General features: G+C 36.6%; 8 protein-coding genes, 3 long non-coding RNA genes and 4 pseudogenes across 15 annotated transcripts in view; 10 read left to right on the top strand and 5 right to left on the bottom strand.

Annotated features, from left to right (window-relative positions):
- LOC130731607 (cucumisin-like) overlaps nt 1-6,427 on the bottom strand; it is a 6,902-nt gene extending 475 nt beyond the window's left edge. The window contains exons 1-10 of the mRNA XM_057583887.1: nt 6,288-6,427; nt 5,639-5,733; nt 4,540-4,631; nt 3,788-4,022; nt 2,232-2,748; nt 1,941-2,044; nt 1,645-1,866; nt 702-813; nt 384-597; nt 1-259 (exon numbers count right to left, since the gene is read on the bottom strand). The exon at nt 1-259 is cut by the window's left edge and continues 475 nt beyond it. Of these exons, the coding sequence (XP_057439870.1) occupies nt 1-259; nt 384-597; nt 702-813; nt 1,645-1,866; nt 1,941-2,044; nt 2,232-2,748; nt 3,788-4,022; nt 4,540-4,631; nt 5,639-5,733; nt 6,288-6,368 (1,931 nt within the window). The 5' untranslated portion in view covers nt 6,369-6,427. The remainder of the gene's footprint in view (nt 260-383; nt 598-701; nt 814-1,644; nt 1,867-1,940; nt 2,045-2,231; nt 2,749-3,787; nt 4,023-4,539; nt 4,632-5,638; nt 5,734-6,287) is intronic.
- A 6,124-nt stretch (nt 6,428-12,551) lies between these two features.
- On the top strand, nt 12,552-14,150 carry LOC130725827 (uncharacterized). Its single transcript, XM_057577045.1, has 2 exons — nt 12,552-13,136; nt 13,266-14,150. Exons 1-2 carry the CDS (start codon nt 12,552-12,554, stop codon nt 14,148-14,150), a joined length of 1,470 nt encoding a protein of 489 aa, XP_057433028.1.
- A 33,504-nt stretch (nt 14,151-47,654) lies between these two features.
- Nucleotides 47,655-52,199, top strand: LOC130733662 (uncharacterized). The gene is made up of 6 exons (XM_057585887.1): nt 47,655-48,020; nt 48,458-48,515; nt 48,729-48,895; nt 51,500-51,575; nt 51,697-51,760; nt 51,880-52,199. The coding sequence occupies exons 1-5, from the start codon at nt 47,880-47,882 to the stop codon at nt 51,711-51,713; spliced, it is 459 nt and encodes a 152-aa protein (XP_057441870.1). The 5' UTR covers nt 47,655-47,879; the 3' UTR covers nt 51,714-51,760; nt 51,880-52,199.
- A 1,237-nt stretch (nt 52,200-53,436) lies between these two features.
- On the bottom strand, nt 53,437-56,212 carry LOC130731606 (rop guanine nucleotide exchange factor 5-like; annotated as a pseudogene).
- Nucleotides 56,213-60,078: 3,866 nt separating this feature from the next.
- LOC130733660 (uncharacterized) lies at nt 60,079-62,446 on the top strand. Of its 2 annotated transcripts, XM_057585886.1 has the most exons (8): nt 60,079-60,307; nt 60,394-60,487; nt 60,554-60,590; nt 60,687-60,757; nt 60,838-61,029; nt 61,102-61,294; nt 61,479-61,592; nt 62,128-62,446. In XM_057585886.1, exons 3-7 carry the CDS (start codon nt 60,584-60,586, stop codon nt 61,577-61,579), a joined length of 564 nt encoding a protein of 187 aa, XP_057441869.1. In that variant the 5' UTR covers nt 60,079-60,307; nt 60,394-60,487; nt 60,554-60,583; the 3' UTR covers nt 61,580-61,592; nt 62,128-62,446. The 2 variants fall into 2 exon arrangements, with proteins under 2 accessions (XP_057441869.1, XP_057441867.1); XM_057585884.1 differs by having other exon boundaries at nt 60,394-60,590.
- An 819-nt stretch (nt 62,447-63,265) lies between these two features.
- LOC130733661 (uncharacterized) lies at nt 63,266-67,021 on the top strand. The gene is made up of 3 exons (XR_009017524.1): nt 63,266-64,677; nt 64,856-66,091; nt 66,423-67,021. It is a non-coding gene; the product is annotated as an uncharacterized LOC130733661 (long non-coding RNA).
- A 10,594-nt stretch (nt 67,022-77,615) lies between these two features.
- Nucleotides 77,616-81,981, bottom strand: LOC130733656 (uncharacterized). The gene is made up of 4 exons (XM_057585883.1): nt 81,448-81,981; nt 81,071-81,338; nt 80,891-80,983; nt 77,616-78,730 (listed from the first exon to the last, which is right to left on the bottom strand). Exons 1-4 carry the CDS (start codon nt 81,595-81,597, stop codon nt 77,616-77,618), a joined length of 1,626 nt encoding a protein of 541 aa, XP_057441866.1. The 5' UTR covers nt 81,598-81,981.
- A 21-nt stretch (nt 81,982-82,002) lies between these two features.
- On the top strand, nt 82,003-84,483 carry LOC130733659 (uncharacterized). 2 transcript variants are annotated; one of them, XR_009017523.1, is made up of 5 exons: nt 82,003-82,187; nt 82,415-82,526; nt 83,287-83,364; nt 83,443-83,525; nt 84,201-84,483. It is a non-coding gene; the product is annotated as an uncharacterized LOC130733659 (long non-coding RNA). The 2 variants fall into 2 exon arrangements; XR_009017522.1 differs by having other exon boundaries at nt 82,008-82,187; nt 82,415-82,529.
- Nucleotides 84,484-88,679: 4,196 nt separating this feature from the next.
- On the top strand, nt 88,680-101,304 carry LOC130733654 (two-pore potassium channel 3-like; annotated as a pseudogene).
- A 435-nt stretch (nt 101,305-101,739) lies between these two features.
- Nucleotides 101,740-102,551, bottom strand: LOC130733655 (uncharacterized; annotated as a pseudogene).
- A 2,754-nt stretch (nt 102,552-105,305) lies between these two features.
- LOC130733653 (uncharacterized) lies at nt 105,306-107,673 on the top strand. 2 transcript variants are annotated; one of them, XM_057585882.1, is made up of 8 exons: nt 105,306-105,534; nt 105,621-105,714; nt 105,781-105,817; nt 105,914-105,984; nt 106,065-106,256; nt 106,329-106,521; nt 106,706-106,819; nt 107,355-107,673. In XM_057585882.1, the coding sequence occupies exons 3-7, from the start codon at nt 105,811-105,813 to the stop codon at nt 106,804-106,806; spliced, it is 564 nt and encodes a 187-aa protein (XP_057441865.1). In that variant the 5' UTR covers nt 105,306-105,534; nt 105,621-105,714; nt 105,781-105,810; the 3' UTR covers nt 106,807-106,819; nt 107,355-107,673. The 2 variants fall into 2 exon arrangements, with proteins under 2 accessions (XP_057441865.1, XP_057441864.1); XM_057585881.1 differs by having other exon boundaries at nt 105,621-105,817.
- An 819-nt stretch (nt 107,674-108,492) lies between these two features.
- On the top strand, nt 108,493-112,294 carry LOC130725597 (cytochrome b561 domain-containing protein At4g18260-like; annotated as a pseudogene).
- Nucleotides 112,295-120,888: 8,594 nt separating this feature from the next.
- LOC130733652 (uncharacterized) lies at nt 120,889-122,589 on the top strand. 2 transcript variants are annotated; one of them, XR_009017521.1, is made up of 4 exons: nt 120,889-121,078; nt 121,306-121,417; nt 122,178-122,237; nt 122,316-122,589. It is a non-coding gene; the product is annotated as an uncharacterized LOC130733652 (long non-coding RNA). The 2 variants fall into 2 exon arrangements; XR_009017520.1 differs by having other exon boundaries at nt 120,891-121,078; nt 121,306-121,420.
- A 2,525-nt stretch (nt 122,590-125,114) lies between these two features.
- On the top strand, nt 125,115-131,269 carry LOC130733651 (uncharacterized). Its single transcript, XM_057585880.1, has 6 exons — nt 125,115-125,564; nt 128,502-128,559; nt 128,781-128,950; nt 130,482-130,557; nt 130,680-130,744; nt 130,888-131,269. Exons 1-5 carry the CDS (start codon nt 125,424-125,426, stop codon nt 130,694-130,696), a joined length of 462 nt encoding a protein of 153 aa, XP_057441863.1. The 5' UTR covers nt 125,115-125,423; the 3' UTR covers nt 130,697-130,744; nt 130,888-131,269.
- Nucleotides 131,270-132,093: 824 nt separating this feature from the next.
- Nucleotides 132,094-136,083, bottom strand: LOC130733650 (rop guanine nucleotide exchange factor 7-like). Its single transcript, XM_057585878.1, has 7 exons — nt 135,380-136,083; nt 134,915-135,031; nt 134,603-134,757; nt 134,283-134,357; nt 133,889-134,179; nt 133,079-133,435; nt 132,094-132,833 (listed from the first exon to the last, which is right to left on the bottom strand). The coding sequence occupies exons 1-7, from the start codon at nt 135,693-135,695 to the stop codon at nt 132,354-132,356; spliced, it is 1,791 nt and encodes a 596-aa protein (XP_057441861.1). The 5' UTR covers nt 135,696-136,083; the 3' UTR covers nt 132,094-132,353.
- Between the last annotated feature and the right edge of the window lie 7,722 nt (nt 136,084-143,805).

Here is a 143,805-nt window from a genome sequence, read left to right as displayed (position 1 = left end):
TCACCATGAAAAATAGCAAATGATGGGAGGTTCAAGTTATATGCAGCTCTCTTTTGAGGATGTCCAAAGCAACTAAGCTTCTGTTGAGTAAGACTTTGTAGCACAGTATCGTTATACCCCTCTCCGCATAGGAACTGAACATAATCTTGTTCGGTAATATCATATACTAAACCAGGATTTACTGCCTTCACAGGGTTAATTTGTCCGGCACCATATGCAAGTTCAGCTTCAGGATTAAGAGCAGAACTCATTGGAGTAGCTGTTAATTGCAACAGAGATGGTCATAATTAAACTACAAAATTAACTATTCTAACTATGAAAACATAATATGATAAATTTCCTATAGCAGCGAAAGCAGTAGACTGAGTCATGAATTATATTACCTGTGGTCATTAATGCGGACTTGATCATGGCAGGAGACCAATTGGGGTGAAATGATTTGACATATGCGGCTGCGGCGGCAGCATGAGGGCAAGCCATTGAAGTGCCGGAGATTGCATTATATGGAGGTTTTCTTTTGTCACCTTCAACTCCTGAAATGGGGTTAAGGGGAGACCATGCAGCTAACACAGTAACCCCTGGTGCTGCAATATCAGGCTGCATATATGCCACATCAAGAAATAATTAATTACAATGAGCATTAGCAATATTTGAAATTTTAAAGAAGACAACAAATATGCATGCATTATCTTTGAAGTTACCTTGAGAATGTTTGGTGTGATTAGATTTGGACCTCTTGATGAGAACGCAGCCACATAAGGGGATAATGTATTTTTGACTTCATCACTCTTCAATATTGTGGCGGTTGGATTTCTGGTAATTGGTATAATGATCAATGGAAAAAAGGTTAAGTTCTATAGAGTTGAAGAGTTAATCAAATTCTTAATCAAATTGTTAGAATTTGGAATGTCTAACTCAACCCAAAAGCTAGTTCAAGAGTTGAGGGTTATTCTACCTTTTTAAAAATGGTATATATCTATGTTATATCTCTAGTCAATATGAGACTTTTAACACTCTTTCACGCCTGAACATGTGGGGCGTGAAATTTGTAGGACTGGACATTTGCGAGGTGGCCTAAATATGGGAGGTCTTCACCAACAAACGGATCTAGGATAGACTCTGATATTATATTAGAATTAGGAAAACTTAACTCAACCCAAAAACTTGCTCTATAGGGTTGCTCTACCCTTTGTAAAAGAAATTTATGTTATATCTCTAACCAATGCGAGATCTACAACATAGATAAAGTTTATCTTGACCTTACTTAATGCACTATCATTTAATTGACACATTGATAGGAAGCAATTTCTTAACAAGCAAGAATTTCTACGATATAATTCACTAAAAAAAGGATTAGTGGCGGCTGATTCGCTCTTATAGTGCGGTGGTTTCAACGGTGATGGCTAAACAAACTCAAGGCAGCTCATCAATTGTCGCCGCAAAGCTTTCCACTAGCAGTTTTAGGCAACCACCGGAACAACCGTCGCTAGATGCGCCCAGTATAATCAGAAAACTTCAAAAATATATAAAGAGCCTTGCATCCTATAGTTATACCACTAGATTTATTAGCTTCTGATTTTAATTAGAATAAAATTATTTTTCACTCAAATAAAAATTAATAGAAGTTATTAATTGTATCTATACCTTGTTGCTTCCATGTACAATAGTACATTTCTAATGTTCCCCCGACTAAGAAACGTTGCAGGCAGGGCAAAACTGGGTGCAAGATCTTTTGGGTAAACAGCTCCAAATATAACACCAGCTGCACCAGAGAAAAACCCCACTTTTTTTGGTTCCTCAATGTACTCACACACAACGATCTTCCCCTTCACTGCATTTTTATCCACAGAGTTCTCTGAGCAAAACCTGAACAATAAAATATAAAACTCGAACCCAATATTTTCAACAAAGAATATTCACATATTAATTGCTGGTGATACCTGGATTTCGAACTGTTAAATCCACCAGCAATGTTGGGTATATCCCCAGCAAAAATCAGTGGAAACATTTTGTTTTTTAGATCAAATGTGTTGATGGTAGACCCCTGCAGAACATACAAAATTTAGTACATGTTTTAATTATAGTTTCCGCTCTCTATTCTGGAAAAAAAAAATCAAATGCACAAATTAAAAGAGTTTATGAGCAAATTAATTTTAGTACATAAAAATCATATTATAAATAACATAATAAAATGGCACAGAAGCTAGCATTTAGACACAAAATGTTAGTACCTCACAAACAACACCATTGCCCAAATGCACCTTAGTAACGAACTTCCTGTCAAAAGTGCTAGCGGCCACAGAAAGTATCCATGGTGCAAAAATTTTCATAGAGTATAGAAAAGGGCCAGAATTACCAGCAGAATTTGAGACAAATATGCCTCTTTTCATTGCATGGAAGCTTCCAATGTTAAGTCCAATTTGAAAATAGGCAGGGTACCCTATTCCACTCAATCCAATTGAAAGAGAGAGCACATCAACACCATCATCAATTGCTGCATCCAAAGCAGCAAGGATGTCTGCCTCGCCACAACCGCTTTCCCAACATACTTTGTACATCGCGACGCGAGCTGACGGAACTCCTCCGCGGGCCGTTCCAGAGGCATAGCCTAGCAGGCTTGCAGTGACTAAGTTTCCGGCAACGATGGAGGTGCAGTGTGACCCGTGGCCGTCTGTATCTCTAGGAGATTTGATATCTTTCTTCAAATACAAACCGTCAATGTTGAAGTATTTTGCTCCAATTAGTTTGCTTCATATACAAATGGTGAATAACATGAATGAAACAATCACGTTTTTTAAGAATTCAGTTTTGGTATAATTTAAGGCAAAAACTGTTGGAAATTTAGGGTGTGATAATCCTGGATAACTTCAGAGAATCGTGTTTGTCACTTTACGAACAAAGTATTTTGACCCTATTCTTGCCTGGGTTCACGAAATCCTTGTTGGGATAATTCTTGAAGATCAATATGCTTCTGGCAATAGAGAACAGACCAGGAATGCAGAGAGTAGTAAGGTTTCGTTTTTTCTGTACCCTGAATTCGGGCAAAAGACTCCTAATATAGGAGTTTATGTTTAGGGTCACAACTGTTCGGAAATTCGAACAAAGGGTCGTAACTTTTCGAAAATTCGAAATAGGGTCATAACTGTTCGAAAAATTTCGAACGGGGCTCCGCCCCGCACCCTAGCCAGGGGCGCTGCCCCTTGGACCTCGGTTCGTATTCGCGGTCAATTATACGTTGGCTCACCGAGCGTGCACCCCGCACTACCCTAACTCGATTCCGAGCGTAACGCGTAATTGCATCGGCCTATAGTAAATCACATTACTACTAAAATCCATTGATGATTCTAAAATCACCAACAAAAACTAATTCGTTGAGCATGAGGTTTGCAGGACAAGACAGTTGTGGATAGCAGCGACTCTAATACTATTTTAACAATTTGGGTTAGGTCTAATTCTATTAGAGAGTTAACTTGGAGTGAAGATTGTTTTACTTTTTACAGAAATTATTTTGACTATATGTAATTATATGTATAGTCAATGTGGACTTGGAATTTTTCACATAAAGTAGCATTTGCATAAAGTTAAAGGTTGATGGACATACGAAATTGCAGTGTTGCATCTTTCAGAGATACAAATTATTATTAGTGGCTTTTAACCACCGCATAATTTTGTGACAGTTAAAAACATTGATTAACCGGTATGTCCAAATGACATATATGTCACAAATAAGATGTCTAAATATGAGCATTCTTTGCATAATATATGAGAAAGAAGATTAATTGATTACTTGTTGCAGGTAAAGTTATGGCAGGATCCCTTCCATTTTTTTGGTGGAGGGCCAAATCCTTCGTCACTGAAGCTCTTTGATTCCGGCCAAATTCCAGTGTCAACTACTCCAACTATTATGTCACTCTCCATACTTGCTCTTGTTACTTGCTGGGGAAACCCTATGAAGTCCCATGATTTTGTTGTGTGAAGAATGTACTTGTTGTCCGATATAACAGATATAACATCATCCATTTCTGTTACAATAATGTAGTTGAGTATAACGTGAACGGACTCTTAAGTCAATTTATGAAAAACTATTTCTTCTATGAACAAATAATGAACTATTAAGTTAACATGGTGTTTGTAGAAATATTTTATCTATTTTTATATATCTGTCACTATTTTGATTTTATTACCTATTTATTTATCACTTTTATAATTCTAAGAGAGGATTAATTATATTTATAATTTAATGGTGATAGAAAAATTTAAGAGCTTTAATTAATAAGAAACATAAGAGTATATTAGAAAGTTATGTGGAAATTTTGATAGAAACAAAAATATTAATATTATTCCTTAAAACATTTGTCAAAACTTTAAAATGACAGAAATTAAAGAATAAAGGAAGTATAATAATATAAAATAACTTATGTATTTTCATTCAATCGTATAAATTTTTGGTTAGTTATGGTATCATAGCTTTTGTAAGTAAGCGGTCTTGAGTTTCATCTTTATTACTGATCAAAAGTTGAATTTCAATCTGAGCATTACCTGCCATTCTTTCTTTCTCTTCTTCTGTTAACTTCATGACGAATCCATTAAAGCTCTTGTAGCTGTGAAGTATAGCTCCTGGTTTAGAATTACTGGATGGATGCACATTTAATTTAGATGGTCAATTTTACAATACTATAACTCTTGGAAGGGGCTTATAAAAAAAAATAACTCTTGGAAGGAACAAAAGAATATGTCTAGCTGTATTCCACTAACGCTATAAAGTAGCCGATTAAAATGTATTGCTATAGTGCTGAAATCTATTTCTCACATGATTTGTACTACCTTCGTTCCTATTTATAACTGTTTAAAAGAGAAGAAACACATATTAAGGAGTGCAATTAATTTCGTTACTTTTCATGAAAGTATTCTTTGTTTTCCTATTTCACACTTTAAAATGTATTTTAAGTTTTCCTCATTTATTGTTTCTGTAAGGGCATTTCTTGAAAAAACATCATTTAATGCTCTCTTGAAACTCTTAGTGGACAGATATATAGGAACAAAATTTTTTCTTCAAAGTGGACAGTTAATAAGGAACGAAGGTAATAGTTAACAAATGAAAATCTTATCAGGATATAAATACAACCATGATTCGATTTCGTTCACATAAAAAAAATCCACTTTCCACGTAATTTTTCTTTGGCTTAAACAAACTTTTAGTCCCTGCAAAATACATCATTTTTGTTTTTCATTCTGGAAAATATTTTTTTTGTTTAACATCCTCCCAAAATTAAAATTTTTGCTTTTAGTCCTTACTATCACATTTTTCATCCAATCTAGATGGAATTGCATATGATATGAATTAAATAGTTATTGTGGTAAATGGTTATTGTGTTTATTCATTTATACTCTTACATTAATTGTGTTTATTCCAACTTAGATGGGATGAAAAATGTGAAGGCAAGGACTAAAACAAAACATATAATTTGGGAGGATGTTAAACAAAAAAAAAATTGTAGGGATGAAAAACAAAAATAATGTATTTTGCAGTGACTAAAAGTTTATTTAAGCTTTTTTCTTTCCATCTCTCTCATTTCTCACTTCATTTTCACTTATAATGAGGTGTGAGTGTGATGTGAACAAAACATTAATGCACAACCTGCCAATAACTTTTCGAGCCATGGCCATGTGAAGAGAAGGTGAAGATGCTGGGTCCAAGCCCTTAGGATGATCACCCATGTATACAATATAGGTCTGCATTCAGAAATTATCTATGATTAAATTCAATGGAGAAAATTTAGAGCTATATCGTATGTGCAATTTTATTCTATGCTGTATATGTTAAAAATTCATCCACGGCTAAACCATATATATTTTTACTACTAACATTTACATTTACATTTAGTGCACTTAATTGATGATATGTTTCTTATATATGTGCTATAAAAAATTAATTTGTACATAAGTATTTTTAACTTGAGAACTAGATTTTTCTTGATCTATAGTAAAAAAAAAGTAGCATCTTGTATCTTCTTGATTAGTTACATATTGAATACAAAAACGACTCGTATACCACCATTTTCTGGCAGACATCCAGACATCTGCATGGCGAATTTTTATCTCTAGCAAAGCTTATTTATGTAAATAAACTCTACAAATTGCACGTATTTGTATGTTTACAAGAAAATGGTGGTACAGAAATCATCACTTATTGAGAGTAAAACTGAGCAAGGAATATAAACAAGTGTATATATAACACCAAATTTTACAGTCTAAATAACAAATATAACTAGAGATGTATGTATTACCTTGCGATCATTGGTAGAATATGTGTGAGTAATTGCATGAACCAAGATAAGAATGAAAAGGCATGGCATTAAAGAGACCATATTTGCCACAATAGATAAAAATGACAAACAGAAAAGGTTTCCAAGGAGGATAAGATATATGAGTCTATATGCTTCCACGGTTCCACCAAAGAGTATTTGTTGTGGAAAAGAAACAACCATTGGCGTGCGGGTTTTACAAGCACGTCGATATTATATTACTAGTGTGTTTTTGTTGAATGGGAAAACATATTACTAGTGTTTAATTATAATAAAAATATGCAAGCCAATTGATCTACTTTATTTCAATGAGCTATGTACCTAGAAAAAATCATGCTACGATCCCCACCAGTAATATTCATGCATGGTCACATTAATCTTAATTACATTGCGAATATTCTTCTATAAACTACTTTATTCTGGTGGCTTTTAGGTTTAAAATTGATTCTTTCAGGGATTAAATTAATCATATTTTTATTTTTTTTGGATTTAAATTAAAAAAAATTGTCACCGAATAATAGTTCAAGTGGTAAGAGTGAAGGAACATATGGGCTGGGTGGGGAGGCCCAGGGATCAATCCCTGTGTGCAATCTATATTGCCGATGTAAAAAAAAATCTCTATCTTCCAAAAAGTATAACTATACAAACATTTGATAAAGTCATAATAGCTTAAAGAGATAAAAATAAGGATTTAATTTATATGTATTAGTAGTGTAAAGACTTTACACATGTATTCAATTGCAGCACTCTATTTTACGTTTTAAGTATTTTTAAATTCAAATTTAATTATGACATAGAAAATTGATGAATTCTAATTGAATTACTGTGTAAAACTTTTTTACACCGTCTGTGTATAAAAATTAAACTCAAAAAATAAATAAGAGATTTAAACATTAAAGTTTAGAAGCATATTTTAGACCATATGAAATCAAATTAATTAGGTCATCGGCATCGCGTTAGTTTAAATAAAATAAAAAGGGTTAAACGTGAAAACCGTCCCTAAACTTTGACCGAGATTTGATTTTCATCCATCGCCGGAAAATCTTCCTAAGGACGCCCTCAAACTACATTTTTTGTTTGGAAACCATCCTTGCCGCCGATGAAGCTTTGGTCGGCGTGCCTAGGTGTCCGTTTTGAGCCTATGTCGACATGTCACATCATTTAATGAAATGACGTGTAAATTTAATTTTAATTAAGTCCCCAAAATCTTAACTAATTTAATTTATAACCCTAAAACTAATAATCAACACTAACCTAGCTTCTACCCCTTCCTCCTTTAGATCAAAACCCCTGTTGTTACTTTTGGTTGTCTTGCATTTTGTCCAAAACAACCTGATGTCGAAGCAAATGTTGTGACATCTGCCTTTGTGTAGCACAGGACATCAGTCCTTGACTTGGAGTGCTTATGTGTGCCCTGGAAATCCGGAAGTATATTAATTGTGGATATTTACGGATTAAGTAGCTATATCTTGGCTATTTAATGTGGGCTGGTTTATTTGTTGAAGCAATCTTTGATTGGAGATTTGTTTCTATTGTATTAATGGTGATTCTATTGTGAACGCAATCAACATTAAGGAAGATTGCGTTCTGATGTGTTGGACATGTTGCTTCAGCCCATGCAAAACCCTAGTGCCGCCACTACTGCTGCTGAAGCTTATAAATATGAAGACCTAAAACGTGAAGAGTACTGAAGCTTTGAGAGAAAAATATCAAGTGTTTTAGGATTGTTATTTGTGAGTTGTTTTTGTCCTTGTGTTCTTTGTGAACTAACCTTGCTCATTGATTCTATAAGGCAAGGTTATGTTCTGTGTTCTTGAGTGATATAACTCTGATTGTTGTTGTTCTTACCAATCACTGTGGCAGTGATTGAGAGAAAGTGAGAGGGGCTCTCATACTTAGGTCGATATACTAAGTAGAAAAACACTGGGTAGATTAGGAATATAACTATGAACTGTGTTGTTCATGAGTGTCTGTAGTTCCTACATCTTGAGATAGTGGATTTCCTTTCTTTGGGTGAAAACCCTCCAGACGTAGGTGAAGTTTCACCGAACTGGGTTACCAACTTTTGTGTTGTGATTTGTTTCTTTTACATTATTGTTGTTTACTGTCGTTCAGTTGTCAAGGCAATTGCCTAAGCATCACATAGGACATTTGTCATACGAGAACCAGAATTTCAACCCCCAATTCAAAGAAACCCATAAATTAGGGTTCTTCATCTACTTCTTCTTCTCCATCGAATTCATCATCTCCTCTCACTCGATTTCTTCTTCCATTCTTTCCCTTCCATCGACTTCATCCTCCCCTCTCTCTTCCCAAAATAAGAATCAATTTTGGGTTAGCACCTTGTTTGGGAGAACACTTTTACGGTTCAATTTCCCATTATTAATTCTCAGCTAAAAACTCCAATTATTTTTTGAATTTCGATGCATCTTTTTCTGCTTCTCGGTCTGCATCTTCTTCTTCTCTTCTCAACCTTACGTCTTTTCTCTCTCTCTCTCTCTACGAAAATCATCATGATTGCGCTTAATTAACTGATTCTCAGGTCTACGCCTCAACGAAAATTAGGGTTTACAGTGAGTTTAGTGCAGTCCAGTCTCTCAGATCTCGCGCCTCTTCTCTATCCAACTTTCTTCTCATTCGCGACAATGGCGACTCAAATGAGCAAGAAGCGAAAAGTGAATTCAACTTTCCCTTCGTCAATTTCCTATTCCATTCCTATCCACAGTTTCCAAACTCTAACCGTGTGTTTGCGTTATGCAGATTGTTGCTGATGGTGTATTCTTCGCCGAATTGAACGAAGTTCTGACACGAGAGCTCGCTGAGGATGGGTACTCCGATGAAAACCGAGATCATCATCAAAGCCACTCGAACTCAGGCCGTTCTCGGTGGGTCACTATCATGTTTTGATTTTTTGTTCACTCTAGAATGTGTTGGTTATTGAATCTGGTTTTGGTTTTTTTTTTCTTTTTTCGTGAATAGGTGAGAAGGGAAGGGGAATTCGGAAGCTTACCTCTGTGGTGCAGAAGAGGTTTTAGTTTCCTAAGAACAGAGTTGAACTCTATGCTGAGAAGGTTAACAATAGGGGGCTTTGCACAGAGATCGAATGGAAGGGAAAGAATGGAAGAAGAAGTCGAGGGAGAAGAGATGATGAATTCGATGGAGAAGAAGTGAAGAAGAAGAAGATGAAGAACCCTAATTTATGGGTTTCTTCGAATTGGGGGTTTTGATCTAAAGGAGGAAGGGGTAGAAATTAGGTTAGTGTTGATTATTAGTTTTAGGGTTAGAAATTAAATTAGTTAAGATTTTGGGGACTCAATTAAAATTAAGTTATTTTTAAAAAAAATTACACATCATTTCATTATATTATGTGGCATGTCCGCATGGGCTCAAAACGACACCTGGGCACGGCGGCCGGAGCTTCATCAACGGAAAGGACGGTTTCCAAACAAAAAATGTAGTTTGAAGGCGTCTTTAGGAAGACTTTTTGGCGAGGGACGAAAATCAAATCTCGATTAAAGTTTAGGGTGGGTTTTCACGTTTAACCAAAGAAAAATAAGATAAATTTAATATACAAACGAACGATTTAGTATGAATTTAAAATTGATTTAGTTTGGATTTAAAATGATGTGAACGAATTAATCAATATCCAAAATGATTAAATTTTTAATTAAATCATCGAGCTCGCAAGAACAAATTAATTTAGGGAAGGGAACTTGAATAACATTTCAGATTATCTTCTCCCAGCAGCAAGGCATGAGACATCAATATGCTTTGTATCACTTTGACATATTCATCACATGGAGCCTTTGGCAAAGCTGCATAAATAACATGCAGTAACATCAATAATTAATCTTGTGCTAAATAGCTATGATTGTTTAAATGATTCATGGAAAAATTTGGGTTAAATAACTCATTGTTCAATCACATTAAAAATAAGTGAGTTGAAATTTCTATATTTTATTTATTAATTTATTGATAAACAATCTTATTGGTCCATTAAATTGTGGGTTAGTAACCCACATAGGTCATTTAGACAACTTCAAATAGCTCACATGCTTATAAAATCTTTGCATCATATACAGAATGATAGTTGCGTCTAATATGTCAAAATTACCATAATAAACCATATGAATTATACCTATCTAAAATCTATAATAATATATATAAAGGGAGAGTTTGTGCAGCCTTGGGAGCAAACATGTCATTCAACAACTAATTCTAAAAGCTATGAAAAATGGTGTTTTTGGTTTGAACATTGAGATGAAGGGTAGTACCCAACGGAGTAGAGAGATTGCACTAGAGAGAGAGTGTAACTGAATTTCCAGTATGCTATTAAGAAATGAGCTAAAAGTCCCTTATAAGTGACAACTACCACCTATTTATAGGGTGGTTGTCCTAAATGGGCCAACTGGGCCTTGCTGGCGGTAGCCCAGTTCTCAGGCTAGGCACCCGCCACTTGGCGGGCGACCCCTGGGCGTAGGCCCTCTTGGGGCTCGCCCAGTCCACAAGTCCACAAGACACCGGGCTTGAGGGACGAGTGCCTAGTGTGTCTTTAAAAATAAAAAAATTGCGGCCTAGTTTTTATCTTTTCATACATCTTCCTTGCGAGTTTTAGGTCGCCAACATGGCGTTTACTTGTTATACTTTCAAGGTAGCCCCCGGCGAGCGCCATTAACCCATAAGTCCACAAGTCCACAAGCACACAAGTGGCGAGTAACCTAGGTGCCCGACCGGCGATGGCGACTGAAATACACCATTTTGCTTTGAGTGCCACACACCTCGAAAACGGCGAGACATGTGTCCAAGAAATCTCTTCGAATCTCAACCGCTATATTCAAAATGTTTGAAACGTCGGCTTGCAAGGTTTTAAGGGCAGGTTTCTATTGGCCGACGCTTAGGAAAGACTGTATGTAATTTCACATCATGCGTAATAACTTCCTTCTGCACGCAACACACCCTTTCCCAGGCAATCATGACCTTGCACGACCCCCACGCGCAGCCTCCCAACAATCACCCTTCACCTATAAAAACCTTTCTCCCCTTCTGTTTACCCTTTCCAGAACCTCCGTTTTCCTCTCTAATCGCACCCCAAGTTCCATCTGCAAGCTCTTATTCCAGCGCCGATGTCTTCCAGTCCTGTTGCCACCCCATACTTACTCCACATCCCGGTGAGTCTCATCCTTCCCCTTTCTTGTTTATTTCTGCATTTTCCCCTCTATTTTCTCCAACCAACCATCCCCATGGCCTCTCCTCGCGACTCTCCAAACCGGAAGCCCACCCCAGAAAATGACCCTGATATCACCTTCGCCGGTGGGTTTCGCCTTAGCGACGCTGAAGTCATTCCTTTCCGGCAAAGGACCTTCGCGTCTCTTCCGCTTCCAATTCGAGTGGCTCCTCCTCAAGAGCCCATAGATCAGGCCTCCGTGTATTCGACCAACGAGACTGTCACCGAATTCCTTGACGCTGTTGACGGCATTTGCTATGACGACGATGTCGGCGCAAAACTCCGCGTCTTCGCCTGTAGAAAGAACGATCGCCCTTGGCTCCATAGGTTTGAGGGCACCACAAATCGTTTCCACTACTTTTATGTATATGAATATTTTTTCACTGAGTTGGGCATCAGACTTCCCTTCTCGCCTTTTATCCAAGCCATTTTGAACGATATCAACGTGGCTCCTTGTCAACTGCATCCCAATTCTTGGGCGTTCATAAGGTGTTTTGAGATTTTGTGCGCCGCCATCAACATCCCGCCCTCGCCCACTCATTTCTTTTACCTTTATGACGTGGACGCTAAGTCTATAAAAGACAAAGGGTGGATCTCCCTAAAGGCCCGGACCGGTCGAAAGTGCTTGAATCCTCACAAAAGTAATGCCAAAGCCGGCTTTGCCCGAAAATATTTTCGTGTAGTGGTTCACCACCTCTATCCCGAACTCTTTACGCAAAGAGACAGGACCGCCCTCTTCCCCTTCTACTGGACAGAGAAGCCCAACGGCATCACCGACCCGCCCGAGGAGTCTCTAACTGTTGATGATAGAATCATCATCAATTTCATCACTCAACTCCCCATCCTTGATTGTGCCACGATAATTGAGGGCGCTCGCCACTCAAGAACCCCAAAATATTTAGGTTGTTACCCGCCGAATCCTCTATCGCCCTCTTTGGAACATTTTCCAGTTTTACCATATTATTATTATTTCTACCACCTTTATTGTTACTAACACTTGACTTCTTCATTTTGTAGCGGACATGAAGTTTACCCATGAAGAGCTTCTTAGGGCTGCTGAAAGAAAGTTGGCTCGCTTTCCTCCCAAGTTTAACGCCGAGGGGGATGGGCAAAAGAAACGCGCCGAGCGCGACGGGAAAGGCGAGGGGAATCAAGCCCCAAAGAGAAGGAAATTGATTAAGGACCCCGCCTTTCACGCCACCGCCTCCAACACCGCCAACACTGCTAAACAGGGGAGAAACCAAGTCCCCCCGTCTCCACCTCGCCAAGTTCCAAACACGCTTGTCCATCAAACAAGCGAAACGCAATCATCCCAAAGCCAAGCCACTCCTTCGGCAACCGCCAAATCAACCAACAATCAGACGCCCGCTACCCCTCCCTACCAAGGCGACAAACAGCCTACCCCGTCACCTCGCCAGGAAGACAGGCTGTCAACTCCACCGCCTCATCAAGAGAACAGGCCGCCGACTCCACCCCCTCATCAGGAGAACAGGCCGCCAACTCCACCCCCTCATCAGGAGAACAGGCCGCCGACTCCACCCCCTCATAAGGAGAACAGGCCGCCGACTCCACCATCTCCCAACACACCACCAAACCTGGCCCAGCAGGTCGACGTTCAATCTCAAAACATCGTGGTGGAAAATGAAAAAGATAGCTCCTCCAGCCGCCCCCAAATGTTTCTCGAGCCCATTGATCCCTCTGAATTCTTGCTCACTGGCATCAACCATGAGTATTAGGAAACCGAGGTTTTCAGCAAGGGAACCAAAGAAACGAGCGAAGAATGCATAACCTCTCTTCTTCATGCCGGATGCATCTTTGCAAAGACCTTTCAGAAGCTCATCGCCGTCGCCGCTACATCTGAGGAGCTAAAAGCAGAAAATGACCAACTTTGCGGCTCCGTGAAGGACTGGCAGGCACGCTTTGATCAGTTCGTTACTGCCGCTAGCAAGGAGAAAGTTCGAACTGACAAAATGATGGGCGCGGCGGGAAGAAAGATTGGCGAGCTGGAGACCGATTTGTCCAACATGCGGGCTGAAGCTGATGACCTCGACGCGAAGCTTAAAGACCGCAAAGAGGAAAAGGAGCGGGTCAAACGTGAGTTGACAGCAAAGGATGAGGTCTTGGCCGCCAAAGATTCTGAGCTGAATTCCATAAGAGCTGAGCTGGAGGCGATCAAGAAGGCGTTGGGTGAGGAAACAGAGAAAGCCACTGAAGCCCAAGCAGCAGTCCTCGCCGCCACCGAGGAGAAAAAGAAAATCTCCGAAACCCATCAAGCAGCCCTTGCTGAAAAAGAAACGGAACTTGGCGCACTGCGATCAAAGCTGGAGGAGATGGAAAAAGAACTTTCCGAGGAAAAAGCCAAGGCCGGCGAGGCGAGGGAAAAAGCTGCTGATATCGCCTATGAGAATCGGGAAGAGGGCTTCTACATCGCCAAGGACCAAGCCCAATTTCTGTTTCCAAATCTTGACTTCAGCCCGATGGGGGTGATGAAGGAGATCACTAAAGACGGGCTGGTTGGACCTGACGATCCCCCAAGGATTGATCCCAACCTGTGGGCTGATGACAACGAAGAAGAAGAGCAAGAAGAAGAAATGAATAATGATGATAATCAAGAAGTTTAAATCTTACCGCCCCTTTTATTGTTGCTTTATTTAGGCTTTCCCTTGTAACTCTTTTTTTTTCAAAATATTAATGCAAGTGTTTCGTTCGCCATTATTTTAATCGCCATAGCTTTGATCGCCGTTTCGTTCGCCATTTCTTTAACCGCCATATATTTGATCGCCATGCGCATATTACAACTTGAAATTAATTTAATCAAATAGCCCGACACGCCAGAGCAATAAAATGCTCAACATCCTGAGTAGCAATGTACTCGCCTTCCACCTTATTCATTCGCCGACCTTATTACTTTTGCTATTATTTCACGCGTCAAATATAGGATTGAATTACGTTTAACGACCTTTGTGCATGTTTTAACTAGGACTTTTACGCTTGGCTTTTCCCCGCCAAGGCTTTAATCATTTTTCCCAAAAGGGTAAATGACATCCATTCTTGAGGACTTTGCTCGGGGCTTTGCCCGCTCGGGGCTTACGTTGCTTGGGTCCCAATGGCCATTTGGGGGTCCCAAGGCTTTTGCCTAGTTAGAGGTGCTCACCCTATTTATGGAAGACTTAGGTGGATAAGAAGCTTATCCTGCTCATCGCTAACGGGTCCGGCGGTCACGTCAGACTTTCCGGGGGCGATTCCCGGGCGTCAAAGGCCGTTTGTGGAATCGCCACCTTCAGGGTTCCAGCAAGCCCCTTTGGGGATCAAGCTTGTCCCACCTAGTGACCGCTGTAATTCAATTTTTATCGATCGGCAATTCCGATCGTCAAGGCATTCTTGGAATTCTTCTTTCATATATGAATTTCAACTTTACATATTTTTTAGCGCCTCGTTAAAAAACTCCACTTTGGGAGAAAAAGAGTGCGCTATTATCGAAGATTACATTTGTAGGACTTTCTTTGGAGATTTTTCTTTGGAGATTCAGTTCCCGGGAGAATGCTTCATTTCCTCGCTAGCTCGCCATTCCTCACCCTCTTTCCTCAACTATAGTAGTACCGCAAGCTTGCATCATTCCAAGAACGCGGCAATCGCCTCATATCCAATTCCTCCAGATGGTAAGCCCCATTTCCCAAGACTTTCACGACGCGATACGGTCCTTCCCAGTTGGGAGTCAACTTGTTACCTGAGGTCCCCGTCTTCCACTTGAGAACCAGATCGCCCACCTGCATTTCCCTTGGACGAACCTTGGAGTCATATTTCGCCACTGCCCGTTGCTTCATCGCCGCCTCGCGCAGGTGCGCTTCTTCACGCGTCTCTGATAACAAATCCAACTCCATCGCCATGTTTGCCCGGTTCTCATCCTCTAAGCTTGGTTAAGTGCGCAAGGAACAAATGTCAACCTCGATAGGCAACATGGCGTCCGCCCCATAAGTCATTCTGAATGGAGTCTCACGCGTGCTGGATTGTTCTGTTGTATTGTATGACCACAAAACCACTGGGAGCTCATCCAGCCAGGCCCCGCCAGCTTTATCTAATCGCCGCTTCAGCCCTCGAAGGATCACCTTGTTGGCAGACTCAACCTGCCCATTTGCTTGCGGATACTCTACCGATGCAAACCTCATCTGAATACCCATTTCCTTGCAAAACTCCCGAGTTTGGCCGCTAGTAAATTGGGTTCCATTGTCGGAAACGATCGCCCACGGGACCCCAAACCTACAAACAATGTGTTTCCAATAGAAATTAACAATCTTATTTGAAGTTATCTTAGCGAGGGGCTCTGCCTCAATCCATTTGGTGAAGTAATCCACCGCCACCAAAATAAACTTTATTTGAGATCTGGCGACTGGGAAAGGACCTACCAAGTCCACACCCCACATGGCGAACGGCCAGGGCGCACTCATCGTCACCAATTCCCTCGGAGGTGCCTTTGGCAAATCCGCAAAAACTTGGCACTTCTCACACCTTTTCACAAATTCCATACAGTCTTTCCTAAGCGTCGGCCAATAGAAACCTGCCCTTAAAACCTTGCAAGCCAGGGATCTGCCGCCGATGTGACTAGCGCATACCCCCTCATGAACTTCGGACATGACCGCCTCATACTTCTCGGGTGGCAGACATCTTAGGAGTGACACTGAGAATCCCCGGCGATACAAATTTTCGTCCAACAAAGTGTAGTGACTCGCCTCCCGCCGCTGTTCCTTTGTGTACTGCTCAACTTCTGACGGGTCTCCCGCCAGGATATCTAGAATTAGGCCCATCCAAGTCGCCCCCTATTCACGCATCCTACCAACTCGCCCTCAATGCTGGGACAGGACAAAGTCTCTTGAATCACGCTCCTGTTATTTCCCGGCTTGCGCGTGCTCGCCAAATTGGCCAGCGCGTCCGCCCGCTGGTTTCGTGCCCAGGGAACATACTCAACAACTACCTTTTGGAAACGCCCCATCAAATACTTCACATGCTCAAGATATTTGATCAGATTTGGGTCTTTTACTTGAAAAGCCCCTTTCACATGGCTTTCCACTAACTGAGAATCTGTTCTGATGAGCAATCTTCCAATTTTTACTTCAATCGCCAGCTTCAGCCCGGCAATTAGCGCTTCATACTCCGCCTGGTTGTTCGTCGCCTTGAATTCAAATTTCAACGACTGCTCCAAGGTTATCTCTCTTGGTCCTTCCAACGTCACACCTGCCCCGCTGCCATTGCTGTTGGAGGACCCATCTATGACCAAGGTCCACTGAGTATCCACCTTTTCAACCAAGTCTGGAGTTAGTTCTACCACAAAGTCTGCCAACGATTGCACGCTCATTTTCCCGCGTTTTTCATATTGCAGCCCATATTCAGACAATTCCACTGACCAGGCGACCAGCCTCCCAGATAAATCCGGCTTCTGCAGAACTTGCCTCAAGCGTAAATTCGTTCGCACTTTCACCGAGAAGCTTTGGAAGTAAGGCCTCAACCGCCGGGCGGTGATAAGAACTGCTAGCGCCGCCTTCTCAATTTTTTGATACCTGATTTCCGCGCCTTGAAGGGTATGGCTGACAAAGTAAACAATTTTCTGCTCGCCCTCTATTTCCTGCAAAATCACGGAACTTATCGCATTGTCACTTATGGCGAAATATAATTGAAGTGGGTGCCCCTGAGTTGGCTTTGATAAAACCGGCGGCGATGATAAAAGCTTTTTGAGACGAACAAAAGCCTCTTCGCACTCCGCCGTCCATTCAAACGTGGCATTCTTCCTAAGACATCTGAAAAAGGGGGCTGACCTATCGCCTGACTGGGGGAGAAACCTTGACAAAGCTGCTATTCGTCCCGTTAGGCGCTGCACTTCCTTCGCATTAGCAGGACTCTTCATCTGTTGAATCACCTTGCATTTGTCAGGATTGATCTCTATTCCTCGCGATGTAATCATGAAACCTAAAAATTTTCCCCCCTGGATTCCAAAAGAGCATTTCTCCGGGTTAAGACACATATTATGCTTCCTGATCTTGCCGAACGCCTCTTCCAAATCCCGGTGGTGATCAACTCCTAGCACGGACTTGACGATCATGTCATCAACATATACCTCCATGTTCTTACCAACTTGCCCGACAAAGACCCTGTCCATCAATCTCTGATAAGTCACCCCGGCGTTCTTCAACCCGAAGGGCATAGTACGATAACAATAATTGACTCTGGCGGTCATGAAAGCTGTCTTATCTTCATCGGTTGGGTGCATACGAATCTTGTGATAACCGGAATAAGCGTCCATTAAGCTGAGCAATTCATTTTCTGAGGCGCCATCCACCAACTTGTCAATACTGGGGAGAGGGTAGGAGTCCTTTGGGCACGCCTTGTTTAGATCAGTGTAGTCCACGCACATCTGCCACTTACCATTTGCTTTCTTGACCAAAACCACATTTGCTAACCATGTTGGGTATTTAACCTCTCTGATAAACTCTCCGCCAACAACTTATCCACTTCCTGCTGGGCCGCCTTTCCTTTTTCACCGCCCATGCGGTGCCTAACTTGTGAGACCGGCTTGACACTTGGGTTCAAAGCCAACCTGTGACAAATGAAATTAGGATCAATGACAGGCATGTCCTTGCAGCTCCACGCAAAGAGATCCAGATTTTCACCCAATAACCTCGCCAGGCGTGCTTCCTGATCCTCGGTGAGTTAAGTCCCGATCTTCAAAACCCGCTCGCCGAACTTTAACGCCTTCGTTTCTTCAATCGGCGTGGGCATGTTCCCCTCGCCTCTCGGATCAAGGTCCTCAGCGGAAATTTCAATCTCGTAACATCTGTGGCCAATTGACGCATTCTTCTTCCCATACAAGTTGAGACAATTATTGTAACATTCTCGCGCCATTTTCTGATCAACCTTCAGCTTTCCGACCTTGCCATTGTTCAACGGATATTTGACCGCCAGGTGGGCTGTCGAGATGACAGCGCACAGGCGATTCAAAGTATTGCGGCCGATGATCACATTGTAGGATGCCACCACTTGCAGAACCAAGTACCTAACTTTCAAGACCCTTGCGCATTCGTCCTCGCCAAAAATAGTATCCAGATCAAGATAGCCCCGTACCATCACCTGTTCGCCCGCAAAGCCCATCAGGGTACCCGCATACGGAGTTAAGTCGTCATTAGTTAGGCCTAGCTTGTCGAACGCGTCGCCATAGATTATATCCGCTGAGCTTCCTTGGTCTAAAAGCACCCTCCTGAGTTGAAGCTATTCACTCTCAACTACACCACTATCGGATCGTCCTTGTGAGGCTTTATTCCCTCAAAGTCCGCCATTGATATTGTAATATCCGGATGCTGAAAACCGAAAACAATTTCATGGACGGAATTAACCGCGCGCACATGTCGCTTTTGCGCCGCGTGCGTGTCGCCTCCTCCGCTGAATCCTCCGGCGATGGTGTTTATTGTTCCTGCGGGCGGTCCCATGTGCTGAGCAAACGTTCCATCGGCGATCGCCGCTGTTTCTTTTTGCCTGCCATCGCTTGGCTCTGGTTGTTCTCTCGGTCGCCGATCGTCTCTTTGGCGATTGTTCCTGTAATGGCCCTCTCTTTGGTGTCCCCCACCGGGGCGGTCGGTTTGGGGACGCTCATCCTTGCGATCATCCCCTTGGCGAAAATCCCTTTGTCCGCTCCGCTTGAGGTACCCAGCTTGGATTAACTTCTCAATTTCACGCTGCAAAGTCCAGCAGTGATCGGTGTCATGCCCAATTGATTGATGATATTCACACCATTTCTTTGGATTAGTATCCCGAGGTTGATACTTTGGGGCCTCTGGCTCGCCCACTAGGTTTGTATCTCTCGCCTCGCGAAACATGTCAGTCACGCTTGTGTTTAAGACCATATAAGTTTCCTCCCGCTGGTGATGATGATTTCGAGGACGCCAAGGTCGGCGCTGCTCATAGTCATCCCGCTGCGGATATAATTGTTCCTTAGACGGTTTGGACACCGCCTTCCCTTTTTCTTCCTTGCGCCTACTGCTATCACCTATATCGCCACTGTACTTGAACTTTTTAGCATGCCTCGGCAGCGTGTCGCCTTTCTCCATCTTGGCGCGCTTGCGCTTGAACGCATCGTCCTCCTCGTCCAGAATGTAGGTACTAGCTCGGGCACGTATCTCCGCCATTGAGCGCGCTGGCTTCCTTGATAGTTTGCTATTCAACTTTCCCGGTAGTAGACCGTTCTTAAACGCCAAGGCACAGGCACGCGGTTCTTCGTCCTCTACCTTGACAGACGCTGCACTATATCGCGCCATGTACTTCTTCAACGTTTCGCCCTCCCGCTGACGAATGTTGTACAAGTCATTAATCGTTACTTGTTGAATCTTGTTCGCCGAAAATTGCACCAGAAATTTAGACGAGAAGTCATGGAAATTCGAAATTGATCCGCGCAGCAAAGTCGTAAATCAGGCCATCGCCGTAGACTTGAAGGTGGAGGGGAACATCCTGCACTTGACCGCATCCGAGGCAGCAATAATCACCATCTTCGTGTTGAAGTAAAGAAGGTGATCTTTCGGGTCGAAATCTCCGCTGTATGAATCCAGCACCAACGTCTTCATGTTGTCCGGAATCGCCACATTCTCCACATCCTCCGAGAACGGGCGGAATTCCACCACGGAATCCGCTTCACGACCTCCATCGTCCTGCTGTTCGCGACGAAAGAAATCCAACTGTGCTTGCAGATGCTCATTTTGTTGTTGAATGTCGCCAATACTGCGCATCATACGACGCCACTCTTCCTGAGTTACGGCCAGCTGCGTCTGCGGCGTTGGTGAATTCTCCGGTGAGCAATCCGGAGAACCCGCTTGTGAAGGTGATGGAGGTGGTGGTGGAGGAGGAGGAGAAAGCGGTAAAGAAGCTCGTTCCGTCTGCACTCCCGGTGTTCGCACCGGAGATTCAAGGGCAACCTGTCGAGCACGGCGCGGTGGCGAAATCCGTCGTCGCTCTGGCGAATCGCGACGTCTTCGGCGTCGAGTCTCCATCGGAATAATAGCTAATCAACGAAATTCCTGTGAATGCGAACTGAGGCAATGGATCCATCAAAAATTTGTGTAGAAGTAACCAAACAAGAACTAGAGAATCTTCACTGTGCAATCAATCCGCGTGATCCGGGAATCGAAAGTTTTTCGTTCCCCACAGACGGCGCCAAATGTTCTTGGTTTGAACATTGAGATGAAGGGTAGTACCTAACGGAGTAGAGAGTTTGCACTAGAGAGAGAGAGAGAGTTAGAGAGAGAATGTAACTGAATTTCCAGTATGTTATTAAGAAATGAGCTAAAAGTCCCTTACAAGTGACAACTACCACCTATTTATAGGGTGGTTGTCCTAAATGGGCCAACTGGGCCTTGCTGGCGGTAGCCCAGTTCTCAGGCTAGGCACCCGCCACTTGGCGGACGACCCCTGGGCGTAGGCCCTCTTGGGGCTAGCCCAGTCCAGATGGGTATGGGTATTTTAGTAAAAAAGCAATTTATTTCACTTGGATTGAATCTCAGCTGTTGATTCACAAGCATTTGATTTACCAAAGTGCCTAATAATGATTTACCAAAAAAAGTGCCTAATTAATAATGAATTATAAAAAGTTAAAAAATTAAGGCAATTTAGGAGTTACATACATTTAAGAAATTAATTTATAAGAAGTTAAAAAAATACAAACCTTTAACATCCCACTTTAAATTACCTAATGATGTCACAACAACCATTCATATTCTACAATCATATTCTCATATTAGTGTAGAAGAAGTTAAAAAATTTATAACCTTCAAAATTGGTTTAAAATCCTACATCAAAGTATCTAATCATGACACAAAAATAAATAATTAAATCCAAGAAAAAAAAAACCATTTCACTTCTATAACTCCATTCCTATTTACTTACTATATAAATAACAAAAAATTCTTCATCTCAACACACAATTTCCCACTCAAACATCTTTATCTTTGAAACGATTTCCACCCTTTAGCATTGTCGCATATATCTCAGTCTCAAAAATTGATAACTTGGTTTGCAAAAGAACCACTGTTTATCGCCCTCTAAATGAAGCTGAAAGATAAAGCTCGCAAGCATAATTCCTCAAACTATGGATCTTGGACGAACGACACAAGTAAGTTTCGTACATATCAATTTTTTAATTCTTTCTTTTTTCTTATCCAATTTTTTCTATAAGTTTAACATTCCTAAATTCACCATTTTCATATAATGCCTAATTGTAACATAGAATCAAATCAATCGAGCCAAGGAACTTTTGCGAGGATTCAATAATCTAACATTTATAATCGTAAAACAACTTTTATTTAAGTTATATTGTGCCGGTGTTTTGTTAACTAAATTCCTTTTATATATTCTCTAAAAAATATTTTCAATATAAATATTTGTATACCACAATAAAACACAACATTGTGAATCTCCCATGTAAAGGGTTTGGCATGAAGCAGAAATTCACCGGTTCAGAGAAACCATGTCAATGGCGAAGGAACTTTTGCAAGCATTCAACAACCTAACATTTCTAATGGTATATTTCCAAAACAAAAAACAAATTTTTTTTCAGTTATTTTGTGCCGGTGTTTGATTATCTAAATTGCTTTTATATATTCCGTAAAATTCTTTGAAACTGAAAATATTTGAACAAAACAATGCAACATATCAAAGCACAACAATATGTATCTCCCATGTAAAGGCCTCGGCACGAAGCTGAAATTCACAGGTTCAGAGAAACCATGTCAATGATATAAGAAGTAAGTATCTACAATTTAATTTAATTTAGGTTTTTTATTATTGTAGCTAGATATTTATTAATAAAAATAATAATATAACCTTTGACTAAAACCATACCACACTACTTTGATCCAAAAATTCAATAGGTGGTGTAACTCAAAATGATATCAGCGAAGATGAAACTCAATTGCATTGTTTAAAGAAGAAAAAGGGGAACATTCCATGCATCTTTTAGATCTCGGTAAGGATATTGATTCTTCAAGTGTCTTGACTTTCCACCAACATGAAAATTTAAATTATAGTATATTTGAATAAACTCCCCTTATAAATTGCTAAGCAGCTTTACACAATTTCGACCACGGTCATGTTTTATATGATGAAGAAGAAGATGTCGACTATGATATCTCATCAGGTGATGCACTTATGTTAATTTATTTTAATGCATTTACCATAAAATTTATATCAATATTTATTTTACCGCACAAAAAAATTACTTTCATAAACTAACATATTTGTTCAAGTATATTTAATTTAATTAAAAAATAGAATAATGGTTATTTAAAGTATAATAATAATAATAATAATAATAATAAGAATAATAATAATAATAATAGAATTTCATGATATAGTATTTTTTAAATTTTATAAACCAAGCAAATATGTGCCAAAAAAGGATGATGATGATGAAAGATACACTTTTAATTAGTTTTTGTTAAAACTAATATTACCACATTACTTCTTTCAGTTTGATTATATTCCATGTTAGAAGAAGACATAATAATAAGTTTTTGTTTTAATATGTTAGCCCATAGGTTCCAGTTATGAATATCATGTTTTGAATGTGTCTATTCTAACTATTTTGGACTGATACAATCATTCTATAGCAGAATGAAATCTTTTTTTTTTTAATTTAGTTATTTTGACCAGTCCAATCTTCCAAATTCTATTTCAAAACCTAAGGAAGATTGGCGTTAATTAAAGCATACACTTCTCTTTGGTCAATTGGAAAATTATAAGGTTGATCTTTTTAATGACAACAACTTCTACTTATATTTCTTTTGATATTTTGCTATAGCTCTTGAATGGATGTTGTTGTTTTTTTGTACATGTGTTCTTCTTTTCATTTATCATTTCCTTTATTTATCCCCCCACATAAAACCATAATGAGTTCTTTTTGTTTGTTTGTTCATCTTGTTAAAAAAACATAGATTTTCATGAAAAACCCCCCCCAGCCTTCTATGACCCATATTGTATGCTTTAGACACGGTGGTGCTTCTACCTATAGGTTGTAGGAGTCATGCTGAGAAGGTTTTACCCATGTCAAGTGTCTATAATGGCTATATGGTATATGATGGCTGCAACAGAGAATCTCATATCATAACATTCACTGTAGTAACTAAGAAGCGTTGGACTTCTTTCCTCTGCACCCCACTAGCACTTTGGAAGGAAAAACAACAAGAAACAAGGGTTCAGTTTCTAAGAATAGTTTCAATTATTCTTTATTCTTATTTTTTTTTAATTCCAATTTGGAGAGTTGATTTTGGGAACATTTGGTAAGTATTTAGATTGTAACTAGGTTTCTCCAACCTTTATGATAAATTTAAATTTGATGATTTTTGGAGAACATGTAGTGTTCATTTGATTTTTCCATTCTAAAACTCATGAAGGTTGATAAGTTTTGTTAGGACATCGCAAAAGAAAAAAATATATTTTTAAATATTTATATAAAAACTAAATTATATAATTCAATATTTTGAAAACAACCACAAAAAAATATAATTATTAAGCTTCTTAAAAAAATCAAACGCATTCATCGCAAAATTAAAAAACTTCAAATTTATATTTTCTTATACTCTTTTTTTTACAACAAAATGATAATTTTATTGATAAACGACTACACCCAATGATAGTGCAGAGTACATAAAACCAACACCTGTCCTTGAGCCTACATTGATTAAAATTAATTTTATTCTGTTAATTTAGAAACTCTATTTTAATAATCATAACAAAAATAATATAAATTTTAAAAAATTTCATGCTATACACAAAAAGACATGGGTCAAAAACTTATCTACAAAATAGTTTTGACACATTAACAAATCAAATTATTTTTGACCCGTTAACTAATCTTAGATCTAAATTGAATTTTTAATGAATTTTGGTCATTCTTTAGATATAATAAAGAAGAACCAAATACATTCCCTAAACTTTTTTTTTTTACAACAAAAGGAACTTTATTAGTGAAAGCAAGCACATGAGAACATCCCTCCCATGTTAAAAGGACACAAAAAAAGGGCAAAAAAACAAAGCTTGGGAGAGATGTCTCATTAAAACTTTACTAGGAAAAACTCATTTGGGATAAAAAAAACCTAGTGAAGGAAAAAGAGTACACCACCTCCTAAGAGCCCATACCACCTCCCATAATACATAAATCATCCCTACATTATCCCTTCTCAACAGAGTCATTACAAAGATCAAAACAGTCAAAACAAGGCATTATTAACCAAGGAATACAAACAACTAACCAATGGTAATCCTTGTGCACAAAGTCTGGAGAATGCCGAATGCCCACCATGCCTTCTACCATGAATCCAAATAAATCTCTCAGACCAACAATGTCTTTGCCCTTGCCAAGAAAAAGAAAACACCCACCAATTTGCAGTAGAAAACAGCCATGACCAAAAGTAGAAAAACACAGCACCTCCATATAAAAATCCCAATACCAACACACCAACTTTGAAGCCTGAAAACAAGAAGGCTTAATTGGACATTTGATCCCCACTTATACCCTTTTCACGATTCCGGTCCCTAACAAAAATCAATTGCATTTTGGTACCCCAACAAAAGCCTCTGTTTGCAAAAATGGTTTTCCGTCCAATTCCGTTAACAATTTAACGGTATCTGGAATAAAAAATTCAAAACCCAAAAATCTATAATCTTCTTCTCTTTTCCTATAATCTTCATCTTCTTCTCCATAGTATATAACAAAAAACCCAGAAAAAAACTTTAAAAAAGCCTAACAAATTCATCTTCTCCATAAAAAACCAAAGAGTCCCAAACTAATTAACGAATTGGCTAATTGTACTTTTAGTCTCTAATGTATTGTGAATTGTGATTGTGCTGAAATCTAACCACTAATTCAAAAGCTACCAATGCTATTTCCTGGATCTAAAATCACAATACACACATGTTGTGGCATATATCGAAAAACCACACACCTCACCCAGCAAAAACAAAGAAAGCCCTCTTAATATATAAAAGGAAAATTACAGCCGACAAAAGATAAAACAATTGCAGCCTCAAACCAGCATAGCATGTAAACCCAGAACACATAGAGAAGAAACCCAAAACACATAGAAAACACAGTACTCCCCATACACCATCAAATCTCACCACTGCCATAGAACCCCACGTCCACCACATAGCCAGCAAAAGCAATCAGCACGCTTTTAATCACAAGGATTACCCCGACCCACACCACACCCCTCACATTCCAGATTATCCAAGGATTACCCAGAACCCACCAAACCACAGCACTACAGAAAATTTGGGTGATTTTTCCTTACCTGGACCGCAAGCTTTTTTACTATCTCACCATCATCTCCATCAAAAACTACACCCAACTGTTTGCCCAGGGACCACGCCTGTTCAGCCCAAGCAACTGAACTTTCGAACCCCCTTGCGTTTTTCTGCAGCTTGAATCACCTTCTTACGGCCTCTTCTACGGTTTACCCGACTGAGAATTTTGTCTTCTAGAAAATCATCATCCCGCAACAACCCAGGATTCGACCCTCCCGACCCATCCACATCACCCACCAAAAACCTCTGTTTCCCAACTGGAGGAGGGTAATTTTTTTACAGAGCCCACCTGATAACCTTCAACCGGACTAGCCCACTCATTTTTTAGCCCATTCCCCGTATTAATCATATCTTTCAAATTGCAAATATCCTCAACAATAGAACCCGTGTGTAACACCCCATTTTTCGATTAGTAGAATATTTATTAATTTATTTTAATTATTATTAGGTTATATAGTAATTTCAATAAATAGGTAATTTTATTATATAATAAGGTGATTATGAGATTTTATTATATAATAAGGTGATTAAGTGATATATGGGGGAGTATATTATTTAAATTATATTATTTAATTGCAAAAGATTTAATTAAATAAAGTTTTAGGACTAAGAGTGAGTAATTAGGAGTTAAATAGAAAGAGAAAATAAAGAAAGAAAGAGAAATCAGAATTAGAAGAGCAGAACAGAAAAGAGAGAAAGCGTGAAAGCAAGAAGGAGAGGAGAAAAGAGAAGAAACCCTAGACTTTGATCTTCAAGAGGTAAGGGTTTGAACTCATCTCTTTTTGGATTGGTATAGTAGTGAGATTAATTTGGTTCATTTTGTTAGCCATACGTGTTTCACAATTTGTGAATCGTTATTGGTTCGCGAATGAAAATTGGTGAAAATCGTTGCTGGAATGAATATGAACATGGTTCTTTTATATATTGATTATATAGTTGGATTGTTTCTTCTTTTTCGAATTGCTAAGCGAGAATCTATATAATCATATGTTTCCACAATGAATATTATAAAGTAAAGGCTTAATAGCATTTTTGGTCCCTCACTTATTACAATTTGACAGTTTTGGTCCCTTATGGAATTTATTAGCCTACAACGTCCCTCACATTTGCTAATTGTTGCAGTTTTGGTTTTCCATCAACTTCCATTCAATTTTTGTCTCCATTGATTTCACATGGTTTGATTATTTGGTAATCAGAGTACTAACGTGAATATATATGTTTCATTCAAATATATGTTTGAAAAAGGTGTTCTTGGTGGGTTTCTATTGCTGATATGGAGAGCTGCTACTATTGTCTTGTGCGTGGGTGTTCTTGGTGCGTTGGCCCGATTGTTTCTGTCCGCTTTTGGGTTTCTTGTATTCTTGGATTTTAGTTTCTTTGATTCTTGGGTTATTTAGTTGGGTTTGTATTGGTTCTTGGGTGAGCAGTGTTCTGCATTACTAGAATTAATTCTTTTGTCAATTCTTGGCCTATTTCGGTGCTGTTTTTATTAAAAAAAATTGATGTTATGTGTTCAGTTGTTGTGTTTTGTAAAATTGGTGATGATTTCATATTGTTGAACTGGTGATAAATATGCTAAAATAATTAAGACTTGGAGATGGTATGAATATGCATATGTTGGTTGAGTTGTGCACAATACACTGCATAGTTGCCAAGAGGCAATGTTTGCTAGTTCTAGTGGAGGCTAGTGACTTGTCCCAAAACTGGAGTGATTTTGAAAGCCTAGAGCGAGGGCTTTATTGGTGGTTATCTGTGTTGAGTGGACGCGGTGATACCGCTAAGGATAACAACTTTGGTACCAAAGGCATTTGCACGGAGTCACACTTGAGTCATATGATAGTTGTGTTATTTTTGGAGAGATTTGTTGTTGTGGTAATTAGAGATAATTATATTTGCTTCATCTGAGCTATAATTATGGGTAATGACATATTGTGAAATTAGTTGATTATATTAAAGTTCATGATCTATTTTCTTAACATGTATGAGGTATTTATGGATAATTTTTATAAGCTTTTGCATTACTTATCATTATGCTTATCCATATGATATGAGTTCTCATCCTTCTGTTGGAATGATGTTCTATGCGACATCGCTTAGGTATCGAGGATAGTGAAGCTTCTCGCGAGGGTTAGTTGGAGGAGCTAGTCTTTCATTTATAGCTTAGTTAGGGAAGTCATGCTCTGTTATGTAACACGGGGAAATGCTTAGTTTTGTACCTTGATGTTAAGAGTTATTTTATGAACTCTCTTTATTTATTTTTGGATTATGCTTTATCTTGGAGTTGAAATAAAACCGTTGTGCTATGCATATGACGTTATGACATTAAAGTTGAAATTTACATATTTATGATGAGCATGACAGGTGTTTTGTTTTATGTTTCTGGAGAATAAATGTGACACCCTCTGTGTTATGCATTTTACTCTGATTTATGCAATAATATTTATGTTGGGTTTAGAGAGTGTTACACCGTGTCCTTCTCTTTTTCAAAACCGCCTACTGTAACCCTTCCCCAATTATTTTCTTCTTCTCCTTGATTCGTGATAACGTTCCCATCAATATGCCCTCCGTTTCCAATAACTGCTCCATTTACTCCAACTATGGCCACATTCTGTAACCACTACAGTAATTCTGCTGTCGTATACCCCGCCTCAATCAAATATTTGAAACCATCCGTTACAAGACCTGTCAACAGAGCCACTGCCACCGCCGACGCCGTAGGCTCAATCTCTTTCGCTCTGGGTTCCTCATCCGCTTTGGTATTTGGCACGTCTTGAACCGCCTCGTCCTCATCATCATCGAAATCAGAATCAAACACTTTTCGAATCTTCGGGTCTAACTTTAGGCCAGACCAGTCTTGATATACTGATAACTATTTCCCTAAACTTAATTGTAAAAATCAATGCATTCATTCATTGGGGACCTAAGAACCTTTGAAGAGACCTTCAATATTCTTCAGTTTTTTTAAACCTTCATTCTTCTGTAACGCTTAAATTATAAGTATAAATACCTCTTTGCTCCAGACTTTTTTTTTGCCGGTTTTCTTATAAGATTTCATAGATTTGTTGCTTCATTGATTTGTATATGTTTCACTATGAATTTTTTTTTTCAGTTATTATATGCTTTTTTTTTGTTTGGATTCTCAACCTTTCATTCTTAGACTGAAAATCCCTATCGCTCTGAATCAGCCGTCTTCGAATCAAAGAGCAGTCCTATTGGATTGAGGTGTGATCTTCTGGATTTCCCCCTCTGCATATTATTTTCATGATTTTGTTATCTTGATTTTTCTTTGAATTTGCAACACGTACTTAGTGGATCAGATCCTTTTCTTCTTCACTGATTCATTGATTTTCCTTTGTTTCATTTTCCTATTATTTTGTTTTTGTTCTTCCCTCACTTTGAACTCATGTTTTAAATTTTTAAAATTTTCAGCGATATTACTAACACGAATGGGCTATGTAGCATACATATTAAATTTACAGGAGTAATGAACACGTCAAGCCTATTTGGATTTTTAAAAGGGGTACGCAGGTAATTATCATGTCTTTATCTTCTCTCTATTATGAAATTTTTTGTCCCTTCTTCATCTCTTAGAATATAACAATATATCTTATCGTATTTTTAATGTAAGGTAATTTAGACTATTTTTTTAATGTAGTTTTTAATGTCTGATTGATTATGGTTGTTTCAAAGAATCTCTTTCGCTCTTTTTTTTTTCTTCTTTTTTATTTCCCTATTCTTTTTTCAATATTTTTTTTATCAACAACTCATGTTCTCTCCCTTATTCTCTCCTTGAATAATGCTTCTGATCTAACTCTATCTCTCTATTCACTTAATTATGTGGGGTTGGTTTGTCTTTTCAGGACAACAATGTTCCTTTGTTTCTAAACTCTATCTCTCTATTCACTTAATTATGTGGGGTTGGTTTGTCTTTTCAGGACAACAATGTTCCTTTGTTTCTAAACTGAAGTAACAAATCTTGAAATATAAGGTAACTTCTTTGTCATTCCATATTTAACTAGCTATCGTGTATACATTTTTTGTCTTCAATGGGATCTTTGAATCAATTAGGGCAAGCTGTGAGAAACTTCAGCATAACCAGCATGATAAGTGTAGAAGGGTGTTTGAGCAAAAACTCATGTGGAAAAAGAAAAATGTGAGGCATCTAAAGGAGATTTCTGATAAGCCAATCTGCAAGTATACAGATTTGCCCGTAGTAATATAAAAGATATCGTACCCAAGGGATTGTGTTCAATTATCGATTAAGACTAGTTCTATGATTTAGTAAGCAAAAGTAAAATAAGATTGGGGGATTTGATTTAATTGTTCAATTGCATGGAAAAATGAGAAAGCTAATATAATTTGTGAAACTTAATTTGGAAAAATAGCACCTGGATTAGCTTCGCCAATTATCACTTATGCCTAATCAAACTTGTTTGTGTGAAATAAAAATTACTCTCTATGGTGATCTAGCCTAAGTTCTTAACTTGTTAATTCCTTAAACAAGAAAGACTTTTAATCTGAATATTAAGTCTGTGTTACGAGCACCTACACCAACAGATTAAAGATAAAATTATAATTCCGGCCACCACTATTAACTCCTACCCTCATTCCTAAGGTCGTAGAGAAAAGTTAATAAATTCCGTTCCCTTAAATTCCTAATTTCTAATAACTCTTCCAAGTCTCACGGAAATTAGTAAGGTATTTGCTTGCAATCAAATAGAAGTAAAACTGAAACGGAATTCATAGATTGTAATAGAAATTCATCACACAACCCAAGTACAAATTAAAGCATAAGATCAAAAAGACTAGGCATCCCAAGTGCTAAAGAAGAATTAGTTCCTCATAGACATGAGAAACAATTCAAAATCTAAGAAGAATAACATAAAAGATCCAAGAAAACCTGAAAAAATACTCTCCAGAACCAAAATTGTGTCTTTGGCTTGCTCAAATTCGTCTCCAGGGGCTCAGAGCCTGAAAAATTAGGTTTAAAACGCTATTTATAGTGTTTTTTACGTTCTGGTGGGGCTGAGATCCAGTGTGGCGGGGTGCAGCGTAAGAACATGCACCCTCGCAATTCCTGACGTCTGCTGCGGATCAGGTGGTGACATGGGTGCTAGTGCACCGTAACAGCATGTGCGCGCAGCAGGGAATCAGAGCCACGTTTTTGTCCTTTTCTCCTGAGGAATGATCTGGTGCGGTTGCACGCGCGGTAAACCTAAATGGCGCGGAATCTGGTGCGTCTTTTTCCAGTGAGCTGACAAGTGGCGCGATCGCACCAGGAGAACACGGTAACTTCGCGCGGTCGCGCGGCACATAATTCCAGCCCCCAAAATTCTTTTTTTAATTCCGAATTTTCTCTATCTTTTCCAAATCTTCCCCTAAAACAACAATAAAAATAAAATAAAATCATTAGAAGATAATAACAGAAAATAAATAAAATATAAAATACTTATAATCCTAATAAATCCATAAAAATAATATATAAACTATAAAAATAACTAAAACATATTTAAAATATTAAAATGCATGAATTACTTCTAATGTGTCCTAAAATGACCAAAATATCCTAAAAAATATTTAAACTAAATGATAATAAACTAGGAAAATAGCTCTAAATCCCGGGTCATCAATTTCAATTTGGAATTACACCTTTGATAAGGTATTGAGTTGTTGGCGAAGACAGTGTGTCATTATTTATGCCAAGATTGACCTAATTTTTTGGTGACTCTACTGGGAGAACACATAGCCTTGAGCTTGGTGGAGGTTCACCACCAATGCAAAATGAATGTGGAATGGTGTTCGGCCGGATTATGTTCAGATGACTTCAATCTTCAAAGACATTGAAACACAATCATAGCAAGAAAAATGGTAACCATTTGGGTTCAACAAGGGGAACTATTGGTATTTAGTAGGCCCCATAAAGATTTGAGCAAAGGTGAGTTAGCGTATCTTCAACTTGAAGATCTTGGTTTTTCATGTAGTACAAGTCGAAGGAGACTTGTCGTGGAATGTCTAAGATTAAGAAGTCCAGTTTCAAATTTTGCAATAATTTTAAGAAAATGTAGCACATGTTCCTTTTCAGGAAGTTTTTTAAAATCGTATCTTTGATTTTATACAACTGCAATTAAAAATCTATATATATATGTAAAGGAGACTTGAGGTTTTTCACTGCTTTACATTAAATGCATTAAATAGTAACATTTCTTTTGTATTAATACCTTTAATAAAAAAGATCACCTCCTTGAAAAAAAAACTCATGACTTTTCATTTTTTTATAGTACTTACTCAAATATCTTTCATGTTAAAAAACCAAAATTTTCACATAAACAAATTAACATCAAGAATCAAAATTAAATAATAATAAAAAGAATATGAATTATTAATAAATAATTTAGACAAAAAAAATTTAAAATTAAAATTTTCGCAATAAGGTAATATTATTTGAAAAAATAATAATATATTTTTTTCTCTATTCTATATTAGGTAAAATGACTTGAGAAGACATAACAGAGGAAATTAATTAAAAAAATACTAAATAAATTTAAATTTAATAAATAATGTTTTACGCTATTTAATTTTTTAAAGAGCTATTAAAGTTATAATTTATTATAATTTTACAATTTTAAATTACTTTTTTGTTGATAAAAGAACACAAATAATGTTATTATTATATCTTATTTGATGATATTAAAAACGTATTTTTTAATATAAAATATTTAAAACTCGCAAAATTATTTTTCATATAAAAAATAAATTAGTTATTAAATTGTTAAAAATAATTCAAAGCTAATTATTAAAATAAATTATTAAACTTGAGTATGTATTTTTTACACAAAGAAAACTCTAAATTGTCTCAAGATAATTATTTTTAATTCTATAATACTTATAATTAAAAGTTATTTTAATTATCATCTAAAAGTACAATAATTTTTATATAATGTTAAAAGATATTGTAAAAAAACCGTGCAACGCACGGGTATTATATCTAGTTGTGATGTAAAACAACACCTTTTGTTTTAAATGTGAAGGTGTGCATTTTGGTTGATTTGTTTGATTCTCTATTTGTCAACTCAACTAAAATTATTTTTATTTTTAATGTATTTATTAGTATTTAGTTAATATGAGTTATGGAATTTCATAGGACATGATTATGACCCAATTTCTTCTTCTTCTTTTTTTAAAATTAATTTCTACTTCATTTATGAGGTTCATTTTGACAATAAAATTCATTCAAATATTCAGATCGTAAAAGAGACATTACTCTACTTAATATTCATATGTTTTTCATTGATTTCAAATACCCTCATTGGGACACAATACTGTTTGAGCTGGCAACATTAATATCAGGGTAGCGTTAGGGCAAAAAAATATGTTTAAAACTATGAGGGATCATCAAATTAGGTTAAACAACAAACACACGTGTGTTAAACACCTCATATTTCACCCAAAACCTTAAAACATTAAGAATATGATTTATCTTACTTTTTTTTTACATCGAATTTTTCTTTCTATGTGAGACTTATTCACACTTAATAGTGTCTTTTATAATTATTTGAATAAAAAAAATAAAATTAACACAAAATAAAATTAACACAAATTTTTTAAAAATTACACACGAAAAACAAAAATGAACACGGGTAAAAACACTAGTTTGCCATAAATCCTCAAAATCTGAAATGCACAAATGTTCAAATCTTCAAGAACTAAATTGAGAGTTTGAGACATTTAGAAACAAAATCACCACATGATGCAGTAAACTTGTTTCTGAGTAGCCAAAACTTTTTTTTGTATAATTTTTAGTATGTTTACAGTCACATAAATCCAGAAATAGGCCTGGAACCCCCTAAAGCCCAACGTATCTCCAAGAGGCCAGCTTGGCTGGACAACTTCATTGTAAGTGTTTGTCTTGGGCTTTTATATATGTCAGCTTAATTGCACTTTTGGTCCCCCAACTTTGGCCTTCCTGCGAAAATCGTCCACAAACTTTAAAATTAGCAAAAAACGACCCTGAAGTTTACACCCGGTTGCAAAATTGGTTTTCCGTTAAATTCCGTCTAAAAACTAACAGAATATTTCGTTAAAAATGAATTAAAAAATAAAGAAAAAGTAAAATTGAGAAAAAATTAGTACTTTAATTGAAATCCAGAACAAGCCTCACCACCAACCTAACATCCCACCTTCATCGTTCTCTTCCCTTTCTCAGCCCCACTCTCTTCTTCTTCTTATTCTTCTTCTTCTTCCCACTCAACCACCGCACCACCCCCCCTCAACCACCACACTCTGTTCTTCTTCATCCCTTCTCAACCCCACCGACCCCAACATTCAGATCAACCACGAAATCCGAATTTCTCCCAACAAACACTCCTAAAAGAGAATCAAACCCAAAATTAACAAAGATCCATTCCCCCTTCCATCTCTAAACCAACATTCACAGCAAAACCAGGAACTAAAATGACCAAGACTTCAAACCAGGAACCTCAAACACCAAACCCTAAACCATAGTCACAGGCCCCAAATCCCAGCTCCATGTTCAACCCATACTGAAAATAAAAGAAAAAAGAGAAGACGAAAAGAACTGCAAAATGGATTGCGACAATCATAGAGAGAGAGGGGAAATAGAGATTGAATCACTGCCTTGGAGCTTTCGTTGTAGCAGCCATGGTCACTGCCGTGAGAAGCGACGTCGATTTGGGTTTTGTGGGGGAGGGGCGATTTGGGTTGATGATTTCGCCAAATGGAGGTGGGAGTGAAGGAAGGAGTGGGTCTCGATGATGGTTCACGGCTTGGTAGGGGCTTCAATGATGGTTCACGGTGTGGGCGTGGTAGGGGCTTCATTTTGGTTGATGATACAATAAGTGGGTCTCTTGCACAGAAACAACGATGGAGAAAGGAAAAAACTTGGGAAGGTTGAAGAAAATAGAAGCGGTGGTTGAAAACAAGTGAGGAATGAGGAGGGGAAGAGGAGTGGTGGTTATAGAGTGGGGACTAAAAATGCAACTGGCTAAATGCTATTTAATTAAAAAATTATTTTTTTTAGTTAAAATTAATTTAGAAATGCCATGTCATCATTTTCAGTTAGTTTTTAGACGGAATTTAACAGAAAACCAATTTTGCAACCGGGTGTAAACTTTAGGGTCGTTTTTTGCTAATTTTGAAGTTTGAGGATGATTTTCGGAGGAAGGTCAAAGTTGGGGGACCAAAAGTGCAATTAAGCCATATATGTCAGTATCTTAGTTAAGTTTAAATTCTAGAACCTTCTTTTTGGTAAGATGCTACCATCCTTATGAGAGTTTGTTTCAAGGTTTGTAGTTACATGTTCGGGAATAACATTCCAAAGAATATAATTATTAAGAATGTTAATTTCGGGTAAATTTTATAAATATGCTTGATAAATTTTTAGTATTCCTTTGAGTGTTTAGATTTTATTTAATTTAAAAAATCCTTTCAAAAAAATTTTAAAAATAGAAAAATATGATAGAACGTGGTAAAAGTGGGAAATTAGGATTCTTATGAGAGTTTGTTTCAAGGTTTGCAGTTACATTTTCTATGGGAATGTAGGATTCTTATGAGAGTTTGTTTCAAGGTTTGCAGTTACATTTTCGGGAATAACATTCCAAAAAATATGATTATTGAGAGTGTTAATCTCGGGTAAATTTTCTAAATATGTTTAATAATTTTTAGTATTCCTTTGAATGTGTTTAGATTATATTTAAATTAAAAAATAAAAAAAATATGATAGAACGTGGTAAAAGTGAGAAATTGTATTCAAAGTAACTCATTTCTCATGGGAATGTAGGATTCTTAACCCATTTGACGGGAATGAAATGAAATGAATGTTGGCGGCTACTTCATTCTTGGGAATGATTGATGTCGGGAATCTGAGTGATTTTTTAAAAATGGCTTAAATGCTCAATTGGCCCCTATAATTGTAAAGGGAATCATACCTAGTCCTTGTAAAATTTTCGCATCAAATTGGGTCCCTAAAAATTTTTTTTAATCCAATTAAGGACAAAGTGTGCTTCAGTCTGATGTGTCTTCATTTTTACACTGTCAGCTTTTCCAAGTGGCTTTTATCTTTTCCATGTCATATAATTAATTTATTCATTTTTCTCTTTTCCAACTCATATAATTAATTGTAACAAAAAAAAACTCATATCATTAACAAAAAAACTCAACCCCAAAAATATGCATCTTCAACTAAACTTGAACCCAGGAAATAAATCATCTTCCTCAACCCCCAACATAACCAAGAACATCAATTTACAGAGAAAAACTAACAAGAACATAACAACACAACTAAACCCAGCAACATCACCTAATTTCCAGAGCACAACATCAACCCAAATATCAAAATCAAATAACCCTACAATTTACAGAGGAAGGATCGGGCTCAAATCAAATAATCTATTAGCTCCAAGACACAAAGTAGGAAATTGAGAAGATCGAGCTCATTTAGAAACGAGAACAAAAGCATATGAACGAAATTGAAACATGTTCTGCACAAAAGCATATGAAACGAAAGCTCATGTAAATAGGAGCTCATTTACAAAAGCTATAGACGTGGATACAAGCTTTGGGCAAAACCTCATCTACATCTACAATCCACATATGACAGACATCAGACCATTTTGCAACAAAAAAATCCAAATCCACCGTAAACAGGTTCTGCAATGTAAACGGGTTTAGCAAGAAACCACCACCACCGTGCTTGCATCAGTTAAGAAGAAGAAAGCATATGAAACAACCAGAAGAACCCAGATCCACTAACGAGTAAAGAAGAACTCAGATCTACCTTTTGAAGCCAAGTCGACAACCAGCAAGCCACAACCACCACCTGAACCCAAACCGAAGCAAGATCCAAACGTACCCGAACCCATATCGAGATCAAGAGAACACAGATCGAACCAAATGAACCCAGATCAAGTCAGATCGAAACCAAACAAACTCAGATCGAGATATCCTCACCACTGACGAACCCAGATCGAGACGACGCTATTCTTGTTGTCTCCGGCGCCAACGACCCTATGCCTCAAACAAAAGAGCACATCCTCTTGGCGAAACATGTTGGTGTCCCTAACATGGTGGTGTTCCTCAACAAGCAAGACCAACTCGTTTGCTGCAATTTTTTGATTTATGGTTTTTTTTTATAAGATGGAGGTGGTAGGTTCGAAGAAGGGAGGCTGAGGTGCCTTTATGATCTATGGTATAGCTTTGTGGTTCCTAGTATGGTGGGTGGTGGTGGGTTAGAGGAGGAGGAGGAGGAGGAGGAAGAGAGAAGAGGAGGTGGTGGTGGTTACTGGGTTTGATGGAAGAAGATGAACAGAATGACGATGAAGGGTGGATGGAAAATAAAAATTGGGGCTAGATGAGTTAATTAGGACTGAGATGATTTAATTAGGGATTAATATTGATTTCCTCCTAATCATAACATGTGGCATTAGTTTGTAATTGAAAAAAAAGATAAAAACCACGTGGAAAATGTGACAGTGAAAAAATTAAGACACATCAGCGGCTGACACACTTTGTCTTTAATTGGATTAATAAAATAAATTTAGGGACCCAATTTGATGCAAAAATTTTACAAAGACCAGGGTTGATTCCCTTAACAATTTCAGGGGCCAATTGAGCATTTAAGCCTTTAAAAATTTATCTAAATGTATTAAATGAAAGAAATGTAAGATCAAGTTTTGATCAGGTTGTACAACTCTATGTTTTGATGATAACAAGTTTATATTTGTGTATGAACAATTATGGTACTCTAACGTTTGTCTTAAGTGTTTTGACAAACAGGTTCTGATTCTGATACCAGAAGATATATTCATCAGAAGTTGAAGATCCAAGAGTGACCATCAAGATGCTTCTAAGCTCACTATGTTCTGAATGAACGGTAGAAAATACTTCAGAAGTTCTGAATGGATGTCCAAGAATCAAGTGCTGAAGATCTGAAGTTCTGGAAGAACGATAAGATTCTGAAGACCCAAAGAAAGATGGTTCTAACTCTGAAGACCAGAAGTTCTGAATGAATGATCCAGAAGATGAAGACTTGAAGTTCTGAAGACCCAAGCTTCCTCGTGATTCTGATCAAGTGGCTTCACAAGTTCCAACATGAAGCATTTCAAACGATCAGAAGTCAATGCTTAAAGGCGAATGTCACCATCAAGAAGTACAAGAGCAGTGTACTATTATGAGAAGCCTACCTAACGAGGTTCAGCCACAACAGGTTTTGGAAGTTCCAGAATTGCTCTCCAACGGATAGAATCCTTCAACGGATACATCATTCTTGCCTTGGAGTATAAAAGGCTGAAGAGAGAAGAAAGAAGCTAAGAAACATTGTGCAAATTCAAGTGAAAACATTCAAACCGAAACCTTAGCAATATTTCTTCATTGTTCTTATTTTGTTTACTATCTGCTTGATTAGAAGCAACCTCTTGTAAACACAAACCTTTATCAAACTGTTGTTTGAGTTTCCTTAAGGGACCGAGTAGGTCAGATCCTTGAGAAGACTAAGACTTGTGTGTCTTAGTGTTGCTAGTTCATAGATTTGTTAGTCACTGAGCAAGGTGTGCTAGTGTAGTTGTAACAATTTTTGATTAGTGGATTGCCTTCATTCTAAGAAGGAAGAAATCACCTTGACGGGTGGATTGGATTAGCTTGAGGGATTTATCAAGTGAACCAGGATAAAAATACTTGTGTGTTTTTCTCATCTCTTATCTCTTAGCACTTGTGTTGTTAGAAACCGAAAAGATTTACTTAAAATCTTAAGGGGGAAGTTTTTATACTGAAAACCCTATTTAAACCCCCCTTTCTAGTGTTTTTCATACCTTCAAGAAATAGGTGTTACACCCAATACAAGTTTCAAGAAAAGCAACCAAACTTGGAGGATCATCCTCCACCCAAATAACATCAAGGGAAGAAAAAATCAATTTTGAAACAAAATCAGTCGCCTTATTGTCGGTATGTTTAACAAAAGATAAATAAACATAATCAAAGCTAAGACACGATAATCACTAATAATTGAACCAAAGTACGGCGCGTTCATAGATGACTTTTTCCAAGCATCAAACAAATTCCGACAATTCGTCTCGAAAATCACACACCTGAAACTGGGGTCAGCAGCTAGACCAAGAGCCCGAGATTGTTCACTCCCAACCTCAACTTTTCCAAGAATGTGTTTTCATGCCCTCTAACAAAGGCCTCTTAGGAAATTAGTAATGTACTCTTGCATAAATGAATTAATATCAAAAAATTCCAAAAGTTTTTACTGTCTTGTTTGTTAATCACTAATAATTGAACCAAAGTACGACGCGTTCATAGATGACTTTTTCCAAGCATCAAACAAATTCCGACAATTCATCTTGAAAATCACACAAACTAGGGTCAACAGCTATCCCAAGAGCCCGAGAATGTTCACTCCCAACCTCAACTTTTCCAAGAATGTGTTTTCATGCCCTCTAACAAACGCCTCTTAGGAAATTAGTAATGTACTCTTGCATAAATGAATTAATATCATAAAATTCCAAAAGTTTTTACTGTCTTGTTTGTTAGTTTCTCTTGCTTATGCGAATTGGCTTGGTAGGGTTTAGAACACTACCAAATTAAAACATAGGTTGAAGACACTTTTTTTCATCTTTTTTAGTACAAAGAGTAATATGAAAAGTTATATCAAATTCAGGGATTACTAGTGGTAAAACAAAAAACAATTCTTTTTTTTGGTTACATGGGAAAATACCAAAAACAATTCTTGGACTAAGAAATGTTTTTAAGTTTTAGAAATATTTTACGTACCTTACTAATTGAAACAATAGGATTATTACTGTTCAGACTTCAGATACCCTCTTGGGATTTCTTTCTCCAATACGACCCCTGGATATTTTATTTTGACCTATATATCAGATATCATATGACTTAGAAAGTTCATATATGCTTCTGATTGTCAACTATATTTCAACAATATCAGATATCAGATGACTAGGCAAGTTTATGCATCTGAATGTCAACTTCAACAACTTGCACATACCTAGAATAATTCATTTCTGTTATATATGTCTTTCGTTTGCCCCACTATTTAATGTCTAGAATCTAATAGCAATTTGCAGTATATATCATGGATATCAGGATATGGCAATAATTTAATTTGGCCCACAAATAATTTGACCTGTCCTTCTAACTTTCTTGTCGGTTGTAAATGTGATGGATGAAGTAGTGAGAGAAGTAGTATTAGCAACTAAACAGGGACACAAAATTCCTAAAGATATGCTGAAAAATTAATTCCTCTTAGAGCAATTTGCATAAAATCTAAAACATGTTGGCTCAAAAATGAGATTCGTAGCTTGTGATGACAAGGGTGGCTTATAGGGTAAGTTCATCCTAGGTCTTGCAACCTCCAAGAGTAAAAATGACTCATAAATAGTGGGTATTGGCGAGGTGTTTATTAAAAAAATCAAAAAGAGAGATTATAATTTAGCCTTCACCTCTGTTCTAGGAATGAACATTGAAGAGAGGCATAGTACCTAGAGGTAGAGGGATTGTGCCAAGAGAGAGTGAGAATGAGAGAGAGTGCTGAATTTCAAGTGTTATTTCATCAAATGAGCCAAAAGTCCCTTACCATTGATAACTACCTCCTATTTATAGAGCTTGGGTACTACCTATTGGGCCAATTGGGCCTCCAAGATCAGGGCCCATCTGAAGGCCAGGGCCCCGCCTCAAGGGCGGGATATACGCTGGGCGTTGCCCCTCTAGGGGCTCGCCCAGTCCACTAGTCCACAAGACACCGAGCTCGAGGTACGAGAGCTAAGGGTGTCTTTTAAATGCTGTCACATGTCTTATTGTACACCGGAATCTACACTGCCAACATGGCTTGAAAAAAGAGAAGTTAACTATATCGCCAACATGGCGTGAGCAAAAGGAAACTAGCATTTTCAGTTACCCAGTCCACCGACTTGACGAGCAAACCAAGCTGGCAAGTCCACAAGTCCGCAAGCGGCGAGAACGACTACTTTGTATTGGTGATAAGTTGGAGCAGGTGTATGATCGCTCGCCGGCGGGAAAGGTGGCAGGCATGGGTCATGTGCCGATCATTCAATCATTGACTGGTGGTGACCCCGGCGAGCGACTGAACTTCGTTGTTGGTGTCAATCGTCAGGCGATGGCGTTTGATCCTTATAGTGGCGAGGCTTTTCGCGCTTTCCCTTATTTTAAAACCCTTTCAAATTTCTATCTGCCTCACGTGGCTGCCCCACGTGATGTGTTGGTTACATCAATTTCCCTCTTTCTCCGGAACCGTCACTTCACCTTTCATAACCGTCCCATCGTGCGCAGTAACTCCCCTTTGCACGCGACCCACCTCCCCAAAACCATCATGACTTCCAACCTCCCACACGCGTCCCACACGCGTCACCCTTCCAGCTTCTCCCCTTCTCCTATAAAAACCCTTCTTCCCCACTGTCATCCCTTTCCGAGACCCCTCTTCACTTCCCTAATCGCTTACCAAACTCCTTCTGCCCACTTCCGCTCCGGAGCCGTCGCTTATCACCCTTTCCGCTACCCACTCTTCACATCCTACTCCGGTGAGTCCCACTGTCTTTATCTTTACATCGCACACATACTGATCTTTTCTTTTCTTTCACCTCACTGTCTTCTAAAAATGGCTTCAAACCCTACCTCCCCTAATCACTCTTCTTCCTCCTCCGAAAGCGACCCTGACTCCACCGCTGCCGGCGGCCTCCGTTTAGAGGTTCCGGAGATCCCAGCTCACCGATTAAAAACCTACGCCACCCTGCCCCTTCCAGTCCAAGTAGCCCCCAAACACGAGGCTATAGATCAACCTTCCATCTTCCAAGATAGCGATCCCATTGTGCAATTCGTGAACTCCCTGGGTGGCTTGTCCAATGATGATGAGTTTAACGCCAAACTCAGGATCTGGGTTTGCAGTCCCGGGGATCGCCCCTGGCTTCACAAGCCAGACGGCGACGTAAAGAGATCCCATTTTTTCTTTGCGTACGAATACATGTTTAGCGAGCTTGGAATCAGGCTTCCTTTCTCGCCCTTTGTCCAAACCGTCCTCCGCGACATCAACGTGGCTCCCTGTCAACTCCACCCTAACGCCTGGGCCTTCATTCGATGTTTTGAAATCCTAAGCGCCGCTGTCGGCATCGCCCCGTCCCCCACCAGTTTCTTCTACCTTTACGACGTCGACCCCAAGTCCATCAAAAACAAAGGATGGATTTCCTTGAAGGCCCGAGCCGGCCGGAAGTGTTTGCATCCCCACAAAAGTAACGCGAAGTCCTCCTTCGCACGAAAGTACTTCCGTGTGGCAGTTCATCCCGCCTACCCAGAGGCATTCACCCTCAGAGACGGGACCGCCCTCTTTCCTCTTTACTGGACAGAGAAGCCCAACGGGATCACCGATCCTTCAGAGGATTCCTTGTCCGCCAACGATAAAGCCTTTCTTAATCTCCTTGCCCCACTTCCCATCCTTGACTGCACAACAGTCCTTGAGGGCGCTGACCTCTCAAGAACTCCCAAATACTTAGGTTGCCCATAGCTCACTTTTATTATTGACATTTCCTTTCTCGACTCCTACGTTATCACTGATCGTTTTTTTTTTATTGTTACAGAAGATATGAATTTCACGAACGCCGAGCTCCTGAAGGCCCGCGAGAGGAGAATGGCTCGCTTCTCCCCAAAATTCAACACTGAGGGCGACGCGAAAAAACGGGGCGGTGCTGAAAACCAAGCCGAGAGCACCAAAGCTCCCAAGAGGAGAAGATTGACCAAAGCCTCCTCCGACGCCGGCACATCCAAACCTGGCGCTCAGCCCACCACTGCTGCTGCTGCGCCTAAAGGCAAAAATGGCGCTGAAGCCTCTGTCGCCGCAGCTACCGAGCCAACCGCCGTACCAGCTTCTTCTCCCGCTTCCGCCGGTGCGACCGCTGCTTTTGCCGCTGAGTCCTCTATTGGCGCCACAGCCGCCTCCGCCGGCGTTAACGCCACAAAAGCTGCTGCGTCTTCCGACACTCCTATTGGAGATAAGGAAAAAGAAAATGAAACCCCAAAGTCTCCCCCTCGCCAAGATGCGCCTCCTAGCCCGCCCTCAACACATGATGCGGGCCCCATGCCTTCCCCGCCTCATCAAGGGGAAAAATCCTGTCCTGGCGCTGCCACTACCTCTGAAGCAGCTCAAATTGAACAAGCCCCTGCTCCTGAGGTCGGTCCTTCAAGCTATTATAATATGCTCCCCAACGCCATTGAACCCTCAGAATTCTTACTTGCTGGTCTCAACCGTGACGTTATAGAAAAAGAAGTTTTGAGTCAGGGCCTGAATGTCACCAAGGAGGAGACTCTTGCTTGCTTCCTACGCGCTGGGTGCATCTTTGCTCACACGTTTGAGAAGTTCAATGCCGCCAACGTTGAAGCTGAGCGGTTGAAGGCCGAAAGTGCTAAGCATCAAGAAGCCGCCGCTGCTTGGGAAAAGCGTTTCGACAAACTGGCGACGCAGGCAGGAAAAGACAAAGTCTATGCCGACAAGATGATTGGCACGGCGGGGATTAAAATCGGCGAGCTGGAGGATCAGCTGGCGCTGATGAAGGAAGAAGCAGATGAGCTTGATGCAAGCCTTCAAGCTTGCAAGAAGGAAAAAGAGCAAGCTGAGAAGGACTTGATCGCCCGAGGCGAGGCGCTGATTGCTAAGGAGTCAGAGCTTGCCATACTGTGCGCTGAGCTGGAGTTCGTGAAAAAGGCGTTGGCGGAGCAAGAGAAAAAGTCTGCGGAGTCCTTGGCCTTGGCGAAATCTGACATGGAGGCAGTGATGCAGGCTACGTCCGAGGAGATCAAGAAAGCGACCGAAACTCATGCCGAGGCCCTCGCCACGAAAGATGCCGAGATTGCTTCCCAACTAGCAAAGATCAAAAGTCTAGAGGACGAGCTGGCGACGGAGAAGGCCAAAGCCATTGAGGCGAGGGAACAAGCCGCTGACATCGCCCTTGACAACCGCGAGCGCGGTTTCTACCTCGCCAAAGATCAGGCCCAACATTTGTACCCGAACTTTGACTTTAGCGCTATGGGAGTAATGAAAGAGATAACCGCCGCAGGACTGGTTGGTCCCGACGATCCTCCCCTGATTGACCAAAACCTCTGGACAGCAACTGAAGAAGAAGAGGAAGAAGAAGAACAGGAGAAAGAAAATAATGAATAATGTAATTTTTAACATTACTTTTATCTTTTACTGTCACCTTGTAGTGCATTTTTCCGCCATTCGTCTATGTTTAAGCAACCCTTCGCCATAGCTTTTTATATCGCCGTTGGACATTTTGTAAGTCATATTGGAATGCTTTCGCCGTACACTACTCGCCTTCCCTCCTATTCATTCGCCGACCTTATATCTTGCGCTATTTTTCACGCGTCATATGATTGAATTACGCCTAACGATTTCGTGCGTTAATTTTAACTAGGACTTGTTGCTTGGTATTCCACCACCAAGACTTTAGACGTTTTTTCCCTAATAGGAAGAAACGGCCTCCATTCTCGAGGACTTCGCCCGGGGCTTTGCCCGCTCGGGGCTTACAATGCTTGGATCCCAATGGCCATTTGGGGGTCCCAAGACTTTTGCCTAGTTAACGGCGCTCGTCGTATTCTGGCGAGACTTACCCAGCACATCGTTTACGGGACCGGCGATCACGTCAGACTTTCCGGAGGGTGATTCCCAGGCGTCAAAGGCCATTTGTGGAATCGCCACAACCTTCAGGGTTCCAGCAAGCCCCTTTGGGGATCAAGCTTGTCCCACTTAGTGATCGCCGTAATTCTTTATGTCGATCGGCAATTCCGATCGTCAGGGAATCCCTGGAATTTTTTGGACACGAATTTCGTGAATTTTCGTCTTATTTTATTGATTTGTCGTTGCAGTACATTGGACAATTTGAGAACACTTCAGAAAATATTAAAGATATCTGGCTCCGGCGATTCCGACTTGTTCACTTTCTCGCCTGCAATCAACTATAAAAGTAGCGCAAGCTCAAACCATTGAACGATCGAGGTAACCGCCTCCCATCAAGCTCTTCTAAGTGATAGGCCCCATTACCAAGAACTTTAACAATGCGGTAGGGCCCTTCCCAGTTGGGAGTAAGCTTGTTCCCCGGGGCTCCCGATCGCCACTTGAGGACCAGGTCGCCAACCTGCATATCTCGGACGCGAACCCTGCTGTTGAACTTTGCCGCCACGCGCTGCTTCATCGCTGTTTCCCGAATGTGCGCCTCGTCGCGCGTTTCCGACAAAAGGTCCAGCTCCACCGCCATGTTGGCCTGATTTTCCTCTTCAAAACCTGGTCGAGTCCGCCATGTAAAGTTGTCAATCTCCACCGGCAACATGGCATCTACCCCGTAGGTCATTCTAAAGGGGGTTTCCCTTGTAGTAGATTGCTCGGTGGTGTTGTACGACCACAGCACCGCCGGAAGTTCATCCAACCAAGCTCCCTTAGCCTCCGCGAGCCGTCGTCTTAGTCCTCGTAGGATTACCCTGTTTGCAGATTCCACCTGCCCGTTCGTCTGCGGATGCTCAACAGAGGCGAACCTCATCTGTATGCCCATTTCTTTGCAGAACTCCCTTGTTTGACTGCTTGAAAACTGGGTCCCATTGTCAGATACGATCGCCCTTGGGATCCCGAACCTGCAAACAATACGCTTCCAGTAGAAATTGACTATCTTTGCAGAAGTAATCTTGGCCAAGGGTTCAGCCTCAATCCACTTAGTGAAGTAGTCCACCGCCACCAATATAAACTTCATTCGTGGGTTCGATCCCCACAGACGGCGCCAAATGTTCTAGGAATGAACATTGAAGAGAGGCATAGTACCTAGAGGTAGAGGGATTGTGCCAAGAGAGAGTGAGAATGAGAGAGAGTGCTGAATTTCAAGTGTTATTTCATCAAATGAGCCAAAAGTCCCTTACAATTGATAACTACCTCCTATTTATAGAGCTTGGGTACTACCTATTGGGCCAATTGGGCCTCCAAGATCAGGGCCCATCTGAAGGCCAGGGCCCCGCCTCAAGGGCGGGATATACGTTGGGCGTTGCCCCTCTAGGGGCTCGCCCAGTCCAACCTCAAAACCACTACACAAAATTAATCCGAGCCAAACCACCTCCTCGTCAGACAATCCCTTTCTCATAACCACCGAACCAACCGCTACCATAATTAGCCTTTATGGCCAAGTCTATAACAACATTGTGGTGTCTCAAAGTCGTCGGTGTGCCCTTTTCTTGAATCACACCTCCAACCACCATGCACAACTATCGCCAATGACCTTCTTCAACCCCCAAAAGCTTTGGTCTGTCAATGCCACACCTTACTCCAAAGGTTGGTTCGCCTCATCCAACCTTAAGATGACGAGCTACAACGTGGCGACACCACCAAACCGCACCTTCATCGCACAAGATTCAACTTCATGCTTCATGTCCTCGATCTCGTTCACTATACCACCACAGAGCCACCACTTGGCCATCGTTCTTTACCCGTCTAGAGAGTCGCAAAAAGATATAGGAGGTTGAGACGAAGATGATGAGTGAAGATATCGCTGACTAGGACTCGATTTACTTTGAACCCTCAATCTCTCTGAAATCGAAATCAAAACATCGCATGAGGGTAGTGGTGGAGATGCAAGCGGTGGAAAAACTAGTGGTGGTGTGGAGTTTGAGGACCTGTTGAGGGTTCTGGTGGAAGAGAGGTGAGAATGGAAGAGAGGAGGCAAGGGGTGGGGCTCAGGACATCACCACCGTTTGGAACCCTGCAACTACTATTGTGGTGGTTGGCCGGAGTTGGTGCGGTTTGCTGGTGAAGTTGTCGAAGAAGGTTGAAGGAGACATGATGAGATGCGCTAAAGGGGCTTTAGTAAAAATATAAAGTAAAATTGTAATAAATTATAAATATAAAATTATCAATCTTACAAGTAATCAATAACACTACTTGACCATAATATTCAATCAAACGACTCTAAAGAGTGTTGTACTGGTGTGATTTTGCTTGCTAGAGATAATATATAGAATATTAAATTTTAGTTGTAATACATTAATTAAACTGGAGAATAAAGATTGGCGCTTATAAAAAAAAATAAAAATGGTTTACACTCATTCCATTCACACTAATAGAGAGTTAGGAATACAACAAGACATAAGAGGCCGTATTCGGGTGATAGGATAGGAAGAGAACATGATATAATAAGAGAAAGAAATAGGATAGGAAGAGAACAAGATATAATAAGAGAAAGAGTTTGATATATTCAAATAAGTTTGAATATATCAAACTCTAATCTGAATAACAAGACCCATATGGTCTTTTAAAAAAAAAGGAAAATTATCTCTTTACACCTAATTTCCACCCAGACATAGAGAGATGAAGAGATATAAAAGAGAAAAGAAAGTAGAGAAGTATAATGTTTAATGTGGTAGAAAAACAAAATAGAAAGAAGAAGTGTGTGAAAATGAGATAAAATATAAATATATAAATATATAAAAATAAAAATAAAAAATGAAAAAGAAAGAACAATGACCTGTGTAGAAAATTCTCCGCGTAAATGGATGAAATGGAATGAGAGCACATGGACATTTAATTTTGGAAAATAATCACTGCACATCTCATTCAATTATATAGGAATAGAAAAGAGAGTATTGAGAGTCTCAGAGATATGATAGATATAATGTGATAAAAAAAATATATGAAAAGAAAATGTGTGAAATGAGATTGAGAGAGTGAGTGTGAATGCATATCTAAGTGTTTATTTTGGGCTTATAAATAGAACAGCTCCTTTTGCCTCTCCTATATATACATCTGCTAGCTCATCATCTCTTTATCTTTTCCTTCCCCTTATTCTATCTGCTTTGTTTGGCTTCAAATTTTATCCGACCCTTCCTTTTTTGTCTCTGACTCTCTCTCTAGTCTTAAGGGAATACTCATCCACATAGTACTAGTTTTCTTTGTTGGTTGACAATATCATCTAAGCTTATTTGGTATAACAACTCTATAAACATACATATATATGGATACCAAGAAAAAACAAGCAGGGGATTCTTCTTCATCAACCATGAATTTTGATCATCTTTTTGGTCCCAAGGACTCCTCCACTACTTCATCTTCCTCCGCCAGCCTCTTTGGCTCCATGTTTTCGCCACCACCACCTGTATGTATATATCACCTTCTCAAATTTCTATTGTTACTCACAATATGCATGTTTGAATCAACTTCTTCATCATAGTCACAACTAACTATGAAACTTAAAAAGCTGCTTAATTTTGTTTATCTTTCAGCACAGTCATTGTTTATTTTGTTGAATATGTGTTACACTTCGAGTTGTATTTAAAAGTGCCGGCCCAAAATATTGGGATAGGTGGGGAGGGTGCTTGGACCAAAAATTACTTTAAGACACTCATAACTTGTACATGGTTTTGAAACCAAATAACATGTAAATGGTCAATTGTATACTGCCTATGTCGGACTTCTCTTTGCAACACTTTCATCTCTTACTCATATTTTCTAGTTCTACTTTTGTATGTATATTGTATAAACATATTACATATATATACTCAAGCTTTTACTCTTTTTCAACTTGTAATAAAGGTTGGGAGAAGAGAATCAAGAACACAAGTAGTGGGAGGCAGAAACTTCAGTGCACCAGGTTCGATCAGAATCTCCTCTGCATAATGATATTAATTATTTGGATTACATGGAACTAATGCATCTATACAACTACCTCTTTAATTCAGAATATATCTAAAATCTTGTCTACAAACTGGGAGCATATGTATATGTGGCTTTAAATGATCACTTAGAATTAATGTCTGGATTTATAATTTTGGTAATTAATGAAACTCTTTTGGATTGGTTTCAGGAACTCACAGCAGCAATACTAATAAAGGTGAAAGCAACAGTCGCATAATCTGCAAGAATTATCAGAATGAGATGGTGGAGGCTCAGCCTAGCTACTTCAGCTCTTCTATCTACTATGGTGGTCAAGAAAATTATTCCCCCAGGACCACCCAACCCCACCAGCATGTTGTGAGTGCCATTAATCCTCATCCTTTTTTATATATGGTCCTTAATTGTTTAGCACAAGAAAAGTAGTGTCACTTCATATACATAAACTAATGTTTCTTTTGGGTATACTATATGATAATGATTTGTGCATTGATATTACGCCAATGACTGCACTGCAAAAACCGCCACCAATTACTAAATGTCCGCCAAGCAGCACTGGTATTATAATACATGTATCACAGTGATGTATGCTTGACAAAGAAAGAATGGTCCTAGAATATCTATTGAAATCATTGTTCAAAACATGATTTCAATATAGGCTAGTATTCTAATATTATGTTTTTGTTTGTATTTTCTTATCAATAATGATATATACACACTTCATTTTTAAACACTCAATTTTCACATTTTTTTATTTCTATCTCTCTCTTCTTATCATTTATCACATCTCATATTTTCTCTCTCTTACTTTTTCTTTTCTTCATATCTCTCTCCTCATTCCACCTCTCTCCACCTCTGTATGAAACATTATTCTTTTCTTATTTGGGGCTTGTATTGGCCATTATAGGATTTTTTTTTTGGTCAAAGCCATTATAGGATTAAAGGTTGTGTTTGTATTTCAATTTGGACTTGTATTTGGGTCCTCTATGTTTAAGTTTGGACTTTTATATTAGGCCTATATAGAGTTAGGATTGGGTTTAGGGATTGTTTGTCAGTCCAATAGAATTTGGACTTATATAGGATCCATTAGTGAGTCTTAACTTGGTTTGGGCTAACATGGGCCTAACCCATGAGCACTTGCACAACCTTCTGGTCTATATTAGGAGTCTTCCTTTGTATTTTAAAGAACTTTGGTTCATTTTGAATGCATAAGGCATTTTAGTGAGGAGTGTGTCTTTTCCAAGTTCTTTCCTTAGAAAAACTCCTTTCAAGATTATCAAGGATCCTTCCTTGTGCCTCTTCTTCACCATATGACTTACCATTCCCCTCCTCCTATGGCTGATTGTGGCATCACCATCATCATCTTCTAGCTTTCACAATTTCGACCTTGTTCTACTTGTTCATGAGGATGCAAGGTGCTAGCTCCAACACTAGCTTCAAAATTCATGGAGTTTGAGCATGGATCCACATCACACAATCTCGTGTCTTGTAGTGTGTGTGTGTATATATTTTTTTTTGTGTGTGTGTGTAAAAGTGTTAAAGAATAACTTTATGTGTATCTTTTGCCACTCAATTTTCTTATATATTACTTTTACCATCTAGCCCAAAAATGTTCTACATGTTTGGGAGCGTGTTGAGCTAGATGTGAATGTGGTATGGCCCAATTTACTGAAGGCCCAATTAGACTCAGAAGTTAGAACCCTCAGTCAATTTACCAACAAAAAGAATAGAACACCAAATCTTGTACACCTTTGTTGTCCCTTTTAAAATATCCAGTGTCTTTTTTTTTTTGACATCGGAAAGATAATTGCACCCGCCAGGAATCGATCCCTTGACCTCCCCCTACCCAACTCATATGTCCCCCAACTCCTACCACTTGAGTTATCCTACGGGAACATATCCACTGTGTTTGACAACAACAAAAAATCTATTGGGACTAGGGATGTCAAAATTACCCACGCCCGTGGATACCCGCGGATAAAAACCCGCTATGGGTAAAATTACCCGCACCCACGGGTACCTACGAATTTATTTAATGGATATTTTCATTATCCATTTATTAATGGAGCGGGTACGGATATTGATGTATCCATACCCATGGATACCCACCTAATATATAAAATACTTTTTATATATATACATAGATGTATATTAAGTCTAATATTTAATGAATTTGTGTTTGAGTTATAGTTCTCCTTCAAGTAAACTTATATAATGGTAACAAGAAGCCATTAGACCAAAAAAAAGGTAGAAAAGAAGTATTTTCCTTTACACATTGATTGATTGTAAAGTCCAATCTTAAATTTTATTTTTAATATAATTTTATTTTGAATAAATATATGTGAATCCATTTATGTTCATGGGTGTTGGGTGCCCATGGATATCCACGGATATCTTAAAATCCGATTAAAACCCACTTAATGTATATCCATGTGAGTATGGAGCGGGTATGGGTATAAATTCTTACATGCGGAGTGGGTGGTGGGTATATACTATCCATGCCCACCCGTACCCATTGACATCCCTAATTGGGACTCTTAGCCCCTGTTTGGTTCAAAGGAGGGGAGGGGAGGGATTTTAATGGAGGGGAGGGATTTTAATACTTATTACGTTTGGTTCATAGGAGGGGAGGGGAGGAAAAATATCTTCTTTTTTTGGTTCATGAGGGTGGGGAAGAGATTTTATGATTAAAATTACTTTTATACCTTTTTATATATTTACTTGAATTTAACAATAAATATAACATCTTTCTTCATCAACAATTATTCTGCATAATTTAAGCCTTCACCACAACTTCACAAACCATAATTTTTCAGACCGGGCACAGCAACAAAAAGGAGAAGGAAAATTTACCATTCAGTTCAACATACAACTTTGACTTCATAATCATGGGAAAATATATAATTTAAGAAACCACAAGTAGTAAATTGTAATACTCTGATAATTTTTCACCTCTAATTGCAGTTCAAGAAAGATAAGGAAGATGGTGATCCCAATGGTAATGACTCAAGCAGCGCTTCAAGAGGGAACTGGTGGGAAGGTACGTATAGTAGCTAAAGGAATTAAAAAAAAAATCAACTAATTAAGTTATAAATATCAGTAAACATAATTTACTCACTGTTTAATTAGTGCATCAATAATATTATTTTCGATTTATGCAGGTTCCCTTTATTATTGACATCACCACACCATATGTTAAAAAAAAACTCAGCATCCCACGGACAGGTATCTATTCCTCCCCATCATCCCATGTAATTAAAAGCATATATATATTCATAATTGATTCATTATTAATTAATGTAGCTCAGCTCATAAACATGGATTTGTTGACATTACTTTTGCAGGACGAAAAGCTCATGCTGCTTCTTTGGAAATAAATAAGTTAAGGTAAAATATGTATCCTGCGAGTGTAGTACATGGAGTCAACCAGCCAGTCATACCGCAACAGTTGCATGGAGCCAAAACTTTTTGTGCTTTGTATAATTTATGAAAACTTTTATATTTGGATAACCAGCCTTTAAGTTTAAGACTTTTGTTTTATATCAATGATATCAATGATGTGATCCTCTTCTAGTATGGAGTTTGGGCGAAGCATCCCTCCTGTAGTTTAGGTTATTGCTATGACTAGTGATAATAATACTTCTTGCTTTCTTTTGAGTGTGCTCATGTCTGTGTATTCTTATGTAACTAATGCTCGTAAATGACTTTTCTTTATTAATTAATCATCTTTTCAAAAGTGATCCACCAATATCTAAGCTATAGGTATACTCGGTCACATTATATAAATAAAGACTTAATTCACAAAGCTAGAATGTGACCAACCTATTGAGGAAATTGAACTCGATTGTTTACCAGGTGGGTGCATAAGCCCCTGAGACGCCGAGCTTTAAAAGGGGAAGTCTGTCTCTAAGTTGAACTCGTGTCCCCGAGGGTTAGCTCAAATGGTAAGAGCTAGGGGACATAAGAGTTGTGGAGGGGAAGGTCCAGGGTTCGAATCCTGGAAGGGAAAATTGAAGGAATTTTCTAACTTACTAACAACTAACCACTAACATTTGCCTATCAAAAAAAAAGTTGGACTCGTCATCTCGGCCGCTTATCCATAACCTACTGTTGATATTCTTGAAAAATGACAAGCACATTGAAAGGAGGCAATAGAATATCGCATGACTAAATTCACTTTTCCTACGTGAAGAGCATAAGAATTATCCTAAAACCAAACAAATGACTAAATTGCATAAAAACACATCAAGTTTTTAATGTGAAATATCCCCTTATTGTGAGAGCTGCAATACATGACCTAGTCAAGAAAAGTCTTACTGTCAAAGTAATGAGTACAACAACATCTCCAACCAAAAAATGATTCCACAACCAACTCCTGCTCACTAATCATAATGAAGATATATCATTCATGTTCAGACTCATCATCAACTTGTTGATATTCTAACCAAAGCTCTCCCTATTTTCTAAATTTGCTTCTAAGATGTGAATCCATCCATAATGAGGTAGTTAAATTTGTTAGGTAGCGTGGTGTTAGTTATCTGTTTATTAATTAGTTAATCTGTTAGGTAGCTAGTTGTTAGTCATCAATTTGTTATTTATGGCTTCATCTCTGCTAACTCACCCTAATATTTTGGTTACCAAACAAAATGAAGAACACACTTAAAAGAATAAGTAGCAGATAAAGAAAACCATGAACTCTAACAGCATAATCTTAATCTGAATACAATCTTCTAATTGATACATTTGGTCTTATGAATTGGACCATTACAGATTTCAGTAAGAGAATGTAATAACCTCAATGAACTATGAATTCCTATTTCAACTAACAGATATTTTTTCTTCTTTTCAACTAACAATAGATACTAGTTGTAAATGATACAATGAAAGGGAGCCATACATGCTAACAAAAGTTTCTGCAGGTTAATAAACTTCTTTCCTATACAACCATCATTTTGTCTTGCTCCTCATGTCATGCGATTCCTTCTGACATTCTGGCTGTTCTGCTTTATTGCAATTTGGGTTTGTACCATAAACTTCAGTTGCATTGCTAAACATCTTTGTTGCTTTGGTCTCTCCTCCAAGATAATTTGGCAATGCTCTTCGCACGCCAAAGCCACGACGTTGAGGTTTGATGATGTTGTTATTGTTGATGTTGAGGAAAGGAGTTCTCTCTCTATCTCCCCTTGCCGGACTAATTAGAGGCACAGGTGATAATGCTTTGTGCGGAGTGCCTGAGACAGACACTGCCATTGAACGCGAAAGCTTCTGCTGAGAAACCACATTAACTGTCGGTGGCACCAATGGAAACCTATCTGAATGTTTTGTCAAGTCATCCACATATAGCAAATCATCTATACGAGCTACAATGTTAAATGCCATGCTCTCCAGAACTCTTGAATAGCCCTCTAGGATGGCTTTTCCAACATCCTGAATGTTTAAAAGAAAGATTACAATTAAGATAATGTGATTAAAAGATTACAATGATGCAAGTAAAATTATTCGTAGACATTCGTATTATGCAGACACTTGACAGTGTCAAATAACCACTTAACCCAAAAGCTTAAGCTGTTGGGTAAGGGCAACTTTAATGGTTTTATATTATATTCTAACAGACAGATATCCAGAGTGAGAAAGAGAAAAGAGAGAAGTAAAGGATGTGATATACAATGGATGTGATAGAAAGAGAGAAAAATTGCAATTAAAAAGAAAGAGAAGGGAAATGGAACCTTGTTGCACTGGATTTTGCTGGTATCCAAGGTAGTTTGAGTTAATCCCGGGAATCGCTGCTCAATGAAAGTAGAATATTTTCAGCTCTTTCTGCCAGCAACTCTCTCTTGTCTCCATCAGCCATGAAGTCCTTGACAATTTCCCATGATGACTTTGTAGTTGAACGGCTAGGATTCGGTGGGGGTCTAGAGTGACCTCTTCGACGCCATACATGAATTGAAGCTTCAACACGGTTAGCAATCTCTAGTGCAACATGCTCAGAGGAGAGGTCTAAGCAATCAAGCAGGCATTCCGAAGAGAATTGCTCTGATGTGATGTAACGGTAAATGAAATCCCCTAAGCAAGTTCTTCCATTCTGAAAGTTCAGATAATGTATCATGTATCTTGAATGAACTCTTTGTGAAATACCCAGATATAAATTTGAAAACAATGTCATATAAGACTGTATAAAGTGTGGTTGGAAACTTGGCAGGACTAGAAAAAGAGGTTATGAGAGATTTTTAGCATGTTTGGAGTTTGGACTAGTTTCTATTCCCTCAAAATCAATTCTGACACACGGAAGCTTCTCCCCCTAATTAATTTTGGTTTTAGAATCTGTTGTGGAAGAATTTTCAAACATGCACTTAACCACGGAACTAAATTTGCATGGAACTAATAGAATACTTTTTGCTTCTTGAGTTAATGATGAAGCAAAGTTAAGAGTCTATGAGTGTTTCCTTACTAAATTTGTAGTGAATTTGATCAATCACATTTACTTTTCAGCCTAGTTGTATTAATCAGACAAAGATATCAAATTCTGTTAATGTTGGAAATCGGACCTTAGGAAGGGCTTCTAGATATGACTCAGGAACTTCCATTTCAGCTAAAGCATTGCCATTGATACTCATGGCTGCTTTGAGTATTTGGCTTGCACATTCTCTTGTGTGATTCAACTGCTTTCTTGAGTTGTCACTGAGACCAGCAGGGGGAACTTGAGGCACGGGGAGCCACCATTTCTCTTCTTCTCGCTGAATTCTTTTGCGAAAAGAAGCTGATCCATCTGCATCTTGGGATACAATTCCTTGGTCAACATACCAAAACTCCTTAGCTTTGTAACTATCTAAAATGTCCTGTGATAATGTACACGAAAGCCTCAGAATCAGAATTTTTTATCATTTACTTACCAACAACCAGTTACTAGTATACCATGAAAGAATGGGATCCAATACTTACAAGAAGCATGTTATCAAGTTTTTGCAGAGCTGGTAGATTGATAAAAAGATCTGACCTTGGCCTGCAAGTCATTACCTGCAGAACACACCATGTTATTGTATTTTCGTAAATCTTTCTACAATTGATTCTAAAGTTAAAATCAATTCTGAGAAGAAGTTTCTGGTGTCAGAATTGATTCTGAGATACAAACATACAAATAGAAACATCACAATTCTAATACCACTGTTGATTGGAATTTGGAATCAGTGTAAAGAGGGAAGGGCCTAGGGATAATCATTTGGTTAAAAGATAAATGAAGTCACAGATGAGAACTCAATCCTCCAGCTTACTTCCATCTGGGAATGTTTGCCAAGAAGGCATCAACTCAACAATGTGATCACTAACACAAACCAGCCACTCCATCTCTCGCCGCCACATTGCTTTCTTTTCACAAGGGAGGGGTTCTAGTCTCCATAATTGTCCAAATACAGTAGCTACACATTGCATTAACAATCCAAATTGAATCAATTATTACAACAACATTAAAATTCAATCTAGAACAAAATACTTGAAGCATTTGCCAATGCAAAAAGTGTAACATTTTCTCAAACACAGCATGAGCATATATCAATGTTACGAAGAAACCGTACCACACAGATTAGTAATAGCATTTGAAATGGCCAAAGCAGTGCAAACTCCTTTTCCAGATCCTGACATGTCTTCACCAAGCAACAATTTTGCAAACCTTTCCTTCATCATACCAACCCCTGATCCAATAATTTTCCCAGTAATTAAAAAACAGCCAAATAGAAACATTATTAACTAAACTGACTAAAAGGGGTCAATATTCAAAAAATAAAATAGTAGCACCAAAATTCAAAACCTACTGGAGCATGTTTGAAAATCTTTTGCCAAGCTTCAGTGCTTTGTAAATCATGTGTGGTATTGCCTTCTCTGATCTTTGGTTTTGAGTCTCTTGATTGCCTTATGAAATGGATCTCCTACCAATAATAGTGCTGGTAGTAAAATTCCTTTTCATCAACTTATGATTTAAAATTAACCCAATTGGACCGTTAAACTAAGAGATATGTTAATAAGTTCCTCTTTGGAGTTATCTACTCTAGAGTTGGAATGATTGAACAGTGTATTCCACGATTTGAAACTTAAGTATGATCGCAATGTATTCCCCCCATTTATAGTGAGGGTTTAGTAGATAATTCTGTTACATATCAAAAGTTTAGGGATGATACCTGAGCTACCTGAAAAAAAGGGAACTAAAGGTGGAATACTGGAGTGCAATAGTATATCTGCATTCAGTTAAGTATGTAGTAAAGGGGATTGTCTTCCTCATCATTCATTTTTTCATTCTTTGTATAACGTGATCAGAGTGGTTGTTTTCATCATTTGTTGGTTGTTTTTCCTTACCATTTTTTTTTCTCTCCAGAACAAACAACTCTGCTAGACAAAGATTTACTTCGTGTTGTAGTTAAAAATAGTTAGTCCTATATATATTTATGCTATTTATGGTTTCACAATCTAAGAGTAACGGGCTTCTTACATTTCCACTCCTATAAACACTCCTTTGGTTTTGGAGATTTGTGGTTTTCTTTATTTGATTTCTTTTAATTTGGAGTGATATCTAAGTGTGATTTTTTATTCTGTTGTTTCACCAGATTGCTATGTTTATTGAACTTTGAGGCCGCAGATAGGAGGTTGCAGCAGGGAATATTATCCAATTAATGTTTCTCCTTCCTGGACAACTTGGTTAGGATTATATGTTAGCTTTCAATTTGCCCCACCATGTATTACTTGATTGGTATCACTTCCTGATATGTTGAACGTAGGTGCTGCTGCTGTCAAATAATCAAGATGGGAGGTACTTGAGTAATATAGGCAGGAAGAAGGTGGATCCATATGAGATCAGTGACTCATGGAGTTGGGCCTATAGTGGATAACCTATACGCACAAAGGGTTTGTTGGGAAACTTAAATTTTTCTGAATTCTTTTGTAACTCATATATATGTTCTCTCCTTTTGTGATTCTCTATGTTTTGTAAAATGTAAAATCGCTCTTATTAAATTATAGAATTAAAAATCATAAAATGTATAATCGCTCGTCCGTGCATCGTACGGAAACAGGCTACTATCCTAGTTTAGCTTATGCTTTGGATTGTGGGCCAATTCAAACATGCTACTAGTTGTAGTTTCGACTTTGTGTAATGTGGATGACATGCCTAAGGATGTTATTGTTAGGTATATGCTAAATTAGCCATGTGATTCTGGACTCATTTATCTCATTTTAGAGTTTGTTTTAATCCTAGACTACTCACCTTTGCTTGTTACCTAGATTCTAGGTTCCTATAGCTTGCTACTGTTGTTGTCCAACAATGTTGGATAAGCATTTAGTTAGAATGGATGTCAATCAAAGATCTCAATGATGAATGCCTTATAAGTGACTTAATATTTTTAGAATGTGAAGCAATTGTTTACCTAATGTGGTTGTTAATATCTGATCAGGAAAAAATTGTTAATATCTGATCAGGGAAAAAATTTTAGAATGTGAAGCAATTTCCTCACTAATAGCATGTCTTTGATTTCCTTGTTAGGAATGCCCTCACCTGTGTGGGTGGAGGAAGTTTCCTTAGCAGTTGCTCCATTGGTGGATTATGATGTAAGCGCTTCTTTACCGGTCGGCTATTATTCGGGGACGTAGAAATAATTTTTTGAGCCTTAGGTTTTAAATTTAAAAACCGAAAAATTGTGGAAAATAGGAGATTGTGCTTAAAATTTAGTTAAATAGTTATTTTAAAGCTTATGAAGTGGAAAGTAAAATAAAATATCCCCACATGAGCTGGAAAATTCATGTTTAGAGTTTATGAGAGAGAAATGTGAGTTAGTTGGCTTATTTCAAATTTGAAAGAAAATCTTTGTAAATCTTTTAAAAAAATTGAAGAAGATATAATCTTTTAAATAGAGATTTGAAGCTAATGATAATCATTATTTATGTAGATAAAAACTATTTTTATTTAGTTTGGGAATTTCTGTTTTTTTTTTTAGGATATTGGAAAAGTAAAAAGCGACTAAGAAGCTAAACTATCCCTACACAAAAACAAGATTACACAACTAGGCGGATCCCCAAGCTCCGTGAAGCCACACCACAATTGAGCCCCTCACCCGCTAAGCAATCAGGTGTCGCATTAGCCTCCCTCGGAATATGACGGACGCGTACCACCCATCCTCGGCAAAGCAGAAGATGAAGCTCTTGTAACTCGCTAGCACACGCGTGAAAGTTGTGATTCCCATCCCGAACCTCAGCCTCCACCCGAGATGGAATCAACAAGAGACGTTGTTCAAACAGAACCGACACCGCAGTGTATAAAGAAGAGATGGCCTCCCTGACCTCCTGGTTTGTTACTGGTGCCAGCATACCCCTGACACAATCCATAGAGAGGTGAGGCACACTACCAGGGTCATAAGGCTGCTAGTCAACCATATCCTCTCCTGCAAACAACGTCTCATAATATGACTGAGCCATGAGGTGCAAAGCTTCCTCATCATAACACCAAGAACTGTCACTCTGCTGAAGCTTGTGAATCTTGTTCTATTTTCGACGAATGATCGTTTGAGTATGGAAGCAGGCGGTGTTCCTATCCCCCAAACTTGACCCAGTTTTGAGGAAGTTTTACTTAAGAATACTTTTCTACACCCAAAAGCATACATAATACATCAAATTTTGAGTTACGAATAAAAAGTTATGGCTCTCCAAAGTTTGCATCAAAATCCTTATAACAATTTTCTATATCTCACTACTTGCGGCAATTTAAGTGCCTATGGTGCATCTACCATTCATTATGTGAAAAAATGAGGAAATTTCGAGGGTAGTTTGGTCTTTCTCATTTAGATGGCTCTAACTTTCCAATTTTTTGCCTGAATTGGAGGGAAAAGCTTTTGAAGCAGGACCCACAAAAAGTTTTCTTTTCTTTTCTTCCTACGGTGATACCAAACACTAGAAAACATAATATTCTCACTCTTTTCTTTCCTTCACTTTCTTTTCCTCTAAGATTTTTTTATTAAACAAATGATGAAAGAAGTATGAAAACAAAATTTCACGTAAAAATTCCACGCACAACTATATCAACTAGTTTGTTTTTTTTTTTTTTCTTTCGATAGCAAAAGGATAGTTATACCTCCAAAGTTTGCAGCAAAATACTTACAATAATTTTTTGTATCTCACTAGCGGCGTGCATCTACTATTCATTATGTGGAAAAAATGAGGAAATTTTGAAGGTAGTTTAGTCGTTTTTTTTTCATGAAAATAGCTTTAACTTTCTAATTTTTTTGCATGAATGGGAGGGAAAAGTTTTTAATGTGGGGCCCACAAAAAGTTTTCTTTATTCTTTTGAAACAAACAAAACCTATATGATAAAAGAAGTATGGAAATAAAATTCCACCCACAACTATATCAAGTAGCACTCACAGAGAACATGCAAGAATGAAAATAATAAGAATATATGGGTCTTTTAATTTAATTAACAAAAAGGTATAGTATTTAATTAATTTTCAAAATAACTTTGTATAAATAGCATGTCTCTAATTACCGCTCTAATTAGAAGTTCTGATAAGCAAGCAAGCCTTAAGCCTTATTAGCAGCAACACATTTCATTTTCGTTCAAACACCGAGTCATGTCTCTGCGCCGAGCTACGTTTCTCTCCTCCCATTTTCGTCGCCGCATCCATGGTTCTTCTTCCTCTTCTACTGAGAAGCCCGCTTCTCCCAAGCGTCCACTGTGGAAGGAATTATTATTTTCAATCTTACCTAGCTCGGCCTTGTATCTGGCCAAAGATTACTATGATGGTTAGGGTTCTCTTCTCTTTTTCTTCTCTCTTTTTATGCTTGCATTCGGGTATTGTAAGTAAGGGTTTTTTGTTTTTGGGTTGCAGATTTGTCTGCAGACGAATTGGAAGCTATGACTCAGAAATTTAGAGATTCTGTCAAGTACATACCATACCGGATGAAGGAGCTACCTGTGCAGAGGTGAGTGAGTAAATTTGTAGGTTTTTGTTGAAAATGAAATGACTCATTGATTGTGGTCCTCCGCAGAGATTTAAATGGATTGTCTACTCAACTACAATGGCGGGTATGATCACATTCTGTTTGTAGTCCTAAATTGCTTGATTAGTCAGTTGCTTGCATTACATTTATTCTAAAAAACATCCATTTGCTATATTGCCAGTTCCTGCCAAAGTTTTGGAAGTGTGCATCAATGTGAAGAGAATTGATGAAAGTAATCAAACAAAAATTTGGGTATATTACTATTTTAATTCACATTTTCATTTTTCTCATTCTATCTGCTTCATTAATCATTAACATTATTCATTCTATAGGATTTCATTCTAACAAAGCCGATTCCCGAATCACCACCTCTACCCTTTCAATTGGCATTAGTTCCGGTTTCAAGACTTGCTGACTACATTCAGTCAGCAAAACGTCGCGACGAATTCTTCACAAGACCCGGGATTGACGATCTCTTGTTGTGCTTCTCAACCTTCTACGAAAGCATGGATGAAGTTGATTCGGTAAATCTAATATGCCGTACCGTGACATTAAAATACTTTATCAATTTTTTTCTTACTTTTTTACTTTTGCAGATGAGGTATCTTGATGAAAATATCAAATGTCTGTGGTCAAATCTGAAAAAGGCCAAAAAGCCTTTTTTTTTGTTATGTGGACCTGAGGTGCAGAATTGCCTACACGGTGAAAGTTATCTTTTAATCAAGAAAAGGAACCTAGAAGATAATGAGGAAAATGCACTCACTTTTACTTCGATGGACGTTCTTGCATGTAAGTTTCTATATGCATATCCAAGTTTATACAATATGAAAACCACAATGTAATTGAAATCATTATAAAGTTAATACGGTTGTATTGATTTTAATGGTAATTAATTTACACTACTGCATGTTTTGTTTCTTAATTTAGGAGATGGTTAAAGGACTGAATTGAAATTTATTTACATTTTACGCAGATGTTGCGATCACGTGTCCAGGCTCTGTAAGACTAGTGCTGCGCTCCTACAACGGGGTACTTATCCCTAGCTTTTCCCCTGTTTTCTCTCTCCACAACTAAATGAGAGAAATTGGTACATTCCTTTCTTTTTCTCTCAACAAGTGTTCCTTATTAAATGGTGATATGAATCTGTGATAGCTATTGTTTTGCTCGAGAAGGTTTAGTTTTCTTAGGACGTTGGGTCTGTAAATAAGCTGTTCAAATGAGGAGCTTGACCTTATAGGGGTTTTAAATCTCCTAGCAGTCAAGCAATGCAGAAGTAAACTTCAGGTTAAATTATTAAAAAGTCAAAACACTAATAGGTTTATTGCAAATTTTGGTTTTTGATAGATCAATCCCGATGGCCTAGATTGATCTATGCATTCAACCCTAAATTAGATCAGGCTTGATTGTTGTTACTGTATTGTCTTAACTCTTAATCTGTCTCAAGCAACAGTTTGGACTGTAAAATAGATGGTGAGTCCTTTAACCTGAACTTCTGTTGATAAGTTTTGTAGAAAGTTGTCATATTCTTCAATCACAATATGTAGAAAGCAATATAGAAGCTAGTATACAGGTAATATTCTATTCAATTCTATCAAAAAAGTTGACTACTGATGCCTTTGCAGATGTTCTGTCAGATGCTTCTTCAACCTTGTATAAAAGAAGGCTTGAACAGGTCACCTGCTCGTGATTCAAGTTTCCAACAATCAGAAGACTTGCAGAGAGGAAATATTTCCTGTTCTCTAATAGAAGCTTTAGTTTTCTTTTGCCCTCTTTTATTGATATTGTTTTCCTTAAAATTCCATGCACATGGAGTTGAGTAGAACACTAGTAATGTAAGGATCATTTGAACATGAGGCTAGATTTTAAAAGGTAAACTACTTTGCCACTCAGATGCTTGAGTATCATTGCAATTGTACATGCATTAGAGAGAAATATTGAACTTGCCTTATGTGGTTCTAGAATGATTTTAATTGTATTGCACCAGGGGCCATGGTTTTTTTCTCTCAAAGCTAGGTACTTTGTTTCCATGTTTTCATTGAAACAAGAGAATTCATATTCTTCTGTCTAATATAATTGTTCTCATGTTACAAGCACCACGCATGTTATTTTGTACAAAATTCATCAAGGGGATTCCTAAAACTGAAGTATCTCTATAATGTGAGAAGATGATTTGTAGGTGGCTAAGATTAAAAAACGTAACAAAGCATAATAATTTAATGCATGAATAGGGAAGGCCATAAACATGAAGCAAAGTAAGTCAGAGATAGGCAGATTAATGCAAAAAACAACTAATTGTGGTGGGGTTGGTATTACTTAACTCCATCCAAAAATGTGATCATTCTTTTGGGGTCCTATAAAATTTATTGTAGAAATTCAACTACTTAAGGTTCAACATAGCAGGAGAGAGTGATTTACTCTTTGTTACAACACGTTTGCCATAGGTGATATCCCAAAGTGTCTTGTGTTTAGTGAAATGGACCGAAAACAAGAACAAGACTAAATCAATTTTGGGTAGAAGTTAACATGATTAGCTTAAGTGTCAGAATTGATTCTGAGAAACAATAGGGCAGATACCAGAAGCTGCCTTTGTCAAGAGCAACATACCAAGTCATGAATGAATCAGGAGGCACATAACTCCTGTGCTTGCTGCTATAACTTGTGGAAACCTTCATTCTCATCCATGAAAAAGGTCAATGAAGCGGCACGAGCCTCTGCCAATGTTCCTTTTGGAAGCAACATGCCATTTCCACTCCATGTAAGCAACTAAACCAACTCTACCCCATTTCTGCTTCGTGTGCCTCTCCCAAAGGTACTCACACATCTCTCCCTCAAGGAATGGCAAACACTGGCCATTTGACAAAGTGAAGATTGAGGGAGCCTCTCAAGTATGCATTCCAACACTAACATCTCTCGAGTGTCCTCAACATTTTCAAACTTTGAAGTAAGAGTCTTCTTTGCAAGAGACATTTTTGTAGGGATTTGATAAAGAAAACTAAGCCAAAGGCAGTTCCTAAAGGATTTCACACACAAAAGCTCTTTGTAAAACAAAAGAGAGATCAACCTCATCCCACTAGTCCATGATTGATGGGAGTGGTTTGAGAAAGAGTAGAGGCTTTGAAAAAAGAAAGAAAGGGACACATGTTATGAAGTAAAGTAGCATTACAAGGCAAGATATGTTATAGAGTCTTAAAACCAATTGTGGAACTCACTGTTGAGGAAAGAAACAAGGAACCTTCAAAGTTCAAACACCTTTTAAAGAAACAAAGTTGTAAGGGGTGCTGGATAAAGAAACAAAGTTCGGGATCCTGCTGATGGAGCTTAAACATCACCTCCCTTGTGCCACTTCTGCTTCAGAGTGTTGCCCCATCTCCTTGGTGTTACTAGTATCCAAGTCATAGAAGAGCCTAGACTGAAGAAGAAGAAGAAGAAGAAGCCTTTGCTTCTCCATTGATAACTCCTTTGTGCTCCGATGAAAGTGAATGATGCCTCTCTGGTAGCCTCAGAAGCATTATTTCGGTTGAGTTTTTGAGAAAGTAGTTGGAGCTATTCAAGTCTGTGATGGTCTCCCACGTGATTTTGCTTTCCAATTTATTGGGACCACACCCTCTATTTCATAGGTGTTTTCTAGAGGTGTGTCGGTAAGCTAGTATTTTGTTTTGTTAGCCTTCGGCTTTTGTTCTCAGCTTGGCCTTTGGGCCTTTTCTCTCAATACAATCAATCTTTGACCAAAAAACAAAACAAAACTTGCAACAGTTTAATACCCTATTTCTCACTATTAGCTTCAAATGAACTCAACAGTGGAGTCAATTAGGTTTTATGACACCTGTCAATGGAATTGACAAAGAAAAAAAATGAAGGTTATGAAACTTGTCATGTGGCATCCAGATTCTCATTTATTCCTTTGTGGCAGGAAAACATAAGGTAAGTATCTTGGCCAGCTTGAGCAGAAACACATACAATTATCAGAATGTCCTACTCTTGCTGCCTCACTAGCATTAGTAGAGGTTGGGTTAACTATCGTCATATGATCAACAAAAGAAGGAAGAATGGGATTTCAGCAAAAGCTCTTTCAGGCAAGTTTAGTTCTAACCATGTTTCTCATTGTTAGTGCATCACAACAGCACAAGAAAGCTAAAGGCCTTCACTAACAAAATAAAGACCACCACACTAAGGTATTCAATTCCTGATGCATCTTCTTATAGTATGTTTGGATCAACTTATTTTTCTTCAGAATCAATTCATGCACTCATAAGCTACTTATTGTATTGCTCTTCTTATACTCCTCTATTTCATGAATAACAAGTTTTGCATGTGAAGCTCATCTTTTTTGTGGTTGTTTTGTGTATGAAGATAAATCCTAGGCTTCACTTTGAAATCACATTACACGGGTTTCTTCTGTGGGCTTCACTGGCGTTCTTGATGCGTGTTGGTGTACTAGTAATTAGATTGTCCAGCGGCGATGGGAATCGAAGAAGGCTTAGAATTATATTCTATGCTCATGCAGTTTTGCAGGAAAGTACATCTGAACCCCTGTTGCATCATAGTTTTAGTGAGATAACTGATACTTTTTGCAAATTTAATTAGTTTGTATTCCTTTACTTGACAACAAATCTAAGTGCGTTTTTGGATCCACGTTCTCAGAATTGATTTTAGATAAAATTCATTTTGGAAAAGTTGATTATAGGGAAAGTGAGTCAAAAGTCAATTGATTTATGTTTGGATACGTTTATGGTAAACGTGATTTCTATAAGGTAGTGTTGCGCAATGCAATTATGAAACCCACAATTGATTACGTCTACTGCAAAAGCTAGTATCTGTAGCTTCTCCACATAATTGATTTTGGGACTAAAATCAACTCTCTAAGTCAATTGTAAAACTTCTATATGACCACCTAACACTGATTCTGGTTAATGAGCATTCATTCTAAGTCTCCAAAGTCCCAAACACACAGAGAGTAAAAGAACAACTATTTTTATTTTTTATGGTTCAAAATGAGTTTAATAGGGTCAGTTGTCCCACTTATCCACTTTTTGATGAAGGTTAACTTGAGAAAGTAGCATGATTACAGTTTTCCTGTTATTTTATTTGTCCAAATGCTTGTTAGTTACTGTTTAAGGTTAGGAAAAGACCATTGCTTCTTTGTTTATTGATTAGAAGTTTAGGACTAAGATGAATACTTTGAAGACAAGAAAGGAGCTTTAAGAAATAACCTTTGTTATTAGGAGTTCCTAGCTTTCTGTATCTCATTTTTTAATAGAGCATGTGAAAAGTACAGCACCATTATGCTGCTAGCTGTAGCCTTAAACAAATCTTTAGCTCAAATTAAGTGGAGGGAAAAATCAACATCAACTTCATCACTAGCAAATATTACAAGTTTTTATGAAAGTATTGCATTGGTGATCCATGTTTTTTTAATTGACATGTACTTATGTGTTTCTGTTCAACAGAAGCTTGCTGTACTTCTTGCCACAGCTGGAGCAATCATGTCCATAAAAAATTTCAACCTCTCTTTCAACAATAATCATCAAAGATTAGGGGTTGCATTATATGGCTTCAAGTTCTAGTTGGTATTTTTCGACCACAAAGGTGAACTATATATTGAGTTGTCATTTATTAAGTTAAAAAAGTGTACTTAAGTGATCTGCTGTGTTTGAATCATCTTTTTCACTGGAAATAAGCTTCTCCTTGTAATTGATTTTGGTTTCAGAATCAATTGTAGAAGATTTTTCAAACATGCACTTAGGCCATTTAGCCTTGGTGAGCAAAAAAAAAATAAATCTATAATTGAATCACACTTTTCTGGTCTATAATCTTTAATTATTGAAGTACTTTCATGTTCAATGTTGATATATTTTATATACGCATACAAAGCATGATCATTATTAGGCTACAATAATCATTTTCTTGTTCTTCACAGGGGATCCAAAAGGAGAAGACTGTGGTTTTTTGCACACTGGATAACTGGAACTGCAGTGTCAATAATGAGTGTCCTGAACGTGTATAGTGGTTTACAAGCCTACCATGAAAAAACATCAAAGAGCATAAGAACTTGGAAAATACTTTTCACTTTTCAAATACCTTCTTCAAGAAAAATGGGTCTACAAACAAAATCAAGGAGTGACTTTGGGAAATAAATTACTTCCTTCCACTTGTGAAGAAATTTCTTCAGATGACAAGGAGAAGGCACTGAAGAATGAAAGCTGAATCTTATTAATGAAGAAGAATCAATGCCAGCCCATTATTGACCCTCACTTCTACAGAGAATAGGTGTTTGATACACACATGAGTACTGATGGATGTGAATTTGTTCCTTAAGATGAAATATGTGTCTGTGAAGTTTATTTTTCGCATTTTTTCAGAGAAGGTTTCACTCATTGAAAGATTGTAATTTCTTTCCATGAGATAGTTTGTTGTGTTCTCCTAGCAGCAGCGAGTTCTGAACATTGAATATGTTAAAGGCCCAAACAACAATACAAAATTCAATTGATTTTAATATTGACACTGCCACACTGGAATATTGCGCATGTATGGAAATCTTTCTTCGATTGATTCTAAAGCCAAAATCAATTATGAGAGAAGCTTTATGAGTAGCTTTTGTGTGACAGAATTGATTCTGAGAGAAGAGAAACCGATCCAAACATGCTAATTATCAATGATTGTTAGTCAGATTTTATAATGGAAAAGCATCTCAAACCAAAATGAGTTAGTTCACCAAAAGAGAAAAGAGACAACATAGAACAAAAACATGAGAATATATCATATCTCACAAGCTAAGAAATTCTATTAAGTATTGCTAAATGTATATGTGTTTTCAACATAAGATCATCTGATGATTTAACAAACCTTGAAATTATATGATTATAAGATAATTTACAAAATTAACATTCGCCGTGTATATTTAATAGAAAAAAATTTAATAACTACATTTATCATGAACCAACAATTTAAACGAAAAACTCTTGCAAAATAACCAAATAAATAAAACCATAATTCATAATCTATAACAGATATATTATAAAAATAAATCACTTAAATATTAGAAGTTCAAAATAAAGATCAAAACAAACCACGGACACCAGAGAATTTAAAACTCAGTACAAACAAAAAGTATGATCATATAAATTCAAATACACTCATCCTTGGTGAACCAATGTCCTCTAATCCTATTTACCCTTCCTGGGTATGAGGTGAACAGTAACATGGACCACATTGTTAGCAGTACTATCAGGCCTGAACTGAACTTTATCACCAATTTTAAGCTTATGATCAAGCACAAACTGGTACCATTCTCTGCCAATATTAACTTCTGGACTATTGGGATCTTTGTTCCTCCTCTTCAGCTCACAAGAGTACCACTTGTTGTCAGTTGTATGCAACAAAATAAACCCTTGGCAAAGGCTAATAACAATAATACACACACTATATATATACTAGTATTTTTTACCCGTGCAACCCACGGGGGGCTTTCTTTTTTATTTTGTATTGTGCTTTTATATGATTTTTTAAAATTATTTATTCGTATGAAAAGAAGAAAAAACAATATTTTTTTGTGATAAATATGTTTTTTTTTGTCGAAGTGTTAATTTATGTTTTTAATTGATTTTTTTTTGGCGTAGGTGTTTTTATGAGTGTATTTGTTTTTTATTTGTGTTGTTTGTCATTGTTTATCTAATTGATGCTTTGGATTTATTCTTTTGATATAACAATTTTATTGTATTTTACAGATAGAAGTAGTATTTTTATGTAAGATCTTATGTAATATTAAGTTTGTCTTTTTGAGGTTCACAACTCATATGAAATAAATAATAATAATTTAATTTAAAATAATTTGAAGTTAATAGTATAAGTCCATATTAAATTATCACTATAAACTTTGGTTTCTTCAGAGATGATCGATTACATGAAAATGATGTCAACTATATTAAATTGTACAAAATCATATTTTGCTGTAGGAGTAGTGTCACTTGTAACCTCTTCAGTTTTTGAGATGCTCATTCAAGTAATCTTGTATTTGTGTTTTGTGACTCTCTATTTTCTAGCAGAGATGCTTGAACCAAAAATGTTGAATCGCATAAACTTGTCATACACATAGTGTGTCACTAAACTCTAGCATTTGAAAAACTACAATTTTAAAAATTCACTTTGTTATTGTAACAATAAATAGTTTGAATTAGGTACCATGAAAGTGGGGAAAACAAAGAAATTTAATACCTTTTCAACGATTAAGAGTAGTTCAATACTATTAACAATTTGAGGTTTTTTAAATCCATTGTTTCCCACACATGAAGTACACGAACTGTTTGAGTCATCCTACATAACAAAAAGTTGAGAAAATCAAAAAGAATATAATTTTTTAGGTGTTTCAATTTGACATGATGAAAACCAGTTGGAAATAATCATGAAATAAAAAGCATGTTAGAACACACGTAAAAATTCTAGGCTAGTACATCAATAGTTAGTCGTTGGATATATGCACCTGGAAAAATGTCTTGAAGCTTGATCCTTTGAAAAAAAAAAAAACAAATACCTCAACATTGCTTATGTGAAGTGGATATGTTGAATGAGTATTGACACTTATTAGTTTATATAGTTATAGAGAAAATGGTTAGTGATAGTTTTTCTTTTTCTTTTGGTAAGATCTTATTTAGTATTAAGTACTGGTACTTTTTACCCGTGCGATGCACGGGATATTCATTTTTTATTTTTTTTTGTCATTTGTTTAAAATATGTATTATTTCCTTAAAGATATTTTATGAATTAAAAGAACAAAATTTATTTTAGATATAAGAAATCATAAATTTGTAAGTTTTTTTTATTTATTGAATTATTGTTTTTTGTTTTTTGGAGTTACTATTTTTTTATCTTTTGTTGTTGTTTTCCTAAATGTTCAATTGATGGTAACATGTACATGCTAAAAATAGATACTGAATATTTTTTTTGCAATTAGAATAATCACATTAAGAATAAAATTGAGAATGTATAGTTCTACATTTCTTGTAAAAAGATCTTCATATGGAATATATTGAGAATCAAACTTGAAATTATGATTGACCCTTTGAATTTCTTGAAATATATGATAAAAGATAGAAGACAATAATTAGTATAATGGGATAAATTTATTTGGATTTGCTTTTTTTTTATTAATTGAAATTTTTAATACAATAGCTACATGGACGGGAAAGTTACTACTATTTTTTTTTTGTTAAAAAACATGGTAGAACGGAAAGAAAGGACTTCCAAACTACCGTGCATGCCGCTAGCCGCATGTTGGGGAGGTCAACCGAGGTCCACTCTAGGGTGCGTTTGGGGATCTTCTCGATGAAGATTGCCCGCCAACTGAGATTTTATTTGATGCAGGGGATTCAATCTCTCGACCTATATGGAGGTGAGAGTTAAACTTAGAATCTATGACCATTTGTGCCAACCCAAGTTGGCAGTTAAAACTATTTTTGCTGTAACAAATTTTGTGCAAAAAAAAATAAACCTAGAATAAATGGCCCTTGATTAACTAAGACCTAAATTAATTTGTGCACTCGATGCTACTATTGTTTCATCTTCAACTTCTCTCAAGGTCGTCAGAACTTACTCTTGAATTGCATAAGGCTCTATTCATAGCTTGCTTTCATCAGACATGGTTCCTTTCCACTCCGCAACCAATCTCGAACTTTATCATTAATATTCAATCTGCAAGGAAGAACAAACAAAACATTATTCTTCAAGCAAGGTTAAAAGTGTACACAAATATTTTCTTAATTAAGAGCTGCAACACCTTAAGCCATAAACATTATAATGTAAGAAAAATATCATTGAAAAGAAAAACAAAAATGTTTAAATCTCACCTCTTCTTGGCAGATTTCAAAGCAGCCCTCCTTAAAATCAAATTATATTCTAAAGACCTAGTCTCACCAAAAATGCAAAATAATGTCCTTAGATATTACAATTAATTTCTTAGGTGGATATAAATATTGATTATCAAACAATACATTAAGTCATTAACAAAAAGCATACCTTTTTAGGATTCATTGTGATAGTGATATCAGGAACTCTCTGCTCTAGACCTTTTTTTCACTTCATTCACATATCCTACGCATGTCACGTGAGATGGTACTCCATTTATTAAAGAGTAATTCATAACCAATACACAACACCTCAATTAAAAATACTACATAGAGATAAAGCTAATGCTTAGTGGTTACATAACAAATCATGATGACCCTTAAACACAATTAATGCATAATAACTCATGACCATTCATTTTTTGTAACTATGAAACCTTCATTTTCTAATTAAAAGTCACTTTATTTCTAACCGTAACTCCCATTTAAGTGGTTATATTTAGTAATCAAAACAGAAGCCACAATGATTAAATATTAATACAATTTTTAACGGAAAAAGAGAATAACAGTTGATTTTCTTAATCCTTAAAGATATATGTAACTATGAACCTCGAATTTACCTTGCCAGAGAGGAGAATTCTGATTACGTTTTCTTAGTTTTTCACTAAGCAACCAATCAAAAATCAAAAGAGACAAACACAAATCACGCAAAACTTTGAAATCCAAAAGCTCATTGATAGATCACAAAAACACTTAACAACAGTGACGATGATGATGATAATAATTAATTGATTAAGTAAGCAAACGAAAGAATCTTTTCTGGAATAACTTCACATGAGTAAAAACATCAGCAGTGTTCGAGGCAAATTATCCCAACCAAATATCCAGAAAGTGCCGGATCAAGATGAACCATGGTGAACCTGTGAAGAGTTTGTGACCCAAACCCCCTTAGAGAAAAGGGAGAAAATTCAAAATCCTACAAAAGTAAACTTATCCGATTAGTGAAAAGTAAAAAAATTATATTTAAAGAAAATTAGTGATTACATATGAGACATGCAAAGAGATCAAACACATTAATTTGTGTTCGTTTGCCTATTTTCTTCTTTCTTTTGATATTGGTGGCAATTTAAAGTTTCACAGAGGGGAGTTTTATTTCTTTCTTTCAAGATGTCATGCCAAATCCCAATATCATACATCAAATTTAATTCCCAAAGATCTGAAGCTGCAAGAAAGCAGCCTCTAGTTATTTCAGTAAATGAATAAATTAGTGTACATTAAGATCAAAGTTTGTTAATAGATCATGGTAACTTAGGTTGATCATGGGAAAGGGATAGGAGCTAAATTTGAAAGTTGAAAGGACCAATAACCTAAGAAGGAAAAGAGCAGGAAGAAGTTTGTTGAGAAAATATATGTATGAAAATGCAGATCAAGTGCACTAATGTCCCAAACAGCAAGTCTCAGAGTCCAAAAACCGAACAGATTTTGTATTAAGGAGACAAAAAAGTAGCAGCATGAAATAAAATTTAATCAACTATAGGAAATATATATGTCTAGCATTGAGATTTATTAGTTGCAGCTAAAGCAAGAACTTTCTTTGACAGTATTTCATCTCCAACATGGTCACACTCACACCAAACTTAGAAAGTGCATTAGATGTTAAGAACATTAACAAACTTGCTGCAATAAAGAAAGAAATTTATAAAATATAATTGAAGCAATTTAAGGGTGAAGCGAATTAAGCCAAAGCCAGAGTAATCTTACCTGACCATTTTCTGAGGTGTAAAATTAGATTCCCATTGATGGTTTAGAACGGCATCCTCCCATGTTGTTCGAAACCTTATAAGCTACTTAGTGGCTGCATCTGATTCTGAAGTACATCCAACAGGTACTACCAAAATTAAGTGTTGTACATGCTCCGGGTGCTACATTAAAATGAATTAAAAAGATTAGAATCATGGAAAAAAGAAACAAAGAGGTTGGGAGTATATTTGCAGAAACATAACCATCAAAAGAATGTCCAAGTAGTATGAAATATTTTGAATTTCATTTTAGGTAAGATAGGGAATATGATGAGGATTATTTTTCTTGACCATATGCCACCGTTACCTTTTGGATTTTTATCATCTGATTAATTATGGCCTATGGTTCTGCTCCATGAACAATTTATCCTCTTTTGAAATTCGCTAAAAAAGAAAACTACTAACATGTATGACTATGAATTAATTTAGCAAATTTAGAAAGAAAAAAATAGAGAAAGAGAACTGAAAACAGAGAAAGCAAAACCTATACCAAGCGTGATGCATGAGAAGATATGACTACAACCGCCTTCATCTGGAGAAGTAGCAGCAACCAATTCCATCAACAACAAAACATCACACAAAACCTCAAAGAATATATAGGAATGGAAAACCTTCTAAACTATCCCCTCACTAACAACTCTCCAAACAATTTTTCCTACCTTCATTTCCCTCAATAAGTAATAACAATATAAATCTATAAAAAAAAAAATAGTATCATTATATAGATAATTTTCATGTGTAATGGCATAGCTGGAAAAAAACAAAGAACCTAACCTTGCCATCTATATCTCCAACAGCAATTGCATTGGTTAATCTGTTCATTGTACAATGAACTGAATCCATTTTCTGGCGTTTGGATTTGAGCAAGTCCCGTGCAGCTCTTTCTGCTTCTATCACAGCTCTAACTTCTTGATTGATACTCCTTGCAAATGGCCTGATTAAATTACCCTTCAAAATGATTATCTAATATCAGATATTGATCTTTAAATTATAGAAAAGTACTTCTTTTGTCATTGAAATAACATTCTGCACAGATTTGCTAACCTTTCCATGTTTCTTATCTATAAACAAATCATATATCTAAAGAGGTTAACAATAACAAAACTGACTGGACAATCAAACCCTTGTAAATGTCTCCGGAAGAAAATATGTAGGCATACCTTGCCATCTATATCTCCAATAGATATTGCATTGTTTAATCTTTCATTGTAGATAGAACTGGATCCATTTCCTGGCGTTTGGAACCGAGCAAGTCCTGAGCAGCTCTCTCTGCTTATATTGAAGCTCTAACTTCTTGATAATACTCCTTGCAAATGGTCTGATCAAATTATCATTCAAAATGACCCTGGAAAAAAGGATAAGAAAAATAGAAGGAAAACACATAAGCAAAGGAGGAGAATTTTTCTTCCTACCATAAAAAATGAATGCCATAGCCTAATGAGAAAAATGGAGACTTCTTACTGGTGTGTAATTGGAGGTAGAAACAAAGTGAAATAACCTGGAAATTAAAACATTAAAATGTCTCAATATAGATAAAGAATGTGAATCTAACAAACACAAACAATTGAGAGAATTTGAAAAGAAAAAAAGGGTATGGCTTGCCGAGTGATATAGCATGGAAGGCTTTGGATTTTGCAAGTTGTGTAGCATCCCTATGTTCCTCTGTTACTGTTACTTCAGCAGAAGGAATTCTCATCTTCCATTGAATGAGAGTTTAAATTAGACACAAAGTTGCATCAAAATACTTTCTTTGCAATGATGAGGTTCATCTTCTTCATTGGGTGATGAAAAAGGGATATTGAACACCAATGGAGAGATCATGGACGGGTTGGGACCTCTTGTTCCAATGATAAAATAACACCAAGCACTCAGATTAAAAGAAATAGGGAGAGTGGAAACTCACACTGCAGATCGATGGAACTGGGATAGCAACTCAAGTAAACGAATGAAGGTGTCCATGAATTTCGAACGGAACACGGAAAGCACAGGCGAAAAACGTTTAAGAAAGCAAATAGTGGAAACGCTTCCACAGGAAGGGCAAGAGGCAAGAACATTGGAGATTGAATCAACGGCTACGATTAAATCTAAATGAAATAATCAGCACATTTATGTAAATACCCATCTTTAATTTGAAAGTGGTGTACAATGGATTATTGAAGTACAAATTCACCCTCAAAGTTGCAAAACTTTCCCTTTATATAATATATATAGATAGATAGATATATATATAGATAGATAGATATATATATGTGTGTGTATATTATATATACAGGAAGGACAAAGTTGAGGGACCAAAAGTGCAATTAAAAGATTCTTATCTAACATTTACTAAAAAAAATTAAAAATTCTAACATAACATGTAGGAAATCTAATGTGTACCACTCAAAAAAAGTGTTGCACCATATAACCATTAAGAACTATACCTTTTTTAGTATCACCTATCTTTATGTATATGTAAATTTGACATTTTAAAAATTTCAAACAAAACATTGATATTGCATTATCTTCTTGGGCTCACCACAACCGTCTCTTCTTCTCCCATGGTGCGTTGACTACGGAGTCACTATCGTCGAGAAAGATGAATGATGATGGACTAATCACCGCTGTCAAAAAAATGTCGGATGTAATAAGACAACAAACGATAAAGGGTAATGAAAAAGTTGAAATCCCCATTGTTTTGTCCACTGAGGCTTACGCAAACTAGTGACTCAATGTCCTTCACTCACCAGGTTGGATGCTATGAAACACGAACAAGATGTCGACGATGCAAACCATGCTTGCGAGGCAAAGGTCAATCTGTTGGAGCACCGATGAGAATGGAGTGACGAAAAATTAACTAGAGTGGAGGGAGAGGGTCGCTGATGTGCGTTTAAATTTCATTGTTTTTATTATAGTTTTCATATTGTTTTGTATCAAAAGATAGCATTATCTTTTGAGAACTCATGCGTTTCGATGTTAATGTGCAATAGACAAGTCACTGGCGGAAAAAGTGGAAAAGATGGTTTAATGTGGGTTTTGGTCTTGAGGGTGACATGAGCATAAGGGGAAAATGATTGTGGCAAAGTTGGAAAGGGAAATGGTTTGTCGTGGTGGTGGAGATGGGAGAGGCAGAGGTCAAAGAAGAGGAAAAGGACGAGGAGGCGAAGATGGAGTTTGAAGGTGAGGAAAATGCTTAATGAAAGCTGAAGCGGTGAGGAGACAACTTCTAATGTGACATAATTTTCATATTTCTACAATATTAAAATTATAATTATAAGAGTACGTACAGTAACAATATTTTTTTTTACGTATAACATATAATCAACGTTGAAATTCATTTCATTTAGATAGCTCAAGTGGTAAGAATTAAGTGACAAATGGGTTAGGGGTTAATTCCTAGAGTAGAGTGTGTAATATTAATAATATATTTTTTTATGGAAAATGAATCCTATTTATAAAACATTAAGTATTTTTTTTATCATAAAGGATTTTCTTTTGCAGTCTGTAATGTATATGTATATTAAACTAGTATATCTGCCCGTGCTCTGCACGGTTAGTTTTCCATGATAAATTGTGTAACACAAACAATACTCTACCCATATATTACATATTATTGATCAGAAAATCTGGGCCATTCATTCACTTGTGAACACAGTTCATCGTTCATTTCACTACATGAAAACAATACCACTTCAGCAAAACCTAGAAATCCTATTAGGTCTGATCATGTATTAATACATCAATAATGGCTTCTTTCTCACAGGTAAAAAAAAAGGTCAATGTATCTCCTTCCTTTAATCCATGTGTTCTGCAAAAGGTTCTCCAACCCTTACCAAATCTCGCATATGTGCGTCGTGGAACACCAAGAATCTTGCATTGAACTTCTTTGCCAGTTGGCCCTCTCAATAGCCAGTTGTAAACTTCACCTTGTCGTAGATATTCATAAACATGTGCAGGCAAATTCTGCAAGCATCATTACAACCTATTAGGAACCTTAATTAGCATGTTAAAAAGCTTAAGCAAATTAGTTTTACTATACCAGCTGACTTGAAGATACTTGATTTGGTGATAGCCTGGAGGCGAAAAAACAGGGATACACAATCCATTCTGGGTCCCTACTATTTTGGATCCGGGTGGATTCAGCCTGGCTTGAAATTGCAACATCAACAGTAGGGGGTGGGGGGGTTAAAACTGGAGGTGGAGGTGGGGGAAGGTAACATACTTCCTCAATACTTTCATTGTATATAAACAAATCAAAGTTGGAAAATCCCTGGAATTTGAGAAGCAACCAGTTCAACCCTTCCAAAGAATAATACTTCCGTATCTCCGGCAGACCTTTAAACAAATAGGGCTTTCCAGCATTTTTATCATATGAAACAAAATGAACCTTTCCAAAGGGATCAATCAACTTCCACTGGTTGAGTAGTTCATGATCAAATTCGTTAGCAAATTGTGGTGAAACTAAGGCTACTTCCTGCACATTCAAATTAAGTCAAAAAATATACACACATACACTAATAAAGCAAAATCTATATGATGAGCTTTATCACCTGGCCAGGTAATGTGAAAATGGCAATGGAGTCCCTACAACAAAGAAGATCATCTTCAAAATTCAGCTCCATCTACACAGTTGATTTTGGATATGTGGAATGAACTCACTGCACTCCGGTGTGTATACAAAGGATTATAAGTAGTTGCTACAATGGGTGTCTATGATATGCTGGCACAGTTGAATATTGGAGTCAAAGTTAAAAAACATGCATACCTTTTTGCAGAGCCTCAAGCAGAACTTAAGTTATTTCCAATTAGCCATCAAACCGTTTACTACCAATTCTACTTTTGGGTGGCTGAAATAATTAGTAGACGTTGTGTCAGAGTTGGGAATTCGTAAAAACGGGGTTGCCCTTATTGCAGCATTTATATTTGACTGTGTAATGTTTGAAAAAATATACTGACAAAGAAAGGAAACAGGTTTATTGATTATACCATATATCATGAATTAATTGACCTTCTTTGATTTGGTGGCCTTTCTTAAGCATGAATTATTACCTGAGCCTCTCAGTCGGTGAAAGGTGTTTATCAAAAAGACTTGGAAATACTGATTTTATTTGGCATCACTACATGGGCAGTATATTAGGATATAGATTGCAACCTGAAGCATCTTGACATAAGTTTTTTCAACTTAATAGTAGTAGATACAATATGTCTGGCATTAGATAACAGATTAGAGTATTTGGCTTATTACAGAATATAGATGGAAAACTAAAATAGTTAATGTACTGGATCAATGGGAAGTGGACAACATGGAACTGCCACAAAATTACACATATGATTTTAAGAGAGCCCCCCAAACTGTTTTGACCACGTAATTGTCTGCAAAAACATGACAAACATATATAAAAAAGATATTGAAATGATATCCTTACAACAATGTTATAATTTAATACATATAAGAGTAAGATTTAAAACTTACAGTATTTCATATATGATGGTTCTTCAAACGTTTTGAAAAACTTCATTGTATACCACATTTTTGGTGACCTTTGAGATTAATCCATCTTCATCTAACAATAAAATTTTGAGACCTTTTCTGGACTTTACTCTTGATAAGGCAACATATAACTGTCCATGAGTAAATACTGGCTTAGGCAAATACAAACCGACATGAGAAAGCGTCTGACCTTGACTTTTATTAATCGTCATTGCAAAACATAAAGCAATGGGAAACTGTCTCCTGACAAATTTAAATGGTAAACCAGAGTCTGTAGGTACTAAATCCATTCTTGATATAAGAACCTTCTCACCTAACTGCTTCCCTGATACTACATTGGCAACAATAACATTTTTTCCCATATCTTTAACAATCATTCTAGTACCATTACAAAGTCCACCTGCTTGGTCAATGTTGCGCAACAACATAATAGGGACACCCACTTTCAAACTCAATTTGTGATTTGGTATACCGGAACATTGAATATTATTGAGGAACTCAGTTGTGAACCATTCTGCTTCGACCTCTGAGTCTTCATCTGACCTGCAAGTTGTATCACAACTCAAATATTCTTTAATCTCACCTGGAATTTTACCTAGCATTTCAGTATTAATAATTTCTACACTTTCTAATGTAGGAGCCAAAATAGCCCTATCTTCAAAGAATTTGTAATTCTTTTCATTCAAATTTTGCAGCATTTGAGGGTAAGCAAAGTCAATCAAACTTTGAATTGGATTATCAGAGTCAAGAATAAGAAGATCATCTGGAATCTGAATTGTAGAATCTTCTGCATCAATTGTATTCACCTTTCCGTCACCAATGTCTAATAGCCAGTCAGCAAACCTTTTAATTTCAATCTTTTCATCATGACATTTTGAGCTAATAAGCCTCATGTTTTTGGTAAGTTTTAGCACATGACATTGCTTCCAAAGATAAGACGAATTGATTGTGGCACTAACAATTTCAGAACGACTTCCTTTCTGAATAACTGGCAAAATTTGCCTAAAATCTCCACCCAAAACCACCACTTTACCCCCAAAAGGCATGCCACTATCAACACTTTGATGCGACTTCATTATATCATTTAAAGTCCGGTCCAATGCTTCAAAACACCATTTATTGAGCATGGGTGCTTCATCCCATATGATCAAACTTGTTTTTTGTAACAACTCTGCCTTTAAAGAACCTTGTGATACATTGCAAGTTGAACTCTCTTTTATAGAAATTGGAATAGAAAACCTAGAATGTGCAGTTCTGCCACCAGGTAAAAGCAAAGAAGCAATACCACTTGAAGCAACATTTAATACAATCAACCCTTGTGCCCTAACAGCAGCTGATAATGTATTCCACAAATAGGTCTTACCAGTACCTCCAAAACCATATAAGAAAAAGAGACCTCCAGCTCTATTCATAACTGCATCCATTATGGATTTGTATATCTTATGTTGTTCAGCAGTTAATGAATTGAGTAATGATTTGTGCAAATCTTCCATTTCAGCTTTATCATAATTCAATTCATCCGCTACAAATTTGTTCTCAAATTGGGAGTCATCAAATAAGTGTGGAAATGGTAAGCATGGATAATCTTTTAAAGATCTTCCATTCATATGCAGTAGTTTCTCCAATTCTATTAAACAAAGATTCTTTAAATCATCATCATTTATATGAAGATCTACACCAAAAAAAACCCCAATAATTATCTCATGCAAATATATACATTAACATAATTTCGATAAAAAAAATTTCCAAACCTGAATTGCGCAGCTTTTTCCTCCTTTCATAAACTATACTGTCAGACAAAATTCTCCAAGACTTTTCCCACACAAATTCAGGTTTGCTCATTGTGTTTGTTGTAAGCAACATTACAAAGAACTTTCGCAGCTGGGTACCTACAAAAATATATATGGTAATTAGATAATACTATCATGAACAACAGAGGAAGTTGATATAAATTTCGTGCTGTATTTTATGACAAATAAAAGACATTAATTGGATGTTACACACCTGATGCTAATTCATTTGCTTCCGTAATTGCATCTAAGAATTCCTTATCATCAGCTAATAATCCTAAGGCGTAACATGCGTCACGAAATGTAGGATATTCAACATCATCCACAGTGCGAATGCTCTCCCAACTTGTGCAACCTTTCTGTAGAGTCAATAAAATTCTCAAGTAATAAAGTTCACCAACTCCATGAGGAATATATTGGAGTCTTCCAATAGATGTCCCTTTCTTCCTTGGATGCCATGAATGAGTGTCTTCATCATATACAAAATGGGATGGGAACTCTGCATATGTAAACGCTTTTCCTTCACCATACTTACAATTGGCTTTCATCCAAGCTATAAACATAGTGTCTTTTTCAGTAGCCTTGTCTACCACGCGCTTTAAATCATCATGATCTTTAAAACAAACACTTTGTTTATTTGGAAGATGAAATGTCACTTTTTTAACCGAAGGCCATTTGACATGAATAAATAATTTCAATGTCCTCCAAACTGCTTCACACGGAGTAAGGTATCTACAATCATAATATTGTTTAATTTCATCTTTGACCTCAGTCTCCGTGCAATCTTTGTTCTGATTGGATATCTCAACATTTACTCTATCTACAGGCAGTGTACCACCAATCAACACCTTCTTCAAGAGGAAGAATGGTACCATACACAACACAGACACAATCCTACACAAACAAATAATATTATCATCAAAAGTCTGGCATATAACGCAAGAGTTATCAACATTTCTCATTTGATAACAATGAGATGCAATCTCAAACCTTCTTGATTTCCCTCAAATCAGCAATAGACTTGCTAATTGTCAGAACCAGGAAATCATCCTCGCCAGAAACGGTTTTGGAATCAGACAATTGGCTAACAGAGTGCGATGCACTTTCATTGGCTTCCAAAAAACTGCAAGGAACATTGGGCAGACAATCAAGTACACAATTTCAATGACTAAAATTTAAAGTCCAAAACATAGACGCATACCTGGTTTTCAAAACATCAGCCATTGGTAGATCTGGGTCAAACAGAATTTTAGTAGTCCCATGAACATTTTGAAGGCTGTTGTGCCCCTGAAAGGATTTGACTTTAGCAAACTGTATGATCACGACAGGGTTGTTGAGTTCACCACCGCCAAGAAAATTAGCAAGCTCATCAACATAAGCTCCGAATAGGGCGCACTCAACCCTGACCCTGGAAGTAAATGTGAATGACTACATTATAGGTTCAAACGATGAAAATCAAATAATCCAAAAACTTAAGGGAAATTACCCTGCAGAATCAATCTCAATCACATTCATCTTTGATTTCTTCCCATTAGTAACAATCTCCCTCTCAACTCCAACGCCGGTTAGAATGCCAATCACATCTGCAAAACATAACCATATGGAATACGAAATTGTTAAAGGGGTGGAACACATAATTGTCATAGGCAGATAAAAGTCTAAAATGATACCAATTAGGAAAGAGGAATCATAGGTAGGAGCTAAAAGGTCAGCTAGAGGAACAAAGCTGTAGGGGAACGCATCAATAGGAAACTGGTCCATTGGGCGCACTTCAGTGTTATACATGAAACATATCTTGTAATTATGACGTGTAGTTTTATACTCCCCACTACTATCCACTAACACAAATGAGGACACACTGTAAACCTTCCCCTCAACCAGTAACTTCTCAAACTTGTACATCAGAGTCTTTTTAATACTGGCATGGATCTTGGTACCCTTCAAAGTAAAGAGGCATACAACCATTACCAACACGGAATATTTAATATTATTCTGGAAAATAAATGTATAACATAGACAAATAGACAAAACGATATCAAGCCAGTACCTTATCATCCATCAGGACAAGCTCAAGAGAAAGGGGCAACTTCGATGTGGCAAACCCTTGGCTGTACCAAATCCGGATCACCTTCACCATAATCCTCCAATGTTGCTTCCCAGAACGAAGCTCAGCAACATTATGGTAAACAGACTCCATCACAAATCACTCAGAAAGGAAGTAAAACGTACAGGGAATGGTAAGCAAATCAACGTTGGTGGGTGGGTGTGGTAGATACAATGGCCTTGTACTAAATTTATAGTTGGAAAAAAGTAGAAACCGGGAGAATCACAGAATTGGAGAATGTATTTTTTTTTTTTTTCAAATTTGAAAAGGGGGAGAAACACATGAATCACACAGAGGTAGGTAGCAGTGGGAAAATCATGGTATTTGAGAAGTATGGTGTTAAAACATCTGCTAAAGATTTTTTCCTTCAGAGGGCTGATAAGAACCCGGGGAACGGAGACACGTGGCAAACTTCTTAGAGAGCGACACGTCAAATTTTGTCCTGGTAAACGGCTTGTGCTTTGTATCTAGTATAGATTAAAAAAGGCCGCAACCGCAAGGATTGTTTCGATTCGGATCGGGTCAATAGGTAACGGAGCCCCCTTAAGCTGTTCATGTCGCTCTTCACCAATCGAAAAAGCGAACCCTAGAATATTTGCTTGAGAGACTCGGATTCTTCCTTCTATTTCCTCTGCATCCAATCTCATTCCACAACCAGACGAGACTCTTCGCCTTCATTCAGAGTAAGCTTCTCACTTTCAATCTTTTCCGATTCCACTATTTCAACCACCCACTTCGACACAATTTGCTTCCCTGGTTTAAATTTTTGCCCAATTTCTGATTGTATTCAATAAAACTTGTTGTTTTTCGCTGTTTTGTTTTCATTGATTATTTTTGTTGATGTTCGTTTAGCCCTTATCGTATTCCTTTGCTATAAATTTCAATTTGACTCGTAAAGTTTCATTTGCAGTATCGAAATCAAGCTTCGATGGCCATATTTCGTGCCGCCATGGACATGGCCCGACGTGGTGGCAACCGCCTATTCCGCACCGCCATGAACATGTCTCGACGTGGTGTCTCCGGTGGTTAGCTCCTCCATCCATCTCTTCCTTATTTTATTTATTTATTTGTTTACTCTTTGGGAAATGATTGTGTAAGGGAAGGAATGGTCAGGCTTGGTGGGTTGAATTTGTACCAGTTTGGTTAATTATGCAGTCTAGTAGTGCAGTGTTATTTTTATGCTGATATGTGATATTTTACCAGCTGCAATTCCTTATGATGGTTGTTGGTTATGCTGTGGAATGTTGGATTATATTTTGGGGGATGCTGGTGGTGGCTTTTTGGTCTTGTAACGTGTTGGTTCATGTTGTGCTTTTTGGGGTGTAAAGTTTCGGACTTGGCTTTGGAAGGATTATATTAAGATGTGCTGCCCTTAGCTGATTTTGAATGGGATGGTATATGCTTTGGCGCTTTGTCTTAATTAAAAGAATTGGCAGCTTGGGGTATTTGGAGTGTTTTTGGTTATTGACTTGGGCTTTGTGGTTTAATTTCATATCTGTATAAGTATTGTCTTTTTTATGGGATGGTGGAAGTATGGATTTCTTTTATGTAGGTTTAAGGTTGTGTACTCTTTTTCCTTCTTAGGCTTTTTCCCATTGGGTTTTTCCTAGGGAGGTTTTAATGAGGCACAGTCCTTAAACTTGATGCCATACTTTGCCTGTTTTTGGCTTGCTCGTGAGAGGGTTGTTCTCATGATTTGTTATCTTTCAATAAATTATTTTTGTTTCCAAAAAAAATAAAATATCTTCTAAAAAATTGCCTGTACTGTTCTGACTGATGCAGTTAACCATGCCCCTCTTGGAGTTCCTGCTCATCCTGAAAGCTATACCTTGACATTTACCGCAGAGCACCTAAAACTTGGTAAGTCAGGGGCATGATTGTTCCATTTGTTATATATGGATTTTGGGTTTAAATTGATTTTTTTTTTCTTTTATGTAGTACTGATTATAGCTGCTGGACATGTCATGGGGCGCGGACTTACTCGTGTTTTATTTGGTCCTCCACCTCATCAACGTGAGAAAGTATGTTGTTTTTTTAACCGTGTTTGTTTACTTACTAGGACTAATAGATATTGTTTGTATGGGCTCCGGGAGAAAATTGGAGGAATGGATAAAAATTATAGAAGATGTTGTTTATGTCAAACCACTTTTTGTATGGAAGGAAAATGAAAATAAGTCTGAAAAACTCCCCTCTTGTTTGGTTAGTTGGGAGAACTGACAAGAAAGAATATATGTTTATGTCAAACCACCAGTATGTGAGTAGTAAATAAATGAAAATTCAATTTTTATCAATTTTTCTCTTCCATTTTCTTCTTCTTTGTGGATAACTTTTTTTTTGTGGTTCCACCCCTAGCTTTTCCCCAGTTTTTTATCTCCACAACTAAATGAGAGAAATTGGTATGTTCCTTTCTTTTTCTCTCAACAAGTGTTCCTTATTAAATGGTGATGTGATAGCTATTGTTTTGCTCGAGAAGGTTTAGTTTTCTTAGGACGTTGTGTCTGTAAATAATTTCCTTACTCATGCCATCTTTATCTCGATTAACATGAATGTAAGGTTCTCTTCTGCTGATAACAACTTTCTGAAAAACGAGAAATTAGTTCTGCCAAATGTCTGTTTACATGTGTTGTTGTTCCTAATTGTTTTACATGTTTTCCAAGAGAGTGTTACTGAAGGTGGTGGTGTTTATTTGCTTGCAGGCATGAACAGCTATGGAAATAAGATGAGCAAGTGTCAGTTTGGTGTTTCTTTTATGCAATGCGCTGTGCTAGCTAGTTGTGGTAATGTTTGGTGTAGAAACTTTAGGTGAAACATATTCACTTCCCTTTCCCCTTCTTTTCATATAGCATGAACAATATGGAATGAAACTTAATAATGTCCAGCTTGGGGAATAGTTAAAAGGTGCTTTCTCGGAATTGAACTATTTTATTATGCTTTCTTTAAAATAATGATGAGAATAAATATAACATATTAGTAATAGTATTATTAATTAGTATTATATTGTTATCTCCAAGAATAGTCCAAATGTCACATATCTAGCTACTTGTATGCAACCAATACATGTATTATTTGAGCTCGAGTCTTATAAATGAAAAAAATTAATTAGAGAATTATTCTACTATAATGTGGATGTTTTCAGCTCAAGATGATGGTGTGAAACTTATGTTAAAGAAAAAAAAACTAAAGACATTCACTTTTAGCCGACATCCTTCCAACATATACCCTCCTGTTACATTTATAAGGAAAAAAAAACTTTTTAGATACATAATGTATCAAGTCTATAATAATGACTAGATACATCATTTATTCAATATCTAGACAATGGTTTTTGCTTACAAATGTGACCAGAGGGTGTATTGTTTAGTGATGATTTTTTATAGCTGCTAAAATCATGAGATAAATGTGTGTCGGTTGTATTAATGACAAAAAGTGCATGCTCATAATCATCACTGTGAAATACTACTTGTATGAAAGATTATACAATAAAGTCTCATGAGGGTATAAAATTTTATTTTATTAATGCAAATTATATATTCGGTGCTGCATTAGTCGTTATCCAATTGCAATTTTGCAATTTTGGCCTGTGTAGTAGGAGAAAACGTTCAATAAAAGATGCATGGGCTTGCTTGTTGGATCATAAAAGTTGTGATTCCCATCCCGAAGCGCTTTCCAAACAGTCTGTCTAACAATACAACTTTCGAATATTCAAATCCCACGCAAGCTAAAACCCCATCCTCAAAGCTTGAATCTCAGCCGCCAATGGGTCGCCTCCACCAGCACCCGTAAAGAAGCCTCTCCTCAAGTGTCACTTGTAATCACGAATAACTCCCCCCATAACCATGTGAGTAAGCCCAAGGCTGAAATACCTATAAGTGACGAGGGAATAATAGCCCTTCGGAGGTGCTCTTCAACACTGATCGAGCATCGCCCCATGGAGAGACATGTCACTAGAGTTCAGGAACTGCAAGTAATCTCGCTCCTCTCTGCGAATCCACGGTCCACTTTCCTTCCCCTAACACCGTCTCATTATGCCATTACCAAAGCCCCCAAAGAGCAGCTAAGAATAGAACTGAATGACCCCCTCTAATCTGCGCAGGCATCAAAATGATGCCAAGCCAAAGCACCCAATCGACCCCAAACCTCCTTGGAGTGAGGACAATCCCTTAAGCAATGCAAAATCCTCTCAACAGGGTGAGAACAACGGGAGCACAGAGGAGATGAAGCATAAGCCAAATAAAGACCCGAACCTTCGCCGGTGCCACGACCTTCCACACCCAACTCCAATCACTTGGGACATCATCCTTTTTAATAAAATTTTCTCCTTCTCTCTCCTATTTCTTTCTCCCTCAAATTTAACAACTGATTGCTCTCCATTTCTATGTATTTTGACTTTCAAATTATTTAATTCAAATAACTTTTAAAGTTTAAAATTTTATTATTTTGAAATTCAAATTCAAAATTTGTACTATTTTTTGTTTTAATTATGATTTTGATTATTTATATAAACTTAAATTCCTTTTTAATCATTTTAAATTTTTCCAAAACATACTTAATACCAATATTTTAAAATGATAATAACAGATAGCCTCCAGTTAAAATTTTATATTAAATGATTAAAACATATCAAAATTTATTTATTTAAATTAAATATTCTTATTAAATGATCAAATTTTATTTTTAATTTAATATTTTAATTCAATATATACTATTTTCCATTTTTTCAATCAAATTTGTCATCACTATTAATTTATCATTTAATTCTTATTTTACTTTCTATGATCCTTATTAGATACCTCTATAATAAGATTAAAATTTTGTATCTTAACTATTTTCAATAGATACCAAATTAATATTAAATTTAAACTTGTAGTATTTTATATTTATATATTAAATTTAAAATATTTATTTAAAAAATATATCTAATATTAAAAATTTGAGTTTAATTTCTATGCTCTGACGGTGTAAAGTTTTTTTACAACGTCAACCAATTAGATGGTAAGGATGCACCATGTCAATTAATTAAATTAAATAAAAAATGTACTTTCTTACACTCTTGAAATCTGATTGGTTGACGTTGTAATTCAGTGCATTGAAATTAAACTCCAAAAATTTATTTATTTTATTTAAAATCTATACTACAAATTGATTTTTAAAGTAATTATAAAAATTATAATTTAATGATAATCTCATTACTAATATATACTATATGAATTTTTTATTGTTCCATTCATTCTCTCAAACCCAAAATTATTTTAATTATCTTTGTGACCCTACCTAATTAGAGATTAAGCAAGTGAATTATTTCTACTTTCTAGGAGAAGCGGGTTGAATTGAAAAGCGGGGACTGAAATTGAAAGAAAGAGAACACTTTGCATGTTTGGTTGGAGTTTTCATTTTCAGTTTTTGAAACAGTTTTGTGAAACAGTTTTTTAAAATAGTTTTTAGAAGAAGAAAACAATTTAAATGACATGTTTTTCAACATTTAGAAAACTGATATCTGAAAACTAAAAACAGAAACTGAAAAACATGTTTAGTTGGTTTTTTAGTTTTTGAAAACAGGTCGTACCAAAGAGACTGTTTTTAAAACAGCAAACAAACAAACAAACATTCGTATGTGAAATCGTATGGGAGATGAATGTTTAAATGGTTTTTTGGTTACTTATATAGAAAAATATGCATTTGATAGTGTTAAGAATGAAAAAAAAATATACAAATTTTTCAAAATATGAAAATTCATAGGAAACAATGATGATGTGTTTTCAAACTTTTGATATTACTCCCTCCCTTCCTTATTATAAGTTACAAATACCTAATTCTCTAATTCTCTTAGATTAAGAAAATTAGTTACTTATACTCTCTCCGTTCCTAAATAACTGACACTTTACACACTTATTAAGAAATACAATTACTCTATTAAAATTACTCATTGTGTTCCAATATTACCCTTTACCTCACCTGCTCATAAATTCTCCCATCATTTTACTCCACTCATTTACTGGTATTAATTACTCCCTCCGTCTCATATTGTAAGTCACTTTTAACTACTTCTCTTGGAAAAAGAAAAGTAGTTAAAAACAATAATTTATAAGAAAAAAACATAGACTTTTCAATGTCACTCGTAGAATTTCTCTTTCTAAGTTAAATTTTTTCAAATATAACTACTCTTACATCTTAAATATGAGGTTAGTATTGGAAAAAAAATATTAAATATTGCATTGGTATCACAAAGTGACTTATAATTAGAGAAAAAAAAAACTCAAAAAACATGACTTATAAATTGGACGGAGGGAGTAATTAATTAAAGTGTATTTATTTTATTTAATTTAATTTAATATAGAAACTAAACTAAACTAGAAAGCTAAAATGCATCATCAATCAATATACCAACAAAACGCAGGGACACTTGTGTCGTTTCCGAATTTACATGGCCCATGTCAACAAGCGTGGCGATTCCACGTTTTTTCCCCTCGTTTCACATATGTACCCTTCCATTTATCCAAAAGGCATTTATAAAAAAAAACCAGCATTTATCCAATTAAAAAAAATCTAACCCCATTTACTAGTGTCTTTTGGTTGCTCCATACTTCATGTTTTCAATAAAAGAAAAAACTGTTGAACTCTTTACCTCCATACATTTGGATGTTAATTTTTTTTTTTTGGCTCTAGCAGTAGTTTAAATTAAAATGTGTTTACCTCCATAATTTTCAATTATTTCCCACCATAATTTTAATTTGTGGCTCTATTAATATAAGAAATCTGAACATAAAAAATATCATATACTCTAACAATGGCTACAGAAAATGAAGGCATTCAACACTTGGAAAAGAATTTAAAATTTTAATATGGTTAGGTTGTTAATTTATTTTATTAACACTTGTTTTAGTACTTTAAATTCTTAACATAAATAAAAAAAACAAATATCAAAATACTCATTAAATCTTAAAAACTATTCAACATTAATACGATGTTTTTTGAATTCATCCTCATTTAATGCTTTAAATTATTTGGAATGAAATAAAAAACTGAAAGAAGTCTTGTATTGTAAAAATTGTTTAAATCGTGTCTTAATAGAATTATTAATTGATTGATTAAATATTTAATATGAAAATTATTCTAGGTGAATGTGTGATGTGATTATTAATACTATCTCATTACTGATATACTATATAAATTTTTTATTGTTGCATTCCTTCTCTCAACTCAACCCAAAATTATTTCAATTCTAATTAGAGATTGATTAAGCAAGTGAAGTCTTTCTAGTAGAAGCGGGGACTGAAATTGAAAGAAAGAGTACGATTTGCCAAGTTTCGAACTTGCTCTTGTTTTTCATCACCCATTTACGTCAATTGAGTCTTAACAGGCTTGTTTCTTCCTCTTTCTAAACTATCGCTATTCCCCCTTTTTCGGTTTGATTAATTGATTTATGTTGGTTTCGTAGTTTTCAACAATGCCGAGGGAAATCATCACGCTTCAGGTTGGCCAATGTGGCGTTGATGGAGTATGCGATGCGATGAAGGAGAGGAGTGTGTCCATGTCCATGGTTTGATTTCGTGGGTAATCGTCATCTGCAGGCCCTGTCTCTGTAGCGTGATTTAGGTTTAGGTGTACTTGGAAGTAGATGAGCTCACCGATTGTGTTGAAGATGTCGTGGATGAATGCGAAGTGGGTACCTTGAGCGATTGTCAGAATCAGAGAAGATGGTGGAACCAAAAGGACCAATTTTCCCTTGTGAGTATATGTATCCTGTCTGCAGTATATGTTCAGGCCAAGAAACATGGAAGATCAAGGTTCGCGTTCTTCGTTTGTGGGAGATGTTTCCAGTTGGTCATATATCCAAACCATATGCCATGCATCTCATGTTAATAGATTCTGTTATTTTTGGTATGGCTACAATTTATTCTTTAGGTTATTATTTATTTATTGGAAAATGGTTTTGCTGGTGAAATTTGAGGCTTCCATCAACAAGAATTTCATTTCCAAATTCAAACATCAATTGGCTGAGGGGAATGATTACAAAATCACATATTTTGCTTAATGAGTCTGAGTTGAATAATTGTTCTAGATCTTTGGTTCATAACTTTTCAAAGAAGGCAGGTTTCAAGTAATGTGTTATGTGGGTGATTTAGTAGGAATGGCCAATTTGGAAATTAATCTTTGTGGCTCATCTAAGTGGTTTGATTTGTAGGTTCCAAGTCTGATGGATCTGGAAGACAAATGAAGGAAGTTGCTTGTCCTATTTGCACTGTCCATCTCCAGGTTCAAATAGTGACTAATGTCCCTGCTGTTTTCCCACACCATCACATCATCTCCATCCTCACTTTTGGCTTTGTTTTGTAAATTTTGCAGGTTTAGGTGCCTAGCTCAGGTTCGGAGACCATTGAGTGTGGAGTTTTCCAGCACCCATTTCTTGTGAGTTCCTATTGAGCTATGATAAACACAGATGAAGGTGTCTATGTGTCAACTTTAAATTTTAATTGTTTTACTGATCTATCTATTGCGAGTTAATAATCAACAATTTGGAATAGCGTACTGTTTATTTTTATCTTTGGCCTACCTACATCCTTTTAAAATAGATACTGAACTTGTACATGTATAGCTATGCGAAAGTCATAATGGTTTCAGACAATTTAAGGGCTGCATATACTGTTTAGATTTGAGTTATAAAAGGTTAATGTTTGGACTTTGGATTGTGTAACTGGTTGGCTACTATTTGGTTCTCACTTAACGTCCTGTTTTATTATGTATTGGCCGGATTTTGAGGTTACTATTACTCTTAAAAGGATGTATTAACCAGTATTTGCACACTTTAAAATTGATTTGGAGGTTTTTTTTCCATTGCTTCATTTTCACATGCTGAACCACATGGCACTTTTTTGTTTGCTTTATTTTCTTGTAGATGGTGGCAGCTAGATTGAACTTTGTCAAACATGAATTTGATGGCCTTTTTTTGGGAGGCTCTCACGTGCAAGATATATAGGAAATGCTAGAAATATAACTTTTGGCTATTTCTACCCAAGTAACTATCTGATTTTGTTTTTGCTTAATGATCATACCTTTTATATATACCAGTGAAAGAGCAGAATAGAAATTTTTCTGGAATACGTGAGAAACCAGAATTTTTGGAATTGTTTGTGTTAAGAACACCTTAACATGTATGGTTTTGACTTTCTATAAACATGATAGTTATGATTGTTAATTGATTGCCTGGTGAAATTGGGTAGAGTTTTGATTTTTCATGTTAAACCCTCTTATTGAATGATATTTCTTTTGGTGAGTAGGTTGCGGATGCAATGCGATAAACAGTGACAAATATAATTGGAATACCCCTCAATTTGTCGCTGTTGCAATTACCACTGTAAGATTATACAATCCCCCCCCCCCTCTTTGTATGGTGGTATTTGCTAGCTTTGGTGTTACACTTAGGTGTGTAGCTAATCACTTTGTTTTTTTTTTTTTTTTATGAAACTTTTGTGTGAAGTGGGAGAATTTGCTATTCTTGGTAATCTCAAATAAATCTTGTGACAATAAAAAGAGATGGTTTTGTTTGCTCTCCACTTTTTGAAAAAAAAACAACAACTTTGATCTTACTATGATATAAATATTTATCAATTCATCAATTTATTGATCTTGCAAATAGTTAGTCTATTCCTTAGTTCCCTAGTACTCTTAGTAATAGCTTTCTTCCTCTCATAATTCTATAAATACTGCTATTGTTTGGTTTTTTCTCACCTTCGGCAACTTCCTTTGTTCCTCTCAATTCCCCCTTTGTTTAGCTTTTCCTCTGCTTTATCTTTGATCAGGTTTACTCATTACTCATTTCCTCATGTCTTTTATCGCTGGTCCTTTGAATCTCGTCCGTAGTTTATGTTCTGGCCAGGAAACATGGAAGATCAAGGTTCGTGTTCTTCGTTTGTGGGAGATGTTTCCTGTTGATGATATATCCAAAACATATGCCATGCATCTGGTCTTAATCGATGCAGAGGTGATTTTTTCTGTTTTTTCTTTATGGTTATTGTTATGCAATTTCTAATTTAGTTATTAATTATTGGAAAATTGTTTTGGTGTAATAGGGGTTTGAAAATTGAGGCTTAATTCAACAAAAACTTTATTTCTATATTCAGACGTTAATTGGCTGAGGGTAATGTTTACAAAATTACCTATTTTGTTGTTTCTAAAAACACTGGTGCATTTCGGCAAAATACATTGTTTCTTGAGTGAAATTATTGGTGCCTTGTCTTTTTCTTTAGAAGTTAGTCTTCAAGGAGTCAGTAATATTTGATTCAGAAGATTTAAATGAGAAAGAAAGATGATATAAAGCTCAAGCTCTGTAATGTGCTTAGTTACATATAGTTTAGAGAATTTGATATTATTGGTCTAGATTTTATATGCTTTAAATACTCATTTTCCAGTTTGTAGTATTTTTATCCAGTCTTAACCCTGTTTTTGGTGTTTTCTTTCTTTCTTTCTGTAAGTGCTATTTGGCAGGGTCCTTTTTCCTACTCTCATATCACCATACCATATTGTCTTTCTTTGTTCAGCGACTCTTTCTGGTTACTACTTTTTGGTGAAGATTAAGTTGCTTGCTACTTCTATAAGATCCCTAGAATTTAAATCCTCAATCCTGAATGAATTTGTTTCATGAACAAGATATCAATAAGTACGTTTTTCTGCATCGTAACAAAAGCATGTCAAATCTCTTTAATCCTGAATTAAGTACATTTATTTCTCAAGATGATTCTAAGATTTGCTAAGCTTGAGCACATGCAAGTTCTTTCTAAGATGGCTGTCAATTTTTTGTTTTCTTTCATCATTGCACTCCTCGATTTTGCCACTATCTATCTTCGCTTGCTGGAACCATTCAGGGCATGCATGAATAACCTTAAATTGAACATAGAATACATTGAGGTACTTCATATTTTCCACTTGTGTCTTAACTATTAAAATGCTCGAAATGTGTAGGTGAGGAGGACAGAATTTTGGTTTCTCTTTACTGTCACAAAGCTCATAAAGGAATTCATAAAAAAGACTCTTGCATGAGGCAGATGGTCTCATATTTCAGGTGGGATTTGTGCTCACTTTCAATGCACTAAACACGAGAATGAGTTTTTTTTTTGCCAAGCTTCAGTGCTTTGTAAATCATGTGTGGTATTGCCTTCTCTGATCTTTGGTTTTGAGTCTCTTGATTGCCTTATGAAATGGATCTCCTACCAATAATAGTGCTGGTAATAAAATTCCTTTTCATCAACTTATGATTTAAAATTAACCCAATTGGACCGTTAAACTAAGAGATATGTTAATAAGTTCCTCTTTGGAGTTATCTACTCTAGAGTTGGAATGATTGAACAGTGTATTCCCTGATTTGAAACTTAAGTATGATCGCAATGTATTCCCCCCATTTATAGTGAGGGTTTAGTAGATAATTCTGTTACATATCAAAAGTTTAGGGATGATACGTGAGCTACCTGAAAAAAAGGGAACTAAAGGTGGAATACTGGAGTGCAATAGTATATCTGCATTCAGTTAAGTATGTAGTAAAGGGGATTGTCTTCCTCATCATTCAGTTTTTCATTCTTTGTATAACGTGATCAGAGTGGTTGTTTTCATCATTTGTTGGTTGTTTTTCCTTACCATTTTTTTTTTCTCTCTAGAACAAACAACTCTGCTAGACAAAGATTTACTTCGTGTTGTAGTTAAATAGTTAGTCCTATCTATATTTATGCTATTTATGGTTTCACAATCTAAGAGTAATGGGCTTCTTACATTTCCACTCCTATAAACACTCCTTTGGTTTTGGACATTTGTGGGTTTTCTTTATTTGATTTCTTTTAATTTGGAGTGATATCTAAGTGTGATTTTTTATTCTGTTGTTTCACCAGATTGCTATGTTTATTGAACTTTGAGGCCGCAGATAGGAGGTTGCAGCAGGGAATATTATCCAATTAATGTTTCTCCTTCCTGGACAACTTGGTTAGGATTATATGTTAGCTTTCAATTTGCCCCACCATGTATTACTTGATTGGTATCACTTCCTGATATGTTGAACGTAGGTGCTGCTGCTGTCAAATAATCAAGATGGGAGGTACTTGAGTAATATAGGCAGGAAGAAGGTGGATCCATATGAGATCAGTGACTCATGGAGTTGGGCCTATAGTGGATAACCTATACGCACAAAGGGTTTGTTGGGAAACTTTAATTTTTCTGAATTCTTTTGTAACTCATATATATGTTCTCTCCTTTTGTGATTCTCTATGTTTGTAAAATGTAAAATCGCTCTTATTAAATTATAGAATTAAAAATCATAAAACGTAGAATCGCTCGTCCGTGCATCGCACGGAAACGGGCTACTATCCTAGTTTAGCTTATGCTTTGGATTGTGGGCCAATTCAAACATGCTACTAGTTGTAGTTTCGACTTTATGTAATGTGGATGACATGCCTCAGGATGTTATTGTTAGGTATATGCTAAATTAGCCATGTGATTCTGGACTCATTTATCTCATTTTAGAGTTTGTTTTAATCCTAGACTACTCACCTTTGCTTGTTACCTAGATTCTAGGTTCCTATAGCTTGCTACTGTTGTTGTCCAACAATGTTGGATAAGCATTTAGTTAGAATGGATGTCAATCAAAGATCTCAATGATGAATGTCCTATAAGTGACTTAATATTTTTAGAATGTGAAGCAATTGTTTACCTAATGTGGTTGTTAATATCTGATCAGGGAAAAATTGTTGAAGAAGACATAATGGACATGATTGACAGAGAAGCAGATGGTAGTGACAGTCTTGAGGGTTCTTCTTCTTCGACCAAATGTTTTCCCCTGGAGAGAGGATGTTAACCAGAAGTTCTCCCTTTTAGCTTATCTCAGATTAAAATTACTTGTAGTGCACTGCATAATGGTTGGGACTCTGATGGCCCCACACCACTTGGGCATCCAATCAAAGTATACAGAAGAAAGAAAAGAGGGGAGAGGGGTATAAATGGGAAAAAGAATTCTGTTAGAGAGGGTTCTAACAGAATGGGCAGCAGTCAGGAGGGGATTGGTGGTGAAGACGGTGGGATAATGCTAAGGAACGTGAGGATGTAATGAATTTCTTTTTTGGGGTATGGGTGGAGAATAGACCATCTTTTGGGATGTTTGGGAGTCGCTGTTGTCTATGAGCTAAGAAGTCTCTTCTCTAATATACATTTTACTTCTTTTTTAGTGCTTTTGCTTCTACAAATTAGCTGTAGGAAGAACTGTTTCTTCCGAGTTTCTTAACCCACTCTATTGTTACCTATCAGATTTCTGTTTAGCCTTTACAGTTTTTGAACTTGCTATATACAAGAAAGACCTTGGAGGTTGCTCAAGTATTTTCACCTGTATTACTATTATGGTGTGTTTGGGTAAACAATGTAATTAAGCGTTTATGTTGATAAACACCTATTCATAAGCTTATTTGAGAAGCCTATTAAAATGAGCTCAAAAGAATTATCTTTGTGTATAAGCGCTTATATCCTAATTTGAGAAGCTTATCAAATAAGCTCAAGAGAGCTTTAGGGTAGGTCATTAACTAACTATTTTCATAAGCTGGTACTCTTGTTTAAGTTTTTATACTGTAAGATAAGTTTATAAAGCTCTTCCAAATGCAACTTCAGTGTTTCCAATTTCACTTATTTATTAAGTGTTTTTTCTGTACCTTATGCAGGTATGGGCTCATACTTGTTGGAGACACTGGACGACCGCTACAGCAAAAAACTAGTTCAGACATACAGTGTGTTTCCTAACCAGATGGAGACAAGTGATGTGGTGGTCCAACCTTCCAATTCACTTTTGACACTCAAGCGACTGACTCTTAATGCAGATTGTGTTGTAGTTATTGACAATACTGCACTAAATAGAATTGCTGTGGAACGACTTCATTTATCAAATCCAACATTTGCTCAAACAAATTCTTTAGTTTCTACTGTGATGTCTGCCAGCACAACCACTCTTCGTTATCCGGGGTACATGAATAATGACCTGGTTGGTCTTCTTGCCTCTTTGATCCCAACACCAAGATGTCATTTTCTAATGACTGGATATACGCCTTTGACTGTGGAACGTCAGGTGAGATCCCTGTGTCAGTTTTTCTCCAAAAAATGATATTTGGAGCATCAAAATTTTGCCTAAATTCGTGTTATGTGAAGACTTATGTTAAATTGTTGAACTGGAAGTAGTCTGTGGAGAAACTATAATTTCATCCCCCGCCCCCATTATATATAAGATCTGAAGTGCAGTGTGATGGCCGTTTTAACATTTTTTTGTTTGTAACTTGGATGCACATTGTTTTTCCCCATCCTGATAGGAGGAAAAGGAACCATGAGGATTTGCATCTATTCACTATAATATTGAACCAAGAAATTAGAAGATTATCAGCCCAGGTAATTTTGTGGACTACGGAGTGAGCAATACTGTACTGGTAGAGAGTATGTTATAAACTCTATTATTGCTGATTATGCTGGAAAGTAAAACTCTACATATCACACAACTTCAGTAATTGCACTGCTCTAGTAATTTTCAATTGTTTACCAATACCATAAAACCAAGTGATTATGTGAATATTTTTTTGTGTATATAGATAATCATGTAAAATATGTAAATTGGAACCTTTCACATGTATCTTTATCTCATGAATGACCTAGTAGGTTATAAGAGTGAAATGGTCAATCCATGCACGAGAGGAAATTGTTTTTGAACCTCTTCAACAGTTAAGAGGAAATGTAACAAAATCATTGCTGGAAGGAGTAATGAAGAGTACGAGGCAAATGATTGAGGAGCAAGAAGCAGTTCGAGGTCGCTTGTTCACTATCCAAGATGTAATGCAAAGCGCAGTCCGCGCATGGTTGCAGGTTCATTGAATTCACTTTTTATATATAGCTATATTTCATAAATTTGACTATTATCTATTGTTTGTAGTTGTAGTCACTTAACTGCAATGTGCTGCATAAATCCTATTCTTTCATAGTGAATTTCAATAATTTCCATTCCATGGTTAGAGATGGATGCATCTTTGCATGGCCTCACACTCTTGCTACTTATTTTAGGACAGAAGCCTGACGGTTACACATAACTTGGGAGTGTTTGGGGGTTGTGGTCTTGTTCTTTCCATCATCACTGGACTATTTGGAATAAATGTGGATGGAATACCTGGAGAATCAGAAGCTCCTAATGCGTTTGCTCTCTTCTCTGTGATCCTCTGTGTTAGGAGCAGTGCTAATTGGAATTGGATTACTTTATCTTGGGCTGAAAAAACCATCATGGAGGAAAATGTTGCAGAGAGAAAACTTGAGCTTCAAGAGCTGGTCAGGATGTTCCAACATGAAGCAGAAACTCACGCCCAAGTTCGAAAAACTGCCTCAAAAGGATGTCCCTCAAAATGCAGCAGCTAGATCACCAAATGGTGCAAAGCGTCATTTCTTATTGTCAAAATTGTTCAGTCAATAGATACTTTTAGTTCTCCTGTTTGGTTCAAGATGATGTATCATGTCATGTCACATCTTTTTGTAATTCTACTCACAACAAGAGTGAGATAAGAAGAGAAGAAAAATGAGGTGTTTGATAGGTTATGTGATATGAAATGCAAAGAAAAATAAGAAGAAAAAGTTGGTGGAAATGACATCGAAGAAAATGTTATGTGAGAATGTAAGAATTTATTATTTCATGGTCAATTTGAGAATGGTTTACCTCTTGAAATCTTTGTTTGAGAAACAAATTTTTCACATTGGCTAGATGAAAATGATTATGAATGAATCCGCAATGCCCCTTTTCTTATAAAATATCAATTTATGGGGCTCCTGTCCCACGTAGAACATATAATGGTAGCCATATGAAAGTTAGGGGTTCTAGATGGGGCATATAATAATGTGACACTTCGATATCAGTAGTCCATTAAATTTAAATCCAAATTTTAAATCTCCACTGACTAATTATCACTTAATCATCAGATTAGAGTTTGTGTAGAAAATTAACATCAAATATTAATAAATAAATCTATGCATGAACTCTCTACTGAGCTCAGTGGGTGGCAATAAGCTACATTTATGGAAGGAGGTTGTTGCCCCCCTCCAACTGTCTTTATGGCCTGTTTTGAACCGAAATTGCCCATCAGCATGAATCTTGGATTATGATTTAGTACTTGTGAAGACACTATCCTCTGTTTCCTTGTTTACTTGGATGCTGGTTTTCCTTATTTTGTCATAATATAATACTATGTAAGGGGGTTCATCTCTCCTAAATCCTGATAGACCCTTGCTAACTAAGGTATCTAAGTGTCTTTGCAGGTACCATCAACAATTAGAGAAACAGTATCCGGCATCATAGCTATATGACTTTAAGCTAAAGACCTACCAGTCAATTACAAATAGCACATAACCTGTTACTCTCCCTCTGGTTTGACTTGTAGTTGAACTAAAATGTTATAGAATGGTAGTAGCTTTGCTTGCATTAGTTTCTATCTGGCATCTAAATGCACCATGCAGGAGCCTCTTCTAACCCTTTTCTCCAGGAAAGAAGAAGCAAGGTCACCATTCACACCATTAACCAAGGAACAGTCATTCCATGATATTGCTCTTGCCCAATCACTGGCTCAATCAGGTTCTCCTGATATCATCGATGATGCAAAGAGAAGTTCTTGTATTAACCTCATTGCCAATTTGAACATCAGGAAAAAGAAGATTAACCATTGCTCCCGCTCGGCTCCATCCATATTAATCACTGACAAGAAAGTAGATTTTCATGAGCCTTCTGAAACCAGACCTGCATATAAGTCATCAACTTCAATAGTTTGGCGATCTTTCATTGGTGTTTTCTTGTATGTAGCTACTGGGGTTTTAGTGTACATGACAAGTGGGAGTTTCAAGGGAACCAAAACATTCAGGCCTGTAGATGCTGTGTACATCACAGTGGTAACTCTATGCACTATTGGGTATGGTGATATTGTTCCAGACTCCATATTCACCAAGATTTTCACTTGTGGTTTCATTTTGGTGGGTTTTAGAATTATTGGTTTTCTACACAATGAGTCGGTCAGTGGCATACATTTGTGACACAAATGAGGCATTCTTATTGAGCATGATGGATGAGAATCGATACAAGAAAATTCTCAGTACATATATGGTTGATGAAGAGAAGGGAAGAATGAGGATAAGAACCAAAGTTTGTCTTGCTTTGGCTGTTGTCATTGGCCGTGTTGCTATAGGAACAGTTGCATCACACTTTGTAGGGGATCTGGATTGGGCTGACAGTTTATATCTCTCAGTCACTTCTGTTACAACAGTTGGTTATGGGGATTATTCTCTCACAACTGTAGCTGGAAGATGTTTTGCAAGTCTATGGCTTTTGGTAAGCACATTGGCCGTTGCCAGAGCCTACCTGTATCTCGCTGATTATAACATGCAAAAGAGAAACCGTGAGATGGCAAAATGGATTCTCCAGAAGAAGATAACCTTATCAGATTTAATAGCTGCAGACCTTGATAATGATGGGTCAATCAGGTATGCTTGAATGAGTAATTTCATATACTATCTATCATTGTCCTTTTTCCAGTTGTATACATGTATTACAGCAGAATCAATGGATTGGTTACAAGTTGAAGAGATGTCCTCATTAGAAGTCAAGGCCTAATTAAACGCGATAATATTGATGTCAGCTTAATTTGTGTTAAAGGGTTAAATAAGTTTTTCGTCCCTATCTTTTGCGTAATATTTGGTTTTCGTCCCTCGCCGGAGCAAAGGTGGGTTTTAGTCCCTAATCTTTGCCAAAATGTTTGGTTTTCGTCCCTCCGGAGCTCTGGGTCAACGCCGGAGCTCCGGTGGCCCATGTGGCATTGCCACGTCAGTTTAATGAGCTGACGTGGAATTTGTTTTTCTTTAAAATTAAATAAAAAACTTAATTAATTTTAAAAAAATTGTTTAAAATTCTAAAAAATAAAAAAACCTAATTTATTTAACTTTAACTCCTAATAAAATCTTTAATTGGATTTAGGTTTGAAGAAAAGATGAATTTCGTTCCCTTCTCCAGAGCAAATAGATCTGCACAACCTCCACCAAGCTCCTCCCTTTCCCCATGGCCGCAAGCTTAACCATCTCATCACCATCATTTCGGTTCTCCACGCAGATCTGGTTCAGGGTGGTGGCGGCCTCAAAGACCACAGATCGAACCCAACCTTGGGTTTCGGTGGTGGGGTTGGGTGACGGCGGCGGCGGAGCAGAGCGGTACGACGGTGAGGTTGGGTTTCAGTTCTGGGGGTGGGGTCGATTTGCGCGCGGTTGTGGGTTGCGGTGGGGATGGATATGGGTGGGTTGTTGTTGAGTCCGTTGATTTCAGCTTCTCATCCCATTTGTGTTTTATTCCCATCTAAGTCTTCTCTTCTTCTACGTCAAAGCTTCGAGCTTTCTGCTTCTTAGTGATGGGTATGGCTCGATCTGGGTGGGGCTAAGGTTGGGTGGCTCGATCTGGGAGAGGTGGGGTCGGGGGTGGTGGCTAGATGTTGGGGGCGGCTCGATCTGGGTGGGCTGGGGTTGGGGGTGGTGGCTAAGTGTTGGGGGCAGCTGATCTGGGTGAGGTTGGGGTTGGGATCATCTTCATCTCCATGGTTATCTATTTGTTGTTTTCTGGGTTACAGGTTGCCTCTTCATGATGTTAATTTTTGGCTTTGATTTAGATATTGATATTGCTATTCTTCCTTTTCAAAATACTTGATCTGGGCTTCGTATGCTGATGTTCTCTTGGTAAAAATAATTTATTTCTGGGGTGTCACAATAAAGAACAAAATCTGGGTTTTGATGAAGAGATATGTAATTAATAATTAAGTGAAAGATTTAAATGATATGATGGATGAAGATTAAATTTGGGATTTAAGTTTGATGGTTTAGGTGAAGGATTTTTTTTGAAATTGTTAGGTGAAGGATTTAATTTAGGTTAAATGGGTTTTTAATTACTGAGTTAATTTCCTTTTTTTTTTTTTTTTAAAAAAAAGATAACATGTGGCTTCATTAATCCCATGTGGCGTGGCAATGCCACATGGGCCACCGGCTCCGGCGTTGACTAAGAGCTCCGGAGGGACGAAAACCAAACATTTTGACAAATGTTAGGGACTAAAACCCATATTTGCTCCGGACGAAAATCAAGTATTATGCAAAGGATAGGGACGAAAAAATTATTTAACCCTTTACTTTTTTGCAGCAAGTCTGAATTTCTCATATACAAGCTTAAGCAGATGGGGAAGATTACAAAGATTGACATTCTTCAAATAAGCAAACAATTCTAACTGACCTGATGGAAACTGTCTAATTCAACCATCTCTCCTACAAGGGCAGACCGGTGCACAAGACTACCGATAATGTAGAGTTTGAGGAATGCCCCCTATTTTTGTAGTTACAACCAACAACACCATCACATAAGAAGTTGTGACTATCGTCAAGACAAAGACAACCTTACTGTTAGATCATCCTTTATTCCTGTTAAGTCATAGGGCAGTTACCCCATGTGGAACCAAACTTGTATGTTTTATAGGTTAATGTTAATAAATGTCACTAGAGATTACAAGACAGATATAATAGAACCTTGAGGATCTGCACCTCCCTTGCCCAAAGACCTTATTTTCATTCAATCTCTATATACCTCTTTCTCTTCATCCGTAGTTGCAGAAGCTCATGATATCAAATGGCAAATCTTCATATGAAGTATATATATGGATTGTATAAACTCAAACATATGTTTGGAATTTACAGTATTTCATGAAGCAAATATATAAATTATCTCAATCTTGGAAGCCACAATTACGATCTCCAAAAAGGCCACAGCCACACCTTTTTGGCTTCCTGATACAAAGTAGATGTATGATTTAAAATATTAATTCCCCTTGACAATATTAAGTCCTTTGGTAGGGAATCTACAGCCAAATTCTAAAGGATGCTACCTTACCTTACGCACAATGGTCCTTTTTCCCAAGGAGTACTCATCGAAGCAATTCGATACTACGTTCATTTCTGAGGCAGAAAAAAATCAAAAAACTTTGCAGTGGAAGCTAAAGGCATGGAGAAGCAATTCACTAAGCTGTCCTAAGTCCTTCAGCTATTTGTCCATATCTGCTGCTCCTGCATGACTAAACAGTTAATTGCAGGTTAGAAGGACAAGTGGTCTTTTCATTGTAGAAAACTAACAATAAGCATTTCAAATGTATCATTCCTGTTCCAACATGAATTAATTAAGGGATACAAGAAAACTGGAAATTAGTTCTCACCTGGCAGTGGAAGATGAGTTGAACAAAACAAAATTGATCAGATCCTCAATTTTGACTCCTTGGTACTTCTGATTCTGTGAGTTTGAAAATTTTGAAAGATCGTCATGTGACTTCGTTTCCCCCTTTATATGAATATTCTTAACAATAATTTAAAATCGCTAGAAACCACCTAATCAAAATTAATTTTTGCATCCAAGTCTTCAAAGATTATAAGAAGTATGCTTTGATAGATTGAAATGCTGTGCCTCTGTCTAATTCCATGGATGCTCTCAAGGAGTTCCATTGTTTGTCGCAACCTGGAATTCTTCGGTCTCTCTTCACCATCCTGTACCAATGTTGACACATTCAAAACAGTAACTAGTTCAGCTTCAATCTCACTGAGCTTTTGATCTATATGTTCCATGAAATCCTCATAAGAGGATATGTCTAACAAGCTGCTGGCATATTGTCTTCATTTTGACTGCTGATGCTATGGGATTGCTGAAGATTCTCAGTCTCCTTATCATCCAGTGGATTCCCTTGACTTTCCGCAGAAAGTTGCACATCTTGAATATTGCTATATTTCATCATATTGGCATCTGATTCATTGTTGGAGAACTTTTTTAGAACCACCTCCTTTGGAGCAATGATTCGAACTGGATTTGAAACATCTTTTGTTGTGTCTTCAATGCTCATAGTGACATTTCCAATTAGTTGGGTTTCTTTCAAAGATATTGCCTGAAAACAAAATAGGTTATAAACAGCTGCATAAACACCCACAACCAGAGAGAGAGAGCGAGCAAATGGGAGTTATGCATAAAAATACATGAAATGTTCAACAATGCTAACAGCTAGATCAAGAGCCATAGTTATGGCCATTAAACAGTGAGGCATACCCTAATAAAGTTTTGAGATAGAAAATTGTATGGAAGCAAATTTTGTTGAATTTCTCTAGCATGAGAGGGATATATAGTCCCTTCTACAGGTTCTGAGGTTCCAATGCCTCATGTGTAAATATGTCAAATTCACAATCTTTTCCAATTTCAACAGCACTTCAGATAATCTCTCTCTCAGACCTATTGTCCATGCATAAAGGTTAAGAATCAAATACTCTGATGAGATGGGTAATTCATACATTTGCTAACATAGCAGTTTTTACTCAACATAGCATAAATGTGAACAAGCGCAGAAGCTTGTTTTTATTCAACAGCAATTCAATGCGGCTTTTAGACTTCTCCAAAGCCTGCAACACTTTCTTCCTCTGAAAAAGTGTTTCCCTTGCATCACCTTCCTCCCCTCTCTGCTTGCTTATAGCTGCTTGTTTTTGAAGCTTCTCTGCTGCCTCTGACAAGCGCAGAAGCCTGAATCTAGCATTACTAGCTGTATTATCAACCAGCACACATAAGTTTTCATATCATTTCAATGACTTCATGTCGTCTTAATGTTGGATGCGCTCACACTAGTAAAGGCCAACAACACAACAATACCATATTCATTTCCTCACTAATAGCATGTCTTTGATTTCCTTGTTAGGAATGCCCTCACCTGTGTGGGTGGAGGAAGTTTCCTTAGCAGTTGCTCCATTGGTGGATTATGATGTAAGCGCTTCTTTACCGGTCGGCTATTATTCGGGGACGTAGAAATAATTTTTTGAGCCTTAGGTTTTAAATTTAAAAACCGAAAATTTGTGGAAAATAGGAGATTATGCTTAAAATTTAGTTAAATAGTTATTTTAAAGCTTATGAAGTGGAAAGTAAAATAAAATATCCCCACATGAGCTGGAAAATTCATGTTTAGAGTTTATGAGAGAGAAATGTGAGTTAGTTGGCTTATTTCAAATTTGAAAGAAAATCTTTGTAAATCTTTTAAAAAAATTGAAGAAGATATAATCTTTAAAATAATTTTAAATAGAGATTTGAAGCTAATGATAATCATTATTTATGTAGATAAAAACTATTTTTATTTAGTTTGGGAAGTTCTGTTTTTTTTTTTTAGGATATTGGAAAAGTAAAAAGCGACTAAGAAGCTAAACTATCCCTACACAAAAACAAGATTACACAACTAGGCGGATCCCCAAGCTCCGTGAAGCCACACCACAATTGAGCCCCTCACCCGCTAAGCAATCAGGTGTCGCATTAGCCTCCCTCGGAATATGACGGACGCGTACCACCCATCCTCGGCAAAGCAGAAGATGAAGCTCTTGTAACTCGCTAGCACACGCGTGAAAGTTGTGATTCCCATCCCGAACCTCAGCCTCCACCCGAGATGGAATCAACAAGAGACGTTGTTCAAACAGAACCGACACCGCAGTGTATAAAGAAGAGATGGCCTCCCTGACCTCCTGGTTTGTTACTGGTGCCAGCATACCCCTGACACAATCCATAGAGAGGTGAGGCACACTACCAGGGTCATAAGGCTGCTAGTCAACCATATCCTCTCCTGCAAACAACGTCTCATAATATGACTGAGCCATGAGGTGCAAAGCTTCCTCATCATAACACCAAGAACCGTCACTCTGCTGAAGCTTGTGAATCTTGTTCTATTTTCGACGAATGATCGTTTGAGTATGGAAGCAGGCGGTGTTCCTATCCCCCAAACTTGACCCAGTTTTGAGGAAGTTTTACTTAAGAATACTTTTCTACCCCCAAAAGCATACATAATACATCAAATTTTGAGTTACGAATAAAAAGTTATGGCTCTCCAAAGTTTGCATCAAAATCCTTATAACAATTTTCTATATCTCACTACTTGCGGCAATTTAAGTTCTCTGGTGCATCTACCATTCATTATGTGAAAAAATGAGGAAATTTCGAGGGTAGTTTGGTCTTTCTCATTTAGATGGCTCTAACTTTCCAATTTTTTGCCTGAATTGGAGGGAAAAGCTTTTGAAGCAGGACCCACAAAAAGTTTTCTTTTCTTTTCTTCCTACGGTGATACCAAACACTAGAAAACATAATATTCTCACTCTTTTCTTTCCTTCACTTTCTTTTCCTCTAAGATTTTTTTATTAAACAAATGATGAAAGAAGTATGAAAACAAAATTTCACGTAAAAATTCCACGCACAACTATATCAACTAGTTTGTTTTTTTTTTTTTTTCTTTCGATAGCAAAAGGATAGTTATACCTCCAAAGTTTGCAGCAAAATACTTACAATAATTTTTTGTATCTCACTAGCGGCGTGCATCTACTATTCATTATGTGGAAAAAATGAGGAAATTTTGAAGGTAGTTTAGTCGTTTTTTTTTCATGAAAATAGCTTTAACTTTCTAATTTTTTTGCATGAATGGGAGGGAAAAGTTTTTAATGTGGGGCCCACAAAAAGTTTTCTTTATTCTTTTGAAACAAACAAAACCTATATGATAAAAGAAGTATGGAAATAAAATTCCACCCACAACTATATCAAGTAGCACTCACAGAGAACATGCAAGAATGAAAATAATAAGAATATATGGGTCTTTTAATTTAATTAACAAAAAGGTATAGTATTTAATTAATTTTCAAAATAACTTTGTATAAATAGCATGTCTCTAATTACCGCTCTAATTAGAAGTTCTGATAAGCAAGCAAGCCTTAAGCCTTATTAGCAGCAACACATTTCATTTTCGTTCAAACACCGAGTCATGTCTCTGCGCCGAGCTACGTTTCTCTCCTCCCATTTTCGTCGCCGCATCCATGGTTCTTCTTCCTCTTCTACTGAGAAGCCCGCTTCTCCCAAGCGTCCACTGTGGAAGGAATTATTATTTTCAATCTTACCTAGCTCGGCCTTGTATCTGGCCAAAGATTACTATGATGGTTAGGGTTCTCTTCTCTTTTTCTTCTCTCTTTTTATGCTTGCATTCGGGTATTGTAAGTAAGGGTTTTTTGTTTTTGGGTTGCAGATTTGTCTGCAGACGAATTGGAAGCTATGACTCAGAAATTTAGAGATTCTGTCAAGTACATACCATACCGGATGAAGGAGCTACCTGTGCAGAGGTGAGTGAGTAAATTTGTAGGTTTTTGTTGAAAATGAAATGACTCATTGATTGTGGTCCTCCGCAGAGATTTAAATGGATTGTCTACTCAACTACAATGGCGGGTATGATCACATTCTGTTTGTAGTCCTAAATTGCTTGATTAGTCAGTTGCTTGCATTACATTTATTCTAAAAAACATCCATTTGCTATATTGCCAGTTCCTGCCAAAGTTTTGGAAGTGTGCATCAATGTGAAGAGAATTGATGAAAGTAATCAAACAAAAATTTGGGTATATTACTATTTTAATTCACATTTTCATTTTTCTCATTCTATCTGCTTCATTAATCATTAACATTATTCATTCTATAGGATTTCATTCTAACAAAGCCGATTCCCGAATCACCACCTCTACCCTTTCAATTGGCATTAGTTCCGGTTTCAAGACTTGCTGACTACATTCAGTCAGCAAAACGTCGCGACGAATTCTTCACAAGACCCGGGATTGACGATCTCTTGTTGTGCTTCTCAACCTTCTACGAAAGCATGGATGAAGTTGATTCGGTAAATCTAATATGCCGTACCGTGACATTAAAATACTTTATCAATTTTTTTCTTACTTTTTTACTTTTGCAGATGAGGTATCTTGATGAAAATATCAAATGTCTGTGGTCAAATCTGAAAAAGGCCAAAAAGCCTTTTTTTTTGTTATGTGGACCTGAGGTGCAGAATTGCCTACACGGTGAAAGTTATCTTTTAATCAAGAAAAGGAACCTAGAAGATAATGAGGAAAATGCACTCACTTTTACTTCGATGGACGTTCTTGCATGTAAGTTTCTATATGCATATCCAAGTTTATACAATATGAAAACCACAATGTAATTGAAATCATTATAAAGTTAATACGGTTGTATTGATTTTAATGGTAATTAATTTACACTACTGCATGTTTTGTTTCTTAATTTAGGAGATGGTTAAAGGACTGAATTGAAATTTATTTACATTTTACGCAGATGTTGCGATCACGTGTCCAGGCTCTGTAAGACTAGTGCTGCGCTCCTACAACGGGGTACTTATCCCTAGCTTTTCCCCTGTTTTCTCTCTCCACAACTAAATGAGAGAAATTGGTACATTCCTTTCTTTTTCTCTCAACAAGTGTTCCTTATTAAATGGTGATATGAATCTGTGATAGCTATTGTTTTGCTCGAGAAGGTTTAGTTTTCTTAGGACGTTGGGTCTGTAAATAAGCTGTTCAAATGAGGAGCTTGACCTTATAGGGGTTTTAAATCTCCTAGCAGTCAAGCAATGCAGAAGTAAACTTCAGGTTAAATTATTAAAAAGTCAAAACACTAATAGGTTTATTGCAAATTTTGGTTTTTGATAGATCAATCCCGATGGCCTAGATTGATCTATGCATTCAACCCTAAATTAGATCAGGCTTGATTGTTGTTACTGTATTGTCTTAACTCTTAATCTGTCTCAAGCAACAGTTTGGACTGTAAAATAGATGGTGAGTCCTTTAACCTGAACTTCTGTTGATAAGTTTTGTAGAAAGTTGTCATATTCTTCAATCACAATATGTAGAAAGCAATATAGAAGCTAGTATACAGGTAATATTCTATTCAATTCTATCAAAAAAGTTGACTACTGATGCCTTTGCAGATGTTCTGTCAGATGCTTCTTCAACCTTGTATAAAAGAAGGCTTGAACAGGTCACCTGCTCGTGATTCAAGTTTCCAACAATCAGAAGACTTGCAGAGAGGAAATATTTCCTGTTCTCTAATAGAAGCTTTAGTTTTCTTTTGCCCTCTTTTATTGATATTGTTTTCCTTAAAATTCCATGCACATGGAGTTGAGTAGAACACTAGTAATGTAAGGATCATTTGAACATGAGGCTAGATTTTAAAAGGTAAACTACTTTGCCACTCAGATGCTTGAGTATCATTGCAATTGTACATGCATTAGAGAGAAATATTGAACTTGCCTTATGTGGTTCTAGAATGATTTTAATTGTATTGCACCAGGGGCCATGGTTTTTTTCTCTCAAAGCTAGGTACTTTGTTTCCATGTTTTCATTGAAACAAGAGAATTCATATTCTTCTGTCTAATATAATTGTTCTCATGTTACAAGCACCACGCATGTTATTTTGTACAAAATTCATCAAGGGGATTCCTAAAACTGAAGTATCTCTATAATGTGAGAAGATGATTTGTAGGTGGCTAAGATTAAAAAACGTAACAAAGCATAATAATTTTATGCATGAATAGGGAAGGCCATAAACATGAAGCAAAGTAAGTCAGAGATAGGCAGATTAATGCAAAAAACAACTAATTGTGGTGGGGTTGGTATTACTTAACTCCATCCAAAAATGTGATCATTCTTTTGGGGTCCTATAAAATTTATTGTAGAAATTCAACTACTTAAGGTTCAACATAGCAGGAGAGAGTGATTTACTCTTTGTTACAACACGTTTGCCATAGGTGATATCCCAAAGTGTCTTGTGTTTAGTGAAATGGACCGAAAACAAGAACAAGACTAAATCAATTTTGGGTAGAAGTTAACATGATTAGCTTAAGTGTCAGAATTGATTCTGAGAAACAATAGGGCAGATACCAGAAGCTGCCTTTGTCAAGAGCAACATACCAAGTCATGAATGAATCAGGAGGCACATAACTCCTGTGCTTGCTGCTATAACTTGTGGAAACCTTCATTCTCATCCATGAAAAAGGTCAATGAAGCGGCACGAGCCTCTGCCAATGTTCCTTTTGGAAGCAACATGCCATTTCCACTCCATGTAAGCAACTAAACCAACTCTACCCCATTTCTGCTTCGTGTGCCTCTCCCAAAGGTACTCACACATCTCTCCCTCAAGGAATGGCAAACACTGGCCATTTGACAAAGTGAAGATTGAGGGAGCCTCTCAAGTATGCATTCCAACACTAACATCTCTCGAGTGTCCTCAACATTTTCAAACTTTGAAGTAAGAGTCTTCTTTGCAAGAGACATTTTTGTAGGGATTTGATAAAGAAAACTAAGCCAAAGGCAGTTCCTAAAGGATTTCACACACAAAAGCTCTTTGTAAAACAAAAGAGAGATCAACCTCATCCCACTAGTCCATGATTGATGGGAGTGGTTTGAGAAAGAGTAGAGGCTTTGAAAAAAGAAAGAAAGGGACACATGTTATGAAGTAAAGTAGCATTACAAGGCAAGATATGTTATAGAGTCTTAAAACCAATTGTGGAACTCACTGTTGAGGAAAGAAACAAGGAACCTTCAAAGTTCAAACACCTTTTAAAGAAACAAAGTTGTAAGGGGTGCTGGATAAAGAAACAAAGTTCGGGATCCTGCTGATGGAGCTTAAACATCACCTCCCTTGTGCCACTTCTGCTTCAGAGTGTTGCCCCATCTCCTTGGTGTTACTAGTATCCAAGTCATAGAAGAGCCTAGACTGAAGAAGAAGAAGAAGAAGAAGCCTTTGCTTCTCCATTGATAACTCCTTTGTGCTCCGATGAAAGTGAATGATGCCTCTCTGGTAGCCTCAGAAGCATTATTTCGGTTGAGTTTTTGAGAAAGTAGTTGGAGCTATTCAAGTCTGTGATGGTCTCCCACGTGATTTTGCTTTCCAATTTATTGGGACCACACCCTCTATTTCATAGGTGTTTTCTAGAGGTGTGTCGGTAAGCTAGTATTTTGTTTTGTTAGCCTTCGGCTTTTGTTCTCAGCTTGGCCTTTGGGCCTTTTCTCTCAATACAATCAATCTTTGACCAAAAAACAAAACAAAACTTGCAACAGTTTAATACCCTATTTCTCACTATTAGCTTCAAATGAACTCAACAGTGGAGTCAATTAGGTTTTATGACACCTGTCAATGGAATTGACAAAGAAAAAAAATGAAGGTTATGAAACTTGTCATGTGGCATCCAGATTCTCATTTATTCCTTTGTGGCAGGAAAACATAAGGTAAGTATCTTGGCCAGCTTGAGCAGAAACACATACAATTATCAGAATGTCCTACTCTTGCTGCCTCACTAGCATTAGTAGAGGTTGGGTTAACTATCGTCATATGATCAACAAAAGAAGGAAGAATGGGATTTCAGCAAAAGCTCTTTCAGGCAAGTTTAGTTCTAACCATGTTTCTCATTGTTAGTGCATCACAACAGCACAAGAAAGCTAAAGGCCTTCACTAACAAAATAAAGACCACCACACTAAGGTATTCAATTCCTGATGCATCTTCTTATAGTATGTTTGGATCAACTTATTTTTCTTCAGAATCAATTCATGCACTCATAAGCTACTTATTGTATTGCTCTTCTTATACTCCTCTATTTCATGAATAACAAGTTTTGCATGTGAAGCTCATCTTTTTTGTGGTTGTTTTGTGTATGAAGATAAATCCTAGGCTTCACTTTGAAATCACATTACACGGGTTTCTTCTGTGGGCTTCACTGGCGTTCTTGATGCGTGTTGGTGTACTAGTAATTAGATTGTCCAGCGGCGATGGGAATCGAAGAAGGCTTAGAATTATATTCTATGCTCATGCAGTTTTGCAGGAAAGTACATCTGAACCCCTGTTGCATCATAGTTTTAGTGAGATAACTGATACTTTTTGCAAATTTAATTAGTTTGTATTCCTTTACTTGACAACAAATCTAAGTGCGTTTTTGGATCCACGTTCTCAGAATTGATTTTAGATAAAATTCATTTTGGAAAAGTTGATTATAGGGAAAGTGAGTCAAAAGTCAATTGATTTATGTTTGGATACGTTTATGGTAAACGTGATTTCTATAAGGTAGTGTTGCGCAATGCAATTATGAAACCCACAATTGATTACGTCTACTGCAAAAGCTAGTATCTGTAGCTTCTCCACATAATTGATTTTGGGACTAAAATCAACTCTCTAAGTCAATTGTAAAACTTCTATATGACCACCTAACACTGATTCTGGTTAATGAGCATTCATTCTAAGTCTCCAAAGTCCCAAACACACAGAGAGTAAAAGAACAACTATTTTTATTTTTTATGGTTCAAAATGAGTTTAATAGGGTCAGTTGTCCCACTTATCCACTTTTTGATGAAGGTTAACTTGAGAAAGTAGCATGATTACAGTTTTCCTGTTATTTTATTTGTCCAAATGCTTGTTAGTTACTGTTTAAGGTTAGGAAAAGACCATTGCTTCTTTGTTTATTGATTAGAAGTTTAGGACTAAGATGAATACTTTGAAGACAAGAAAGGAGCTTTAAGAAATAACCTTTGTTATTAGGAGTTCCTAGCTTTCTGTATCTCATTTTTTAATAGAGCATGTGAAAAGTACAGCACCATTATGCTGCTAGCTGTAGCCTTAAACAAATCTTTAGCTCAAATTAAGTGGAGGGAAAAATCAACATCAACTTCATCACTAGCAAATATTACAAGTTTTTATGAAAGTATTGCATTGGTGATCCATGTTTTTTTAATTGACATGTACTTATGTGTTTCTGTTCAACAGAAGCTTGCTGTACTTCTTGCCACAGCTGGAGCAATCATGTCCATAAAAAATTTCAACCTCTCTTTCAACAATAATCATCAAAGATTAGGGGTTGCATTATATGGCTTCAAGTTCTAGTTGGTATTTTTCGACCACAAAGGTGAACTATATATTGAGTTGTCATTTATTAAGTTAAAAAAGTGTACTTAAGTGATCTGCTGTGTTTGAATCATCTTTTTCACTGGAAATAAGCTTCTCCTTGTAATTGATTTTGGTTTCAGAATCAATTGTAGAAGATTTTTCAAACATGCACTTAGGCCATTTAGCCTTGGTGAGCAAAAAAAAATAAATCTATAATTGAATCACACTTTTCTGGTCTATAATCTTTAATTATTGAAGTACTTTCATGTTCAATGTTGATATATTTTATATACGCATACAAAGCATGATCATTATTAGGCTACAATAATCATTTTCTTGTTCTTCACAGGGGATCCAAAAGGAGAAGACTGTGGTTTTTTGCACACTGGATAACTGGAACTGCAGTGTCAATAATGAGTGTCCTGAACGTGTATAGTGGTTTACAAGCCTACCATGAAAAAACATCAAAGAGCATAAGAACTTGGAAAATACTTTTCACTTTTCAAATACCTTCTTCAAGAAAAATGGGTCTACAAACAAAATCAAGGAGTGACTTTGGGAAATAAATTACTTCCTTCCACTTGTGAAGAAATTTCTTCAGATGACAAGGAGAAGGCACTGAAGAATGAAAGCTGAATCTTATTAATGAAGAAGAATCAATGCCAGCCCATTATTGACCCTCACTTCTAGAGAGAATAGGTGTTTGATACACACATGAGTACTGATGGATGTGAATTTGTTCCTTAAGATGAAATATGTGTCTGTGAAGTTTATTTTTCGCATTTTTTCAGAGAAGGTTTCACTCATTGAAAGATTGTAATTTCTTTCCATGAGATAGTTTGTTGTGTTCTCCTAGCAGCAGCGAGTTCTGAACATTGAATATGTTAAAGGCCCAAACAACAATACAAAATTCAATTGATTTTAATATTGACACTGCCACACTGGAATATTGCGCATGTATGGAAATCTTTCTTCGATTGATTCTAAAGCCAAAATCAATTCTGAGAGAAGCTTTATGAGTAGCTTTTGTGTGACAGAATTGATTCTGAGAGAAGAGAAACCGATCCAAACATGCTAATTATCAATGATTGTTAGTCAGATTTTATAATGGAAAAGCATCTCAAACCAAAATGAGTTAGTTCACCAAAAGAGAAAAGAGACAACATAGAACAAAAACATGAGAATATATCATATCTCACAAGCTAAGAAATTCTATTAAGTATTGCTAAATGTATATGTGTTTTCAACATAAGATCATCTGATGATTTAACAAACCTTGAAATTATATGATTATAAGATAATTTACAAAATTAACATTCGCCGTGTATATTTAATAGAAAAAAATTTAATAACTACATTTATCATGAACCAACAATTTAAACGAAAAACTCTTGCAAAATAACCAAATAAATAAAACCATAATTCATAATCTATAACAGATATATTATAAAAATAAATCACTTAAATATTAGAAGTTCAAAATAAAGATCAAAACAAACCACGGACACCAGAGAATTTAAAACTCAGTACAAACAAAAAGTATGATCATATAAATTCAAATACACTCATCCTTGGTGAACCAATGTCCTCTAATCCTATTTACCCTTCCTGGGTATGAGGTGAACAGTAACATGGACCACATTGTTAGCAGTACTATCAGGCCTGAACTGAACTTTATCACCAATTTTAAGCTTATGATCAAGCACAAACTGGTACCATTCTCTGCCAATATTAACTTCTGGACTATTGGGATCTTTGTTCCTCCTCTTCAGCTCACAAGAGTACCACTTGTTGTCAGTTGTATGCAACAAAATAAACCCTTGGCAAAGGCTAATAACAATAATACACACACTATATATATACTAGTATTTTTTACCCGTGCAACCCACGGGGGGCTTTCTTTTTTATTTTGTATTGTGCTTTTATATGATTTTTTAAAATTATTTATTCGTATGAAAAGAAGAAAAAACAATATTTTTTTGTGATAAATATGTTTTTTTTTGTCGAAGTGTTAATTTATGTTTTTAATTGATTTTTTTTTGGCGTAGGTGTTTTTATGAGTGTATTTGTTTTTTATTTGTGTTGTTTGTCATTGTTTATCTAATTGATGCTTTGGATTTATTCTTTTGATATAACAATTTTATTGTATTTTACAGATAGAAGTAGTATTTTTATGTAAGATCTTATGTAATATTAAGTTTGTCTTTTTGAGGTTCACAACTCATATGAAATAAATAATAATAATTTAATTTAAAATAATTTGAAGTTAATAGTATAAGTCCATATTAAATTATCACTATAAACTTTGGTTTCTTCAGAGATGATCGATTACATGAAAATGATGTCAACTATATTAAATTGTACAAAATCATATTTTGCTGTAGGAGTAGTGTCACTTGTAACCTCTTCAGTTTTTGAGATGCTCATTCAAGTAATCTTGTATTTGTGTTTTGTGACTCTCTATTTTCTAGCAAAGATGCTTGAACCAAAAATGTTGAATCGCATAAACTTGTCATACACATAGTGTGTCACTAAACTCTAGCATTTGAAAAACTACAATTTTAAAAATTCACTTTGTTATTGTAACAATAAATAGTTTGAATTAGGTACCATGAAAGTGGGGAAAACAAAGAAATTTAATACCTTTTCAACGATTAAGAGTAGTTCAATACTATTAACAATTTGAGGTTTTTTAAATCCATTGTTTCCCACACATGAAGTACACGAACTGTTTGAGTCATCCTACATAACAAAAAGTTGAGAAAATCAAAAAGAATATAATTTTTTAGGTGTTTCAATTTGACATGATGAAAACCAGTTGGAAATAATCATGAAATAAAAAGCATGTTAGAACACACGTAAAAATTCTAGGCTAGTACATCAATAGTTAGTCGTTGGATATATGCACCTGGAAAAATGTCTTGAAGCTTGATCCTTTGAAAAAAAAAAAAACAAATACCTCAACATTGCTTATGTGAAGTGGATATGTTGAATGAGTATTGACACTTATTAGTTTATATAGTTATAGAGAAAATGGTTAGTGATAGTTTTTCTTTTTCTTTTGGTAAGATCTTATTTAGTATTAAGTACTGGTACTTTTTACCCGTGCGATGCACGGGATATTCATTTTTTTTTTTTTTTTTGTCATTTGTTTAAAATATGTATTATTTCCTTAAAGATATTTTATGAATTAAAAGAACAAAATTTATTTTAGATATAAGAAATCATAAATTTGTAAGTTTTTTTTATTTATTGAATTATTGTTTTTTGTTTTTTGGAGTTACTATTTTTTTTATCTTTTGTTGTTGTTTTCCTAAATGTTCAATTGATGGTAACATGTACATGCTAAAAATAGATACTGAATATTTTTTTTGCAATTAGAATAATCACATTAAGAATAAAATTGAGAATGTATAGTTCTACATTTCTTGTAAAAAGATCTTCATATGGAATATATTGAGAATCAAACTTGAAATTATGATTGACCCTTTGAATTTCTTGAAATATATGATAAAAGATAGAAGACAATAATTAGTATAATGGGATAAATTTATTTGGATTTGCTTTTTTTTTATTAATTGAAATTTTTAATACAATAGCTACATGGACGGGAAAGTTACTACTATTTTTTTTTTGTTAAAAAACATGGTAGAACGGAAAGAAAGGACTTCCAAACTACCGTGCATGCCGCTAGCCGCATGTTGGGGAGGTCAACCGAGGTCCACTCTAGGGTGCATTTGGGGATCTTCTCGATGAAGATTGCCCGCCAACTGAGATTTTATTTGATGCAGGGGATTCAATCTCTCGACCTATATGGAGGTGAGAGTTAAACTTAGAATCTATGACCATTTGTGTCAACCCAAGTTGGCAGTTAAAACTATTTTTGCTGTAACAAATTTTGTGCAAAAAAAAATAAACCTAGAATAAATGGCCCTTGATTAACTAAGACCTAAATTAATTTGTGCACTCGATGCTACTATTGTTTCATCTTCAACTTCTCTCAAGGTCGTCAGAACTTACTCTTGAATTGCATAAGGCTCTATTCATAGCTTGCTTTCATCAGACATGGTTCCTTTCCACTCCGCAACCAATCTCGAACTTTATCATTAATATTCAATCTGCAAGGAAGAACAAACAAAACATTATTCTTCAAGCAAGGTTAAAAGTGTACACAAATATTTTCTTAATTAAGAGCTGCAACACCTTAAGCCATAAACATTATAATGTAAGAAAAATATCATTGAAAAGAAAAACAAAAATGTTTAAATCTCACCTCTTCTTGGCAGATTTCAAAGCAGCCCTCCTTAAAATCAAATTATATTCTAAAGACCTAGTCTCACCAAAAATGCAAAATAATGTCCTTAGATATTACAATTAATTTCTTAGGTGGATATAAATATTGATTATCAAACAATACATTAAGTCATTAACAAAAAGCATACCTTTTTAGGATTCATTGTGATAGTGATATCAGGAACTCTCTGCTCTAGACCTTTTTTTCACTTCATTCACATATCCTACGCATGTCACGTGAGATGGTACTCCATTTATTAAAGAGTAATTCATAACCAATACACAACACCTCAATTAAAAATACTACATAGAGATAAAGCTAATGCTTAGTGGTTACATAACAAATCATGATGACCCTTAAACACAATTAATGCATAATAACTCATGACCATTCATTTTTTGTAACTATGAAACCTTCATTTTCTAATTAAAAGTCACTTTATTTCTAACCGTAACTCCCATTTAAGTGGTTATATTTAGTAATCAAAACAGAAGCCACAATGATTAAATATTAATACAATTTTTAACGGAAAAAGAGAATAACAGTTGATTTTCTTAATCCTTAAAGATATATGTAACTATGAACCTCGAATTTACCTTGCCAGAGAGGAGAATTCTGATTACGTTTTCTTAGTTTTTCACTAAGCAACCAATCAAAAATCAAAAGAGACAAACACAAATCACGCAAAACTTTGAAATCCAAAAGCTCATTGATAGATCACAAAAACACTTAACAACAGTGACGATGATGATGATAATAATTAATTGATTAAGTAAGCAAACGAAAGAATCTTTTCTGGAATAACTTCACATGAGTAAAAACATCAGCAGTGTTCGAGGCAAATTATCCCAACCAAATATCCAGAAAGTGTCGGATCAAGATGAACCATGGTGAACCTGTGAAGAGTTTGTGACCCAAACCCCCTTAGAGAAAAGGGAGAAAATTCAAAATCCTACAAAAGTAAACTTATCCGATTAGTGAAAAGTAAAAAAATTATATTTAAAGAAAATTAGTGATTACATATGAGACATGCAAAGAGATCAAACACATTAATTTGTGTTCGTTTGCCTATTTTCTTCTTTCTTTTGATATTGGTGGCAATTTAAAGTTTCACAGAGGGGAGTTTTATTTCTTTCTTTCAAGATGTCATGCCAAATCCCAATATCATACATCAAATTTAATTCCCAAAGATCTGAAGCTGCAAGAAAGCAGCCTCTAGTTATTTCAGTAAATGAATAAATTAGTGTACATTAAGATCAAAGTTTGTTAATAGATCATGGTAACTTAGGTTGATCATGGGAAAGGGATAGGAGCTAAATTTGAAAGTTGAAAGGACCAATAACCTAAGAAGGAAAAGAGCAGGAAGAAGTTTGTTGAGAAAATATATGTATGAAAATGCAGATCAAGTGCACTAATGTCCCAAACAGCAAGTCTCAGAGTCCAAAAACCGAACAGATTTTGTATTAAGGAGACAAAAAAGTAGCAGCATGAAATAAAATTTAATCAACTATAGGAAATATATATGTCTAGCATTGAGATTTATTAGTTGCAGCTAAAGCAAGAACTTTCTTTGACAGTATTTCATCTCCAACATGGTCACACTCACACCAAACTTAGAAAGTGCATTAGATGTTAAGAACATTAACAAACTTGCTGCAATAAAGAAAGAAATTTATAAAATATAATTGAAGCAATTTAAGGGTGAAGCGAATTAAGCCAAAGCCAGAGTAATCTTACCTGACCATTTTCTGAGGTGTAAAATTAGATTCCCATTGATGGTTTAGAACGGCATCCTCCCATGTTGTTCGAAACCTTATAAGCTACTTAGTGGCTGCATCTGATTCTGAAGTACATCCAACAGGTACTACCAAAATTAAGTGTTGTACATGCTCCGGGTGCTACATTAAAATGAATTAAAAAGATTAGAATCATGGAAAAAAGAAACAAAGAGGTTGGGAGTATATTTGCAGAAACATAACCATCAAAAGAATGTCCAAGTAGTATGAAATATTTTGAATTTCATTTTAGGTAAGATAGGGAATATGATGAGGATTATTTTTCTTGACCATATGCCACCGTTACCTTTTGGATTTTTATCATCTGATTAATTATGGCCTATGGTTCTGCTCCATGAACAATTTATCCTCTTTTGAAATTCGCTAAAAAAGAAAACTACTAACATGTATGACTATGAATTAATTTAGCAAATTTAGAAAGAAAAAAATAGAGAAAGAGAACTGAAAACAGAGAAAGCAAAACCTATACCAAGCGTGATGCATGAGAAGATATGACTACAACCGCCTTCATCTGGAGAAGTAGCAGCAACCAATTCCATCAACAACAAAACATCACACAAAACCTCAAAGAATATATAGGAATGGAAAACCTTCTAAACTATCCCCTCACTAACAACTCTCCAAACAATTTTTCCTACCTTCATTTCCCTCAATAAGTAATAACAATATAAATCTATAAAAAAAAAAATAGTATCATTATATAGATAATTTTCATGTGTAATGGCATAGCTGGAAAAAAACAAAGAACCTAACCTTGCCATCTATATCTCCAACAGCAATTGCATTGGTTAATCTGTTCATTGTACAATGAACTGAATCCATTTTCTGGCGTTTGGATTTGAGCAAGTCCCGTGCAGCTCTTTCTGCTTCTATCACAGCTCTAACTTCTTGATTGATACTCCTTGCAAATGGCCTGATTAAATTACCCTTCAAAATGATTATCTAATATCAGATATTGATCTTTAAATTATAGAAAAGTACTTCTTTTGTCATTGAAATAACATTCTGCACAGATTTGCTAACCTTTCCATGTTTCTTATCTATAAACAAATCATATATCTAAAGAGGTTAACAATAACAAAACTGACTGGACAATCAAACCCTTGTAAATGTCTCCGGAAGAAAATATGTAGGCATACCTTGCCATCTATATCTCCAATAGATATTGCATTGTTTAATCTTTCATTGTAGATAGAACTGGATCCATTTCCTGGCGTTTGGAACCGAGCAAGTCCTGAGCAGCTCTCTCTGCTTATATTGAAGCTCTAACTTCTTGATAATACTCCTTGCAAATGGTCTGATCAAATTATCATTCAAAATGACCCTGGAAAAAAGGATAAGAAAAATAGAAGGAAAACACATAAGCAAAGGAGGAGAATTTTTCTTCCTACCATAAAAAATGAATGCCATAGCCTAATGAGAAAAATGGAGACTTCTTACTGGTGTGTAATTGGAGGTAGAAACAAAGTGAAATAACCTGGAAATTAAAACATTAAAATGTCTCAATATAGATAAAGAATGTGAATCTAACAAACACAAACAATTGAGAGAATTTGAAAAGAAAAAAAGGGTATGGCTTGCCGAGTGATATAGCATGGAAGGCTTTGGATTTTGCAAGTTGTGTAGCATCCCTATGTTCCTCTGTTACTGTTACTTCAGCAGAAGGAATTCTCATCTTCCATTGAATGAGAGTTTAAATTAGACACAAAGTTGCATCAAAATACTTTCTTTGCAATGATGAGGTTCATCTTCTTCATTGGGTGATGAAAAAGGGATATTGAACACCAATGGAGAGATCATGGACGGGTTGGGACCTCTTGTTCCAATGATAAAATAACACCAAGCACTCAGATTAAAAGAAATAGGGAGAGTGGAAACTCACACTGCAGATCGATGGAACTGGGATAGCAACTCAAGTAAACGAATGAAGGTGTCCATGAATTTCGAACGGAACACGGAAAGCACAGGCGAAAAACGTTTAAGAAAGCAAATAGTGGAAACGCTTCCACAGGAAGGGCAAGAGGCAAGAACATTGGAGATTGAATCAACGGCTACGATTAAATCTAAATGAAATAATCAGCACATTTATGTAAATACCCATCTTTAATTTGAAAGTGGTGTACAATGGATTATTGAAGTACAAATTCACCCTCAAAGTTGCAAAACTTTCCCTTTATATAATATATATAGATAGATAGATATAGATATAGATAGATAGATATATATGTGTGTGTGTATATTATATATACAGGAAGGACAAAGTTGAGGGACCAAAAGTGCAATTAAAAGATTCTTATCTAACATTTACTAAAAAAAATTAAAAATTCTAACATAACATGTAGGAAATCTAATGTGTACCACTCAAAAAAAGTGTTGCACCATATAACCATTAAGAACTATACCTTTTTTAGTATCACCTATCTTTATGTATATGTAAATTTGACATTTTAAAAATTTCAAACAAAACATTGATATTGCATTATCTTCTTGGGCTCACCACAACCGTCTCTTCTTCTCCCATGGTGCGTTGACTACGGAGTCACTATCGTCGAGAAAGATGAATGATGATGGACTAATCACCGCTGTCAAAAAAATGTCGGATGTAATAAGACAACAAACGATAAAGGGTAATGAAAAAGTTGAAATCCCCATTGTTTTGTCCACTGAGGCTTACGCAAACTAGTGACTCAATGTCCTTCACTCACCAGGTTGGATGCTATGAAACACGAACAAGATGTCGACGATGCAAACCATGCTTGCGAGGCAAAGGTCAATCTGTTGGAGCACCGATGAGAATGGAGTGACGAAAAATTAACTAGAGTGGAGGGAGAGGGTCGCTGATGTGCGTTTAAATTTCATTGTTTTTATTATAGTTTTCATATTGTTTTGTATCAAAAGATAGCATTATCTTTTGAGAACTCATGCGTTTCGATGTTAATGTGCAATAGACAAGTCACTGGCGGAAAAAGTGGAAAAGATGGTTTAATGTGGGTTTTGGTCTTGAGGGTGACATGAGCATAAGGGGAAAATGATTGTGGCAAAGTTGGAAAGGGAAATGGTTTGTCGTGGTGGTGGAGATGGGAGAGGCAGAGGTCAAAGAAGAGGAAAAGGACGAGGAGGCGAAGATGGAGTTTGAAGGTGAGGAAAATGCTTAATGAAAGCTGAAGCGGTGAGGAGACAACTTCTAATGTGACATAATTTTCATATTTCTACAATATTAAAATTATAATTATAAGAGTACGTACAGTAACAATATTTTTTTTTACGTATAACATATAATCAACGTTGAAATTCATTTCATTTAGATAGCTCAAGTGGTAAGAATTAAGTGACAAATGGGTTAGGGGTTAATTCCTAGAGTAGAGTGTGTAATATTAATAATATATTTTTTTATGGAAAATGAATCCTATTTATAAAACATTAAGTATTTTTTTTATCATAAAGGATTTTCTTTTGCAGTCTGTAATGTATATGTATATTAAATTAAAAAAGGCCGCAACCGCAAGGATTGTTTCGATTCGGATCGGGTCAATAGGTAACGGAGCCCCCTTAAGCTGTTCATGTCGCTCTTCACCAATCGAAAAAGCGAACCCTAGAATATTTGCTTGAGAGACTCGGATTCTTCCTTCTATTTCCTCTGCATCCAATCTCATTCCACAACCAGACGAGACTCTTCGCCTTCATTCAGAGTAAGCTTCTCACTTTCAATCTTTTCCGATTCCACTATTTCAACCACCCACTTCGACACAATTTGCTTCCCTGGTTTAAATTTTTGCCCAATTTCTGATTGTATTCAATAAAACTTGTTGTTTTTCGCTGTTTTGTTTTCATTGATTATTTTTGTTGATGTTCGTTTAGCCCTTATCGTATTCCTTTGCTATAAATTTCAATTTGACTCGTAAAGTTTCATTTGCAGTATCGAAATCAAGCTTCGATGGCCATATTTCGTGCCGCCATGGACATGGCCCGACGTGGTGGCAACAGCCTATTCCGCACCGCCATGAACATGTCTCGACGTGGTGTCTCCGGTGGTTAGCTCCTCCATCCATCTCTTCCTTATTTTATTTATTTATTTGTTTACTCTTGGGGAAATGATTGTGTAAGGGAAGGAATGGTCAGGCTTGGTGGGTTGAATTTGTACCAGTTTGGTTAATTATGCAGTCTAGTAGTGCAGTGTTATTTTTATGCTGATATGTGATATTTTACCAGCTGCAATTCCTTATGATGGTTGTTGGTTATGCTGTGGAATGTTGGATTATATTTTGGGGGATGCTGGTGGTGGCTTTTTGGTCTTGTAACGTGTTGGTTCATGTTGTGCTTTTTGGGGTGTAAAGTTTCGGACTTGGCTTTGGAAGGATTATATTAAGATGTGCTGCCCTTAGCTGATTTTGAATGGGATGGTATATGCTTTGGCGCTTTGTCTTAATTAAAAGAATTGGCAGCTTGGGGTATTTGGAGTGTTTTTGGTTATTGACTTGGGCTTTGTGGTTTAATTTCATATCTGTATAAGTATTGTCTTTTTTATGGGATGGTGGAAGTATGGATTTCTTTTATGTAGGTTTAAGGTTGTGTACTCTTTTTCCTTCTTAGGCTTTTTCCCATTGGGTTTTTCCTAGGGAGGTTTTAACGAGGCACAGTCCTTAAACTTGATGCCATACTTTGCCTGTTTTTGGCTTGCTCGTGAGAGGGTTGTTCTCATGATTTGTTATCTTTCAATAAATTATTTTTGTTTCCAAAAAAAATAAAATATCTTCTAAAAAATTGCTTGTACTGTTCTGACTGATGCAGTTAACCATGCCCCTCCTGGAGTTCCTGCTCACCGTGGTTCAAAATTTACGGCAGAATATGGTAAGTCAAGGACATGACTCCTCCATTTGTTATGTATGGATTTTGGATTTAAATTGATTTTTTTTTCCTTTTCTGCAGCACTGGTTCTAATTGTTGGAAATGTCGTGGGATGGGGAATTGCTCGCGTTTTGTTTGGTCCTCCTCCACCTAAACGTGACAAAGCAGTGGTTGTTGCATGAAAACTATTGATTAAAATAGTGTTTGGAGATATGGCATGAAAGATGAAATGATATTTCGAGCACTTGGGGTTTATTTCCACAGGTTTTTATGTAGACTTTCAGAACAAATGTATATTAGATTTTGATTGATTAATGTTCAGTTCCGCAGTGAAATGTTGAACTTCTTATTATTAGTTACAAATCTAACTTTATGAGGAGATGTGTATTGAATTCTGTGCAAATTGCGAAACAAAACATTTTTAGAGTCAAACTTTCAGTACTTAATTAATATACACTGAAAGACAAAGTTGGTCGGGGAGAGTAAACACTATCTTCTGCTTCTGAGTGCTGAATACACGATCTTAACATGTTTGAACTTTGAACAGACTTGTTCACCAACCAAATACAAAGGCAAAGCGATTTTTATTTATTTATTTATCAAAAGTGGTGAATAAAATCACATTTTACCAAGCTTCTCTGCTTTTGGATAAAAAACTTATCCTATAGACAGAATCATATTCCTCACATGCTGTTTTTAAAGGAACAACCCTTCTCATGGAAGTGTTCTACTCATTATTACCAGACCTGTAAATATAAGTATATCATTGTTTTTCCTTTAATTTTATTTTATTGTAAGTGCATACTTGCGTAGAAATGACACAGGTCACAATAATGACGAAATTGTATTGGAAATACACCACATATTAGTGTATGTTTTGATGCTAGTTGAGTACAAGGTGAACGTAATTTAATGAGTATTGCTAGAGCTCCGCCTTCCAGCGGGGACTAATGCTAAAATTGGAAAAAGGTCAGGGAGTTATTGCTTAGTTTTTTCTTGAGAGGGACTAAATTCAAAATTCGATACAAAAACAAGGACTAATATGACCTTTAACCTTTTTTAGTATGTTTACGGTCACATTAGGTAATTGGTAGAAGCCCAAATTCAGAAACTGGCCTGGAACCCCTTAAAGCCCAAACGTATCTCCAAGAGGCCAGCTTGGCTGGACCAATTCATTATAAGTGTTTGTCTTGGGCTTCTGTGTTATTTCAGTATCTTAGCTATTTTTAAATTTAAATTCCAATCGACCAAAAAAAAAAATTAAATTCCAGAACTTTTTTTAAGATGTTATGAAGGGGTTTGTTTCAAGGTTTGCAATTACATTCGTGGGGATAACATTTCAAAGAATATGATTATTGAGAATGTTAATCCTGCGTATATTTTATAAATATGTTTGGTAAATTTTTAGTATTTCTAGGAATCTAATAGCAATTTGCCCAACTATTTAATATCTAGAATCTAATATCAATTTGCAGTATATATCATGGATATCAGGATATGGCAATAATTTAATTTGGCCCACAAATAATTTGACCTGTCCTTCTAATTAACTTTCTTGTCGGCTGTAAATGTGATGGATGAAGTAGTGAGAGAAGTAGTATTAGCAACTAAACAGGGATACAAAGTTCCTAAAGATAAGCTGAAAAATTAATTCCTCTTAAATCTAACATGTTTGCTCAAAAATTCATAGCACAAGATTCAACTTCGTGCTTCATGTCCTCAATCTCGTTCACTATACCACCACAGAGCCACCACTTGGCCATCGTTTTTTACCAGTCTAGAGAGTCGAAAAAAGATATAGGAGGTTGAGACGAAGATGATGAGTGAAGATATCGCTGACTAGGACTCGATTTACTTTGAACCCTCAATCTCTCTGAAATCGAAATCAAAACATCGCATGAGGGTAGTGGTGGAGATGCAAGCGGTGGAAAAACTAGTGGTGGTGGAGTTTGAGGACCTGTTGAGGGTTCTGGTGGAAGAGATGTGAGAATGGAAGAGAGGAGGGAAGGGGTACGTGGGGCTCAGAACATGACCACCGGTTGGAACCCTGCAACTACCGCTGTGGTGGTTGGCCGAAGTTGGTGCAGTTTGCTAGTTAAAATTGTAATAAATTATAAATATAATTATCAATCTTAAAGGTAATCAATAACACTACTTGACCATAATATTCAATCAATTAAACGACTCTAAAAAGTGTTGTACTGGTGTGATTTTACTTGTTAAAGATAATATATAGAATATTAAATTTTAATTTTAATATATTAAACTGGAGATCAAAGATTGACGCTTATAAAAAAAGATTGGTTTACACTTTACACTCATTCCATTCACACCAATAGAGAGTTGGTGATATGATAGGAAGAGAACAAGATATAATAAGAGAAAGACTGTGAAAATGAAAATAAAAAGAAAGAAGAGTTTGAATATATCAAACTCTAATCTGAATAAAAAGACCCATATGGTCTTTTAAAAAAAGAGAAAATTATCTCTTTACACCCAATTTCTACCCGGACATAAAGAGATGAAGAGATATAAAAGAGAAAAGAAAGTAGAGAAATATAATGATTAATGTGATAGAAAAACAAAATAGAAAGAAGAAGTATGTGAAAATGAGATACAATAGTATAAATATTATAAAGTTTAAAAAAAAAACGAAAAAAAAAAAAGAAAGAAAGAAAGAACAATGACCTGTGTAGAAAATTCTCCGCATAAATGGATGAAATGGAATGAGAGCACATGGACATTTAATTTTGGAAAATAATCACTGCACATCTCAATTCAATCATACACTTAGAAAAAGATAGGAATAGAAAAGAGAGTATTGAGAGTCTCAGAGATATGATAGATATAATGTAATAAAAAAAAATATGAAAAGAAAATGTGTGAAATGAGATTGAAGAGAGTGAGTGTGAATGCATATCTAAATGTTTATTTTTGGGCTTATAAATAGAACAGCTCCCTTTGCCTTTCCTATACATCTGCTAGCTCATCATCTCTGTATCTTTTCCTTCCCCTTATTCTATCTGCTTTGTTTGGCTTCGAATTTTATCCGACCCTTCCTTTTTTGTCTCTGACTCTCTCTCTAGTCTTAATAAGGGAATACTCATCCACATAGTACTAGTTTTCTTTGTTGGTTGACAATATCATCTAAGCTTATTTGGTATAACAACTCTATAAACATACATATATATGGATACCAAGAAAAAACAAGCAGGGGATTCTTCTTCATCAACCATGAATTTTGATCATCTTTTTGGTCCCAAGGACTCCTCGACTACTTCATCTTCCTCCGCCAGCCTCTTTGGCTCCATGTTTTCGCCACCACCACCTGTATGTATATATCACCTTCTCAAATTTCTATTGTTACTCTTAAATCGTAATATGCATGTTTGAGTCAACTTCTCTTTCATCATAGTCACAACTAACTATGAAATTTAAAAAGCTGCTTAATTTTGTTTATCTTTCAGCACAGTCATTGTTAATTTTGTTGAATGTGTGTTACACTTCGAGTTGTATTTAAAAGTGCCGGCCCAAAATATTGGGATAGGTGGGGAGGGTGCTCGGGCCAAAAATACGTTAAGACACTCATAACCTGTATATGGTTTTGAAACCAAATAACATGTAAATGGTCAATTGTATACTGCCTGTGTTGGTTATTTAAAAAATATAGTATGGTAGAAGAGAAGAACGATAGCAGAGAATTGGGAGCATAAAGCATATTTATTCAGCAGCATAGCAACTGGTTTTATACAGCAGAATCACCAACATAAAATTCAAATTCAAAAACATAACAACTACTAGATGAAAGCCTAAAAAATAGAAGCTGAAACAGCTCTATCTTATCAGTCAATAAGACTGTTATTTTCCTAAATAATAGCATAAAAAATTAATCTTCTGCTGTTTGTTTATTTCAAAGTCAATCAATCAACACTCCTCCTTGACTTTGGAACTGCAAACTCCAAGCTTTTGCCTCAAGAACTCAAATCTGGATTTCGGAAGTGCCTTGGTTAGGATATCAGCTACTTGATTTTCTGTCTTGCAGTAGATTAGCTTCACTTCTCCTTCCCTTTGAACCTCTCTTAGAAAATAAAGCTTTATCTTGAAGTGCTTTGTTTTTCCATGAAACACTGGATCATTGGATATTGCAATTGCAGCCTGATTGTCCACCAAAATCTGAGTGCTACCATGTTGTTCCATATGCAAATCTGCCATGATTTTCCTAATCCAAATAGTTTGATTCACAGGAGCAGCAGCAGCTACATACTCGGCTTCCGCTGTAGACTGAGCTATAATTTCTTGCTTTTTAGAACACCATGAAAAAACTCCAGAACCAAGAGTAAAACAATAACCAGAGGTGCTTCTCATGTCATCAACACATCCTGCCCAATCACTATCAGAATAACCATGAAAGTTGAAGCTTTTTACTTGCCTGTATCTTATTCCATAATCAGTGGTTCCTCTAACATATCTAAGAACTCTTTTTGCTGCTTGAAAATGAATTTCACTTGGACAATGCATGTACCTTGATAGCAAACTCACTGAATGCATGATATCTGGCCTGATACTTGTTAAATACATCAAGCATCCTATTAAGCTTCTGTACAGCTTTTCATCAATCTTTTCAGCTCCATCTTCTTTGCAAAACTTCTCCTTTTGATTCATTGGAGTAGCTGTTGGATGGCACTCTTCCATGTTGAACTTCTTGAGGACTTCCTTTGCATACTTTACCTGACACACAAATATTTCATGTTGCTTTTGCTGCACTTGCATACCAAGAAAGAATGTCATCTTTCCAAGATCGGTCATTTCAAAGACATCTTCCATTTCTTTTTTAAACTTGTCAATCATCTTCTTGCTACTTCCTGTAACAAATAGATCATCAACATATAGAGATAACACAAGTATATCTTCATCCACCTTTTTAACATATAAGGTAGACTCACTTAGACTTTTCACGAAGCCTAAGCTTTCTAAATGTGTATCAATTCTGCTGTACCAAGACCTTGGTGCTTGTTTTAAGCCATACAATGCCTTCTTTAATCGATAAACCTTATCTTCTTGTCCTTGAAGAACAAATCCTTCTGGTTGTTCAACAAAAATTTCTTCCTCCAAGTATCCATTCAAAAAGGCTGATTTGACATCCAATTAGTGTACAATCCAATCATTTTGTGCAGCAAGTGCAAGCAGCAGCCTTATTGTATCCAACCTTGCAACTGGGGCAAATGTTTCAGAGAAATCCACCCCAAACATTTGGGCATAACCCTTGACAACAAGTCTTGCCTTATGCTTGTTCACAGAACCATCAGGATTAAGCTTGGTTCTATAAACCCACTTGACTCCAATGGCTTTCTTATGATTTGGTTTGTCCATCAACTCCCATGTGCTGGATTTATTTTATGAAGCTTAAATCTGAAGTTGCTGACATCTTTTGGAAGTTCAAAGCCTGGGTTGAAACTCAGAGCAAGTGCAAATTGCAGATGATCAGATCTGATAATGGATCTGAATATACCTCAGGAAAATTTAACAAGTTTTGTGAAGATGCAGGCATAGAACACCAGCTGACAACACCTTACTCCCCCCAGCAGAATGGTGTTGTAGAAAGAAAGAATAGGACAATTATGGAGATGGCTAGATGCTTACTTCATGACAAAGGGCTACCAAAGAAATTCTGGGCAGAAGCTGCAAATACTGCTGTATTTTTGCAAAACAGGCTGCCAACAAAAGCTTTACAAAGAAGAACACCGTTTGAAGCATTCCTACCTAGATGCTTTAGATCTGTGGGAAGCCGTGGAAGAGGATTATGAAATACTTCCGCTGCCGAATAATCCTACCATGGCTCTGATACCAATTTGTTGGTTATTTAAAAAATATAGTATGGTAGAAGAGAAGAACGATAGCAGAGAATTGGGAGCATAAAGCATATTTATTCAGCAGCATAGCAACTGGTTTTATACAGCAGAATCACCAACATAAAATTCAAATTCAAAAACATAACAATTACTAGATGAAAGCCTAAAAAATAGAAGCTGAAACAACTCTATCTTATCAGTCAATAAGACTGTTATTTTCCTAAATAATAGCATAAAAAATTAATCTTCTACTGTTTGTTTATTTCAAAGTCAATCAATCAACAGCCTGCCTATGTCGGACTTCTCTTTGCAACTCTTTCATCCCTTACTCATATTTTCTAGTTCTATTTTTGTATGTATATTGTATAAACATATTACATGTACTCAAGCTTTTACTCTTTTTGAACTTGTAATAAAGGTTGGGAGAAGAGAATCAAGAACACAAGTAGTGGGCAGCAGAAACTTCAGTGCACCAGGTTCGATCAGAATCTCCTCTGCATAATGATATTAATTATTTGGATTACATGGAAGTATGGAACTAATGCATCTATACAACTACCTCTTTAATTCAGAATATATCTAAAATCTTGTCTACAAACTGGGAGCATATGTATATGTGGCTTTAAATGATCACTTAGAATTAATGTCTGGATTTATAATTTTGGTAATTAATGGAACTCTTTTGGATTGGTTTCAGGAACTCACAGAAGCAATACTAATAAAGGTGAAAGCAACAGTCGCATAATCTGTAACAAGAATTATCAGAATGAGATGGTGGAGGCTCAGCCTAGCTACTTCAGCTCTTCTATCTACTATGGTGGTCAAGAAAATTATTCCCCCAGAACCACCCAACCCCACCAGCATGTTGTGAGTGCCATTAATCCTCATCCTTTTTTATATATGGTCCTTAATTGTTTAGCACAAGAAAAGTTCATAAACATAAACTAATGTTTCTTTTGGGTATACTATATGAAATATGATAATGATTTGTGCATTGATATTACGCCAATGACTGCACTGCAAAAATCGCCACCAATTACTAAATGTCCGCCAAACAACATTGGTTTTATAATACATGTATCACAGTGATATATGCTTGACAAAGAAAGGAATGGTCCTAGAAGATCTATTGAAATCATTGTTCAAAACATGATTTCAATATAGGCTAGTATTCTAGTATTATGTTTTTGTTTGTATTTTCTTATTTGGGGCTTGTATTGGCCATTATAGGATTAAAGGTTTTGTTTGTATTTCGATTTGGACTTGTTTTTATTTGGCTCCTCTATGTTTAAGTTTGGACTTTTATATTGGGCCTACATAGAGTTCGGATTGGGCTTAGGGATTTTTTGTCAGTCCAATAGGATTTGGACTTATATAGGATCCATTAGTGAGTCATAACTTGGTTTGGGCTAACATGGGCCTAACCCATGAGCACTTGCACAACCCTCTGGCCTATATTAGGAGTCTTCCTTTGTATTTTAAAGAACTTTGGTTCATTTTGAATGCAGAAGGCATTTTAGTGAGGAGTGTGTCTTTTCCAAGTTCTTTCCTTAGAAAAACTCCTTTCAAGATTATCAAGGATCCTTCCTTGTGCCTCTTCTTCACCATATGACTTACCATTCCCCTCCTCCTATGGCTGATTGTGGCATCACCATCATCATCTTCTAGCTTTCACAATTTCGACCTTGTTCTACTTGTTCTTGAGGATGCAAGGTGCTAGCTCCAACACTAGCTTCAAAATTCATGGAGTTTGAGCATGGATCCGCATCACACAATCTCGTGTCTTGTAGTGTGTGTATATATATATATATATTTGTGTGTGTGTGTAAAAGTGTTTTTTTTTGTTGACAAATGTGTAAAAGTGTTAAAGAATAACTTTATGTGTATCTTTTGCCACTCAATTTTCTTATATATTACTTTTACCATCTAGCCTAAAAATGTTCTATATGTTTGGGAGCGTGTTGAGCTAGCTGTGAATGTGGTATGGCCCAATTGACTGAAGGCCCAATTAGACTCAGAAGTTAGAACCCTCAATCAACACATTGACCAAAAAAAAAAATCAATTTACCAACAAAAAAACAGAACATCAAATCTTGTACACCTTTGGTGTCCCTTTTAAAATATCCAGTGTGTTTTTTTTTTCCATCGGAAAAATAAATTGCATCCGTCTGGAATCGATCCCTTGACTTCCCCCTACCCAACCCATATGTCCCCTACTCCTACCACTTGAGTTATCCTACGGGAACATATCCAGTGTGTTTGACAACAACAAAAAACCGATTGGGACTCTTAGTTTCAACATACAACTTTGACTTCATAATCATGGGAAAATATATAATTTAAGAAACCACAAGTAGTAAATTGTAATACTCTGATAATTTTTCACCTCTAATTGCAGTTCAAGAAAGATACGGAAGATGGTGATCCCAATGGTAATGACTCAAGCAGCGCTTCAAGAGGGAACTGGTGGGAAGGTACGTATAGTAGCTAAAGGAATTAAAAAAAAAAATCAACTAATTAAGTTATAAATATCAGTAAACATAATTTACTCACTGTTTAATTAGTGCATCAATAATACTATTTTCGATTTATGCAGGTTCCCTTTATTATTGACATCACCACACCATATATGTTAAAAAAAACTCAGCATCCCACGGACAGGTATCTATTCCTCCCCATCATCCCCTGTAATTAAAAGCACATATATATATATATATATATATATATATATATATATAATTGATTCATTATTAATTAATGTAGCTCAGCTCATAAACATGGATTTGTTGACATTACTTTTGCAGGACGAAAAGCTCATGCTGCTTCTTTGGAAATAAATAAGTTAAGGTAAAATATGTATCCTGCGAGTGTAGTACATGGAGTCAACCAGCCAGTCAAACCGCAACAGTTGCATGGAGCCAAAACTTTTTTGTGCTTTGTATAATTTATGAAAACTTTTATATTTGGATAACCAACCTTTAAGTTTAAGACTTCTGTTTTATATCAATGATGTGATCCTCTTCTATACATATGTACTCTCTGTAATTTGGGGCAAGCATCCCTCCTGTAGTTTAGGTTATTGCTATGACTAGTGATAATAATACTTCTTGCTTTCTTTTGAGTGTGCTCATGCATGTGTGTGTATTCTTATGTAATTAATGCTTGTAAATGACTTTCCTTTATTAATTAATCATCTTTGCAAAAGTGATCGAACAATATCTAGGCTAAAGTTATACTCGGTCACATTATATCAATAAAGACTTAATTCACAAAGCTAGAATGTGGCCAACCTATTGAGGAAATTGAACTCGATCGTTTATCATTTGGGTGCTTAAGCCCCCAAGACCCCGAGCCTTAAAAGGTGAAGTGTGTCTTTAAGTTGGACTCGTCATCCCAGCCGATCTTGGCCGCTTATCCATAATCTATTGTTGATATTCCTGGAAAATGACAAGCACATTGTAAGGAGGCAATAGAATATCCCATACTAAATTCACTTTTTTCACGTGAAGAGCATAAGAATTATCCTGAAACCAGACAAATGACTAAATTGCATAAAAACACATCAAGTTTTTAATGTGAAAAATCCCCTTCTTGTGAGAGCTGAAAATCATGACCTAGTCAAGAAAAGTCTTACTATCAAAGTAATGAGTACGACAACATGTCCAACCAAAAAATGATTCCACAACCAACTCCTGCTCACTAACCATAATGAAGATATGAGCATTCATGTTCAGACTCATCATCAACTTGTTGATATTCTAACCATAGCTCTGTCTATTTTCCAAATTTGCTGTCTAAGATGTGAATCCATCCATAATGAGGTAGTTAAATCTGTTAGGTAGCTAGTTGTTAGTTATCAGTTTATTAGTTAGTTAATCTGTTAGGTAGCTAGTTGTTAGTTATCAATTTGTTATTTACGGCTTCATCTCTCCTAACTCACCCTAATATTTTGGTTACCAAACAAAATGAAGAACACACTTAAAAGAATAAGTAGCAGATAAAGAAAATCATGAACTCTAACAGCATAATTTTAATCTGAATACAATCTTCTAATTGATACATTTGGTCCTATGAATTGGACCATTACATATTTCAGTAAGAGAATGTAATAACCTCAATGAACTATGAATTCCTATTTCAACTAACAACAGATATTGTTTTCTTCTTTTCAACTAACAATAGATACTAGTTGTAAATGATACAATGAAAGGGAGCCATACATGTTAACAAAAGTTTCTGCAGGTTAATAAACTTGTTTCCTATACAACCATTATTTTGTCTTGCTCCTCATGTCATGCGATTCCTTCTGACATTCTGGCTGTTCTGTTTTATTGCAATTTGGGTTTGTACCATTAACTTCAGTTGCATTGCTAAACATCTTTGTTGCTTTGGTCTCTCCTCCAAGATAATTTGACAACGCTCTTCGCACGCCAAAGCCACGACGTTGAGGTTTGATGATGTTGTTATTGTTGATGTTGAGGAAAGGAGTTCTCTCTCTATCTCCCCTTGCCGGACTAATTAGAGGCACAGGTGATAATGCTTTGTGCGGAGTGCCTGAGACAGACACTGCCATTGAACGCGAAAGCTTCTGCTGAGAAACCACATTAACTGTCGGTGGCACCAATGGAAACCTATCTGAATGTTTTGTCAAGTCATCCACATATAGCAAATCATCTATACGAGCTACAATGTTAAATGCCATGCTCTCCAGAACTCTTGAATAGCCCTCTAGGATGGCTTTTCCAACATCCTGAATGTTTGAAATGAAATGTGTCAATATAAAGGCTTTTGAAAGAAAGATTACAATTAGATAATGTGATTGAAAGATTACAATCATGCAAGTAAAATTATTTGTAGGCATTCGTATAATGCAGACACTTGACAGATATCCAGAGTGAGAAAGAGAAAAGAGAGAAGTAAAGGATGTGATATACAATGAATGTGATAGAAAGAGAGAAAAATTGCAATTAAAAAGAAAGAGAAGGGAAATGTAACCTTGTTGCACTGGATTTTGCTGGTATCCAAGGTAGTTTGAGTTAATCCCGGGAATCGCTGCTTCAATGAAAGTAGAATATTTTCAGCTCTTTCTGCCAGCAACTCTCTCTTGTCTCCATCAGCCATGAAGTCCTTGACAATTTCCCAAGATGACTTTGTAGTTGAACGGCTAGGATTCGGTGGGGGTCTAGAGTGACCTCTTCGACGCCATACATGAATTGAAGCTTCAACACGGTTAGCAATCTCTAGTGCAACATGCTCAGAGGAGAGGTCTAAGCAATCAAGCAGGCATTCCGAAGAGAATTGCTCTGATGTGATGTAACGGTAAATAAAATCCCCCAAGCAAGTTCTTCCATTCTGAAAGTTCAGATAATGTATCATGTATCTTGAATGAACTCTTTGTGAAATACCCAAATATAAATTTGAAAACAATGTCATATAAGTCTGTATGAAGTGTGTGGTTGGAAACTCTGCAGGACTAGAAAAAGAGATTATGAGAGATTTTTAGCATGTTTGGAGTTTGGACTAGTTTCTATTTCCTCAAAATCAATTCTGACACACGGAAGCTTCTCCCCCTAATTATTTTTGGTTTAAGAATCAGTTGTGGAAAGTTAAGAGTCTATGAGTCTTAACCACCTTAGCTCTAATAAAATACTTTTTGCTCCTTGAGTTAATGATGAAGCAAAGTTAAGAGTCTATGAGTGTTTCCTTACTAAATTTGTAGTGAATTTGATCAATCACATTTACTTTTTTGCCTAGTTGTATTAATCAGACAAAGATATCAAATTCTGTTCATGTTGGAAATCAGACCTTAGGAAGGGCTTCCAGATATGACTCAGGAACTTCCATTTCAGCTAAAGCATTGCCATTGATACTCATGGCTGCTTTCAGTATTTGGCTTGCACATTCTCTTGTGTGATTCAACTGCTTTCTTGAGTTGTCACTGAGACCGGCAGGGGGAACCCGAGGCACGGGGAGCCACCACTTCTCCTCTTCTCGCTGAATTCTTTTGCGAAAAGAAGCTGATCCATCTGCATCTTGGGATACAATTCCTTGGTCAACATACCAAAACTCCTTAGCTTTGTAACTATCTAAAATGTCCTGTGATAATGTACATGAAAGCCTCAGAATCAGAATTGTTTATCATTTACTTACCAACAACCAGTTACTAGTATACCATGAAAGAATGAGATGCAATACTTACAAGAAGCATGTTGTCAAGTTTCTGCAGAGCTGGCAGATTGATGAAAAGATCTGACCTTGGCCTGCAAGTCATTACCTGCAGAACACACCATGTTATTGTATGTTTGTAAATCTTTCTACAATTGATTCTAAAGTTAAAATCAATTCTGAGAAGAAGCTTCTGGTGTCAGAATTGATTCTAAGATGCAAACATACTAATAGAAACATCACAATTCTAATACCACTGTTGATTAGAAACAGTGTAAAGAGGGAAGAGCCTAATGATAATCCATTGGTTAAAAGAAAAATGAAGTCAAAGATGAGAACTCAATGCAATTATACCTCTAGCTTACTTCCATCTGGGAATGTTTGCCAAGAAGGCATCAACTCAACAATGTGATCACTAACACAAACCAGCCACTCCATCTCTCGCCGCCACATCGCTTTCTTTTCACAAGGGAGAGGTTCTAGTCTCCATAATTGTCCAAATACAGTTGCTACATGTTTGCATTAATAATCCAAATTGAATCAATTATTACAACAACGTTAATATTCAATCCAGAACAGAAAAGTTTAAGCATTTGCCAATGCAGAAAGTGTAACATTTTCTCAAACACAACATGAGCCTATGTCACTGTTACAAAGAAACCATACCACACAGATTAGTGATGGCATTTGAGATGGCCAAAGCAGTGCAAACTCCTTTTCCAGATCCTGACATATCTTCACCAAGCAGCAATTTTGCAAACCTTTCCTTCATCATACCAACCCCTGATCCAACAATTTTCCCAGTAATTAAACAACAGCCAAATAAAAACATTATTAACTAAACTGACTAAAAGGGGGTCAATATTCAAAATACAAAATAGTAGCACCAAAATTCAAAACCTACTAGAGCATATTTGAAAATCTTACTACAATTGATTCTGAAGTCAAAATCAATTCTGAGAAGCTTATTTGAGTGGCTTCTAGCTGATAGAATTGAATCTTGAGAAAGAGAAATTGGTCCAAACATGCTATAAGCATTCAAATATTTCCAACATTGTTGTGTCCCCAACTCACCATCCATTCTCTAGTGCTAAACAGAGCAAAATGGGAAGCCATTAACAAAAATCTTACCAGACATTTTTGAACTGACACTGGTAATTTTAGCATCTTCCAAGTGAGAAACAGGTTCATTTTCTTTCTCATCTGATTTCCCACGTTTGGAAACCGCAGCCTTCCGAATAGGCCAACCAAGAGGAGAAGGAGCAGGAGAAGGAGAAGACCCTTTAGCCGCTTTAGGTTCTTCAGTTGAAACAGAGGAGCACGACCCACCACTGGAACCAGTGAAGGACTTGTTAACCACCTTAGCTCCCTTAGCAGCAGAACGAGGTGAACGATACCCATCTCTCTTCTTCTGCATATTTTCACCCTTGTTGCTCAAACTTTCCATGTTTAACAACTTTCCCTCACCAACAGAGCTTTTCCTTTGAAACCCAGAAAGGAAAACAGAGAAGCAGCAAAACAAAGTAACAAACACTCAAAATGACTCACTCTCACTCAAAAGCTACCACCATAGCTACAAGGAGTTTGAAAAACACTATGAGGAACAAGGTCTTATAGATTCTCGTACATGAAAGGACCGTTGAGGTTGCTGTGGACACAAGATCATGGAAAAGGTGAGGGCATGAAGAAGAACATCATGGCTTTTTCAGAAAAGGTTGTTGGAGATTCTGCTAAGTTTTTCAAAATCAAATACAAAAAGAGAGTGTGAGTGTCAACTGCCACATGCCATGCCTCAACGTCTCTCTTAGCTTTCGCTCTCAGTGTAACTCAAATTTCTGGTTATGTTCAAATATATTAATAAACAATTTGATTTTTTTGAACCAGGTTGCTGTGGTGTAAGCAGAACATGAGGTCAGAGACAAGAGACGGACCCAAGACCTCAGAAAATTACACTTTTTGACTTTTTCTAACTAGATTTTATATGGTTTTTTAATTGGTTGGATTGATAATTAATGAAGATAGTTAATCTTTCAAATCAATTTTGGCCACAAAATGGCATCAAATGGAATGAGATGTGAATTGGCACATAATTTAGTTGAAGAATTATTTGTCTTTTCAGTGGTGGTCATATGGATAAAGTTTGAAAGCTAATTATATGATTGGATGATAATTGCATGTTAATATTTATATTTTAATATAGTAATCATTTTCATATTATAATTTTTTTATTATTTTAACATTAGAATTTGTCGAGTTAATCATCACGTCTGATGAGTTGCATGTTTGAGCTTCCTCTAATTTCCTTAAAATTAGGTAAATGTAAGTACTTTGTAAGTGTTATTTGAAGCTAACGGTTTTTTCCACTTTTGATCGGGGCGCAATCTTTTTACTCAAAAAAAATTCCTATATAAATAACTTATTATTTTTTTCCTATTATGATTAGTAATTTACTAAATCTAACTTTATTTAAAAAATTAATATTCCAAATTTAAGAATCTAATTAAACAAATAAGGTTATTTTTTCAACACAACCTAACATATTAAGTTCAAAGCATATATTTCTATGAAGTTTTTCTTTCTTTGACAAACACACTAACTAGCACCATCTCTCATATTTTTCTAACATTCTTAAAGAGTGCATATTTATTAATTAATTTAATTCATCGATTACACCAACCAACGTTCTAAAAACCACCACAATATTCATCAAGTACTCAACATCAAACAATGTCACTCCAATCAAATGGTGATATAATCCGGAATAAAAGAACGATCGACCAACAAATCCCCAAAGTTTATAATGACCAAAGGCCATATAAGACACATAAGTTCTAGCTAAATTACATTTTAAAAACTTGGGAACCTAGCCATGATTTTTTTTTAAAAGCCTAGCCATGATTAATAAAATTTTATATTAGGAAAATAACAACTACATTGTTGTTGATGCAAAATTTTGTAGCTAATTAACTTGTTTGTCCTAGTGGTTGAGAAAAATGCGCTTTTGTAGAATTAGGATAAAAACAAATGATTTTGGAAGAATGTATTTTGTAGAATGATTTGTGCTAGTGTTTTTTACCCGCGCGTTGCACGGGAAATATGTCTATTGTATTTGATACATTAATTAATACTTTGATTATTAAAAATATATTAAACAACGAATGAAATAGAAAAGTCAGAATTGATGAGTAAAGTGGAGATAAAGACTTCTCTTCTAAGCCCGATTGAGACCAAGAGGAACTCGTTTCACATTCTTCGCAAATATGAAGACGATAACACAAATCATAGATATAAGGAATTATCAACATATTAATCTTAAAAAAAATTAATGTGATAGTAGCACAAATCAGGATTGTGTAAGATATATCATAAAGTATAACATTATTGTGTTTATTCCAACTAAGTAGGGATGACAATGGGTAGGTACTATAGTACCATCTCCATACCCGCGTTTTTAAAAATTACATGTACTCGTCTTCATACTCACGTGGGTAGCAACTCGAAGCTCCCCACCTTTAGACAATTCAATGTCATTACAGGAAGCTATCCATCTTTGCCAAAATCTAAATCTATGGATGATAATGGGTCTCAAAATCATAGGGTACCCGCAAAAAATATCAACTATGGGTATGGTAAAAAACCGCTAAATGGGTATGAGGTTGAGTATAGATAATTACCCGCAAAAAATAGTGGGTATGGGTGCGGGTATGGGCACTATAGTACCAAACCGGCCCATATCCGCACACATATGTTATTATTATTATTATTATTATTATTATTATTTGGGAATATATTAAAAAATTAACTTAAGCTATAGCTTTTAAACTCACTCTTTTTAAAAAAAAGTTTGGGATATATTAATTAATACTCTAAAAATAAATAATAAATAAATTAAGATAAAATCAAGAAATAAACCACCTAAATCCTAATCAAATCTAAAATTTAAAAATGTATTTTTTTTACTCTAAAAATAAATCAAAAATAAATTAAGATAAAATCAAGAAATATACAATATAAATCCTAATCAAATCTAAAATTTTAAAATGTATTTTTTTTTATGAGAATTAATCTAAGAATGACACGTGCTATTTTTTTTTTCCAATTAGTGAATATTCTGCACCCTAGAAGATTTTCTTTTCCTCAATCCTTTTGCTTTTGATTAAGAAGAGAAAAGCAGGAATCCTTGAAGCATATGACATCTTACAATTAGTTGAAGAACAAAATCAATTCATTAAGAAGATTGAAACAGAAACCCAAAATGAAGTATTGAAGAATAAAATACCCTCATTCACCAATTTGAAAGGACTGTGGTGAAAGAATTGTATTTAGTGTATTTGTGAATCTTGGGGTGGAACCCTTGTGAAACAAAAAATCAAAGGCACATTTCAGTCAAGAAAAACAAAAAATGGTGTATTGCCCCATATGTGCGCACCCCAACAAATTATCTATATATGTGAGAAAAAAATAAAATAATTCTCCCACCCAAAATAATTGTGGTTACTTCACCAATAAACTTATACTAACAATCAATTTAAATTGAAATTAAGGAAATATATAGAGCAAAGTAAGATAAGTCACCCAATTGGCATACTAAAACATGAGTATATGCAAAACTAATGAGTTTGAGGAAAACATGAACCAACCTTAAGAATGGGCTAAACATACTCATGAAGATTAAATGTGAGCTCTTCATATGCTTTCATCAATTTGACTGACATGTGCATCATTAAAAAAAAAATTAGTAAGTTGTGCATCATTCACATACAGTGCAAATAGTATGCTTATACACACAGCTCAAACATGAAGAATAAAAACGGGCAAAATTTGAGAAATGAATATAAATTCAGGCTATCCTAAGTTTCGTAAATTTCTATAAATTATACCAAAATCTGGTTTAGAATGGTTTCACACGCATGGATTTCACACGCATAAATTATAGAATCTGCATCCCATTTGTTTATGACCTGTGAATGGTCTAGAAGGCTCTGGTTAGCTTCTCAATTGACTCTGAGATCAGGTGCTTTCAGTGAAGGGGTCGAAGCTTGGATCATGCATATGAGGCAATCTCTCTCAGCGGAGGATTTTGATAGTTTTATTATGGTGCTGTGGAGTATCTGGAAAATAAGGAATGATTCTGTCTTCAATAAGCTGAAACCGGATGGGCAAAAAGCTCTTCTGATGGCTCAAATGGTAAGACAAGATTGGTTAGAACATCAAACTGTTAAAGGGCAGCATGGCAGAGAGGAGGATCGATGGTCCCCTCCCCCTGAAGGTTGGCTGAAAGCTAATATTGATGCAGGTTGGTCAGGCAAACTGGGAACGGGTTATGGTTTGGTGCTGCGTAATGCGGAGGGCCACTTTCATGCAGCAACTTCTTTTTATGTGGACCACCGAATGGATCCTCTCTTGGCAGAAGCTTTGTGCTTCAGATGGAGTTTAAACCTGGCCATGGACTGGAAGTTGGACAAAGTGATATTTTCTTCTGATTGCAAACAGCTAGTGGAAGTCTTTAAGAAGCCGTATAGTTTTCCTGTTTTACAGCTGATTATAGAGGATTGTCTAAGTATAGCTAAAGTAACCATAAAAATTCATTTATACTCTAAAAGTAACTCAAAAATAAAATAAAATATTTCATGAAATTAAAATTAAAAATAAACAATAAATAAGGATAGATAAAAACTATCAAAATCTAGCAAATCACAATAAAAACTCATAAAATCTTGCATTAATTAAAAATCCGAAAATTCAATAAAAATTAATTATTATACTCTATAAATAAATGTAAAATAAAATAAAATATTTCCTGGAAGTAAAATTAAATAAATAATAAGATAAAATTAAGAAATAAACAACCTAAATCATAATCAAATCTAAAATTTAAAAAGGTACTAAATAAAAATAGATAAAAACTACCAAGTCTAGCAAATCACAATAAAAACTCATAAAATCCTGAATTAATTAAAAATCCGAAAATTTAAGAAAAATTAATTAATATACTCTAAAAGTAAATCTAAAATAAAAAATAAAAAAACAAACGCTTCATAATTGAGTCTCTCTCCTGAGCTCTGCTAGGGTTTCTAGCAGATGACGTAGTGAGAGTTTTCTCCAAGTTCCATCTTGGTTTTCTACCCCAGTGTGGGTTTCTTTCTCTTCTTCTCTCTTTTCTCGTCCTCTTCTGCCTTGTTATTTTCGTTTTCTTTACCAAAAAATACAAAAAACAGTATGGATCGAGGTAAGTGCGTTGTGCTTGAAGGGGAAGAAGCGGAGCCCCTCCAGGTTACGACGGTGGATGAGGGGAGTGGTTCTGGCTTAGATCGAGACTTCTGGCTGGTTGGGAGAGTCCTAATGCAGGGCAGTTTCAACGTCAGGGCGTTTAAGAACACGATAGCGCAGATCTGGAAGGTGAGGAGAGGGGTGGAGATCAGGGATGTGGATCGGAACCTCTTTGTCTTTCGTTTCTTTGATGCGAAGGATAGGGAGTGGGTGATGCGACAGGGACCGTGGAATTTTGATAAGTTTCTGATTGTTCTTCAGAATTTGGATCCACGATTGGCTCCTTCTGAGGTTCCGCTGATGAAGGATTCGATCTGGGTCAGGGTTCAAGATCTACCTCTGGCGCTCAAGACAGAGGCCTTTGCGAAGTCAATTGGTGATTTCCTGGGGGGCTTCATTGAATGGGATAGATCTGAGGATCACCGTTTTGGATCGTTTCTGCGAGTGAGAGTCTGGATCGACACGACAAAACCGATCAAGAGGGGTAAGCTGATTGCCAGATCGAGTCTCGATCCGGTCAAGGTGTGGTTCCAGTATGAACGTTTGCTAAACTTTTGCTATGGGTGTGGGGGATTGGACCATGTGCTGAAGGATTGTGACCACTGGGAAGGGGAGGTTGATGAGGAGGGACCGCAGGTGTTCCCATTTGGGTCCTGGTTGAGAGCGCCACCATTACGTCCCAACGTAATTTCTGGAGTGAGGGGGTATACTCCAATGGTGGTGTTCAGGGAGGTTTTGGAGATGTGAAGGGGGGAAGGGGTGATGGAGGTGGAGCTACTTCTAAGGGTGATCAGTCTGAACTAGTGGAGGTCCTGGTGTCATCTCTCTCGAAGGTAGTGGTGGATAGAGGGAAGAAGTTGGGATCGGTTATGGAGAATGAACAGGTGATTCAAGGGAGAGGGGTCCTGGGGAAAGTTCCTGGGGATTGTCAGGGAAGTAGTGTGAGAAAGGCTCTGGCCAGTATTGAGAATGTCCCAATGGGTGTGGACTCTAAGCTGATTAAGGGAGCCTCTGCTGTGGGTGTCCCTAGTCCTAGCCCTGGTTCTTCCTTGATGAATAAGGGTGCTGCAAGGAGGGATGGTGAGGGGAAGGAGAATGTCTCTCCGAAGGAGGTTGTCTCTGATGGTGCCTGGGTGTCTCCAAAGGCGGTTAATACTGTTTCTGCAGCTGTGGAATCCTTAGTGGAGGATTCTCAGAAGAGTGAGGGTCTGCTCTCGGTTATGAGTAGCCCACTGGCTCAGCCTGTGCTGGCAAGTGGGGAGGTTTCAGGCCCAATTCTGAGTCAGGCAAAGGGACTTGATAGTGGAAAGAAGGGGGGAAGAAGAAGGGTGGGGGTGCAAAGTGGAAGAAAGTGGTGAGGGAGAGGGTGAGTGCTGCCACTTCAGAGTTCTCTGGGACTGTTGTGAAGAGGAAAATAGATATGTATGAGGATCCGATGCTTGTGGATGTTATTGTAGAGGGTAGCAGTGGGTGCAAGCGATTGTGCAATTTTATTCAGGTGGAGGCTGTTGACCAGCCCCACCGAGAGCCATGAGGTGCATTTCGTGGAACTGCCGTGGATTGGGGAGTCCACTGGCAGAAAGGGCCTTGTCAAGGCTCATTAAAAAAGAAAATCCCCAGCTGGTCTTCCTAATGGAGACTAGGCTTTCAGAAGTAGATTTTGAAAAACTAAAAAAGAGGGTGGGTTTTGATAGTGGTTTGGCTGTGGGATGTGCTGGTAGGGGTAGGGGTAAGGTGGGTGGCTTGGCTTTGATGTGGAGAAATAATGTGGATGTGAGGCTTATCTCTGTCTCAGCTAATCATATCTGTGCACAAATTGCTGATGCCTGGGAATCCTCATGGATGTTTTCTGGTGTCTATGGTCATCCAGAGGAGGCTAATAAGCATAAGACATTAGATCTCATGAGAGCATTGAATGCTGTTTGTGGAGGGAATTGGGTTTGTATGGGGGATTTCAATCTCATTTGTGACTTGAGAGAGAAGGTAGGGGGCAGGCCTGGTAATATTGCTCAAATGGAACAATTCAGAGGAATTATCAATGAGTGTGGTCTGGTTGATGTAGGTTTCTTTGGCTATGATTTCACCTGGGATAATGGTAGGGATGATGATCAGAATATAAGGGAAAGATTGGATCGATGTTTGGCAAGCCAAAGACTTCTGGATTCCAATTACTCTGTTTCAGTGGATCATGTGGGAAAGTATGGTTCTGACCATTCAGCTTTGGTGGTGTATGTCACTCATGCCCTGGAGAAAGCTGAACAGGAAGAGAAGAGAAACAGAGTCTTCAGGTTTGAAGAAGTCTGGCTCAAAACTGAGGGCTGTGATGAAGCAATTAATAATGCTTGGTTCAGACCGGGTGCAAGTTGTGTTGAGAGGGTAAAAGTAGTTCAAGAAGTTATGACTTTCTTTGGGAAGAACAAAGGAGATCTGAAGAAGCAGATAGGACAGAAAGAAAAGGAAGTGGCCAGATTGGAACGACTTCCTCCCTCATCTCACAATTTGGAAAAGAAGAGGGTGGCTCAAAGAGATTTCAATGATTTGTTACTCAAAGAGGAGTTGTATTGGAGGCAAAGGTCGCGAGCTCTGTGGCTGCAAGAGGGTGATAAGAATACATCTTTTTCCACAGGAAAGCTTCCCAAAGACAGAAACATAATCACATAAAGAAAATTAAAAATGAGGAGGGTGTTTGGGTGATTGGGGATTTGGCTGTACAGAAGGTTGTTCAGAATCATTTTGAACAAGTTTTCTCTTCGTCTAATCCGCAGCATGTCCATGATACCTGCAAGAGAGTGAAAAAAAAGCTGAATCAGAGTATGGTGGAACACATGGAGAGACCTTTTACCCGTGAGGAGGTGAAATTTTCCATTGATCAGATGCACCCCCTGAAGTCTCCAGGTCCAGATGGACTACCAGCCTTATTTTATCAACATTTTTGGGGTCTGGTAGGGGGGCTGTAACTGACTATGTGCTGGAGGTGTTGAATAAGGGTAAGGAGGTGGCTGAGATCAATGACACTTTTATCTGCTTAATTCCTAAAGTTAGCAAACCTCAATCTCCTAAGGACTTGCGGCCTATTAGCCTTTGTAATGTGCTTATGAAAATTGTGACCAAGTGCATTGCTAATAGACTCAAGGCCATTTTGCCAGATCTGGTTGGGGAAACTCAGAGTGCCTTTGTCCCGGGGAGGCTGATCACAGACAATGCTCTCATTGGAATGGAGGTCTTCCATGCCATGAAAAAAAAGAAAAATGGTAAGAAGGGGTGGATGGCTTTGAAGTTGGATATGT

This window comes from Lotus japonicus, chromosome 1 (assembly GCF_012489685.1).
Source record: "Lotus japonicus ecotype B-129 chromosome 1, LjGifu_v1.2".
NCBI lineage: Eukaryota > Viridiplantae > Streptophyta > Magnoliopsida > Fabales > Fabaceae > Lotus > Lotus japonicus.
This window is presented reverse-complemented; position numbering and strand designations above follow the sequence as displayed.

What these genes read in the sequence shown, in the direction of transcription:
- LOC130725827 (XM_057577045.1), top strand. Translation starts at nt 12,552, where the DNA reads ATGAAGTTTACCCATGAAGAGCTTCTTAGGGCTGCTGAAAGAAAGTTG. An exon ending in CACCAAACCTGGCCCAGCAG is followed by an intron (nt 13,137 to 13,265) that starts GTCGACGTTCAA and finishes CATGAGTATTAG; the next exon opens with GAAACCGAGGTTTTCAGCAA.
- LOC130733651 (XM_057585880.1), top strand. Translation starts at nt 125,424, where the DNA reads ATGGATACCAAGAAAAAACAAGCAGGGGATTCTTCTTCATCAACCATG. An exon ending in TGTTTTCGCCACCACCACCT is followed by an intron (nt 125,565 to 128,501) that starts GTATGTATATAT and finishes CTTGTAATAAAG; the next exon opens with GTTGGGAGAAGAGAATCAAG. An exon ending in CCCAACCCCACCAGCATGTT is followed by an intron (nt 128,951 to 130,481) that starts GTGAGTGCCATT and finishes CTCTAATTGCAG; the next exon opens with TTCAAGAAAGATACGGAAGA.
- LOC130733662 (XM_057585887.1), top strand. Translation starts at nt 47,880, where the DNA reads ATGGATACCAAGAAAAAACAAGCAGGGGATTCTTCTTCATCAACCATG. An exon ending in CAGAAACTTCAGTGCACCAG is followed by an intron (nt 48,516 to 48,728) that starts GTTCGATCAGAA and finishes GATTGGTTTCAG; the next exon opens with GAACTCACAGCAGCAATACT. An exon ending in CCCAACCCCACCAGCATGTT is followed by an intron (nt 48,896 to 51,499) that starts GTGAGTGCCATT and finishes CTCTAATTGCAG; the next exon opens with TTCAAGAAAGATAAGGAAGA.
- LOC130733656 (XM_057585883.1), bottom strand. Translation starts at nt 81,597, where the DNA reads ATGGAGTCTGTTTACCATAATGTTGCTGAGCTTCGTTCTGGGAAGCAA. An exon ending in TGATTCCTCTTTCCTAATTG is followed by an intron (nt 80,984 to 81,070) that starts GTATCATTTTAG and finishes TATGTTTTGCAG; the next exon opens with ATGTGATTGGCATTCTAACC. An exon ending in TGTGATTGAGATTGATTCTG is followed by an intron (nt 78,731 to 80,890) that starts CAGGGTAATTTC and finishes CACCCATGCTCA; the next exon opens with ATAAATGGTGTTTTGAAGCA.
- LOC130733653 (XM_057585882.1), top strand. An exon ending in GCATGGATGAAGTTGATTCG is followed by an intron (nt 106,257 to 106,328) that starts GTAAATCTAATA and finishes TTACTTTTGCAG; the next exon opens with ATGAGGTATCTTGATGAAAA. An exon ending in TTCGATGGACGTTCTTGCAT is followed by an intron (nt 106,522 to 106,705) that starts GTAAGTTTCTAT and finishes CATTTTACGCAG; the next exon opens with ATGTTGCGATCACGTGTCCA.
- LOC130733650 (XM_057585878.1), bottom strand. Translation starts at nt 135,695, where the DNA reads ATGGAAAGTTTGAGCAACAAGGGTGAAAATATGCAGAAGAAGAGAGAT. An exon ending in TGCCATCACTAATCTGTGTG is followed by an intron (nt 134,758 to 134,914) that starts GTATGGTTTCTT and finishes GCAAACATGTAG; the next exon opens with CAACTGTATTTGGACAATTA. An exon ending in AACTTGACAACATGCTTCTT is followed by an intron (nt 134,180 to 134,282) that starts GTAAGTATTGCA and finishes ACATTATCACAG; the next exon opens with GACATTTTAGATAGTTACAA.
- LOC130733660 (XM_057585886.1), top strand. An exon ending in GTAATCAAACAAAAATTTGG is followed by an intron (nt 60,758 to 60,837) that starts GTATATTACTAT and finishes TTCATTCTATAG; the next exon opens with GATTTCATTCTAACAAAGCC. An exon ending in TTCGATGGACGTTCTTGCAT is followed by an intron (nt 61,295 to 61,478) that starts GTAAGTTTCTAT and finishes CATTTTACGCAG; the next exon opens with ATGTTGCGATCACGTGTCCA.